The sequence below is a fragment of the Oncorhynchus mykiss genome, chromosome 2, assembly GCF_013265735.2.
Source record: "Oncorhynchus mykiss isolate Arlee chromosome 2, USDA_OmykA_1.1, whole genome shotgun sequence".
Classification (NCBI taxonomy): Eukaryota; Metazoa; Chordata; class Actinopteri; order Salmoniformes; family Salmonidae; genus Oncorhynchus; species Oncorhynchus mykiss.
The window spans coordinates 62279625-62423803 of NC_048566.1; the positions used below are offsets into that span (position 1 = coordinate 62279625).

General features: G+C 42.7%; 1 protein-coding gene across 4 annotated transcripts; it reads left to right on the plus strand.

The window, feature by feature from the left end:
• Positions 1 to 3579: 3579 nt before the first annotated feature.
• fbln1 (fibulin 1) lies at positions 3580 to 89684 on the plus strand. Of its 4 annotated transcripts, none has more exons than XM_036952598.1 (17): positions 3588 to 3836; positions 48562 to 48670; positions 50457 to 50589; positions 51761 to 51911; positions 52266 to 52334; positions 52445 to 52537; positions 52681 to 52818; positions 53084 to 53221; positions 53905 to 54048; positions 54368 to 54493; positions 55172 to 55297; positions 58075 to 58194; positions 58346 to 58477; positions 58753 to 58876; positions 69052 to 69194; positions 69895 to 70032; positions 88837 to 89684. In XM_036952598.1, exons 1-17 carry the CDS (start codon positions 3737 to 3739, stop codon positions 88974 to 88976), a joined length of 2124 nt encoding a protein of 707 aa, XP_036808493.1. In that variant the 5' UTR covers positions 3588 to 3736; the 3' UTR covers positions 88977 to 89684. The 4 variants fall into 4 exon arrangements, with proteins under 4 accessions (XP_036808512.1, XP_036808493.1, XP_036808485.1 ...); XM_036952590.1 differs by having other exon boundaries at positions 3590 to 3836; positions 69049 to 69194; XM_036952607.1 differs by lacking the exon at positions 3588 to 3836 and adding an exon at positions 38626 to 38906 and having other exon boundaries at positions 69049 to 69194; positions 88837 to 89680.
• Positions 89685 to 144179: the final 54495 nt, after the last annotated feature.

Consider the following 144179-nt stretch of genomic DNA (forward strand, 5'->3'; position numbering starts at 1 on the left):
AGCTTGGTTTGAAGAAATCAACTGTGGGAGCAATTATTAGGAAATGGAAGACATACAAGACCACTGATAATCTCCCTCGATCTGGGGCTCCACACAAGATCTCACCCCGTGGGGTCAAAATGATCACAAGAACGGTGAGCAAAAATCCCAGAACCACACGGGTGGACCTAGTGAATTACCTGCAGAGAGCTGGGACCAAAGTAACAAAGCCTACCATCAGTAACACACTACGCCGCCAGGGACTCAAATCCTGCAGTGCCAGACGTGTCCCCCTGCTTAATTAAGCCAGTACATGTCCAGGCTCGTCTGAGGTTTGCTAGAGAGCATTTAGATGATCCAAAAGAAGATTGGGAGAATGTCATATGGTCAGATGAAACCAAAATATAACTTTTTGGTAAAAACTCAACTCGTCGTGTTTGGAGGACAAAGAATGCCGAGTTGCATCCAAAGAACACCATACCTAAAGTGAAGCATGGGGGTGGAAACATGCTTTGGGGCTGTTTTTCTGCAAAGGGACCAGAACGATTGATCCGTGTAAAGGAAAGAATGAATGGGGCCATGTATCGTGAGATTTTGAGTGAAAACCTCCTTCCATCAGCAAGGGCATTGAAGATGAAACGTGGCTGGGTCTTTCAGCATGACAATGATCCCAAAGACACCGCCCGGGCAACAAAGGAGTGGCTTCGTAAGAAGCATTTCAAGGTCCTGGAGTGGCCTAGCCAGTCTCCAGATCTCAACCCCATAGAAAATCTTTGGAGGGAGTTGAAAGTCCATGTTGCCCAGCAACAGCCCCAAAACATCACTGCTCTAGAGGAGATCTGCATGGAGGAATGGGCCAAAATACCAGCAACAGTGTGTGAAAACCTTGTGAAGACTTACAGAAAACGTTTGACCTCTGTCATTGCCAACAAAGGGTATATAACAAAGTATTGAGATAAACGTTTGTTATTGACCACCATAATTTGCAAATAAATTCATTAAAAATCCTACAATGTGATTTTCTGGATTTTTTTCTCATTTTGTCTGTCATAGTTGAAGTGTACCTATAATGAAAATTACAGGCCTCTCTCATCTTTTTAAGTGGGAGAACTTGCACAATTGGTGGCTGACTAAATACTTTTTTGCCCCACTGTATATATATATATATATATATATATATATGTGTGTGTGTGTGTGTGTGTGTGTGTGTGTCAGGAGGGAATGGTTGTGCTAAACTATTTTACTCCAGAGCAATGTCTAGTTTCATTATTTCGTGAGTACATTTCTGACAAAACAGTGTGTCTCGTCTTCAGCTAAAACCCTTTTTGTGATGTTGTCCGTGGAAGTCGAAATTCCAGTTTCAATACATTTTTTCACACCTTCCCCAAAGTAAAGACAGAGGAAGTCTAGATCAATGTCTTAGTGAAACTGTTCCCCTTTGACTGTTGCACCTGCAGGCTTGGACCTAGACCCAACAAATGAGACGGTTTCAAAACTTAAGCAAAGTGTTCTGGAACATTCCAAAGTGGCCTGTTTGTGTTCCGTCTTCTGTTCTGCTTTGTGTTGTGAAAGCCAGCCGCTACTGGCAGACATAACCAATCACAGATTGACGACATACCATTTAATCTGTCTGTTACCACCACAGACTCCTAAAATAACCTCTCCCTCAACAATGACAAAATGAAGGAGCTGATTGTGGACTACAGGAAAGAACAAAGAGAACACGCCCCCATCCGCATCGACGGGGCCGACGTGGTGAGGAAGGCGCAACAGCTTGAGAGCATTCTGTCAGGTAGTATCTCCGCCTAGTACGGCAACTGCACCGCCTACACCCGCAGAGCTCTCCCAGAGGGTGGTGCAGTAAGCCCAACGCATCACTGGGGGTACACTGCCTGCCCTCCAGGACATCTACAGCACCCAGTGTCACAGGAAGGCCAAGAAGATCATCAAGGACCTCAGCCACCCGAGCCACGGCCTACACACCCTGCTACTATCTAGCAGGTGTAGACAGTACAGGTGCATCAAAGCTGGGACAGAGAGAATGAAATACAGCTTCTATCTCCAGGCCATCAGACTGTTAAATAGTCATCTCTAGCCGGCCTCCGTCCAGTACCCTGCCCTGCACTTTAGTCACTGTCACTAGCTGGCTACCACCCGATACTCTACCCTGCACCTTAGAGACTGCTGTCCTATGCACATAGTCATTGAACACTGGTCATTTTAATACTTATCCATAATAAGATTAGCATTAATACTTTTTCCAGATAAGATTAGCATTAATACTTTTTCCAGATAAGATTAGCATTAATACTTTTTCCAGATAAGATTAGCATTAATACTTTTTCCAGATAAGATTAGCATTAATACTTTTTCCAGATAAGATTAGCATTAATACTTTTTCCAGATAAGATTAGCATTAATACTTTTTCCAGATAAGATTAGCATTAATACTTTTTCCAGATAAGATTAGCATTAATACTTTTTCCAGATAAGATTAGCATTAATACTTTTTCCAGATAAGATTAGCATTAATACTTTTTCCAGATAAGATTAGCATTCCTGCAACATTATTCTGTAGAAATGTAATTTGATCTCTGAAATGTTTTACTAATTGATTGCTCAGCTTATATGTACATACTTTATTCTCAACATGGCTCATCCTGTATAACTTCTGCTGTACATTCCTTTTTCCTACTTATATATTGTCCATACTGTCTATACACATCACCTATTGATATCCCGGACACTCACAGGCTGTCCAATCATTGAGGGGCCTCGTAAGCAGCTCCATCTATGCACTCAAACACGTGGACACATTGTCACACCCTGATCTGTTTCACCTGTCCTCGTTATTGTCTCCACCCCCTCCAGGTGTCACTTGTTTTCCCCAGTGTATTTACCCCTGTGTTTCCTGTCTTTCTGTGCCAGTTCATCTTGTATGTCCAAGCCTACAAGGGTTTTTCCCGATTTCCTGCTGTGCCTTTTTCTAGTCCTCCCGGTTTTGACCCTTGCCTGTTTCTGGACTTTGTACCCACCTGCCTGAACATTCTGCCTGCCCTGACCTTGAGCCTGCCTGCCACTCTGTACCTCCTGGACTCTGATCTGGTTATGACCTTTTGCCTGTCCACAACCATTCTCTTTCCTATTCCCTTCGGATTTATTAAATATCTTTAACTCCAACCATCTGCCTCCTGTGTCTGCATTTGGGTATCGCCTAGTGTCATGATCCGCATTCAACCCAAAGCCTCACTTCTCACACAATGCACCACTGCCAAGCAAAGGTTGCCTTGGCTATCATCACAACAGCAGCAGGTACATATATTTGCACTTAAGTATACCAGCACCCTTGCACTTTACAATGGAGCCGAATGTTCTGTTTTCTCTTTTTTTTCTCAACTGGTTGAATGGCTTTTATTTTATTTTCACCCATCTGCAACTCACCGCAGGTGAGAGAAATTACACAGCAAACGAGAATCACCTGTCTCCAAACAAATTAATTTAGTCCAGGCCAATTTCTGACTTTGATGTAAAACATGTTTTTTTCTTTTTTTGTGGTCCTGTGCAGTTATAAATCAAATGAATACATTGAATACAAATGAATACATGTTCAATTTCAACTTATTTTAGAAGTAGTGAATCATGCAAGGGGGTCCTTATATTTGAGCACTACCGTAGCTACATTTAATGTTCCCACGTATCAGTTTGTAACATTTTGTTTTAAAGGATCAGATTGTAAGCAGTTGAATTGAATCTTTAGATGGAGTCTGCATATCAGAACAAGAACCCTGGAATCCTTATCCAGGTAATAAGACCCAACTTCCCTCAGACCCTACCAGCTTCCCTCCCATACAGGACTGGTATGTATTGGTGTTGCTTGCTATTCTATTACACAGCACCCAACACAATTAAAGAACCAATACAATCATTCTTGTTTATAATATGACATGAGAAATACAGTATCTTCCTTTAAACACAAGGACAACAACATGCACAGGTACTAACTGCAATATCCTGTAAGGGGAACCCAGGGTACAATGACGCTTTGTAATTCGTCATCGCGATAACACGTGGAATTGAACCTTTCAAAAACATGCTTTCACATGTGAAGTGTTCCAAAAAGTCCAAAGAAATTCCCAAACTATCATTTGCAATTCCGGAATTGGGTTCACTTTCTGAATTGACTGGAAGTTAAATGGAATTGACCTCAATGTTGGCTCACACACATGGGACGCAAGCACTTCTGGGAATTGAACTCACAACCTCTTAAGTGCCAACAACCTGAATTTCCTGTTTCACCACCAGGTCTGTGGCCAAGACAGAGATTGGCCACAGATTTATTGGCAAGAATACATTTCCCCAGTGTATTTATCCCTGTGTTTCCTGTGCCTTAAACTGCTGCGCCACTCGGAGCCCTCTAAGGAAGGTCAGTCAACCTGGAAAATGTCAAGAACTTTGAAAGATTCTTTAAGTGCAGTCACAAAAAACATCAATCTCTATGATGAAACTGGCTCTCGTGAGGACCGCCACAGGAAAGGAAGACCCAGAGCTACCTCTGGGGCGGCAGGGTAGTCTAGTGGTTAGAGCGTTGGATGAGTAACCGGAAGGTTGCAAGTTCTAATCCCCAAACTGACAAGGTACAAATCTGTTGTTCTGCCCCTGAACAGGCAGTTAACCCACTGTTCCTAGGCTGTCATTGAAAATAAGAATTTGTTCTTAACTGACTTGCCTAGTAAAATAAAAAAGCTAACTGCACCTCTCAGGTGTCTTTTTAAATACTTCTTAAACCTAGTCCTGGACTAAGAAGCAAGCTCAATGGAGAATCTCCATATAAAATTATTTTAGTCCAGGACTAGGCTTAATCTGTGTCTGGGACATCTCCCCTCAAGGTTTAATAGCAAGTAGTTGATATTTGCACAAGACCACTCTGATTCCATTGCAATGTGCAGTGCTCCTCTGTAGATCATGGCACCTCAGAATGTCAACCAAAGCATCAGTAGTTCTTCCAGTCTTCGATGGCCTCTGTCTATACAAGGTCATCAACCGAGGGGTGTGGCGGTAAATTTCAGCATAAAAGATGTTTGTCAGGTTCTTGTTTTGTAATTTAGTGGAAATCTGCATACACCTACATTTGAAATAGACAACAAAGGACGGTACTTAGAAGTTATCACAAGTTTAGAAAACAGTATCATCATTTAATTCAGTATAACTAATATATTAAAGCAGGTCAAATTTGTGTAAAAACAGAATTGGAATTTTACCTGCAACTCCATGTGCAGAACAGACCAGAGATCAAGGAACCCCTTTACAGAGGGTGTTGGTGACGATCTTGAATTTGAAGCTGTTCTTCCATCCAGTCCACCGAGTGTCAGATCCTGTGTCAGATCCTGCCTCTTTCAGACAGGGGTGTTTTTTAACATGCGCTTCAGCTGCCTTTCCTATTTCTGTCATTTGGGTAAGCCTTGAAACTGTACACCGTAGTAGCAACTTTCTCTAAGATGTCATGTTTTTGGTCTCTATACAACCCAAGATATTATCCATTCAAGGGTTAGCATTTCCTTCTCTAATCTTCAACTCTACCTCTAATGCAAAAGTAGGCACGGCACACACGTCTGGCGGCCACCTACTGAGGAGCCCAGGGGAAGACACATCTGGAACTATTTCTGTGTCAGCTGTAGAACTTGTATCTCCTCCTTTCACCAAATGGTGCACTGTTGCTTTCTGTGGCAACAGAATTGCAATTGGACAGACAGACTAACTTGTGTAGATGATAGCTCATAGGAACAAAGATGTTCTACATACCATGCCTCAGTGACTGCAGAGAAAATATATCTGAGCCATTTTTCAGAACTAAGGCAGCCCCCCACTGACTCCAACTGAAGCAAACATGCCAGGGGCATAGTCTTTGCCATTAACAGTGACATTTGATGTAGTTTCGACTGTTGCTAGTCATCTGTCCCGCAATGTGTACTTGAGCTACTTCTGGTCGTGTTGAAACTAGGATAGTTAACATTAGATGTTTGCGTCAGTGGTGTGAAAAATGACTTCGCCATCGTGTACTGGTGTCTGGTTGCCAATGTCTTTCAAAATGTTCTTAAAATGCTGTGTGCCGTGTACAACCCTTTTGAAGAAACAATGTTTGCCCTCAAACCGCATGGTCCAGAGATGCAAAAAGGGCCCAAAACACTCAATAAGGTTGGGATAGTGCTCAACATAGTGATATTTAGGGCGAAGTCTATACTCAGGGAAGATCTATTTAAGAATTTTTTATTTTTTATTTTTTTCACCTTTATCTAACCAAGGTAGGCTAGTTGAGAACAAGTTCTCATATACAACTGAGACCTGGCCAAGATAAAGCAAAGCAGTGCGACACAAACAACAACAGAGTTACACATGGAATAAACAAACATACAGTCAATAATAAAATAGAAAAAAAGTCTATATACAGTGTGTGCAAATGAGGTAGGATAAGGGAGGTAAGGCAATAAATAGGCATTAGTGGTGAAATAATTACAATATAGCAATTAAACACTGGAGTGATGAATGTGCAAGTAGAGATACTGGGGTGCAATGGAGCAAATAATATGAAATAAATACGTTTGGAGATGAGGTAGTTGGATGGGTTATTTACAGATGGACTATGTACATGTGCAGTGATATGTGAGCTGCTCTGACAGCTGGTGCTTAAAGCTAATGAGGGAGATGTGAGTCTCCAGATTCAGTGATTTTTGCAATGCGGCTGAAGGAGGAATTGGCTTTGGGGGTGACCAGTGAAATATACCTGCTGGAGTGCGTGCAATTGGTGGGTGCTGCTATGGTGACCAGTGAGCTGAGATAAGGTGGGGCTTTACCTAGCAAAGACTTATAGATGACCTGGAGCCAGTGAGTTTGGTGACGAATATGAAGCGAGGGCCAGCCAACGAGAGCATACAGGTCACAGTGGTGGGTCGTATAAGGGGCTTTGGTGACAAAATGGATGGCACTGTGATAGACTGCATCCAATTTGCTGAATAGAGTGTTGGAGGCTATTTTGTAAATGACATCGCCGAAGTCAAGGATTGGTAGGATGGTCAGTTTTACGAGGGTATGTTTGGCAGCATGAGTGAAGGATGCTTTGTTGCGAAATAGAAAGCCGATTCTAGATTTAATTTTGGATTGGAGATGCTTAATGTGAGTCTGGAAGGAGAGTTTAGTCTAACCAGACACCTAGGTATTTGTAGTTGTCCACACATTCTAAGTAAGAACCGTTCAGAGTAGTGATGCTGGACGGGCGGGCAGGTGTGGGCAGCGATCGGTTGAAGAGCATGCATTTAGTTTTACTTGCATTTAAGAGCAATTGGAGGCCACGGAAGGGGAATTGTATGGCATTGAAGCTCGTCTGGAGGTTAGTTAACACAGTGTCCAAAGAGGGGCCAGAAGTATACAGAATGGTGTCGTATGCGTAGAGGTGGATTAGAGAATCACCAGCAGCAAGAGCGACATCATTGATGTATACAGAGAAAAGAGTCGGCCCGAGGATTGAACCCCGTGGCACCCCCATAGAGACTGCCAGAGGTCCGGACAACAGGCCCTCTGATTTGACACACTAAATTCTATTAGAGAAGTAGTTGGTGAACCAGGCGAAGCAGTCATTTGAGAAACCAAGGCTGTGGAGTCTGCCGATAAGAATACGGTGATTGACAGAGTCGAAAGCCTTGGCCAGGTCGATGAATACAGCTCCACAGTATTGTCTCTTATCAATGACGATTATGATATCGTTTAGGACCTTGTGAGCGTGGTTGAGGTGCACCTATGACCACCACGGAAACCAGATTGCGTAGCTGAGAAGGTACGGTGGGATTCGAAATGGTCGGTGATCTGTTTGTTAGCGTGGCTTTCGAAGACCTTAGAAGTCTTACCTCCACTGTCTGTGGTCACTAATTTTACACTGCAAATACTCAATGGTCTCATCTATAAACGCTGGACACAATGCCAATTCTACCACTTCTTTCAAGTCCATCAAAACTGCCCATGAGCCATCAACCTCTGGGACTTCACTGCCACACTGACAATGGAAGTATTCTGAGGAGAGTGGCATTCTCATGTCCATTACTCTCTATTGTCCCTTTAGATGTGAATGTCTTGGGAATGGGCTGTGGTCTTTGATATGATAACAATGCTATTTCCCTGTTTAAATAGTCGAAAGTGAAGTACTTAAGGCAAATCATCTCTTTAAGGCAAAGAGACAGCTCAACAAGCATAATAACTTCCAAAATATCTGGTGGAAAAGTGATAAATTGGAAATAATGCAGTGACTCATGCAGGACACAATCTGTTCTCACACCAATCTGACTGCTCAGAGTAACAATTTTCACAACATTTTGTACATTGTCATGGTTGGATTTAGTTCTCAGGCTAAACTCTCCTTCTCTGACTTCATTGGACTGAAACTGTTTGTTGGTGGCCATACAGAATCTACAAAGTATATAAGACTCTAGAAACCCTCCCAGTCCATGGGCAGCAAGATTGTCAGCCGAAATACAAAAGATGGTTCCCTTGACACCCCCCCCCCCCCCCCCCTCCGACCAATGGATTCAATGAAAACGCCATCTTGTTCAAGAGAACGAATGTCATGTAATAATGGTACATGTACAGCTGCCCAACTATACTTTTGGAGGTCTGTCACTTTACACAGCATGGCAAGATGTGTAGTGTCTAAGGCTGTTCAATATTTACTGGGTAGATTGGCTAGGACTCAGTATACTGCTGATAGTTTGAACTTTTCTGGATGCGTCAAGTGGGTTAGCGGTTTCTAAATCAGCAATATAAAACTAAAATTTTTTAAATAGAAAAAGCTACATTTAGTTTCAGCTGACTCCTCAATTCACCAATGTCATCATTGTCTGAAGCATCATCTGTTTCTGTGCTCTGGCTGGGATATTCTTCGTATAAGTCATCTGAGCTAGCGGCAGGGGTGTTTTCAGTTTGTTGACAATGTCATTACTAAAATCTGACCTAACACTCACTTGGTGTGTCCTACTCTTGTGTGAATTAGATGACGAGTGCACATTTGTGCGGTAATCCCAACTATTAAATGGGCATGCCACCATCTCATGCTTCTTTAAATGCACCCTAAGGTGACTGAAGAGTACAGATTCAAAGAAACGTTGCTTGAATGTACTGTGGCAGACCAGGGGGGTTTGATCAAGACCTTTACACAGATCAGACACGGACAGTGTGATACCTCAGTTTCAAGAGTGTTTATTTATAACAATAAAGAAAAAAATGTTCTCTTCCAGGTTACCGCCTTCTGGGCTCCGGGGAATGGTGTCTCCTCTGGGGTAGAACACCGATGCCCTCAGTTCGAGCAATTCGTCTGGGCCGTTTGTCCGGTTGCAACCTCTCACTACCTCCAACCCACCCTCCTGGCAGCTTTATGGGCCCCATATGGCTGGTGAGCAACCAAGCCCTTGATTACTCACCAGCCCCAATTATTCCTGGCGGAGGACCTGTCGAGATCTTGCACATCCAGCAGAGGGAGCCACCACCGTGTGATGTATGCTCTGTCACCAGGCCTTGACAAGTCTCCCCCTGGTGGCTTGTCTGCAGTACACCCCCCCCCCCCTCCTTAGCTCTGTCGGGGAGGGGGCGGTCGTCAGTGCGATGTACGTCTCCCTTCTTGATAGGGCATCCGTGTTCCCATGCTTTGCCCCTGAATTGTGCACAACAGAAAAAGATGTGTTGAAGTGACAAGAACCACCTGGTGACCTGATCATTGGTCTGTGACAGGGTGAAGTGCGTGCCCAACAGGTAATATTGAAGAGTGTCTAGAGCCCACTTCACTGCTAGACACTCTTTCTCGACAATCAAGTACTTATTTCTTTGGGGTATCAACTTCCGGCTTATGTGCATGATGGGGTGTTCCTCCCCATCGTGTACATGGAACGTGTAAGTGTCTCAGGCACATTTGTGCGGTAATCCCAACTATTAATCCCAACTAATTAGTTTAGTAATAAACTAATAATCCCAACTAATCCCAACCGTATACCGATGCACGAGCATCGTAAGAGGGAAGACTATAGCTGCAAAGTTGGAGATAAACCAGCTATAGTATCCCGCCAGCCCCTGGAAGGACTTGACTTGTGTCTCGGTGTGGAGAATGGGCCAGTCAGGAACCGCCTGCACCTTCCTCTCCTGGGGCTTGACGTTCTCCCGTCCGATCAAATATCCCAGGTACTCCACCTACTCAAACTCCAACTTGCATTTCCTGGGTTTCGCTGTCAACCCAGCTTGCCTGAACACGTCCAGTACCACCTGGAGGCAGGTCAGGGGCTCTTCCCAACCTTGGCTGTGGATGATGATGTTGTCTAAATAGGCTGCTGCGTACTGTTGGTGGGGTCGAAGGACTCGGTCCATCAGAAGCTGGATCGTGGCTCCATGGAGACAGACCGGGAAGACCCGGTATTGGTATAAGCCGTCCGGTGTCGAGAATGCCATCTTCTCCCGGGAGGAGGCTGCCATGGGTACCTGCCTATATCCCTTGGTCAGGTCCAGGGTGCGGATATACCAGACCTTTCCCAACCGGTCGATGAGCTCGTCTACCCTAGGGATGAGGTAGGTACGAACAAAATGATGTCGTTCACCCTCAGGAAGTCATTGCAGAAATGCAGACTACCCTCCGGTTTGGATGTTGGTGTGGATGTGGTGTTCAATGAGGGTCGTTTGGCCCAGTTCGATCGATGAGCTCCAGGAGTATTTGCTTCTGGGCTGGTCCGAGGTCCTCATTGCTCGGGATCATCACTGGTCCAGTCGATGTCCTGGGTTTTGACCACAATACAGCCAATGCTGTCCTCACGTGCCACCTCTTCAATAGGTTCACGTGGTAAATCTGTTGGGGTTTCTGTCTCCCAGGCTGCCGTACGCGGTAATTTACGGGTCACCTCGTAGGCCCGTACCATGTTGCCAGGAACTTACTCTCTGCGGTGGGGATTAAAACTAGCACCTTGTCACCCTCATGGATCTCTCAAATCAAACATTATGTCACATGCTCCGAATACAACAAGTTTAGACCTTACCGTGAAATGCTTACTTACAAGCCCATAACCAACAGTGCAGTTTAAGAAGAGTTTGACCAAATAAACTCAAGTAAAACATTTTTTTTTAAATGAACACAATAAAATAACAATAACGAGGCTATATACAGTGGGTACCAGTACCGAGTCAGTTTGCGAGGGTACAGGTTCGTTGAGGTAATTTGTACATGTAGGTAGAGGTGAAGTGACTACGCATAGATAATAAACAGCGAGTAATACTGGCCATTTTGATGAATTGTTCAGCAGTCTTCCCCACCACCGTCATTTTCAAATCATACTATCTAGCTAGCTAGCTCTAGCCAGCTAACCTACCTGACAGCTAGCTAACTAGCTAATGTTAGCCCTGCTGGCACTTGCCAGTTAACCAGATTGCTAGCTTGACCGATATCTATTCGACAAAACATAAACGCACAATACAGTTAATCATTATTATATTTTTGCCATTAATAAGAAAGTATTCACTGTTGCAGGGACCGTCAGCAATGTTGGAATGATTTTGAAATACCACATGTGTGCCTTTGAACATGGACATATGATGTCAGACGTAATCAAGGTCAAACTTGACAGATATGTGTGCCTGTCAATATATCATCAGAAGTCTTGTTTACACAAACTCTCTGATACATTTCATCTGAATAAATGAATACCAGTCTCACGAAATCAAAAGGGAGGTGCATGGATTGGAACCTAAAACAATTATTTTGCTACAATGTTTTGACTTATATGTTTACAGAACTTAATCAAATTATTGAATAATACTGTTCGGGTTTATAATGCATGTAGGCTACTTTACTGCATAAATGGAAACCATAAATGTCAACCATAAATGTCAATCGACTCGTGTGCACGCCTACAGGAGATTTTTGAAGTAGCCTAATCAGATTAAAACATTGACTGGTTGTGTTTATGCCAAATATAAAAAGTAATAATTTTTAAAAAGTTAAATGATAAATATTTAGGCTATAATGAAGCGCTAGGTTCTAGGTGTGCAAGAAATAGCCGTTTGGATTGGGGCAAGACTAACTTTTCTGAATAACTGGGCCTGCCTGGAAGGAGCATGTTGAATGTGGCCACATTATTGTAGGGAGACTTGGAAGAATGATGATCTGAAGCAGACAGCGAGTTCAGTATCAAATCTAATCAAATATGATTGGTCGTATACACATATTTAGCAGATGTTATTCCGGGTGTAGTGAAATGCTTGTGATCCTAGCTCTAACAGTGCAGTAATATCTAACCATTCACAACAATACACACACATCTAAAATTAAAATAATGCAATTAAGAAAAATCAAAATATTAGGACAAACAATGTCAGAGTTTGGAGTATATAAGGTGCCTTCGGGGAGTATTCAGACCCCTTGACTTTTTCCACATTTTGTTACATTACAGCCTCATTCTAAAATGGATTAAATTACTTTTTTTCGTCATCAATCTACATACAATAACCCATAATAACAAAACGAAAACAGGTTTTTAGAAATGTTTGCAAATGTATTAAAAATAAAAACGAATACCTTATTTACATAAGTATTCAGACCCTTTGCTATGAGACTCAATTGAGCTCAGGTGCATCCTTTTTCCATTGATCATCCTTGATCTTTTTACATCTTGATTGGAGTCCACCTGTGGTAAATTCAATTGATTGGACATGGTTTGGAAGGCACACACCTGTCTATATAAGGTCCCACAGTTGACAGTGCATGTCATAAAAAAACAAGCCATGAGGTTGAAGGAATTGTCTGTAGAGCTCCGAGACAGGATTTTGTCAAGGCACAGATCTGGGGAAGGGTACCAAAACATTTCTGCAGCATTGAAGGTCCCCAAGAACACAGTGGCCTCCATCATTCTTAAATAGAAGAAGTAACCACCTATACTCTTCCTAGAGCTGGTTGCCCGGCCAAACTGAGCAATCGTGGGAGAAGGGCCTTGGTCAGGGAGGGGAGGGAGGTGACCAAGAACCTGATGGTCACGCTGACAGAGCTCTAGAGCTGACAGAGCTCTGTGGAGATGGGAGAACCTTCCAGAAGGACAACCATCTCTGCAACACTCCACCAATCAGGCCTTTATGGTAGAGTGGCCCGAAGGAAGCATCTCAGATTCTCTGGTCTGATGAAACCAAGATTGAACTATTTGGCCTGAATGCAAAGTGTCACGTCTGGAGGCAACCTGGCACCATCCCTACGGTGAAGCATGATGATGGCAGCGTCATGCTGTGGGGATGTTTTTCAGTGGCAGGGACTTGGAGACTAGTCAGGATTGAGGCAAAGATGAACGGAGCAAAGTACAGAGAGATCCTTGATGAAAACCTGCTTCAGTGCGCTCAGAACCTCATACTGGGGCAAAGGTTCACCTTACAACAGGACAACAACCGTAAGCACACAGTCAAGACAACGCAGGAGTGGATTTGGGACATGTCTCCGAATGTCAGGTCTCCCGGATGGCGCAGTGGTTAAGGGCACTGTACTGCAGCACCAGCTGTGCCACCAGAGACTCTGGGTTTGCGCCCAGGCTCTGTCGTAACCGGCCGTGACCGGGAGGTCCGTGGGGCGACACACAATTGGCCTAGCGTCGTCTGGGTTAGGGAGGGGTTGGCCGGTAGGGAAATCCTTGTCTCATCGCGCACCAGCGACTCCTGTGGCGGGCCGGGCACAGTGCACGCTAACCAAGGCTGCCAGGTGCACAGTGTTTCCTCCGTCACATTGGTGCGGCTGATAAAAGAAAAAGTCTCAATGTCCTTGAGTGGCTGAGCCAGAGGCCGGACTTGAACTCGATCGAACATCTCTGGAGAGACCAGAAAATAGCTGTGCAGCAGCGCTCCCCATCCAACCTGACAGAGCTTGAGAGGATCTACAGAGAATAATGGGAAAAACTCCCTCAAAAAGACTTGAGTCTGTAATTGCTGCCAAAGGTGCTTCAAACAAAGTACAGTGGCTTGCGAAAATATTCACCCCCCTTGACATTTTTCCTATTATTTGCTTTGCAACATGGAATTAAAATAGATTTTTGGGGGTTTGTGTAATTTGATTTACACTTTGAAGATGCAAAATATTTTTTTGTGTGAAACAAACAAGAAATAAGACAAAAGAAAACAGAACTTGAGAGTGCATAACTATTCACCCCACCAAAGTCAATACTTTGAAATACCTTTCTCAGCAATTACAGCTGCAAGTCTCTTGGGGTATGTCTCTCTATATGTCTCTCTCTACATCTAGCCACTGGGATTTTTGCCCAGTCTTCAAGGCAAAACTGCTTCAGCTCCTTCAAGTTGGATGGGTTCCGCTGGTGTACAGCAATCTTGAAATCATACCACAGAGTCTCCCACGTGCCTTTTGGCAAACACCAAACGTGTTTGCTTATTTTTTTCTTTAAGCAATGGCTTTTTTTGGCCACTCTTAGGTAAAGCACAGCTCTGTGAAGTGTATGTCTTAAAGTGGTCATATGTGGACAGATACTCCGATCTCCACTCTGGAGCTTCGCAGCTCCATCAGGGTTATCTTTGGTCTCTTTGTTTCCTCTCTGATTAATGCCCTCTTTGCCTGGTCCGTGAGTTTTGGTGGGCGGCCCTCTTGGCAGGTTTGTTGTGGTGCCATATTCTTTACATTTTTAAATAGTGGATTTAATGGTGCTCCGTGGGATGTTCGAAGTTTCTGATATTTTTTTATAACCCAACCCTGATCTGTACTTCTCCCCCACTTTGTCTCTGACCTGTTTGGAGAGATCCTTGGTCTTCATGGTGCCGTTTGCTTAGTGGTGTTGCAGTCTTTGGGGCCTATCAGAATTTTTTTAACATGTAATTGTTTTCATTTCCCTTCACCATTTTGGTATATTTTGTGTGTGTCCATTACATGAAAACCAAATGAAAATCAATTTAAATTACACGTTGTAATGCAACAAAATAGGAAAAACGCCAAGGGGAATGAATAATTTTGCAAGGCACTGTAATTGAAGGGCCTGAAAACTTATGACAATGTATTATTTCAGTTTTAATTTTAATATATTTGCTAAAATTTCTAAAACCTGTTTTTGATTTGTCATTATGAGGTATTGTGTGTAGATTGATGAGGGAAGAAAAACAATTTAGTCAATTTTAGAATAAAGCTGTAACGTAACACATTTTAAAGGAGTCTGCATACACTGTGTATGTGTATATATATGATGGGATGTATAGACATGATGGATAGAATATCTGTAGAACACATAGGATAGAATAGTGTGTGTATATACACACAGCAATAGCTGAATAGGATGTCATTGACTAGAATGCAGCATTTTTATTTAACTAGGCAAGTCAGTTAAGAACACATTCTTAATTTCAATGACAGCCTAGGAACAGGGGATTAACTGCCTTGTTCAGGGGCGAGAATTACAAATGTTTATCTTGTTAGCTCGGGGATTCAATATTGCAACCTTTCGGTTACAAGTCCAACACTCTAACCACTAGGCTACCTGCCTTAAAAAACATATGAAATTAGTAAAACAATATGTAAACATTATTAAAGTGACTAGTGTTCCATTATTAAAATGACTAGTGATTCCATGTCTATGTACATAGGGCAGCAGCCTCTAAGGTGCCGGGTTGAGTAACTGGGTGGTAGCCAGCTAGTGACAGTGACTAAGTTCAGCTGGGTGGAGGCTGGCTAGTGATGGTTATTTAAAGGACTGATGGCCTTGAGATAGAAGCTGTTTTTCAGTCTCTCGGCTCCAGCTTTGACGCACCTGTACTGACCTCGCTTCTGGATGGGAGTAGGTGAACAGACTGTGGCTTGGGTGGTTGATGTCCTTGATTTCTTCTGGCCTTCCTGTGACATCGGGGGCTGTAAAAATACAGCCAGCTACTGTGCCTTTCTAAACTAGATCCAAATCGAATTAAACTTTCAAACCACTGGGCTTTTGCACTGTTATTAAAATTATATTTTCACTGCAGCCTAGAGTATAATTGTGTACTCACTTCAAAAGAAGAATGTTCTCAAGTGAGTACAAAACTATTCATTTATATTAAACCTTACATAGGCAAGTCAGTTTAGAACAAATTATTATTTACAATGACTGTCTACCAGGGAACAGTGGGTTAACTGTCTTGTTCAGGGGCAGATCAACAGATTTTTACCTTGTCAGCTCTGGGATTTGATCCAGCAACCTTTCAGTTACTGGCCCAACACTCTAACCACTGGGCTACCAGCCACCCCATTGTGGTGTTGTTGGCTACTTTAGTCTAGGTAGGATAATTGTATTGTCCCTAAACAAGTTCAATAGGGGAGCTTTCTGATTCATGTCTTCACTGTTCTTTCATGCGCAATGATGCACCTGGCCTGTCTATATCAGTTATTTCTATTTGTTCTCGTCGATTCATATTGAATATTGATGCAGCTTTGAATGCTTTTATATGCGGTATGAGTTAGCCTATTGCAGATCTGGACAAACGATCCACCTACCACAATTGTCACTATGAATGGTGGATAGAGGGCAAGATATACTGTTACTGACCTGTGGTATAGTAAGAAGTTAGCACATGGAAAAACGTAGTACATAAAGGAAGTACCAAAACACCTTGATTATAGGGGAGGATCATGCAAGCAGATGAGGAAATGTGGCTAGGATAGAAGAAAATACATAGTAAAACCTGCAAAAGAGCAAAAAAGCGCATTACCCTACCCTGTGCCCAATAAAAAAAAGCACAAAGCAAAATAAATGCAAAATAAAAAGTTTGACAACCCTCCCCTGTCTTGGACCCTCCCCCCAGTAAATTGCAATCTGGCCCTAAAATAATATCATGTTACCATTGGTGCATTAAAATGAGAGTTAGGGTGATACACCTTGAGCCCTTAATAATGAACCCAAGTGTTTGACATGGGGGAAGGGACCAGTAACTTTATGATCAAACTTTATCAATGTAGAAGGAACAGTAAATGCTCACACTTTGGTCATCATACTTTAACCTGGTTTCCTTCCAATTTCATGATAAACATGATTTTGCCTGTTTGTGACCTTTAAAACCTTCACCATCGTAGTGCAGATGTTGGTGATAAAATGTGAATTATTGGATATCCTCCCTCTGGCTAGATTCCAACAGGAATTACTACTAATCAATTTTTCTGGACCCCAGGAAGAGTAACTAATGTGTATCCATACTAAATGCAAATCACTTCACAAACCAGCATATTGCGACTTGCAGGTCTGATATGGCCCATGAGCCAGGATTCTCCGACCACACCGTTGAGGCTAACTAAATGCCTTATCAAAGGTATAATATGTGGTCATAAAGGAGTTACTTTTAATTGAAACACATTCACTTAGGCAGTCACTTGAATGCAGCAACCATGTCTTTGTGAATAACAAACACAGTCGTGTGGGAATCTCTCACATTCACTCGAAAGGCGTGCTGTGAAATATGCAAATACAGCTGTACACCCTACAGTGTTAAAACAGCACCCCCGGTGTTTAGTGTTTGAAACCTTAACACCTGAATAAACGTGTTCATGTGTTTTAAAAAAGTGTTACAGTGAATAAACATGTTCTGGTGTTTACAATCTAAGCACTGTGGCGTGTTTTCATTTCAATTCTAAATGCCTTGACGTGTTTAAAAGGTGTTGCAGAAAAGTGTTCAGTCATGTGATCAGATCCTAAACACTTGGTTTTGCAGTGTATGATGAGAAACATTTGGGAGAATTACTCTTTGTTGTTTTTCAAATCGTGATAACCTCCGTATTTTGCTGTAGATGCTGCCAGAGAATCCGCAGACCATGAACGCCTATAAATCTGTCCATTTGTGAAGAGCAAGCTGGGGTCCAGGCAGAGCCCCTGCTACAGGAGCCCCGCTGAGTTTGTCTCGGACATCCGAATCATCTTCAGGAATGGTGCAGCATTCAGGCAGATAGACACACAGCACAAACTTGCCCCAGAAGAGTCCCTTGCCTAAGGTTACACGGACATGCAAATTGCTCTGTTATTGTGTGTGGACAAACTGTTTGACAGTGTTTCCGTATTTTACATTTTAGTTTTAGCAGATGCTCTTATCCAGAGTGACTTAAGGTCAATGCATTCAACTAGATTTAAAAAAAAAACAACGTACGTCTGTCCTCTCGTCTCTCCCATGTCAGGCTGCCACTGCAGGGAGAAACCTGGAAAGGTTCTCTTGAGGAGCAGCTAAAGAGCCTATACCCTAAATTAATGTTCCCAGAGGTCAGGTCTGAGGTCATCAGTCCTGTGACCCTTCCCATCTCTCCTCCCCCTCACACAGCCCATGATGAGGAATGCTCCCGTCATGCAAAGTGTGACCCAGGATGAGACCCAGGATGTGTATATTCCTGCTCCGCTAAACTCACCAAAAGGTCTGTCAATAACACTCCCAGTACTAGCCTATACTAGTAATTCATCTCATCCTATGAGAAAATCTAATTTTGTTAGATCTGCTAAAATACTCTGTCCATGTTCTGTGATTGAATCTTTTTCCACAATAGAACTGTGAAGCAGGGTACCAAAACGATTTCCTCCTACTATACCCGGACGCTACTGGATTAGACTGGTTTGCATGAATTATGTAGTAATACACTGTAGCTTTGACTAAAGACCCCGAGTATCAAATGAAAACAGAGAAACAGAAAGTGTTCGATAATCCAGCAGCCTGTGTGGATCTGGTTCTTGTAACAGGGCTTGTGTATTTTCTGGGGAGTAAGAACAGTGACAATGTTAATCCAGTTTTAAGCCAGTAAAGTGAAAACAGGTCAAAGGAATCAAACCAGCCTGAGAAAATCTAAGATATTTATGTTTTTATTGCAAGACTGCATGAGGTGTTAGTTTTATGAACCTGTCAGCTGTGCAAGGTCTATTTGTTCAGACCTACGCTACACTCTTAGAAAAAAAGGTGCTAAGTAGAACCATCTAGGGTTCTTCAGTTTGTCCCCATAGGCAGAACCCTTTATGTAGTGTTCTTCATGGAACCCTCTATTAAGGGCTCTACAAAGAACCCTTTTTAACTTTGAAAGGTTCTTCCTAGAACCCTCTATGAACGCTTCCACCAGCCTTATTAAAAAATGATATTTTTATGACAATACATGAACATACACTGAGTCTACAAAACATTAAGGACACCTGCTTATTGCATGACATACTGTAGACTGACCAGGTGATGTCACTTCAATCAGTGTAGATGAAGAGGAGGAGAGAGGCTAATTAAGGATTTTTAAGCCTTGAGACAATTGAGACATGGATTGTGTATGTGTGCCATTCCGAGGGTGAGTGGGAAAGACAAAGTATTTAAGTGCCTTTGAACGGGGTGTGGTAGCAGGTGCCAGGCACACCTGTTTGTGTCAAGAACTGCAACACTGCTGGGTTTTCACGCTCAACAGTTTCAAGAACTGTGTGTATCAAGAATTGTCCAACTCAATATTAAGAAGGTGTCCTTCATGTTTTGTACACTCAGTGTATATCATAAGGCCTTTCTTTGAGGGATTGGTTATATTTTGGAATACACAGTGGTGTTAAGACATTTCTGGTTTAAAGGCTTCCTTAGGACTGCAAGTCACATTATGCTGTGAGGTGTCATTCCAATTGGAGTCCAGCCAGAGTGAGAATATCCAACAATTGGAACTTTTAATCACCTGCAACCTGCATTCAAAATGACTGCCATGGTAGGGAAGATTGATTAGTGAGACTGCCTAAATCATCCAAACTGGAACAACCACCTCAGTAACGAGTGCAATAGGTCCGTCTATGTTTGTTATTTATCTTTGTGTAGCATAACATTTGTCAACCAATCAATGTACATGCAAAAACACATTGAAACTTTAAACAAATCTGAAAATCAACTTGCATTGGAGCATGCTGGGAAATATGATAATGATGGGCATGGTTTTGAGAGTTTTACTCTACGCAGAGTAAAAATGACACAATCCCACACAACACTACTGAGGTTAGTTTACTCCACTGAGTGTTAAGTTAATGTAACTCCTGAATCAACACTACAAATATTACAGTGAAAAAGCAACACTTGGTAAAACTGGCCAATTTGCTGTGTAACATACAATACACAGCTGGTTCACTTCCCTTTTATTCTCCTACTCTCCAGCTTAATAAAATCACAGAAAATAATCATTTGAAAGAGAGAGATCGTGGCAAAGATATCAACTATGCCAGCACTATGTGAAATGGTTAAGAGAATACCAGATAAATGCACAAATATTCCCATATAGAAACAGTCATTTGTCAATGAGCCATTCAATATAATTTATTTATCTAGATCTTACATTGTCGTCGTGATTTCTATGCAGTTTATATAAATACTTGCGAGGATCATTGATATTGTTCATTCATTTGACCTAATTTAAGCCAGGCATATCAAGATTCGACAATATGCATTTTATTTCTCATGTATTCCCAAATTACCTCTCATTTGCTGTTTTCTTATGACTTCATACCATAGCTACTTCTGAAAAACAAAATGTTTTATTCATAAGAAATACTTGCGGCTGTTTACAGGGTGAAGTAATGTATGTCTAATATCTTCATCTTACTTCATGGTTCTTATTGGTTAAACGTGGGATACAGGCAGCATTTACCGTGAGACACGTTTTTTGTTTAATGGGGTGAAAGAAATGTAATAATTGGTGATGAATGGGTCTATTTAAGTTTTAATAGTTTCATAAAGGGATAACAGCTGATCCTCTGTAAGTGTTATACCGTAGTAATGAATTATGGCATGGGACCCCAAAGCTCAGGCCCAGAAACAGTACATGTTAGTGGCCCACCGCTGGGTGACATAGAGAGGACAAGACAAGTCGGGTTGTGCTTCAAAAGGACTGCTGTGTGTGTGTGTGTGTGTGTGTGTGTGTGTGTGTGTGTGTGAAAGTGGTGTGGACAGTTTGGAGAAATGGTAGCCTTTAGATCTTTCTGGGGCTTAGGTTTGAGTCTAGTCCTCATCACAGGGCACCCTTATAAGGTCATAGCTGTACACTGGTCCTGTGTTCCAGGCCCCCCCCTCCACATTAAACCAGAGATAAGAGAAGATAAGACAAGGATTATATACCAGCAGTAAAAGTGTTGCCTTCTGGTTGTTCTCGAAAGATGAAGTGAGTTCTCCTTTCTTTTGATGTCACAGCCAAGTGATGTGAATGATGAGGTGGTCTGCGGAAACGTGATAGACTTTTATTGTGTAACAGTAAACATGCCTCTATATTTTGCCACTAATGTTCCTAAGACAATTATTTAGATGCAATTGTTTTACAAGGTGAATACAGAACTGGTGTCTTTTTCACAAAAACGTTTCTAGGACACTTAGTTGAAACTTGTAATGCAGCTCTCCTCCTTTCAGCAAGGGTACAGAGAAAATGTATTGTAACTAACCGTAGCAGTACAGTAGAGTCCCATACAGTAGAGTGGTTTGCTAGTATTAGCCATGCATGGCTACTTGGAGATGTTTCTAGAGGGGCTGTGTGATGTGATGATGATGGTGGGGGTTGGGGGAGGGACACACATGGCTCTGATTAGATTATCTTTACTCTTGGCTCTGTCACCATGCATGCCCGAAGCCAGAGGAGGGCTGATTGAGTTTGAAGAGGGCCTTTGTTTGGTATAAAAGGTTTATCATCCCATTTAGCTATTATTTATCTCCTTGCCAATCTTGGCACATGGCAGAGAGAGTGTAGGGCCTGTGTCTGTGTGTGTACGGTGTGTGTGTGTTTACTGTGTGGACATGTTTAACTATTCTTTCTGGGACCAGAAGACCCTACAAGAATAGTAAACAAACAAAAATTTTACCAACTGGGGACATTTTGTTAGTCCCCACAAGGTCAAATGCTATTTCTAGGGAGTTTAGGGTTAAGGTTAGAATTAGTGTGAGGATTAGAATTATGTTAAGGGTTAGGGTTATGTATTATGGTTAGATTTAGGGTTAGTATCACAGTGCAGGTGCATTTATACGGAGACTTGATTACACACAGGTGGATTGTATTTATCATCATTAGTCATTTAGGTCAACATTGGATCATTCAGAGATCCTCACTGAACTTCTGGAGAGAGTTTGCTGCACTGAAAGTAAAGGGGCTGAATAATTTTGCAGGCCCAATTTTTCAGTTTTTGATTTGTTAAAAAAGTTTGAAATATCCAATAAATGTCGTTCCACTTCATGATTGTGTCCCACTTGTTGTTGATTCTTCACAAAAAAATACAGTTTTATATCTTTATGTTTGAAGCCTGAAATGTGGCAAAAGGTCGCAAAGTTCAAGGGGGCCAAATACTTTCGCAAGGCACTGTATGTAAGGTAAAGTACCAGTCAAACGTTTCGACACACCAACTCATTCAAGGGTTTTTAATTTATTTGTACTTTTTTCCACATTGTAGAATAATAGTGAAGACATCAACTCTATGAAATAACACATATTGAATAATGTAGTAACCCAAAAAGTGTTAAAAAAATCAAAATATATTTTATATTTGAGATTCTTCAAAGCCTTGATGACAGCTTTGCACATTCTTGGCATTCTCTCAACCAGCTTCACCTGGAATGCTTCTCCAATAGCCTTGAAGTTGTTCCCACATATGCTGAGCACTTGTTGGCTGCTTTCACTTCACTCTGAGGTCCAAATCTTCCCAAACTATCTCAATTGGGTTGAGGTCGGGTGCTTGTGGAGGCCAGGTCATCGGATGCAGCACTCGATCACTATCTTTGGTCAAATAGCCCTTACACAACCTGGAGGTGTGTTTTGGGTCATTGTCCTGTTGAAAAACAAATGATAGTCCCACTAAGCGCAAACCAGATGGGATGGCATATCGCTGCAGAATGCTGTGGTAGCCATGTTGGTGAAGTGTGCCTTTGAATTCTAAATAAATCACCAACAGTGTCACCAGCAAAGCACCCACACAACATCACACCTCCTCCTCCATGCTTCACAGTGGGAACCACACATCCAGAGATCATCCATTCATCTACTCTGCGTCTCACAAAGACACGGCGGTTGGAACCAAAAATCTCAAATTGGACCCATCAGACCAAAGGACAGTTTTCCACTGTTCTAATGTCCATTGCTCGTGTTTCTTGGCCCAAGCAAGTATCTTCTTCTGATGCAGACAATTACATTGATGGAAACAACAATCTATCCGCATTATTAAAGCTGATCCACCCCCTAAAAAAAGAAAAAAAGCCTCTTCTTCTTATTGGTGTCCTTTAGTAGTGGTTTCTTTGTCGCAATTTGACCATGAACACCTGATTCACGCAGTCTCCTCTGAACAGTTTTATGTTGAGATGTGTCTGTTACTTGAACTCTGTGAAGCATTTATTTGGGCTGCAATTTCTGAGGTTGATAACTCCAATGAACTTATCCTCTGCAGCAGAGGTAACTTTGGGTCTTCCTTTCCTGCGGTGGTCCTCATGAAAGCCAGTAATGATGGACTGTTTTTTTTCTTTGCTTATTTGACCTGTTTTTGCCATAATATGGACTTGGTTTTTTACCAAATATGGCTCTCTTCTGTATACCACTCCTACCTTGTCACAACACAACTGATTGGCTCAAACGTATTAAGAAGGAAAGTAATTCCTCAAATTAACTTTTAACAAGGCACACCTGTTAATTGAAATGCATTCTAGGTGACTACCTCATGAAGCTGGTTGAGCGTGCAAAGCTGATATCAAGGAAAAGGGTGGCTACTTTGAAGAATCTCAAATAGAAAATATACTTTGATTTGTTTAACACTTTATTGGTTACTACTGTACATTATTCCATGGGTGTTATTTCATAGTTTTGATGTTTTCACTATTATGCTACAGTGTAGAAAATAATACAAAAATAAATAAAAACCCTGGAATGAGTAGATGTGTCCAAAATGTTGACTGGTACTGTATACAACAACTATGTACAGTGTTTATACTATGATCCTCCCATTCTATGGATTGCCCACCGCCCTCATAATGTATGTCATATCGACTAAAATGTTTTAAATGGTTCTTTATTTATATATACAGTGCCTTGCGAAAGTATTCGGCCCCCTTGAACTTTGTGACCTTTTGCCACATTTCAGGCTTCAAACATAAAGATATAAAACTGTATTTTTTTGTGAAGAATCAACAACAAGTGGGACACAATCATGAAGTGGAACGACATTTATTGGATATTTCAAACTTTTTTAACAAATCAAAAACTGAGAAATTGGGCCTGCAAAATTATTCAGCCCCCTTAAGTTAATACTTTGTAGCGCCACCTTTTGCTGCGATTACAGCTGTAAGTCGCTTGGGGTATGTCTCTATCAATTTTGCACATCAAGAGACTGACATTTTTTCCCATTCCTCCTTGCAAAACAGCTCGAGCTCAATGAGGTTGGATGGAGAGCATTTGTGAACAGGAGTTTTCAGTTCTTAAAAACAGATTCTCGATTGGATTCAGGTCTGGACTTTGACTTGGCCATTCTAACACCTGGATATGTTTATTTTTGACCCATTCCATTGTAGATTTTGCTTTATGTTTTGGATCATTGTCTTGTTGGAAGACAAATCTCCGTCCCAGTCTCAGGTCTTTTGCAGACTCCATCAGGTTTTCTTCCAGAATGGTCCTGTATTTGGCTCCATCCATCTTCCCATCAATTTTAACCATCTTCCCTGTCCCTGCTGAAGAAAAGCAGGCCCAAACCATGATGCTGCCACCACCATGTTTGACAGTGGGGATGGTGTGTTCAGCTGTGTTGCTTTTACGCCAAACATAACGTTTTGCATTGTTGCAAAACTGACCAGAGCACCTTCTTCCACATGTTTGGTGTGTCTCCCAGGTGGCTTGTGGCAAACTTTAAACAACACTTTTTATGGATACCTTTAAGAAATGGCTTTCTTCTTGCCACTCTTCCATAAAGGCCAGATTTGTGCAATATACGACTGATTATTGTCCTATGGACAGAGTCTCCCACCTCAGCTGTAGATCTCTGCAGTTCATCCAGAGTGATCATGGGCCTCTTGGCTGCATCTCTGATCAGTCTTCTGCTTGTATGAGCTGAAAGTTTAGAGGGACGGCCAGGTCTTGGTAGATTTGCAGTGGTCTGATACTCCTTCCATTTCAATATTATCGCTTGCACAGTGCTCCTTAGGATGTTTAAAGCTTGGGAAATCTTTTTGTATCCAAATCCGGCTTTAAACTTCTTCACAACAGTATCTCGGACCTGCCTGGTGTGTTCCTTGTTCTTCATGATGCTCTCTGCGCTTTTAACGGACCTCTGAGACTATCACAGTGCAGGTGCATTTATACGGAGACTTGATTACACACAGGTGGATTGTATTTATCATCATTAGTCATTTAGGTCATCATTGGATCATTCAGAGATCCTCACTGAACTTCTGGAGAGAGTTTGCTGCACTGAAAGTAAAGGGGCTGAATAATTTTGCACGCCCAATTTTTCAGTTTTTGATTTGTTAAAAAAGTTTGAAATATCCAATAAATGTCGTTCCACTTCATGATTGTGTCAACTTGTTGTTGATTCTTCACAAAAAAATACAGTTTTATATCTTTATGTTTGAAGCCTGAAATGTGGCAAAAGGTCGCAAAGTTCAAGGGGGCCGAATACTTTCGCAAGGCACTGTATATATATATATATATATATATATATATATAAGAAATAGAGGGATGGCTTTCCCATATTATTTATTTGAACATTTGGAACAAAGTAGCCTCCTTATTTACACAAATGACAACACACATGCCACTCAATTCAGTACTTCCTAGTTCCATATATCAAACAGTTATTTCAGTTATATTAAAACCAGGAAAATCTGGAGAGTCCACTGCTGATTATAGACGTTTATAGAAGTTTCATAAATTATGACAAAATAATAGCAAAGCTTATAAGCAATAGAATGGCAAAAGTCTTACCAGACTTGATACACATCAATCAAACATGGTTTATTAAAAATAGACACAAACAAATACAAAAACATGTTCAAGTTTAATACAATATGCAAAAAAACAAAATCTAGATTTATCATTAATGGTTGTTGATGCCCGAAAAGGCTTTGTCTTGAATGGCCTTTTCAAATTCCAAACTTTGTAAGCTTTCAAATTTCCAGCTGAAATAATAGATTTAAGAAAATTATTGTATAAATATCATACAGTTAAAATTCAATTGCTTAACCTTTCTGATCTCCCCATCCCGGATCCGGGATCGTGAATACAGACTCAAGCTCATTACCATAACGCAACGTTAACTATTCATGAAAATCGCAAATGAAATGAAATAAATATGCCATCTCTCAAGCTTAGCCTTTTGTAAACAACACTGTCATCTCAGATTTTCAAAATATGCTTCTCAACCATAGGAAAACAATAATTTGTGTAAAAGTAGCTAGCTAGCGTAGCATTTAGCGTTAGCATTAGCGTTAGCATCCAGCACGCAACATTTCAACAAAAACATAAAAGCCTTCAAATAAAATAATTTACCTTTGAAGAACTTAAGATGTTTTCAATGAGGAGACTCTCAGTTAGATAGCAGATGCTCAGTTTTTCCAAAAAGATTCTTTGTGTATTAGAAATAGCTCCGTTTTGTACATCACATTTGGCTACCAAAAAAAACTGAAAATTCAGTCCTCAAAACGCGAACTTTTTTCCAAATTAACTCCATAATATCGACTGAAAACATGGCAAACGTTGTTTAGAATCAATCCTCAAGGTGTTTTTCACTTATCTCTTCGATGATATATCGTTCGTGGAAGCATGGTTTCCCCTCTCAATCAAATGGAAAAATACTTGCACATGGCTTTGCGCACCAGTTTCGACGCAGGACACCAGGCGGACACTTGGAAAATGTAGTCTCTTATGGTCAATCTTCCAATGATATGCCTACAAATACGTCACAATGCTGCCGACATCTTGGGGAAACGGCAGAAGGTCTAAGCTTATTCCTGTCGCATTCACAGCCATATAAGGAGACATTAGAAAACAGAGCTTCAGAAATTCTGCTCATTTCCTGTTTGACGTATCATCTTGGTTTCGCCTGTAGAATGAGTTCTGGGGCACTTACAGACAAAATCTTTGCAGATTCTGAAACTTCAGAGTGTTTTCTTTCCAAAACTGTCAAGAATATGCATAGTCGAGCATCTTTTCGTGACAAAATATCGCGCTTAAAACGGGAACGTTTTTTATCCAAAAATGAAATAGCGCCCCTAGAGATGCAACTGGTTTTAAGAAATAGGCACAAGACTGGGATGTCCCCTCTTCCCCCTCCTGTTTGCACTGGCAATTGAACTGCGAATTATACAGGACCCAAACATAGCAGGTATCGGTTTTGGTAAACATGATTATAAACTAAACTTATTTACAGATGATGTCCTGTTAAACTTGGCCAATATTGAAAACTCAATGCTCGCTTTGCTAAAAATATTTTCAGAATACTTGTCACGACTTGTTCGGGAGGCGTTTGTCATCACTGTCACGCAATGACCTTAGATATCTCTGTTTTCCATATATTTTGGTTAGGTCAGGGTGTGACTAGGGTGGGTACTCTAGTGTTGTATGTCTAGGGTTTTTGTATTTCTAGGGTTGTTGTAAGTTTAGGGGTTTTTGTATTTCTATGTTGGCCTGATATGGTTCTCAATCAGAAACAGCTGTTTATCGTTGTCTCTGATTGGGGATCATATTTAGGCAGCCCTGTTTCCCACTTTATGGTGTGGGATCTTGTCTTTATGTAGTTGCCTGTCAGCACTTGTTTGTATAGCTTCATGTTTGGTTTTGTTATTTTTGTTAGTTTGTTCAGTGTTCATTCTTTAAATAAATAAAAATGTTTGCATATCCTTGTTCTCCTTCATATGACGAACGTGACAGTCCCCGGCTTTCTAGCTAACACAGATCCATGTTTCTGTTTTCCATTTGTTATGTCTTGAGTGTACACACCAGGTTCTCATTAAGTTATTATTATTTCCCTATTTAACCCTCTGGTTCCCATTATGTTTTGTGCGTGATTATTCCTGGTTTGTGTTAGTCGTGTGTGTTAGGGTTGTTATCCCTGCGTGGATTATTTTGGCTGATTTATTTTTCAGAGTAAAGTAAGTTATTTTACTCAGTTCTGTGTCCTGTGCTTGACTCCATCCTCACCTCTGCACAACTGATGTATGATAAAACTCTAAAATCTCAGGTTATACAATGAATGTGGAAAACTAAATGATGGAAATCAGGAAACGAATAGCTCATGATCTACATCAAACCTTTAAGTGGACCACACAAAATATTACATACTTAGGATGCTTAATAAGTGAGAACAAATATTAAATAAATAATGATTTTAATACCATTTCTCAACAATATCAAAGTAGATGTAATTAAATTGAATAATCTTCCCATAAATCTTACAGGTAGAATAAACCTCTTTAAAATGGTATGGCTGCCAAAGTTTATTTACTTATTTTTGGTAATACCAATTATCCCACCAAAGACATTATTTCAAAAAAGTATACTCGGTTATAACAGCTTTTCCTTGTTACATATAGTTCAACGCACTAAATAAATGTTATGATTCCACCTGTCATCAGAGGGCGGCACAGACCATCCTAGAGATATTCTCGACACTCAGGTGTGTCCGATTTACTCATTATAATTTCCCTGTTAAAAGAGGTGGGTTTTCTGTTGTCCTTTGCAGAAGTGTGAATTGTTTACTGTGTGCGGTTGTTTCCTAAGTGAGTTTTCGAGACTTAGTGTTTGCTGGTTTTTCAAGTGTACTGTGATCCTGTGGCTACCGTTTCTCAGTAAAGCATTATGTTTAGCCTTAACCACTGATTCCTCGTCTGGTCTCTTCTCTGCACCTTGGGTCCAACCTTACCACGTCACAAGAAGAGCAATGTGTACATATTGAAGATGGGAATGCTCATCCCCAGAATCTTGTCATGGGTTTATTTTCAAAGGATTAAGCTAAGAACATGAACAACTTCATTGTTAAGAACACTAACAATATAGAACAATATTAAATGTATTCTACAAGAACAAATATCACTCCCTAAAAACACAACCATATGGTGCAATTCTTGGATAGCTTTTCAGAAAGTGTTCCACATAGAAAACTAAAGGCATAGAAACCATAAATGACTTGGTAACGGTAAATATCTGTATTTCCATGACAGAATTAAAAAGTAATTTAGATGTAGATAGTTTCAAATACATGCAACATAAAAGTTACATATCACACAACTTCGATTTTGAGATCAGAGCAACCTTGAGGGAATCTTATTTGAGTCAGAAAAGGATGTTTATATGATAGGGAAGACATACAAAAACTTGACGAGAGCATATTCAACTAAAAATTTCAACCAAACATTTTTTAAACTATTGGGACCAAGACTTAAGTATAAAGAACTGATGTTGGCACACGATGGAGGGAAAGTTGGAGCATAACTAACAAAATTACAGTTAACAAAAATGCATGCTTAATCCAGTATAAACTAATGTATAGAATGTATTATACAAGAATCAAAACTCACTAATTCCGTAGCACAACGGCAGAGTCATGTCTCAATTGCAAAACGAATAGTGACTCCATAATCCATGCCTTCTAGGAACATGATAAAGTCTGGAAGTTGTGGGCAAAGCTAGAAAGTTGGTTGTCAGAAGGATTACAATGTAGAATTCATTTGAATCCATCTGTCTGCATATTTCAAGACATGGCATTATGGGGGTGTAGTGAGATACCCAATGGGCTGGACGATTCTCTTCTCACCACTCCTCTTGAAAAAAACTATTCTAAAAACTGTTGCCACAAAGTTGGAACTACAGAATCGTCTAGAATGTCATTGTATGCTGTAGCGTTAAGGTTTCCCTTAACTGGAACTAAGGTCCCTAGACAGAACCATGAAAAATAGCTCCAGACCGTTATTCCTCCTCCAAACTTTACAGTTGGCACTATGCATCGGGGCAGGTAGCGTTCTCCTGGCATCCGCCAAAGCCAGATTCATCCATCAGACTGCCAGATGGTGAAGGATGATTCATCACTCCAGAGAACGGATTTCCACTGCTCTGGAGTCCAATGGGGGCGAGCTTTACACCGCTCCAAGTGACGCATAGAATCTTAGGCTTGTTTTTGCGACTGTTCGGCCATGGAAACTAATTTCATGAAGCTCCCGGCGAACAGTTCTTGTGCAGACGTTGCTTCCAGAGGCACTTTGGGACTTGGTAGTGAGTGTTGCAACCAAGGACAGATTATTTTTAAGTGCTATGTGCTTCAGCACTCGGCAGACCCGTTCTGTGAGCATGTGTGACCTACCACTTCACAGCTGAGTCTTTGTTGCTCCTAGACGTTTCCACTTCACAATAACAGCACTTAGAATTTACCATGGCAGCTCTAGCAGGGCAGAAATTTTACGAAACTGACTTGTCGGAAAGGTGGCATCCTATGATGATCACTGAGTCCCTGAGCACCTCAGTAAGGTCCTTCTACTGCCACTGTTCGTCAATGGAGATTGCATGGCGGTGTGCTCGATTTTATACACCAAGCAAGCTGAAATAGCCGAATCCACTCATTTGAAGGGGTGTCCACATACTTTTGTATACAGTATAGTGTAACTATTGAAAGTGCATGGGCTACGGAGAGAGTTGAAATGGTAGTTTTAGGCCATGTGGCAAAAGTGATGGGTCGCTGGAGATGGGTGTGTGCTAGTGGGTCTGGGCAGGTATGATGTAGTTGATATTTGTAGGATGTTGTCCTTTGTATGTGTATGTTTTGTATTGTTAATAAAAGGTCAAATATATATATATTGTTAAATACAGTGCCCATGGCAAGCTGTCCACAGGCATTTTTGGGATAAATTAAATAATTAGTCATCCATAAATGTGTGATAAACACAGACTCATAAAAAGCCTAGCTAAATTAAATTGTATGATCTTTAGCTTTTAAACAAATCAACCAACCTTTTAAAATGCATGATTTACCTTAAGCCAATTGACAACCGATGCTATTGAGGTAACCACTTTTGCGCACCACCTGGCTGTTACCGCCAACATCATTGCGTTTTGATACACCAGAAGTATCTTCATTTTCAATTGGTCACTGGGTTTGCCTTGCATCATTGCATTGCAGAGGTAGTTGCAGTGCATTCATTCCGTGTGTTGCAGAGGCAGGTGCTGTGCGTTCTGTGTGATGCATACATCGAATATATCCAACATATGCATCAAATGGTATGATATCAGACCCGAAAGCGTTATTTTATCAATGCTGTGTAATACATTTTGCAGTCAATGTAATGTTCGTCGTCTTCCTCTGATGAGGAGTAAGATAGATCAAACCAATTTGCAGCGTGGTAAGTGTCCATAATTTTTAATAATAAAACGGAACACTACAAAATACAAAACAAACAACGTGAAACAAACGAACCAGTCCCGTGTGGCACAAACACAAAAACGGAAAATAAACACCCACGAAACCCAGGTGGAGAAAGGCTACCTAAGTATGATTCTCAATCAGAGACAACTAACGACACCTGCCTCTGATTGAGAACCATACTAGGCCGAACACAAAAACCAACATAGAAAAACAAACAGACTGCCCACCCCAACTCACGCCCTGACCATACTAAAACAAAGGAACTAAGGTCAGAACGTGACAGTCAAACTTTCTTGCATTACGTAATCCACATGTTTTAGTGGATAGGGTGAGTATTGGTTAAGTGGCACACCTATTTTAATGGATATCTTTAAATGTGTAAAATAACATAACCAACAATCAATGTCTGTGTGCTACCGAGGAAGTACACTACCGGTCAAAAAGTAATAGAACACCTACTCATTCAAGGGTTTTTCTTTATTTTACTATTTTCTACATTTGTAGAATAATAGTGAAGACATCAAAACTATGAAATAACACATATGGAATCAGGTAATAAACAAAAAAAAAGTGTTAAACAAATAAATAAAAAAATTATATTTGAGATTCTTCAAATAGCCACCCTTTGCCTTGATGACAGCTTTGCACACTCTTGGCACTATCAACTAGTTTCATAATGTAGTCACCTGGAATGCATTTCAATGAACAGGTTAACATAAGCCCTATTTGCCATATTATGGCAAGAACAGCTCAAATAAGCGAAGAGAAATGACAGTCCATCATTACTTTAAGACATGAAGGTCAGTCAATACGGCAAATTTGTGCAATCACAATAACCATCAAGCGCTGTGATGAATCTGGCTCTCATGAGGACCCCCACAGGAATGGAAGACCCAGAGTTACCTCTGCTGCAGAGGATACGTTCATTAGAGTTACCAGCCTCAGATATTGCAGCCCAAATAAATGCTTCACAGAGTTCAAGTAACAGACACATCTCAACATCAACTGTTCAGAGGAAACTGTTTGAATCAGGCCTTCTTGGTCAAATTGCTGCAAAGAAACCACTACTAAAGGACACCAATAATAAGAAGAGACTTGCTTGGGACAAGAAACACGAGCAATGGACGTTTTACCGGTGGAAATTTGTCCTTTTGGTCTGGAGTCCAAATTGGAGATTTTTTTATTTGTGAGACGCGGTGTGGGTGAACGGATGATCTCCGCACCGTAAAGCATGGAGGAGGAGGTGTTATGGTGGGGGGGGTTCTTTGCTGGTGACACTGTCTGTGATTTATTTAGAATTCAACACACACTTAACCAGCATGTCTACCACAGCATTCTGCAGCGATACGCAATCCCATCTGGTTAGGGCTTAATTTGTTTTTCAAATGGACAATGACCCAAAACACACCTTCAGGCTGTGTAAGGGCTATTTGACCAACACACCTGGCCTCCACAATCCCCCAACCTCAACCCAATTGAGATGGTTTGGGATGAGTCGGACCGCAAAGTGAAGGAAAAGCAGTAAACAAGTGCTCAGCATATGTGGGAACTCCTTCAAGAATGTTGGAAAAGTATTCCAGGTGTAGATAGTTGAGAGAATGCCAAGAGCGTGCAAGACTGTTATCAAGGCAAATGGTGGCTATTTGAATAATCTCAAATATAATATATGTTTTGATTTGTTTCATACTTTTTTTGTTACTACATGATATGTGAAATGTGTGTTATTTCATAGTTTTGATGTCTTCACTATGATTATACAATGTAGACAATAGTACAAAATAAAGAAAAACCCTTGAATGAGTTTGTGTTCTAAATCTTTTGACTGGTAGTGTATGTGACAATACAAAATGGGTTCAATTAGTATGACGCCATCATTGTGGGCTTGGCATCCCCTGTAATGACGCGTGTCTCTCGAGTCATAATGGTAAGTACAATTATATAAGGTTCTGAGGTAAATAATGGTAAGGTTATACAAAACTAAGAAAGGATATTTTGTGTTTCATTACAACATTCTGTAATGGTATGTACTGTAAATCAAAATGACTTCGCCTACTGTCAAACTGGGACACTCCTCTAGGCCATTGTAATCCAGAAAATTGTATTAAAATGGTATTTTATTCATAGTACACATAGGCTACATCATATAATTATAATCAAGTATGATGATAATAATAATCATAATGGTAATAATAAATTATAATTCTTAATCATATAAAATGAAATAATATTTATTTATATAGCCCTTCTTACATCAGCTGAAATCTCAAAGTGCTGTACAGAAACCCAGCCTAAAACCCCAGACAGCAAGTCTGAGACAGGTAGCACGCCCGGTGAACAGGTCAGGGTTCCATAGCCGCAGGCAGAACAATTGAAACTGGAGCAGCAGCACGGACAGGTGGACTGGGAACAGCAAGGAGTCATCATGCCAGGTAGTCCTGAGGCATGGTCCTAGGGCTCAGGTCCTCAGAGAGAGAGAAAGAAAGAGAGAAAGAGAGAATTAGAGAGTGCATACTTAAATTCACACAGGACACCGGATAAGACAGGAGAAATACTCCAGATATAACAGACTGACCCTAGCCACCCGACACGTAAACTACTGCAGCATAAATACTGGAGGCTGAGACAGGAGGGTTCAGGTGACACTGTCAGGTGACACTGCGCCACCCCAGACAGGAAGACCACGTCAGCGACTCAACCCACTCAAGTGACGCACCCCTCCTAGGGAAGGCATGGAAGAGCACCAGTAAGCCAGTGCCCCTGTAACAAGGATAGAGGCAGTGAATCCCCGTGGAGAGAGGGGAACCGGCCAGGCAGAGACAGCAAGGGCGGTTCGTTGCCCCAGAGCCTTTCCGTTCACCATCACACTCCTGGGCCAGACTACACTCAATCATATGACCCACTGAAGGGATGAGGGGATGAGTCTTCCGTAAAGACTTAAAGGTTGAGACTGAGTCTGCGTCTCTCACATGGGTAGGCAGACCATTCCATAAAATTGGAGCTCTATAGGAGAAAGCCTTGCCTCCAGCTGTTAGCTGTCCTTGAAACAGTCTTGATATGTTCGTTAGAAGAGAGATTAGGGTCCAGAGTAACACCGAGGTCCTAAACGATTTCATTTCAGACGACTGTACCACCATCAAGATTAATTGTCAGATTCAACAGAAGATCTCTTTGTTTCTTGGGACCTAAAACACGCATCTCTGTTTTGTCCGAGTTTAAAAGTAGAAAGTTTGCAGCCATCCACTTCCCTATGTCTGAAACACAAGCTTCTAGCGAGGGCAATTTTGGGGCTTCACCATGTTTCCGTGAAATGTACAGCTGTGTGTCATCCGCATAGCAGTGAAAGTTAACATTATGTTTTCGAATGACATCCCCAAGAGGTAAAATATATAGTGAAAATAATAGTGGTCCTAAAACGGAACCTTGAGGAACACTGAAATTTACAGTTGATTTGTCAGAGGACAAACCATTCACAGAGACAAACTGATATCTTTCCGACAGATAAGATCTAAACCAGGCCAGAACTTGTCCGTGTAGACCAATTTGGGTTTCCAATCTCTCCAAAAGAATGTGGTGATCGATGGTATCAGAGCAGCACTAAGGCCTAGGAGCACGAGGATACATGCAGAGCCTCGGTCTAACGCCATTAAAAGATCATTTATCACCTTCACAAGTGCAGTCTCAGTGCTATGATGGGATCTAAAACCAGACTGAAGCATTTCGTATACATTGTTCGTCTTCAGGAAGGCAGTGAGTTGCTGTGCAACAGCTTTTTCTAAAATGTTTGAGAGGAATGGAAGATTCGATATAGGCCAATAGTTTTTTATATTTTCTGGGTCAAGGTTTGGCTTTTTCAAGAGAGGCTTTATTACTGCCACTTTTAATGAGTTTGGTACACATCCGGTGGATAGAGAGCCGTTTATTATTATGTTATGTTTATTATGTTAGTTGGAATAGGGTGCAGTATGCAGCGTGAAGGTTTAGAGGCCATGATTATTTTCATCAGTATGTCAAGAGATATAGTACTAAAACACTTGAGCGTCTCTCTTGATCCTAGGTCCTGGCGGAGTTGTGCAGACTCAGGACAACTGAGCTTTGGAGGAATACGCAGATTAACGACGAGTCCGTAATTTGCTTTCTAATGATCATGATCTTTTCCTCAAATAAGTTCATGAATTTATTACTGCTGAAGTGAAAGCCATCCTCTCTTGGGGAATGCTGCTTTTTAGTTAGCTTTGCGACAGTATCAAAAATACATTTCGGATTGTTCTTATTTTCCTCAATTAAGTTGGAAAAATAGGATGATCGAGCAGCCGTGAGGGCTCTTCGATGCTGCACGGTACTGTCTTTCCAAGCTAGTCAGAAGTCTTCCAGTTTGGTGTGGCGCCATTTCCGTTCCAATTTTCTCGAAGCTTGCTTCAGAGCTTGGGTATTTTCTGTATACCGCGGAGCTAGTTTCTTATGACAAATGTTTTTAGTTTTTAGGGGTGCAACTGCATCTAGGGTATTGCACAAGGTTAAATTGAGTTCCTCAGTTAGGTGGTTAACTGATTTTTGTCCTCTGACGTCCTTGGGTAGGCAGAGGGAGTCTGGTAGGCAAAGGAATCTTTGTTGTCTGAGAATTTATAGCACGACTTTTGATGCTCCTTGGTTGGGGTCTGAGCAGATTATTTGTTGCGATTGCAAACGTAATAAAATGGTTGTCTGATAGTCCAGGATTATGAGAAAAAACATTAAGATCCACAACATTTATTCCATGGGACAAAACTAGGTCCAGAGTATGACAGTGAGTAGGTTGGACAAAACCCACTGAGTCGATGATGGCTCAGAAAGCCTTTTGGAGTGGGTCTGTGGGCTTTTCCATGTTTATTTTACCTTTATTGAACTAGGCAAGTCAGTTAAGAACAAATTCTTATAGGAACAGTGGGTTAACTGCCTGTTCGGGGGCAGAACGACATATTTGTACCTTGTCAACTCTGGGGTTTGAACTTGCAACCTTCCGGTTACTAGTCCAACACTCTAACCACTAGGTTACCTTGCCGCCCCATGTGAATATTAAAATCACAAAAAATTAGAATATTATCTGCTATGGCTACAAGGTCCGATAGGAATTCAGGGAACTCAGTGAGGAACTCTGTATATGGCCTAGGAGGCCTGTAAAACAGTAGCTATAAAAAGTGATTGAGTTCCATTAAAATACCTAAAGAATATTTTTAATACATTTCATTAGTATGAATAATTGAAGTTTATCATAAAAATATTGAAATTACTCATGTACTCTCTAATTTATCATGTTTTACAATAAAGACAATTGTGTCCAATTAAGGTGTCCCAACTTGGTGTTATAAACTGGAAAATAAATGGTGTCAGGACAATTTGTGTTTGAAGAAGAGTCATCCATTCTGTGTTCAATATGTATATATTTTTTTATTTGTATAGTGTTGTGGATTCAGTGGCGGATTTAGGTTTAGGCGACATGGGCAGCCATCCAGGGCCACATAAGAAATCGTAATGGTGACATTTGCGTGATCGGTTTTCTATCGCTCATTTGCGCGTCACGTCAATTATATCATGTCACCGTGTGGGACTGTGGGTCAATTAACCTTGTCGGAGTGGGCACACTGATTCTAGTTTGTGAGCTAGGCAGGCTACTGACTGGGAAGGTCTGCCATTCAGAAGTACAGATGGGGAGCGGGGCGAGGTTGACCTAAGGTCTCTCGACTGGAAGCCAGAGGTATGGAGAGCGGGGGAATCTATCAAACCTCTAACTTTGTACAGTACTAATGCAATTAATCAAATCAGTCACACTACGAAATGCTACCAAATAAACCACAATTCATTCATAATATTGTGAATACATAGTTTCACAGACATATTGTTGCATTTTTTTCTGGTATGTGCAAAATCCAGTATAATATAAATCCAGTCTGCACACCCCCCAAAATGAATTGGTTTAGTCTTGACTCTTGGTTGACAGTGTTGGGGGACGGGTAATGTATTAACGCTTGAGTGCCAAATCAACACAAATTTGTTTCTATTTGTCTTTGTTACTTCTTTTTGATATTTATGAGTCTTATTTTTGAATATATTTTTATATAGTTTTAAATGTTATGATTATTTATTTGTGTTCCAAATGTCTGAATACAAATTACATTTAGTGCAGAATGGTGCTGGGGGGTTCACCCAGGGAGCCTAGAGCCGCCACTGAGTAGAGTTCTTAAGCTATTTAGAATGGTATCATGTTGGGGTTAAGACAATTGGATGATTCTGTAAGGAAAGCACATTTTCAGAAAGTGTCCCACTTTACCAATAATCACCCTATATGTGCAACAAAAGTAGAACATTCAACTTTTTATAGTATTTCTGTCAAATCTATGCATACAATTTGATGCATAGGTTGGATAAATCCATTTCATGCGCCACACAGAACACTGAACCCACTGCAACTGCCTCCGCAACGCAAGGCTGCAAAGCAAGCGCATTCATTAACATGCTTCTGGTGTACCAAAACGCAATGACGCTGTCGGTGAGGTAGATAGGCCTACATCCATGCATTCACTGTAGTTGTGTATCTACGCACAGGCAGTTCGAATTGAGAGGAAATGGTTTATAGGTTTATATCTCTCCCATATCGGAATGTGCTTTGTTTCACCATTTGGTGAAAAAGAAACCCCAAGTCTGTCTGTCACAGTCTGAGAGGATGAAATAACCAGACAGACAGACCAAATAGCATATGCTTCAATTAAATCAATCATTTTCCTGAAGGGCAATTTTGTCAACCTCAAATACCGCGGTGGCGAATAATTACACAAGTCTGTCTACCGAGGAGGATGGTCGTAAATGTTCCAAAATATGGAATATGCATTACATTTTCAAAAATTTGCCTTAACCGACAAAATTCTAAGGATTTGATGTATTGAAGTCTGGCTATGGCCACAACAGGTTTTTATATAACCACAGAACCACTCCATAGTGGAGTCCAGATGTTATTCCGATAAAACAGTGGGATCATTCTGTCACAGACAGAGTTGTCTGGATGAAAGTAATTGAAGTTGGGGGACATTGTCAAATAATGTCATCATTACAGATTTTCAGTCAAAATAATACATTTACATTTTAGGCTACTTATTTATCTGTCATAATGGAAAGTCAATGAAACGGCGTGAATTAAATGAGTGTGTCCTATAAGACATTGGACGTATACAACTGTAAAGTGGAAATCAATACACTACAGTTGTGGTTTCTGGAGTTTAGATTTTTTTTACCCGCCCCTAGGAGCAAGAAAGACGCTCGTTCCGAGGTTGCGTTCCGAGACAGACACGATGACGCTGCGAATCACTAGCCCCATCACAAGCACAAACACACTCATATAGACTACTCCTGTCCAGCGTGAGCTCACCGTTTTTCTACCTTTCGCTTGAAAATCTGCGTGTCCGTGAGAAACTGTACTGTTGGTTCACGCTCTTAGTGCAGAATATTACAGATCTGACTGTTTGACACTTTTTGGGTGTTTGCAAAAAAATTATCTTCTTTATCCAATGGGTCCCGGGATAGTTATACTTTTCTCTCTGTTCGGAGTTCTCAACGGACAAGGTCAGTTACCGTTTTACTTCAGGATACTAACCTACTGTTTCAAGATTGAATTCTTCCCATGAGAATCAATCCATGCCCATGCGTGATGCATATGGTTGGAATACCATATACATTCACTCAGGCATGTTAGATATTTCAAACGTATCACCCTAAGCAGGCTACTGCACTATCACTGTATGGGCAGATATAAGGTCGGGTAGCACTGGAGTTAAAAAGTTCCCATAAAGTGTTTACATGTGATTTCATGAACACTTTATGGCAGTTATATTACAGTAGTAACTTGAAGCCTACTGTGTTACATGTTGTTCAGTGTGTGTGTCATTTGGATTTTGGTTTGCTTTGATTTTGTGTGTGTGTGTGTGTGTGTCTTGTTGCCAGTAAAACATCTGCCCATGATTACCAGTTTTAGGGAAGATTTCAACATTCCCAATTTGTCCTAAAGTGATTTGACAGGGATTAAATGTATTTTGCGTTGTGTAAAATATGGACTAATTTCACCAGTAGAAATTTCTCAGACTACTGGAAATGATTTCCCAAGCTGAAACCGTAACAAGGTTTTAAAGTTTAGTGTAAGGCAATGTGCCCAAAATGATTGCTGCTCAACCAGCCAACCAGATGCAGGGCAGGTCTCTCCTTAAAACTCAGACACACCAGTAGGATTGTCAATCTCTTGTGTGCTCACACAGCAAAGACTTGGATGTCGTCAGCCACTCAGCCTTGTTAAACTACTCCAAACCAGAAGGTGGCAGTAGCGCTTGACAGCGCATATCAGTGCGTATTGCTTATGGTCTAGATTCCAAGCTATCTGCGCTAATGTTGCTATTTTGTCAAAAGCCCTTGTTGATACTAGCCAGGTGTCTACAACTAGACAACTAGCTAGCAAAATGACAAAGAAACAAGTTATTCCATACCATACTGCCAGTGTTAGCCCACAGCCCAATGTTTAGCTAGCTAGGTAATGTTATCATATCTAGCTAGCTAGTTTAGGACACTTCACTAACTCAGCAGTTAACACAGGCAGCCGTTTCATGGAAACTTCTTCAAACTAGCTGATCCATTGTGATTTAATTATCACGTCAATACTAGTTAAAGTGGTTAACTAGTTTGGATGTAGTATTTATTGTTGTGTGAATTGTGTCTGTGCACTTAACTAGCTACCTCCCATAGTCTACATTGCATATGTAGTGTGACTGTCTCATCCGTGGATGTTTGAACAAATGCCCCCCTTTCCCTTTTTTGTTGTTGTTGGCTTCCCCACTTTGTGCTCAAAGTAATTGGCCACTTGTGAGCATTGCGATTCTACAAGTAGAATAGGTAGGTTCGTCACTACGCAGCAGGTATCGCTTTTGTTCTAGCAAGAGAAGGAACGACCTCCCACTATAATAAGTACTTATCAGAAGTGCGATTCACGGTGTGTTTCATATTTTTCACTATGAGGGTGTGTCAAAGGAGTCTGGAAACACTGAGTGGTGGCTGGTCTGGAAAGGGAGCACGGTCCTGATTTAAACCTCTACAGGATCGGTGGGTCCCCCACGGGATGGTTGAGCTAACGTAGGCTAATGTGATTAGCATGAGGTTGTAAGTAACAACAACATTTTCCAGGACATAGACATATTGGATTTTGGCAGAAAGCTTAAATTCTTGTTAATCTAACTGCACTGTCCAATTTACAGAAGCTATTACAGTGAAATAATGCCATGTTATTGTTTGAGGAGAGTGCACAGTTATGAACTTGAAAATGTATTAATGAACCAACTAGACACATTTGGGCAGTCTTGATACACAATTTTGAACAGAAATGCAATGGTTAATTGGACCAGTCTTAAACTTTGCACATACACTACTGCCATCTAGTGGACAAAATCCAAACTGCGCCTGGGCTGGCAAATTGAAAAAAAAATGGGGAAAAAAGGGGTGGATCCTTAAGAGGGGGACCATCCATGGGTCACAGAGGCATGGGACGACCTACAGTGCATTCGGAAAGTATTCAGACCCCTTCCCGTTTTCCACATTTTGTTACGTTACAGGCTTATTAAAAAATGTATTAAATAATGTTTTCCCCTCATCAATCTACATACCCCATAATGACAAAGTGAAAAAGGTTGTTAGAAATGTTTCAAAATTTATAAAAAATTAAAATCAGAAATACCTTGGGGTTCCTGAGTGGTGCAGCGGTCTAAGGTACTGCATATCAGTGCTTGAGGCGTCACTACAGATCCTAGTTCGATCCCGGGCTGTGTCACAACTGGCTGTGATCGGGTGGCGCACAATTAGCCCAGCGTCGTCTGGGTTAGGGAAGGGTTTGGCCAGGGTAGGCCGGATTTGTAAAATAATAATTTGTTCTTAATTAACTGACTTGCCTAGTTAAATAAATAAACATTGACATAAGTATTCAGGCTTGTTTCTATGAGACTCATCCTTGAGATGATTTTACAACTTGATTGGAGTCCACCTATGGTAAATTCCATTGATTCGACATGATTTGAAAAGGCACACACTTGTCTATATAAGGTACCACAGTTTACAGTGCATGTTCAAGCAAAAACCAAGCCATGAGGTCAAAGAAATTGTCCGTAGAGCTCCGAGACAGGATTGTGTCGAGGCACAGATATGGGGAAGGGTAGCAGTCTTGGTGGATCCAAACATCTTCCATTTAAGAATGATGGCCTCCAAATCATGGCGAATCAATTGAATTTACCAGAGGTGGACTCCAATCAAGTTGTATAATTGAAGGTCCCCAAGAACACAGTGGCATCCATCATTCTTAAATGGAAGATGTTTGAATCCACCAAGACTCTTTCTAGAGTTGTCCGCCCAGCCAAACTGAGCAATCGGGGGAGAAGGACCTTGGTCAGGGAGGTGACCAAGAACCCAATTATCACTCTGACACAGCTCCAGAGTTCCTCTGTGGAGATGGGAGAAACTTCCAGATAGACAACCATCTCTGCAGCACTCCACCAATCAGGCCTTTATGGTACGGTGGCCAGACTGAAGCCACTCCTGAGTAAAAGGCACATGACAGTCCACTTGGAGTTTGCCAAAAGGCGCCTAAAGGCTCTCAGACCATGAGAAACAAGATTCTCTGGTCTGATGAAACCAAGATTGAACTCTTTGGCCTGAATGCCAAGCATCACTTCTGGAGGAAACATGGAAACATTGATCTTTCCGGATCAATAGAAAGATGAACGGAGCAAGGTACAGAGAGATCCTCGACGAAAACCTGCTCCAGAGTGCTCAGGACCTCAGAATGGGGTGAAGATTCACCTTCAAACAGGACAATGACCCTAAGCTCACAGCCAAGACAATGCAGGAGTGGCTTCGGGACAACTCTCTGAATGTCCTTGAGTGGCCCAGCCAGAGCCCGGACTTGAACCCGATCGAACATCTCTGGAGAGACCTGAAAATAGCTGCGCAGCGACGTTCCCCGTCCAACTTGACAGAGCTTGAGAGGATCTGCAGAGAAGACTGGGAGAAACTCCCCAAATACAGGTGTGCCAAGCTTGTAGCATCATACCCTATAAGACTCAAGGCTGTGATCGCTGCCAAAGGTTCTTCAACAAAGTTCTGAATATACGGTCTGAATACTTATCTAAATGTAATATTTCCGTGTTTTATTTGTAATAAATTAGCAAAAAAAATCAAAAGCCTGTTTTTACTTTGCCAATATGGGGTATTGTGTGTAGATTGATGAGGGAAACAAACAATTTAATAGATTTGAGAAAAAGTTAAGGAGTCTGAATACTTTCCGAATGCACTGTATATACCCCAGATCAGGGTCCCCTGGACACACATGGTGCCGATTTCACATTCTGTGGGGCTCGTGTCGGTGGTGTGCTTAGGAATTCTGGCCCATTGACTTTAATGTAAGAATTTGACATCACCCCTCCTCCGTTGAATTCAATTTTATTGGGCATGTCTCACTGGGGCCATACCCTCCTTCCAACACCTATCAGCGCCCCTTGCTCCTCTTCTCAGCTTCAATGCTACACGGGAGAGAGTCAAGGGTCAGGGTGGTGTATCACTTCCATTAGGTATGGTGTCAGGGTGGATCGAAGATCTGAAGATGGTCCCATAGAATCCGGATATAAACCATTCATGTACATGAATCACTTATTCACATATTTTTGTATGAACTCAAACTTACTAGACTCAGTCAGACAAATACGTACCTGTAAATCGAATGTTATAATATGGCCAACAAATGCATTGCTACAGGCTATTCAGACCGTTAGTCAAATTACAAATGATAAAGATTTTAAGCATTTACATTATAAGGTCATTTGTGTCACGATGATGACAGTAGGGTAAACTGACTGAAGCGTGTAAGATAAAGGATGTGACCCATGGAAGTGGACTGTGCTGCTGTGATGTCTGGGTCTGTCTCCGAGAGGCCTTTGCTGTGGGCTTAGGCTGAGGGACTAGAGCTCCACTGGGCTCATTAAGCAGTGTTTACATGAGAAGTCTAGACATGGGCCAGCCATGTTTTTTTTTTCTCTCTCTCTGTCTTTCTCTCTCTGTCTTTCTCTCTCTCTCTGTCTCTCTGTCTTTCTCTCTCTCTCTGTCTCTCTGTCTCTCTGTCTTTCTCTCTCTCTCTCTCTCTCTCTCATTCATTCAGTGGGGCTTTATTGGCATGGGAAACATATGTTTACATTGCCAAAGCAAGTTAAATAAACAATATGCAAAAATATAACATTTGCAAATAGTTGTAGTATGAATAGTGGGGGAAGATAAATAAACATATTGTATATACAGTACCAGTCAAAAGTTTGGACACACCTACACATTCCAGGGTTTTTCTATATTTTCTTATATTTATTACATTGTAGAATAATAGTGATGGCATCAAAATATTTTTTGACATAGCCACCCTTTGCCTTGATGACAGCTTTGCGCACTCTTGTCATTCTCTCAACCAGCTTCATGAGGAATGCTTTTCCAACAGTCTTGAAGGAGTTCCCACATATGCTGAGCACTTGTTGGCTGTTTTTCCTTCACTCTTCAGTCCAACTCATCCCAATTGGGTTGAGGGCCTGATTCACACAGTCTCCTCTGAACAGTTGATGCTGAGATGTGTCTGTTACTTGAACACTGTGAAGCATTTATTTGGGCTGCAATCTGAGGTGCAGTTAACTCTAATGAACTTATCTTCTGCAGCAGAGGTAACTCTGAGTCTTCCTTTCCTGTGGCGGTCCTCATGAGAGCCAGTTTCATCATAGCGCTTTTTTTTGCCGACTGCTCTTGAAGAATCTTTCAAAGTTCTTGACATTTTCTGTATGTCTTAAAGTAATGATAGACTGTCATTTCTCTTTGCTTATTTGAGCTGTTCTTTTACCAAATAGGGCTATCTTCTGTATACCACCCTACCTTTGGGGCGGCAGGTAGAATAGTGGTTGGAGCGTTGGGCCTGTAACTGAAAAGTTGCTAGATCAAATCCCTGAGCTGTCAAGGTAAAAATCTGCTGTTCTGCCCCTGAACAAGGCAGTTAACCCACGGTTCCTAGGCCGTCATTGTAAATAAGAATTTGTTCTTAACTGACTTGCCTGGTTTAATAAACATACCTTGTCATGACACAAATGATTGGATCAAACGCAACAAGAAGATTCCACAAGTTAACTTTTAACAAGGCACACCTGTTAATTGAAATGCATTCCTCATGAAGCTGGTTAAGAGAATGCCAAGAGTGTGCAAAGCGGTCATCAAGGCTACTTTGAAGACTCTCAAATATAAAATATATTTTGATTTGTTCAACACTTTTTTGGTTATTAAATGATTCCATATGTGCTATTTCCTAGTTTTGATGCCTTCACCATCATTCTACGATGTGGAAAATAGTCAAAATAAAGAAAAGCCCTTGAATGAGTAGGTTTGTCCAAACTTTTAACTGGTACTGAATATCTTTTTTTATTTTTTATCTTCCCCCTCTATTCATACTACAACTACCTCTAGAACAATCCCCAAACCACACACATCACTCAGGCTCTAATCCCATATTCTCTTTAGGGTAGGAGAAAAGAGGGTGATAATTAGGCGTGTAAATGCCAGCAATCCGCTGAGAGGTGTGAACGCCTCACTCTCGTAATGTTGAGAGAGAGTAGTGTGAAAACACCAGAACACACCAGGGAGTGAGTCATGTGACCACCTCTTTCCGTCAGTTGAGACTGAAAGTGAGACATTGTATGACATTCTCATTCTATGCCTCCTCTGAGCTTGGAAGGGAACATTCTAGAGCTTTGTGCTTCATGGTAGTTGTGCCCTGGGGGTTTGTCTGATGTTTCTAAAGACATACGGAGGCTTCCAGATTCTAGGGTGTTTTGGCAAGGGGAAGTCAGTTAATGGCAGTGGTAATGGTCAAGAAAAATAAAATGTCCAGACTGGCAAAAACTGTCCTGGGGGGAAGCCAAGCAAGGAGAATTGTTCCCCACAGGAGGTGTTAACAATTTCTGACCAATCCCTACTCTTCCAGCAGACATATTTTCTTTACTTTTTTACGTGTGTAACTCTCTCTGAGCAACACTTTTGACCCTTTCCAAGAGCATCCTGGTGTTGGTTCCTGCCCTCAGATGAAAGCAGAGTTAGACCTTATCACTGTTGAAGATTGTGGCTCTAGTCAGACTGAGGCCCAATGAAGGCTGGTTATGGGGCCTGTTAAAATGCCCTCTCATCTCCCCCTGTTGCTAAGAGCTTTATTACTCAGTTCACGGCGGGACAAGGAGCTCGACTGTTGCAATTGTTAGTCTGGCTGGCCTCAACAGGCTTGTTCAGTGAGTCAGCAAAATAGTGTTTCTTGGCTTGGTAATTCATCTATTATACTACCTATTACGTTGTTGTTTGATTATACACTCTGCTGTTTATTTAACAATAAGAATGACTTTCACTTGCAGGAAAAATTAGCAAGGTTGGTGTATAACAAAACTGCTTTTTATGAATCTGTCCACATCTTTTCATTGCTATTTCCCACAGTTAATGTTGACAGTTCTCTAATTTGCTTTGGATAAATGACCATATTATTTTTATATTAAGTTCATTTGTTCACACCTTTGGCCCCTGCCTGCAGTTACCATATTCAAGGATATACTGTTCAGTGCATTTGGAAAGTATTCAGACTCCTTGACTTTTTCCACATTTTGTTACGTTCCAGCCTTATTGTAAAATGGATTCAATTGTTTTTTTTCCCTCATCAATTTGCACACAATAACCCACAATGACAAAGCAAAAACCTTTTGGGGGATTTTTTTGCAAGTGTATAAAAATACAACGGAAATATCACATTTACACAAGTATTCAGACCCTTTACTCAGTACTATGTTGAAGCACCTTTGGCAGCGATTACAGCCTTGAGTCTTCTTGGGTATGACGCTACAAGCTTGGCACTCCTGTATTTGGGGAGTTTCTTCCATTCTTCTCTGCAGATCCTCTCAAGCTCTGTCAGGTTGGATGGGGAGCGTCGCTGTAGAGCTAATTTCAGGTCTCTCCAGAGCTGTTCGATCGGGTTCAAGTCCGGCCTTTGGCTGGGTCACTCAAGGACAATTCCAAGTGGGCTGTCGTGTCTTTTGCTGAGGAGTTGCTTCGATCTGGCCACTCTACCATAAAGGCCTGAATGGTGGAGTGCTGCAGAAATGGTTATCCTTCTGGAAGGTTCTCTCATCTCCACAGAGTAACTCTGGAGCTCTGTCAGAGTGACCATCGAGTTCTTGGTCACCTTCCTGACCAAGTCCCTTCTCCCCCGATTGCTCAGGTTTGACAGGCAGCAAGCTCTAGGAAGAGTCTAGGTGGTTCTCTATTTCATCCATTTAAGAATGATGGAGGCCACTGTGTTCCTGGAGACATTAAATGCTGCAGAAATTTTTTAGTGCCCTTCCCCAGATCTGTGCCTCAACACAATCCTGTCCTGGAGCTCTATGGACAATGGTGGGACCTTATATAGGAAGGTGTGTGCCTTTCCAAATCATGTCCAAACAATTTAATTTTCCACAGGAGGACTCCAATCAAGTTGTAGAAAGATCACAAGCATGATCATTGGAAACAGGATGCACATGAGGTACATTTTGAGTCTCATAGCAAAGGGTCTGAATACTTATCTAAATAAGATTTTTCTGTTTTTTATTTGTAATCCATTTGCACAAATTTCTAAAAACCTGTTTTTCACTTTGTCATTATGGGGTATTGTATGTACATTGATGGAAACAAACATTAATTTAATCCATTTTAGAATAAGGCTGTAACGTAACAAAATGTGGAGAAACTCAAGAGGTCTGACTACTTTCCGAATGCACTGTAAACCAGGTTCCCTCCTCTGGCAGAAATAATTGGAACTAAAAATATATATTTGTATACTTTTTTTATGGAACTGTAAATTTAAGATAAAACCTCCAGGCACTTGTCCTCCTTTACTTGAAACCTCTGATCCTGTTTCGTTAGCCAAGCTAGATTTAGCAGTTAGACATCCCCTGATCCACTATGATATGTGTCATTATAGTCAGTGGTTGAATACACTATTGTTCCTTGTTCCAACAACTGGTTTATTAGATGAACAACTATGATTTTACTCTTGAGTGTCCTTTAATAATGACATATGCCATTTAGCAGACACTTTTATCAACTTACAGTCGTGCATGCATACATTTTTTATGTATGAGTGGTCCTGGGAATCGAACCCATTATCCTGGCATTGCAAGCACCATGGTCTACCAACTGAGTAACAGAGGAATCTTAGGAGTCCTTTAGGATTACTTATATTAATAAAAAACCAATTTGGCAGACAGGCCTTAGTTTAAGCCTAAAGCAAGAAAGGACCAGCCAACCTGCCAAAGCTATTTCATGTTTGGCAGAATACACTAACCACAAGGAAATGACTGTATTTGATCTGATGGGCTGAATTGTTTACAGAGTCGAGGCATTCCGAGCTCTTTTAATCCACATGGAGAAGCAGACGGAGCGCCACAGAGTTAGTCCAACTCCGGGTCGCCACCTCTTATTTCTACACAACATATCCATCATTCAGTATTGCTGGCAAAAGGCTTACAGGCATTTAGAAAAACATTCCAAACAGCTTTGAATTTGTTTTTCAATCATTTGGAAGACAAATTGCTAATACTGTGAAAGTGTGAGTGGCATTGGGTGACAACAATATACTTGTGTTTTGGGACTATTTTTGTTGCACTTTATGCAAACATACTTTGCATAATCGTTCTAAACATGTCAATCCTCATGTATTACTCACCCAGCAAAATAGACTCCGTTGTATGCAAGACATGGCTTGAAACCTTGAAATTATTCTGTTCTAACAGTTTAGTTTCTAATTCATGTGAGAGTGTTTCTTATCCCTTTGGGTTGACTGTCACCTTATGCAACATAGAAGGTGGCTCTGTGCATCATGAGTAACCTGAGCCCTGAAGGCTAGCGTTAGCTCACGGCGCTAATGCCTGGGCTTTAGCTCATTAGGCTAACACCCCTATCATGGGAGATCTGATGCAGATGTTGACAGCTCTCATGGGTCTCTAACTGTTTTAGAGGACTGATGAGTCACAATCCATTTGGGGTCTCTAGATCTCCCACACCGATACTGTTACACTCGCTTCAGTAGGCCAAGCCACGGCATTCAGCGTAAGCCCATGAATAACACACGCTGTTTGTTTGTGGTTGTGTCCATCCACAGGTGGAAAACAGATCTCCATAGATGAGTGCTGTAAGGATGGTCGGGTTCGGGGCATTGACAACCAGGACTGCACAGCCATCCCTCTCATCTCTGAGTCCACCACGTGCAGGTGAGTGGGGCCTTTTTTACAGTAGTTAATGTACTCTCTGACTGAACAGCCTTACTCAGAGAAATACAGTGACTATAGAGAATAGATTATATTTCTATGGTCTTAACCTCTGTGCCCATAGGGGGGACTGCTTACCTCAATATTAGTCCCATGGGGTTGACTGTAAACGGTATAGATAGACTATGGTGCAATAGGTATGGTGGTAGGCCATAGTGTGAGATGACTTTACCGTACCCCCGGTCGTAAATCCCCAGCCACATTATTGAATTGACGTGAGAGCAGGAGACATTACACTAGTGATAACAACAGTGTAATAACAGTGTAATAACAGGGTAACAACAGCTCTGGTAGTAAGAGTAGAAGGTGTTCTGCCACAGGTTCAAGGCCAATAAGAAGGAGATCTGTCGCTCCATCTTCTCTCTGATGGCAAATGTATTGACCTTGGCTACCCAAGTGATCCAGAATTTTTTCAAATTATAGAGTAAGGGTGGAAGTGTGATGGTTTTTGGTTGGGGGGGGGTGGGTTTAGGGTTTAGAGAGAGGGGGTATTGCCAAATCCAGGAAATACCACTGAGGTGAAACTATAGAGAGAGGACTGGAAAGGATTGGAGAGGGGGAAGAACAGGAAATCAGAGAGCTTATTTCAGACACACAAAAAAAAAGACAAGAAGAGAAAAGGCAGACAGGAGCACTGCTGTGCCCTTAAAAGGTTCTGCGGAGGTGACGTGAGTGCAGTTGTCGTGGGGACAGATCTAGATTATAGGGAAAGAGAGAATTTCTGGTAAGAGGGTTGATAAAGACAGGCTAGTTGGTAGAAGAGTGGAGTGGAGAGGAGATCTAAGTGCTGCATTGTACCCAATCTCGTAAAACAGACAATGGGTTTCACTCCCTCCCTTCAGACAGACAGGCAGAAACAGGCAGACACACTGACAGACAGACACAAGCACCCCTGAACTTATTGTCCTTCCTCAGAGTAGCAAACCATCTCTCCAGCTGGAGCACCGTAACCCAGTCTCAGTTGATGGTATGATAAAGAGGTGTTCTGCCTGCTCTCACTCACTTCAGATCTGATTATTTACAACAGACTCACACAGCTCTTTGTCTACCTCAGTTTTCTCCTTTGAAGTCTTACGGTCCTGTAACGTTTTCTGGTTTTACTGTAAAATATTCATGAAGCCAGTCCAGCTGGAGACAAATCATTGGTCATCCTGCTGTCAGGAAGTTCTCCCTGGCCGGTCCAGACTCAGAGAGGGATGTATTCCAGTAATGTTGTTCGGGAATTCGGGTTACAAAATCCAAACAGGATTTCGGGTAAAACCTGGGAATTTTGGGAAGGTTACCGGAATTTTGCAACTCTATCTAGGAAGTGTTGCCGCCCTACAGCCCTCTGTGTCCATCAGAGGAGGGACATCCAATGGGAGGTGGGAGGGTTAAAACAGTGACGGTAAAAAATGGATTCTTAAGTTAGCTTCAATGTACCCATAACAGTTAGCGTGGTAAGCCAATTGGAAACAGTGCTGCATTGACCCAACTCTGGTAAAGTGAAGATTATGAACACAAAACAAAGTTTTAATCCACCTTGAGTTTACACAGGGCTTTCCTTCTTCACTCAACCCACGTACAGCAGCTGCACCAACCAGGACTATTAGCAGATCCCCAGTAGGCATGCCCGGGGCTCTTTTTAACAGGAAGCACTTTGAGACAGAACTCTATTCCACTAAGGAGCACAGTGATGGAGTTAAGAATAAACTGTGCTCCCTGTGTCTTTCCTGTTCCTGTCTGACAGGATAGTGCAGGAGCAGTGCTGCGCTGCGGTTCTGGAGGACAATATCTGCACCAGTGGCATCAACATGGCCAAAGAGCAGGGGGTCTGTGACACACAGTTCACTGGAAGCACCTGCGAGACCAAGACTGCCAAGGTGTGTGTGTGTGTGTGTGTGTGTGTGTGTGTGTGTGTGTGTGTGTGTGTGTGTGTGTGTGTGTGTGTGTGTGTGTGTGTGTGTGTGTGTGTGTGTGTGTGTGTGTGTGTGTGTGTGAAAGACTGTCCGCGTGTGCGCATACAGCCAAATACTTGTGTTTACATGTGTGTGTAAGTGCGTGTATCAAAAGTGTGTCGGGGGAAGTAATCATTGACCGCTTCAAGAACCTCAAGCTGATCACCGTACATCAATGGACGTGCAATTTTTGCAGGAGAGTGAATGAGATTGAGTGTCAGCGTGTGTGTGTGCCTGGTGAGCAGGTTGAAACATGTCACTCTGGGGAGGAGTGAGGAATGGAGCTTGTTGCTGACAGGTAGATGATCAATTCCCCTCAGATACTCTCTGCCAGGGTAGGCTCTCTACACCTGGCTGTCCTCTTCCTCGTGATCCTACACAACCCTCTATGTCCCCATCCTGCTGCACACCATGGCATCAGTCAAGGTCCTTGAAGCATTTTGCCAAGTGAGCCACAGTACATTTGCCCAGGAGCATGAGGTCGTTGTTAGTGCAGGCAGCAACACGCCTTTACTTGATCCGCCCCCGAATTGCAGATGTCGGCTGATTGCATTGAGGTGTGCTGCGTTTGATAAATGGGAGTTTAGAGTGGAGGAGGAACCATAGCATACCATGGTCATTTTTAAGCTCCCCCTAAAAGCTCTCAGTACACCACCACTTTATTTTCTTTGTAATTTAGCAGACGCTCTTATCCGGAGCGACTTACAGGAGCAATTACGGGTTAAGTGCCTTGCTCAAGGGCACATATTTTTTTTATTTTTTTTAAAGAGTCGGCTCGGTTATTCGAACCAGCGACCGTTCGGTTACTGGGGCAACGCTCGTAACCACTAGGCTGCCTGCCACAACCGCACCACTCAACACCTCAAGGACAGAGATGATAGACAGACCAGACAGACACACTCAAACTAGATTCCTCCCGCTTGACAAGCCCGGATGGATCCCCTTCAGAAAATGGTGATAGATGATGGTGGGGAAGTTGTAAAGTGGTGGTGATGATGTAATTTCCCCCCGTCCATCCGTCCGTCTGTAATTCTGGCCAAATGATGCATATAAACACATTGAGGAATCGTATATATCTCTGGTCTGACCCCTCCAGATGTGCTGTGACTGTTGTCTGCTGGGCCGGGCTGCTCGCGAGCATGGTCTGACCTGTGACCACAGCCTGTCTCTGGGCTATCAGTGTGGCCTGGTGTCCCGGGCCTGCTGCGATGACGGAGCCCCTGATGTGGAGACCAGCAACTCCCTGGGTAAGAGAATCAACTCTAAGACGAGGGAAGGACTAATGGTAGAGGGTGGAGGGATCGGTGGAGGGATCGAGGGAAGAGAGGTGGAGAAGTCAAGCGAGTGGAGCGGTGGGAGGAGGTGAACGCTGGAGTAGAGAGGTGGAGAGAGTGGAGAGTGGAAGGATGTTTGGAACGTTGTTCTTTCTAGTGTATGTCCAATGCTACTCTGCCCTCTGGTGGTCATTAGGAGACAGGGGTCTTACTGTCGTTTTAGTAAAGAACTCCATTGTCCTGATGCATTCATTGGTTTCAACACTCTTTGTTTGCGAACTTAGTTTTGGCCAATACTGGTCAATCTTCTCCTTTCTTTCCCCACAGTTTCTGACAAAGACAACGAGACCCTCACTGAGAAGGAGAATCCCTTACCGAATAACATGTGCAGCAGCGGTAACAACCCCTCCACACATGACCTTCACATGTTAGTAATAGACTGTGTCCTCACAGAGAAAGTCAGGAACACAAGTCAATTATCTTCTGTTTGTTTATAATGTGCACAGGATTAGCCAAGTGTGCACAGGAATGTGTGGGCAACAGCACCTGTGCCTGCTTCAAAGGTTACAAACTCAAACCAGATGGGAAGAACTGTGAGGGTGAGTAGACTGGAGGTACAGTACCAGCCACATCTTGTTGAAAAGTTAGTGAGTTGGAATAAAACATCTAGTAGCTCCCCAGGACTAGGATTTCTCATACGGCTTCGATACTATCTGCCCCTCTTCCTCCCTCCATCTCCCAGATATAAACGAGTGCCTGCTGGGGGCCAGTAACTGCAGAGGAGGCGAGCACTGCATCAACACAGTGGGGTCATTCCGTTGCCAGAGAGAGGTCAGCTGTGGTACTGGCTACGAGCTCACGGACAGCAACAACTGCAAAGGTCAGAGGTCACAACACAATGCCTCCTACAGGGGGAAAAGGAATAAGGAAGGATCAATATGTATGATTCATGATTCATACATCCATGATAAACTGGATCTGTCTGTCCGTCTGTCCGTCTGTCTGTCTCTTTCTATCTATTCCCAGCTGGTAGAATTTGCTGGTAGAATTTGACTTGCAATGAAACTATTGTTGAATATTTATGAGAATAGATTTGAATCACATACAGTTTGATTTTCCTCGTACAACATGCCTTCTTTCCCCAGACATTGACGAGTGTGAGTCGGGCACCCACAACTGCTCCCCGGACTTTGAGTGTCAGAACACTCAGGGGTCGTTCCGCTGTCTGCCCAAGAACCAGTGTGGCGATGGATACATCCAGGATGCCATGGGCAGCTGCATCGGTGAGCATCAGGACCCTGACAGACGTTACCATGGCAACCTATCATCAAGGCAACACATAACCCCATCCATCCCACATGTACCCCCAAACCCAGTATCTTCAAAGTACAGTTCACAGTGTTCTCTGACATACATGGCATATTTTAGGAACTCATCATCGTAGTGGTGGCGGGGAGGGGGTTCAGTGATATGACCCTGTGGTGCCCTATGTGAACCATATCAGAGTTGAAGAGGCGAAGCGAGAGATCTGACTGCGCCCCAAAATCTGTCCCTGCAAGAAATAAGCGTAAAGCAGACCAAGTGGGATTTTTTTTGTATGAAGGTCAATGAGAGTGTCGAATTCGGTCAGCACAAAATTTAATTGCACATTTTCTAAGTGAGGCTTATTTGATCAAATAGAAGTTTCATAATGTTTAGGTTGTTACGAATGTACTGATTTAAGTGGACTCACGTGGTATCCCGGCAACTTTGAAAAAACAATTCTATATCAGAGTTGGGCATGTTGTTCACATGAGTATCTGTCCTCTCATTGGCTAGAATGTTCCCACCAGCTCCTCCTCCTCCCGTCTGCCTTCCGCATTTGTGAACATTCATTCCCATTGTTAGAGCATACAGTCCAATATCTTGTCAATATATAGATAATCGTTGCCCGTCTGTACAGTATAACCTCTGACCTCTATCCCAGACATCAATGAGTGTCTGGCCCAGACAGAGCCGTGCCGCCCTGGCCAGTTATGTATGAACACGATGGGCTCCTTCACCTGCCAGAGAAACTCTATCAACTGTGGCCGGGGATACCACCTCAACGACGGCGGCAACCGCTGCGTGGGTACGTACAGCTGCCTCACTTGCATACTTAGACCTCATCGTGCCAGTTGGGGATAAGGCCTCCATAAGGCCCCGCTCCTGGGCTATATTGGACACCTCTGTTCAAGGGAGCCTCAACATGCCCGGTGTACACTGCAGCACTGCTAGAAAGGATCTCTGCCACGTTCACCTCCATTGATTAGCATCAGCAACCGGATACTGTAGCCTACATTTCCATGTATTTCCTGTGGCCTCGCTATCCTTTGGAATGCATTCTTTTGCTTAAGAATGTGCTTGTTTCTTCCTGTAATATCTTGTGGTCTCGCTCCCCCCTGGTGCAGATATCGATGAGTGTAAGGGTCCTGACGGAGCGTGTGCAGGCCACGGCTGTATCAACCTGGTAGGATCGTTCCGTTGTGAGTGTAAGGCTGGCTTCATCTTCAACAGCATCAGCCGCGTCTGCGAAGGTACGCACTGACCTAATCCTCCTAGTAGTTACATGGCAGTGTGATGTCAGTTGACGTAAGCAGGACGCCAACAGTCATGACTGTTTATGACATCTGTCATGTCAGTGTTATCACAGTGTTATGTAGGTCTTATGACAAAGTGTTCAAGTTAAGGGTCACCCAAGACTGGGTGGCTGTTATACAATAATGTTCTTTTAAAAATAAGGCACGAGGGGTTGTGATATACGGCCAATATACCACAGCTGAGGGATGTTCGTATGCACGACGCAACCTGGTGTGCCTGGATACAGCCCTTAGCCGTGGCATATTGGCCATATACCACAAACCCCTGAGGTGCCTTATTGCTATTATAAACTGGTTACCAATGTAATTAGAGCAGTTCTCAAACCACGCAGTTTATAAAATAATCAAATATATGCCGTTTAGCAGATGCTTATATCCAAAGCGACTGACAATCATGCATATATTATTTTACGTATTGGTGGCTTCGGGAATCGAACCCACAATCCTGGCGTGCAAGCGCCACACTCGGTCAACTGAGTCATACAAGACCAGGATACTGTCCTCTGTGCTTGGGTCTGTAGATGTGTCATACAGGACCAGGATACTGGATACAGTCATCTGTGCTTGCTCAAACTGTAGATGTTCAAGTTAGTGTCGTTTTCTTTTGTGTCTTAGATATCAACGAGTGCAGGCACTACCCTGGGCGCCTCTGTGCCCACAAGTGTGAGAATGTCCTGGGGTCCTACAAGTGCAGCTGCACCCAAGGCTTCAAGCTGGCCAGCGACGGCAGGAACTGTGATGGTAAGGCAGCCTTCAAAAGATAACAGAGGTGTTCAAATCTGGGCTTCTCTCATTGGCCATCTCTTGTTTTGCCTTACTGAAGTTTGTGGTCATGTCTTTTTCTCAATATCATGTGCAGCATCTTTTTTTTTAAAAGATATACACATCAATACACTACGAAAAGCAGAGCAGAGATACAAAACACATTGTCAGCATTTATTTTAACACTTGCAAGGAAATAGCACCTCCTGTGTGCACTGCTGGTAATACCGTATACCCCATTATTGTACAGGAACTGTATAGATATGGAAATCTGGAGGCACTAAAACATCACATTTTAGAGAGTTTTGAGATTATACCACAAGTAAGGTGCGAAAAAACTAAAAGCTGATTTACATAATTTAGTGGAAATGGAAGGGATCTCCAAAGGTAGCCATCCCTGAGACCGGGTCTGGTAGCTCGTACGTCTGTAGGTTAACAATGAAGTAAGGTACGGCGGAAGTTTGTGTAAGAGGGCTGTATAAACAGAAAGAGTGCAATGCATTTGATCTACGAGACCTCTGAGGGCCAGCCTACTACTTTCTGAGACCGAAGGCAGTGAGGTGTACTGAACTTGTGGCCCGTAATAAAGAGTAGTGCGCCATGATAAACTGTGTCCAATGTCTTCAATACAGTGGCAGCTGCGTTCATATAGCCGATATCACCATAATCTATACTGTCGAGTGAATGATTTGTTTTCAGTTATTTAACGAAAAGGCATGCCATATTCCTATAAATAAATACCATTTTATTTCTTAACTTCTTAACTAACTCATCCAGATATTTAGAAGCGGGGACACGATCAATGTGGGCCTAGAGAAAGTTTACACTCACTTTGCACAGTTTTCACATTTTGCTGTCTTAAAATAAAATTCCAAAATTGATACATTTTCTATCGGTGTACACGACATACTTCACATTTTCTATCGGTGTACACAACATACTTCGCATTTTCTATCGGTGTACACAACATACTTCACATTTTCTATCGGTGTACACAACATACTTCACATTTTCTATCGGTGTACACAACATACTTCACATTTTCTATCGGTGTACACAACATACTTCACATTTTCTATCGGTGTACACAACATACTTCACATTTTCTATCGGTGTACACAACATACTTCGCATTTTCTATCGGTGTACACAACATACTTCACATTTTCTATCGGTGTACACAACATACTTCACATTTTCTATCGGTGTACACAACATACTTCACATTTTCTATCGGTGTACACAACATACTTCACATTTTCTATCGGTGTACACAACATACTTCACATTTTCGAAGTGCAATAACTTTTTCTGAACATTTTCCAAATGAATAACAAATACAACACAAAATATGTCTTGATTGCATATATCTTCACACCCCAGAGTTAATACTCTGTGGTAACACCTTTGGCACCCATTACAGTTGTGAATAATTTTGAATAAGACTCTTTTAGGGCAACGTATATCCATTTTTTTGGGGGGGGGTCAAAATTGCTCAAGCACAATACATTTTGTTGGGAGTAATTGATGAACAACAATATTCAAACCTCGTCTCTCATTTTCAAGCAGATTTAAGTCCGGACTAAGACTGGACCACTCAGGAACACTCAACACCTATTGGAAATCCATTATGGTGTGTCTTTGGAATTAACATTTGTGTACAAAATATAACTCTATCCCAGGGTTATGTATTCAGAAGACTGAGTCAGGGTTTTTATCTGGCTTTTGCTTCGTTCATATTTCTTTTGTTCCTGACAAAATCACCAGTCCCTGCCGGTGACGATCATACCCATAAATAATGCTGCCGCCACAATACTTGAAGATACAGATCAACAACATTGCATTCACTCCACATTACTGGCCTGTGTGACAAAGTGAAAATAATTAAGTCTGTGTTAAAAAATCCACTCCAAATCCTCAATTATGTTTTCAACAAGGCTGTTTAGTAATACTGCAAGACAACACAGCAAATAAAAACACTTTTTTTGCTTAAATTAAAAACTACAGGCTTGGGTCAAATCCAATACAGCAAAACAGAGAGTGAAACCCTGTATTTTCAAGTATTGCTGTAGCAGCATTTTGTTATGGGTGTGCTTGTCACCAGCAGGGACTATTGAGTTTGTCAGGATCAAAATAAAAATGAAAGGAGCAAAGCCCAGATATAAAGTTAGAGGAAAACCCATCCCAGTCTTCTGAAAACCGAACCATTTGATAAAGTTGTATTTTTCAGCAGGACAATTACAAGAAAGTGTATGCCAAAGGCACACCATAATGGCTTTCCAATAGGTGTTGAGTGTTCCTGAGTGGTCCAGTCTCAATCCTGACATATATTTGCTTGGAAATCAGAGACAATATTTGAATATTGCTGTCCATCAATGACCCCAAAACAAATGTACTGAGCTTGTGCAATTTTGACAAAAACAATTGGTACATGTTGCCCTAAGAGTTGTGCAAAGTTGGTACAATCGTATTCAAAATTATTCACAGCTATAATGGCTGCCAAACATGCTTCCTCCAACTATTAACTCTGGGGTGTGAAGACATATGCAATTAAGACATCGTAATTTCTTTATTTTGGAGTAGGTTGTGTAGATCAGTAGCAAAATAATCAAATGAATTCCCTTTTAAGGCAGCAAATGTGAAGTCTGTGTAAGGAGTGTGTGTAGACTTTCACTAGCGACTGTACATATGCATAAATCATCAGATACATTGTGTCACTAGTGTTATCTCTAACTGAGTTATATTGTTGGGTGTAGATCTAAATGAATGCGAGAGCAGCCCCTGCAGTCAAGAGTGTGCCAACGTGTATGGCTCCTACCAGTGCTACTGTCGCCGTGGCTACCAGCTCAGTGACATAGATGGCATCAACTGTGAAGGTAGGAGATGCTAAAACGGTATCCGATGAGCCATAGGCTACTGTCAAACCCAATCAGGAGCCCCTTAACTGAGGTATTTCTTATCTTTACTTCCTGTACCCTTTACATCCACCATGTTTGACCTCTGATCTTTAACCTCTGACCTTTCCAGACATTGATGAGTGTGCCCTGCCCACCGGGGGTCACATCTGCTCCTACCGCTGCAACAACACCCCTGGGAGTTTCTACTGCACCTGCCCCGCCTCCGGCTACACCCTGGCTCCCAATGGACGCAGCTGCCAGGGTAAGGCCTCACTCCTCAGGGGGGTGCAGGAGTCCACAGCATGGGGTCATGGTCATACTTCAGATCAGAAGACATATTGTAACAGTGATGATTCGGGGTGCATGAGTAACCTCGCCTGAGACCTGAAAATGTATGCTAGCTCTCTGAGCTAATAATGCCTAGGCTTTAGATTAGCGGTCTAACACATTCAAGGTTTGAACCCAGGGTTTTATGTTTGAAATAAAGGATTTTCCATTTTTGTGGTTCTGAGTTTATTTGTTTCTCTCCCTGTCCAGATGTTGATGAGTGTGTGACAGGAACACACACATGCTCTGTGACAGAGAGCTGCTTCAACGTGCAGGGTGGATTCAGATGCCTGTCATTCGAGTGTCCGACCAACTACCGCCAAGCAGGGGAGATGTGAGTACCTACCTACCTGAGGTCTCTTTCTCAAATAATGGGGGTATATATCTGTTTTAAGTTCACATACTCATACTTGCGTCCTAAATAGTAGGCTCATTTTGGCTTTGACAACAGCTGATCAATTAGACATGGGGATGTGCTACCGAAATCAACGAATAGCGGGAAACAAAGCAATCGCGCATGATGCATTCTCAGTGTGCGAAAATTGGATGAGTTATAGTATTGAATTTTTAAAAAATCGAGTATGGTTTAAATGCCAGGATGTTAAACTAATTTTGGCTCTTCATCTAGTAAAATTCAATGCACTCTTTTCCACAATGCATTGGAAGAGGTGGGCTGCGAGTGATAGGCCGTAGTTCTCTTGAAGTAGCCAGACAACAAAACTAGGCTACATAATTGGGAAGGTGCCGAATAACGAAGCTTCTGCGGTGGTGTTCAAATGTAGGAAAAGTAGTTTTTGTTTTCTTTAAAATGATCACGAGTATTGCATTGTAAGCTACATCTTTGAAAACAGAAGTATTTTTCTTTTTTTTAAAGGGGATTTCTTTTTCCTAATTGAACATTTGTTTTGTTCTCTTGGCCTTCATCAGAGCTTGTCAAAGCTCTTGGCCTCCGTCAGAGCTTTTAAACTAAATACTAAATCATCTTTTGCTGTCCAGCAGTTCTGGAGTGGATGGCTGCCTTTTTAGGGGCTCCTAACCAACTGTACTATTTTGTTAGTTTTTTCTCATTCTTTATAAGTTATTTTGTACGTAATGTTGCTGCCAACATCTTTTATGACCGAAAATAGCTTCTAGATATCAGAACAGTGATTACTCACCTCGACCTGGATGAAGATTTCTTCTTTAATGAATCCGACTCTAAGGATATACCGCTTCCCTGAGACCAGGCCCTAATCCTCGCCATTCGCGTGAAGAAAAGACGGAAATACAGAGTGTGGAGGTCGGGGTGCCTTGTGAGAATTCATCGGCGAGTGGGTAAACCACTTCTACCATCCGTTCTATTGGCAAACGTGCAATCACTGGAAAATAAAGACTATCCTACCAACAGGACATTAAAAATGGGAATATCTTATGTTTCACTGAGTTGTGGCTGAACGACGACACAGATAATATAGAGCTGGCTGGGTTTTCCGTGCATCGGGAGGACAAAGCAGCTACGTCTGGTTAGACGAGGGTTGGGGTGTGTGCCTATCTGTCAATAATAGCTGGTGTGCGATGTCTAATATTTAAGAAGTCTCAAGGTATTCCTCACCTGAAGTAGAGTACCTCATGATAAGCTGTAGACTACACTATCTACCAAGAGAGTTTTCCTCTATACTATTCGTAGCCATCTATTTGTTACCACAAACCTGACACTAAGACCGCACTCAACAAGCTGTATAAGGTCATAAGCAAACAAGAAAATGTTCATCTAGAGGTGGCACTCCTAGTGGCCAAGGACTTTAATGCAGGCTAACTTAAATCAGTTTTACCAAATTTCAACCAGCATGTCACATGTGCAACCAGAGGGAAAAAAACTCTAGACCACCTTTACTCCACACACAGAGACGCATACAAAGCTCTCCCTCGCCCTCAATTTGGCAAATCTGACCATAATTCTATCCTCCTGATTCCTGCTTACAAGCAAAAACTAAAGCAGGAAGTACCAGTGACTCGCTCAATACGGAAGTGGTCAGATGACACGGATGCTACACTACAGGACTGTTTTGATTAGCACAGACTGGATTATGTTCCGGGATTCATCCATTGGCATTGAGCAGTATCCCACCTCAGCCACCGGCTTCATCAATAAGTGCATCGACGATGTCGTCCCCACAGTGACTGTACGTACATATCCAAACCTGAAGCCATAGATTACAGGCAACATCTGCGCTGAGCTAAAGGCTAGGACTGCCGCTTTCAAGGAGCGGGACACTAATCCGGACGCTTAGAATAAATTGCGCTATGCCCTCAGACTAACCATCAAACAGGCAAACCATCAATACAGGACTAAGATGGAATCCTACTACCCCGGTTCTGACGCTCGTCGGATGTGGTAGGGCTTGGAAACTATTACCGACTACAAAGGTAAACCCAGCCGCTGATTGCACAGTGATGCAAGCCTAGCAGATGAGCTGAATGCATTTTTTTCTCACTTCGAGGCCAGCAACACTGAAGCATGCATGAGAGCACCAGCTGTTTCTGATGATAGCCAATGTGTTCCTCTCCATAGCCAATTTGAGCAGGTCAACATTCACAAGGCTGCGGGGCCAGACGGATTACCAGGACATGTACTCAGAGCATGCACGGACCAACTGGCAAGTGTCTTCACTGACATTTTCAACCTTTTCCTGACTGAGTCTGTAATACTTACATGTTTCAAGCAGACCACCATAGTCCCTGTGCCTAAGAAGGTGAAGGTAACCTGACTAAATGACTACCACTACCACTTACGTCAGTAGCCTTGAAGTGCTTTAAAAGGCTGGTCATGGCTCACATCAAGACCATCATCCCGACTCCAATTCGAATACCACCCCAATAGATCCACAGATGATGCACTCTCAATCGCACTCCACACTGCCCTTTCCCACCTGGACAAAAGGAACACCTATGTGAGAATGCTGTTCATTGAATAAAGCTCAGCGTTCAACACCATGTGCCCACAAAACTCATCACTAAGCTAAGGACCCTGGGTCTAAACACCTCACTCTGCAACTCGATCCTGTACTTCTTGACGGGCCGCCTCCAGGTGGTAAGGGTAGGCAACAACACATCTGCCACACTGATCCTCAACACTGGGGCCCCTCCTGTACTCCCTGTTCATCCACAACTGCATGGCCAAGCACAACTCCAACACAATCATTAAGTTTGCTGACAACACAACAGTGGTAGGCCTGATCACCGACAACGATGAGACAGCCTATAGGGAGGAGGTCAGAGAACTGGCAGTGTGGTACCAGGACAACAACCTCTCCCTGAATGTGAGCAAGACAAAGGAGCTGATCGTGGATTACAGGAAATGGAGGGCCGAACAGTCGAGAGTTTGAAGTTCCTTGGTGTCCACATCACCAACAAACTATCATGGTTTGACAGTTGTGAAGACACCAAGACAGTTGTGAAGAGGGCACTCCGGTGGCTGAAAAGATTTTGCATGGGTCCCCAGATCCTCAAAAAGTTCCACAGCTGCACCATCGAGAGCATCCTGACAGGTTGCATCACCGCCTAGTATGGTAACTGCTCGACATCCGACCGTAATGCGCTACAGAGGGTTGTGCGTACGGTCCAGTACATCACTGGGTCCAAGCTTCCTGCCATCCTGGACCTATATATTAGGTGGTGTCAAAGGGCCCAAAATAATGTCAAAGACTCCAGTCACCCAAGTCATAGACTGTTCTCTCTGCTACCGCAAGGCAAGCGGTACCAGAGCGCCAAGTCTAGGTACAAAGGGCCCCTTAACAGCTTGTACCCCCAAGCCATATTACTGCTGAACAATTAATCAAATGGCCACCAGGACTATTTACATATTGACACCCCCCTCCCTTTGTTTTTACACTGCTGCTACTCGCTGTTTATTATCTATGAATTATCACTTTCCCGCTACCTACATGTACAAATTAACTCGACTAACCTGTACCCCCGCACATTGACTCGGTACCGGCACCCCCTGTTAATAGCCTCGTTATTGTAATTTTATTGTAAGTTTTTAGTTTTTAATTTTATTTAGTGAAACTCTATTTCTTGAACTGCATTGTTGATTAAGGGCTTGTAAGTAAGCGTTCTACCTGTTGTATTTGACGCATGTGACCAATACAATTGCATTTTATTTTATTTCTGAATGTGTCGGCACCGGGGACTCGGGATGTGGCTGCGGTACTGATGTCATGTTAATCAGGCCTTTTGATTTGAACGTCTGGATTGTTTTTTTGTTTTTGTAGGCTAGGCTACCTATTTAATTATGCAAGCCTTTAGCAGTCATTCAGATCTCGTTCCCAATGATCAGTGCTTCAGTTTATTATGTTGCTGTCCAGCGGTTCTGAATTTGTCCACGTTTTTCGGTCCAATAGCCTTTTGATTTGAACATACGAAACGTTTTAGGGTGTGTTCTAGGCTGTTTAATTTCATTTAAAGGTGTTACAGCACATATGGTTTCACTAATAAATATGTTAACATGAAACCAAATTATCGGTTTCTGTCTTTAGTCCTTTTTAGATGGGCTATATGGGCTACGGTATAGGTCGAATATGATAGTCTGCCTATAACCAACATGAATAGGCCTGTAAAGCCATTCTTAATGTATTCAGAGCTTAGAGAAATTAATCTAATTGGAATTTAGCTATTATCAGGCTGGTTAATGCGATGCAAAAAAGTATCCACCCACACTCGGCCCCGCCCCACCTGCCCAGCGGCCGTGTCATACTGCATACTTTTTACTAAACGGTATGTGCTAAATAGCATGTGACGATGAGTACGTACACAGTTTAAATGACAGAGTAAAGTTAACTGTAATTGAATACATTTTTACTCTGCCACATACAACATTTGGTACCAGTCTAAAAGAGTAAAACGTACTCTGGCAACAGTTATTTTTTCACAGATGTATATGCTGAAGTTAACGTTGATATTTAACTCTACGCCATTGCGTTTCACTTCGTACAGTATTAATTGAGTTACTTTTATAACTCTCTGCAGGGGTGTTCGTTATTCTAGAGTTCATTATTTAGAGTTAATTCAACTCCTGTGTCGTCAAACTCAACACTATTTGGAGGTTTACATGGGCACATTTTAGGGTGTTATATTAACGTGTCATATAAAGGTAGCTTGCAATATGACATCCAATCTTTGTTGGTATAGATTTTAAAGTGAGGATTGTCCAGCAATTTTACATCACCCACAACTTCTTATTTTTTTCAACTCTAAACAGCGTTTTACTACCTGTTGTATTCGGCGCATGTGACAAATAACATTTGATTTGATTTGGCTTGCATTCAGAATGCATGTCAGAGCAGGGAGAAGAGCACTGTTGTTAGAGACTACCTACATAAAGTAAACTGGAGAAGCCTTCTCAGTAAGAGTTGCAATAAATCCAACCACTTACAGATTAGATTAGTTTAGGAAAATGTATGTTACATATAACATCGTGTGGATCAGAAATAATTATGGTGAAAACACAGATATTGAAACAAACAATTCAAAAAATGTACCTGCAACAGAGCATGCTGAGAAATATGACAATAACTCCCACATTTGTGGATACCTCCATAGTTTTATCTAGTGATGGGGAAACAAAGCTTTCTGAAGTATTGAGGTTTTCTAGCCGATTGTGTCGAAAATAGGTTTATTATTGATCACTAGTGGCACCTGCTGGTCAAAAGAATTTAGAGCAGCCAAGTGATTATAGATGACGTCCCACACACTGAAGTGCATACACAGCATAATCTTTTTGTCTTCTACCAAACCAATCAGGTGGTTGTCCGACAAAGCGACGTTTCGGACGTCATTGATCACGTGCTTCTGGTAAAGTGATACAGGCATCGGCACACTGCTTCGAAGTACACTGCTTAGCGATTTTGACACATGCCTCGGAGCTCCGGTATTAAATGTAACATCACTAGTTTAACCACCTGATTGGTTTGGTAGAAGACAAAAAGGTTATGCTGTGTATGCACTACAGTGTGTGGGATGTCATTTATAATAATTTGGCTACTCTAAATTATTTTGACCAGCAGGTGCCACTAGTGTACACTGTGTTGATCAATGCCTTGAGTAAACAACCTATTTTCAACAGAATTGTCTGGAAAACCTCAATGATTCAAGAAGCTTTGTTCTGCATCACTAGTTTTCACTCCCTGTCTCTGGTTACTGTTAATGGAGTTCAAAGTACTCCGTCCCAATTAACTCCAGTTATCAACACTAACTCCCGGGAGCGTATCACTCTGTTCAGGGTTAAATCCAGTAGAATGAATTTATCTCTAAATGTTTTTACTTTGTCATTTCAACTTTACTTGATTTACTGTGTCGTATGCAGTTGAAGTATGCAGTACGTTAGTATGGCCAACGTCACAAGCTTGTCAGGTAAGGAGTTCTCAGTTAAATTCTCATGATTTCAGGGAACTCCTTGTTGGTCAAGAGAACATAAGCCTTTTCACTCTACTGAGCCGAGTCAAGCATTACTGGGCTGGCCTGGTTACACATCCAGGATGTGGATGGAAATGATAATGTGAAAATAAAAATATCAGAGCCAGCACGGCATGGTCGGGTCGGCATAGTGTGCATCAGGCACCAGTTATTTTATGGCCATTGCTCTATAGTATATACACAACCTAAACCCCATCTCCAACTCCTACCTCTGTATGGACGCTGTGCATGCCCAATGTTGATGCACAATCAGTTAGGATTCAGTTAAAGCATGTTCTGTTATTCCGTGTTAATGCAGGCAGTTGAGTGACGAAATGTAATACTTTGCTTTGATATGTTCTTGCATGACCCGACAGGGGGCAGAGTGACACTTGCCGTTCCACAGAAACACATGAGGCTGCTGATTCTGATGTGACTTTGTCCCTACCAACCTAGCCCCACCCACCCAGCTAGCAGCATGCCATGCACGGCAAATCAAACTTATACCTCTCTATTTTCTCTGTTTCTCTGTTTGTTCTATCTGTCCGTCTTTGTCTTGTCTTGTTCTGTCCCTGGCCCTTGTCTTTCCTTACAGTCGTTGTGAACGCTTGCTTTGCAATCAGACTAACGAGTGCCTGGCCTCGCCTCTGAGAATAACCTACTACCACCTCACCTTTCCCACCAACATCCCTGTGCCAACTAACATCTTTCGCATGGGCCCGTCCAACACAGTGCCCGGAGACCACGTCCAGATTGCCATCGTCGGCGGCAACGAGGGCAGCTTCTTCAGCGCTCAGAGAGTACCCTCTGGTGGCGTGATGGCTGTGGTGGAGCCCATCACCGAGCCACAGGACTTTGAGCTGTCTCTGGAGATGAGACTGCTGCGTTACGGCACCACCAGCACCTACCTAGCCAAAGTCCTTGTGTTTGTTGTCCAGGAGCACCCTATAATGCCGTTCCAGAGTAGAGAGTAGTAGTATAGCAACAAAAATAGGTCTGTAACGACAACAGCAAAAAAAGAGCAAACACTGCCACGATAAGCAAACACTAACACAGCTGACGTAGACCTAAAGCCGCATAGCTGTCATTTGTCTCATTGTTTTTGTTCCTGTTTTGTTTTTGTGATTACTGTAGCTTATTCCATGTATTCCCCAGCAAGACAGGCCAAATGTAATGTCCTCTGTTGGAGGTATGGCGTTTGAATGGCCACTAGGTGGCACTCTAGGGCAGGGTATTGAGGTAGTTGCCTGGGGATGCCTATTGATTACTGTACAGTATTGTGAATGATCATCTACATGGTGTAGTCCTAATATCTTAGTGTTGATTTGTTGAATAAATTGAATCAGACGTTCCATCCGGATCTACTTTCTAACATATAGTATGTTTTGTGGACAGCATCAGATATCTCATTTTGAATAGGAGAATTACATAGCTGGGGGCACTATGACCTGGAACCTAAGTATGCAGTTAATGTATGGGGCAAGAGTATGTGATTTGTAAAAACGTATTTTCAGTGGCACATCTGTTTAATAGAACTGTGATATTCCCGTAGGTGATTATCAATGTTTTATATGGCGTATTAGCACTGTCAAGTCATGGTTGATTTGGTGGAAGCAGTTAATTGTTGGATGTACATAATTCTAAACCGGTCTCACATCCTGCACCAGCCTATTGATATTTTAGGAATAATGTGAAATGCACAGATAGATTCTACTGCATACTGCGTGTATAAAACCAAGCACACAGTGAATCAAATACAAGGCAGGGCTAGTGACAGGTGATGGGATGCAGTCGTGGAAGACAAGGAAATATGTCTAGCACACAGTATAAATAGCTTGACGTGCCGTTAGGCCACTAGTCAGAGCCTGCCTGGGCTGTGGCTTAAAATAACTGTAAATTCATGTGTGGGTACCAGGTTCCTCCTGACCTGTCAGAGCAGTAAGGATGCACCTCTCTATTGGGGATATCCTTAAAATAAATAAAAAACATGGCGGTCGGGACACAGCTACAGAACACTAGGTTTTCCTCTCTACTCTGACACTGAGTTATGGGGATCTGGGTTCTGGCCGGTGGTCTGAACAATTTGTGGCGGAGCAACATCACCGCTCGGAGAATGAATGATGCCCTGCTGTATTTGTGTTGGGGCGTTATCAATGAGCAGACTATAAATAATAATTACCCAGAAAACTTTGCAGCGCTTGACCAGAGGACTTCCATCCCATCCAACAGTCTGTTTTCCTTTCTGGTCTTGAAGTATTGGGGTTTTTTCTGTAGGGCTGGGTCTCTCCGGGCCACGTGAGCTGGAGAGAGAGATGAGAGGACTGGGACGCAAGGGCCTTCCTGTGGCACGCACACACACACACACACACACCACACACACACACCACGCACGCACGCACGCACACACACACACACACACACACACACACACACACACACACACACACACAGGCCATAATTAGCACTCTTCTCCACTTGCTGTCTTGTCTTTGATGTACCCCGCTCTGGGCGAGGGGCAGTTCACCCTGGGTCATTATAATCTCGTCAATTTACTCTGTGGCCCAGCGGAGAAGAGCATTCGCCCTGTCCTCCAGGGCCTGCTCTCTCCTCTCGCTGCTGCAGGCCGAAGTATTATAAACTTGGAGAACATTTTGTGGCTTTGGCCTGGACCAAAGCAAAACTTGGACCCAGCCGCTAATTGCTAATTACAAGCCCCTACCCAGTGGCGGCTTTACTTTTTGTCAGGGGCTTCTCCCCTCTCTCCATGTAAGGAGCCGTGCAACCCGAGCCAGGTTCTGGCCTGGGGTTGAGCTGCTGCCTATAGGTCCCAGGAGGAGAGATAATGAACCACTATGTAGCTACATTCTATATTATACTGGAGCAGTGGTGGATGTTGACTGGATCTATACATGTTACTCTTGGAAACCAGAGCCAAATCATGTAGGCACTGGCCAGCTACTTACAGGGTGACGCACATTGCATAAACTTCTGTTTGAAGCCCATCCACACAAGACTATTTAAGCGGCATATAGGGTATTTTGGCTGTTTGGACTAGGTTCATAGAGAAGCTGAGTTCATTGGGAAGAGCATGATACATCCTTACACTCCACCAAGCTGAGGAGATAACAGCTGACGTTGAGTTGTAGAATTTGTTTTGATATGTTTTGTAACCAGGACCTCTCTCGTCATCCCCAGGGCCTTGATGATTTAAAGACGGGGCTCTGTCCCTGGTGCTTGGTGGTGAAGAAGCAGTTCCTCTCAGATTCCAGTACAGGTTCCTGGCAGCGTAGCGGCCCTGTAGTTGTAGGTATGCTGGTGGGTGGCGTTTGTTTCAGCGGGGTCTCCCCTTGAGCTGCCACTGATTAGACTGTGAAATAAACCGTCTTAAATAATGGGATGAGAGCAGCTTGGAGCGCTTGGGAGTTGTCTAGTCATGTTCTTCACAATTTAGGAGACTTTTAGAACCCCCCTCGTCCCATAAATTCTCCTCAGGAGATTATCAGATACGAAGCCGGGGACACACGCTCAACAAATCCAAAATATTTTCCCGCGAGCAGGTCGTGCATCATTCTCCCATCTCCTCTTAGTATTTCATATTTCACTCCTCTTCTCTCCGCAAAAAAAACCCACAACCGTTGCATCAGAAACTGAACCATATCAGAAACTGAACCATATCAGAAACTGAACCATATCAGAAACTGAACCATATCAGAAACTGAACCATCCACGTCTACCAAAGCCTCCAGCAGGCATAATCTGCCTGCTATGTGATCTTTGGCCGTCATTGTTTTATTATTCTTGCTAGCCACATTCAGTACCATTTTTATTATTTTTTTAATGTCGAACATTATACCCAGCATCCCCCGCTGTCGGCGGAGAGATCGTGTTTGTGTAGCGGCCTTTTCACAGGCCCTGCTGAGTTCTTGATTGTGCGGTTGTACTTCTCCCTTTGAAGAGGATGCCCTGTCATTGTGACCACCAGGGGAGGAACTGAAGGCGGTTGGTGCCTAAAGGCTTTTTATAGTCTCACCCCTAAAGGTCAGAGGCTGTGTGTGCATGTTTTTCTTCTCTTAGCAGGGCGAGGGTTGAGCGCTCAGACACCATCCGCTGTGTGAAGTCATGCCAGCCCAACGACATCGGCTGTGTCCTGGACCCCGTACACTCCATCTCCCACACCGTCATCTCCCTGCCCACCTTCAGGGAGTTCACCAAGCCAGAAGGTAGGGGCGCAATCTCAGACACTTATTTGGATTACAGCTAACTTTCTTTTTTTCAGACCCAGTGTTTTTTTTCCACTGCATGTTATATAAAAAAAAATATTGCAAGTGTAGTCCTTTTTATGTTACCTCTTGCCCAAAATCAACCAATGCTTAAGAGTGTTGTTGACAGTGTACTTGTAATGTCGTGCACCAGACATGTCCTCCCAAACTCAGTATATATCTGAGCTGTGTTCATCCAAAGCCTGGGGATGAGGTTAATGTACTGGTAACACTATCAAGTATTGGCTAGCCGCTAGCCCAAAACCAATGACTAAGTGTCACTTAGGATGGATCTGACTGACTGACCACTGTAATCACACACAGACAAACCGAGACAAACTTGGTCCTACATGTGGTGCATGTTTCAGACACACTCATCCTCAACTTCATGGGAAGTTAAATCCTTGTTGTTTCTCATGAGCTCCTCGTCGGGGTGTTTAGGAATTGCAGGCCTCCAACTGAACAACAGCACTGAACACCCATTTGCCCCGTCATAACCCCCTCTGCACACAATAAACCCAGAGCTCAGCCGCCTCCCATTTAATTGTCTTCCACCGAGGAGAAGTTGGCACGAGCCTGGCTGTTTCAATCCCAGCCTGATTATGAGGGTTTAAAGCTCTGTAAAGCTCTTTTGTCTCTAATTGTTATCTTCTCCCAACAGAGATCGTTTTCCTGAGAACCATGTCGCCGGCGCACTCCTCCCCCCAACTCAGCTCTGACATTGTCTTCGACATTCTGGAGGGAAACGTCCAGAACTCCTTCGACATCGTCAAGCGACAGGAGCATGGCATGATTGTGGGTGAGTGGAAAGAAAGGAGGAGGGAAGGTGGCTAGGAACAGATCGTGGGTGAGTGGAGCGAAGGGATGCAGCTAGCTAGGCCATACGTCGCTTGACTTGGTTATTAAGGTATAAGTAACTCCTCAAATGACTAGGGACAAATAACAATAGCAGGAGACCACTATGGGTTCTCCCTAGTCCCGAGGCCTGGACGGATGGATATTTAATTTGCTCTGAGAACAAAAAAAATAGTGGTTTTCTGACCTAATTTCGCATTACGAAAAGGCTTTTTTCTTCTTCTTTTTTTTTAACCAAATGCATATGTGTCTCCATGTGAGAGCAGAGTGGGGAGGAGAAGAAAGAGAAGCCTTGGATTGAAAAGCATGAAATTCTCCGTCATAAGGATGCTCCTGTGACATAAGTACATCTGACACGCACTTCTAATAACATTTGGTGGCATTTGGGAGCTGTCAGCGTCTTCTGTGGCCCTTTATGTCTCCCTCTAGAGAGCTGTCCTTTGGGTTGTCCTCCGAGACCAATGAAGGACGGCTTTCTCTTCTTTATCCACCAAACATTTGGCGACAGTTTGTCCCACACTTGTGGGAAAGCACCATTTAATGAACTTATTGACCGCCATGTTTTTTTCACTCCTCTTCAGCAACAAAGCCCTTCTTCTCCCTGACAGATTATTGTGGCTATGATGTACAGAGATGGCCTTATACTTTTGCATATCAAGCAGTCTGGATGTGCATAATATCTTTCCATGTGCGTGTGTACATGTCTATGACTAATATCAGTCCTTATACAGGCCTTGAGACAGTCATGGACACTAGCGGCAATCAAGGCTCAGATCTAAGTCTGTTCATGTAAAACAGAGAGGAGAGGAGCCCTAATGGGTGTGACTGCATGTGGAGCCTCTGTAGTTTAGGAGCCCATCCCTCTACTGTGACCTCCACTGGTCTGGTGAATATCCAGCGCTGCTCACGGTCTCTGGGGGAGATGAACCGAAGCCTGGCCCCAAGAGGACGGGGGTGTACCGGTGACACATAGTTTGGCCCTCTTGGATGTTTTGGCTCTGCGATGGGAGGATGGCGGGATGGGGACAGTGGGAGAGAGAGTGAGAGATGCACACTGTGCTGATGGATGAAGGGATGGCCTGTCACTACATACATCGGTCTCTTCCCAGAACTGAGCAGGGAAAAATGGAGAGAGTGTGCCAAGCAGTCATCAGCTCATAGGCTATGGGCGCACGCAAGGTCTCACATTGCACACATACATATGTGTATAGTCACACAGACACACAGGTGCCCACACACAAGCGTACACAAACATAACTCTAACAACCACGCAATAGAGTGCAGATACTATCTGTTGAGTTCAGTGGTTATCGTGTCATTGCTTTTGGGGGTATAAATGAACTATCCTTTGGTATTTGGTACTTACTTCACCACTCCTCAGAAGTTAAACCGGGGCATGTATGCGAGAGAATGTGTGTGACTTGCGTATGTGAGAATGAATGTGTGTGTCTGTATGTGCGTGCGTGCCCAATGTGTGCAGAAGTCATCTTAGGCCCTTGTGATTCATGTGGTTAAATGTATTGTTCCATTTCCCCCACTAGCCCTCAGTGTCTCGCGGAACATTAGAGTTCTTTAACTGACTACCACATGAAAGGCCTCGCTGCCCTGTTTGTGAGGAGCCACTTCTCTCCCAAACCCTAGGATGCTTATTGGATGCAGCTCTCACGTGTTAGCCTTAGTCGGCCATGTTGACGTGCTCTGCTGACAAAGGCTTCGGTCAGTGACTGTCTGCTTTGAAGTGTCCGTGTCCGTGATTAGCTATGGAGTTTGGTTTATTCTGCTCAGCGGTAGTGCTCTGCTCTGATTTGTTTGGCTACTGACTGTGGCTTAGCTCTGTAGCTAGCTGACATGTAAACTATCCGTACGAGTTGCGTATAAATCTACTTTGTGAGTGAGAGGAAAGTCCTCCTTTGTATTCACCAATACCGCTTTTAATAGACTGACCACTTTGACCAGCGTAAACCGTTTAAGTTTGGTACACTGCTACTTTGGGGAAATGATTCTGAGTTGGGGCTCTGTTTCACACAGTGACGCACAGTCTCACCCACTCTCACACTGGCTATACAACGAGCCACACACTGCGAGAGAGCCGCACCACTCTTCTGTAGTCATCCATCAGTGTCCTAGGAGAGGTTTTCCCAGCTCTGTCACGTCTGGGTGACAGCCTTGACAGCCAGCCGCATCTGTGCTAACACAACACCCCCCCCCAACACTCGAGAAAACATGATCACAACCAATAAAACACTCACCGAATCCAATGTCCTGGAGCCCAGGGCCTAGCCCAGCACCACGTACTGCCACGACCGCACAACGGACGCTGTGTGGTCGTGGCAGTACATGGTGTCTTACGGCACTACAGGTAGAGATAACGTAGATCCAGCTTGATGGTGTGTCATGACTGGGACATAATCACTGGCACATCAGATGACGCATATTCGGAAAGACAAACGGTGAAGGAAGAGGTATGCATTACTGAGACGATCTTGCACTATCACACGTGCACTTCTGATTTGGTCAGATTGAGGACAACGTCTGTTTGAAGGGACAGGATAGGATGATTGATTCTGGAAGCCAGCAGGTGGACTGCAGAGCTACTCCATTTAAAAACAAGGGTTTTGTGGTTCTGTGGTCTGCAGCACAGGGAGCAGGTGGTGGTCCAGAATCAGGGGCTTTCCTCTGCTGCAGCTTGTTGTGATGGTAGTGATGTGTGTATATGTGTGCGTGTGTGGTGTGCTACAGATTGATGGTGGTCTCGCCAGTGGTGTTGGTGGTTCCCCCTGTTTGACTTCCTCTCCCAGGCCATGCTTTCCCAGTGGGACTAATATTGTTTTAACACCACTCCCAGTGAACGCATGGTGTGGATGGACTGAGCTCACGTCATGCTCATGTTAGCAGGCAAAGGTAGCCATGGCTTGGCTGGGGCTGGTACTGAGGGTGGGAATGAAGATGAGAATATGGGATGGGGCTGAGCTGGAGTAGCAACATGTGATCTATATTAGAGAAGAAAGAGGGTGGGAGTAGCATCTCCAGATTCTCCACAGAAGGGTTTGAAGCTTTCCTTCTGGCCACCATGAGTGGGGAAGTGAGCCAACCATCGCAGGGTAGTTCCTCAACCTCATCCTTTGGTGACGCTAGTATCATCCGACAGTAAGTCAAAACCACCAACAATGGTCCATATAAAGCTTCCCTGGACTGACCAGAGGGCCCAGAAGCCACAGCTTGATTCCAACCATCGTAGAGAGCAGGTAGAAAAATGCTTGTGGTTCAATTCTTCCCAAACAATTTTTATGTTATTGGCATGGAGATGGCGGGCTGTGAAGGGAACCATGGAGTAGGAAACCTGTCTGTGTCTGTGTCAATGGAGTCTTCCACAGTAGCTGGTGTAATTTGGCCGTGGTGTATCAAATATTAGTAGAGTGTTACTGTGGAAGAGTGGGGCTTGAGGTTTAAGTCTAGGAATGTGTCTGAAGTGGCACCTTATACTGTATAGTGCACTAGGGTGATTCCTCACGAAACTAGAACAAAAAAAAGACCATGATTTTCTGAATTTTCACAAAGTCCTTTGGAGGAAGGATTGTTCACATTGATTTGACATTTGTATCTTAAAGCATAATTGAGAAATAGTTAATTGAAGTTTGAATATTTGTGACATTTTGGCCTTACCCAGGCCTGCTTTAAAACTCCATAATGTTTCATCGGTAGGTGCACAAAGCTGTTGGTGTCATATGACACTTTAGTGTTTGCTATGTAATATGAGTATTATTTTTTTATTTCAACCACACATTTCTTACGTACATTTATGGATATTGAAAAATATAACATGAATATTGAAAATATAAAATGTCAGATTTGGCAAATTTTTCAATATAGTGTTTGAAATAAATATAATCTACATGTATATCAAAGTTCCTGAGTGGGATCTATGCTAGTTTTAAAGTTATGGCCCATTTTATACAGAGAAATTGGCATAGTAAGCAATGTAACCAATCACAGCTCTCCTTTTATTTGTATCATTGCACTTCCATCATCAACCATTTTGAATCCATTTTGACATTTACTCTGTTGGTAATGGATCATAAAGTACCATAGATCCCACTGTGGAACTTTGATATTCCCATAGAGTATATAGAAAAATTGGCCAAATAAAATGTTTTCAATATTCATGTTTATATTTTTCAAAATTCATAGATGTAAGATTTTTATTGAAATTGAAATACTACTCATATTACAGAACAAGCAGAAAAGCAACTACAGATGAAACGTTATGGAGTCTTAAAGGAGGAGCCTGGGTAATACCAAAATATCACAAATATTCCAAAACCAATTAATTATTTCTCAATTATGCTTTAAGATACACATGTCAACAATCCTTCCTCCAAAGGACCCTTCTAAGGATACATTCCCCCCAAAATCATGATCTTTTTTTGTTCTTCTAGTTTCAAGAGGAATCATACTAGGCAATAGGTTGCCATTTCAGGTGCAATCTAGTTTATGTGTTGTCTTTGTGTGGTTCGTGTGGAGCTGACGACAGAACTGTGAAGGGTAGGGTGATAAGCAGAGAGGTGGAAAGGAGAGCAAGAGAAAGAGGGAGATAAAGAGAGAGAGTGAATGAGAGAGAAAGAGAGAGAGGCTGTCTTGTCAGGGGATGATCATGAATCATGACATGGCATCAGCAGGCCCCACCAGAGCGGGCCAAGCCCATGAAGAATCCCTGCCTGCTTGCCTGCCTGTCACTGAGGGGATTAGTACAGCTAATCAAAACAGTGTCTTCTCCACCCGACAACCCCTCAGCACAGCCAAACACACAACGCCTTCTCTTCCCCGGGTTGGTCTACACTGATGTTAGATATTGTCACACACACATGCGCTCACAGAATATATGTAAGCTTGCATGCAATATTGCACTCTTCTGCATATGCCTGCACATACAATATGCCTACGCACATCCTCACACACATGCTATACCCACACACATTGAGACACCATGGATTCTTACTGTAAGTGTATTACAATAATTTGCCAGACATAGCTAACTAAGTACTTGTCTCCCTCTCCTCTGCGCTCCACTTGATTTGTATACAGTTGTTCATCATCACTCCCTACTAGTGTCTCCACAGCTACGCAGCTGTTTATTTCAGCTTTATTTTGATTATTTATATTTGACTAATTTATTTCCACATTATGTCAGTGGAGGCTTCTCAGAGGAGGAAGGGGAAGACCACCATCCTCAGTGAATTTCAGAAAAATTGAAATTGTAAAACATTTAAAAAGTTATCATTTTTTTGATAAAGCTAAATATATATATATACACTGCTCAAAAAATAAAGGGAACACTAAAGTAACACATCCTAGATCTGAATGAATGAAATATTCTTATTAAATACTTTTTTTCTTTAAATAGTTGAATGTGCTGACAACAAAATCAAACAAAAATGATCAATGGAAATCAAATTTATCAACCCATGGAGGTCTGGATTTGGAGTCACACTCAAAATTAAAGTGGAAAACCACACTACAGGCTGATCCAACTTTGATGTAATGTCCTTAAAACAAGTCAAAATGAGGCTCAGTAGTGTGTGTGGCCTCCACGTGCCTGTATGACCTCCCTACAACGCCTGGGCATGCTCCTGATGAGGTGGCGGATGGTCTCCTGAGGGATCTCCTCCCAGACCTGGACTAAAGCATCCGCCAACTCCTGGACAGTCTGTGGTGCATGGAGCGGATGGAGCGAGACATGATGTCCCAGATGTGCTCAATTGGATTCAGGTCTGGGGAACGGGCGGGCCAGTCCATAGCATCAATGCCTTCCTCTTGCAGGAACTGCTGACACACTCCAGCCACATGAGGTCTAGCATTGTCTTGCATTAGGAGGAACCCAGGACCAACCGCACAAGCATATGGTCTCACAAGAGGTCTGAGGATCTCATCTCGGTACCTAATGGCAGTCAGGCTACCTCTGACGAGCACATGGAGGGTTGTGCCACCCCACACCATGACTGACCCACTGCCAAACCGGTCATGCTGGAGGATGTTGCAGGCAGCAGAACGTTCTCCACGGCGTCTCCAGACTCTGTCACGTCTGTCACATGTGCTCAGTGTGAACCTGCTTTCATCTGTGAAGAGCACAGGGCGCCAGTGGCAAATTTGCCAATCTTGGTGTTCTCTGGCAAATGCCAAACGTCCTGCACGGTGTTGGGCTGTAAGCACAACCCCCACCTGTGGACACCGGGCCCTCATACCACCCTCATGGAGTCTGTTTCTGACCAATTGAGCAGACACATGCACATTTGTGGCCTGCTGGAGGTCATTTTGCAGGGCTCTGGCAGTGCTCCTCCTGCTCCTCCTTGCACAAAGGCGGAGGTAGCGGTCCTGCTGCTGGGTTGTTGCCCTCCTACGGCCTCCACATCTCCTGATGTACTGGCCTGTCTCCTGATAGTGCCTCCATGCTCTGGACACTACACTGACAGACACAGCAAAACTTCTTGTCACAGCTCGCATTGATGTGCCATCCTGGATGAGCTGCATTACCTGAGCCACTTGTGTGGGTTGTAGACTCCGTCTCATGCTACCACTAGAGTGAAAGCACCGCCAGCATTCAAAAGTGACCAAAACATCTGCCAGGAAGCATAGGAACTGAGAAGTGGTCTGTGGTCACCACCTGCAGAACCACTCCTTTATTGGGGGTGTCTTGCTAATTGCCTATAATTTTGACTGTTGTCTATTCCATTTTCACAACAGCATGTGAAATTTATTGGCAATCAGAGTTGCTTCCGAAGTGGACAGTTTGATTTCACAGAAGTGTGATTGACTTGGAGTTACATTGTGTTGTTTAAGTGTTCCCTCTATTTTTTTGAGCAGTGTATATAAATACTAAATATAATCACGTCAGCAAATAATTGATTAAAACACATTATCTTGCAAAGAAGGTCGACAGTAGCCTCAACAGAAATTGATGACAAAATTATTGTGGGGGCTGTCTTGTTAGACTTCAGTGCAGCTTTTGACATTAACGATTATAGTCTGCTGCTGGAAAAATGTAGGTGTTATGGCTTTACACCCTCTGCAATAATCTGAATAAAGAGTTACACAGAGGGTGTTCTTTAATGGAAGCTTCTCAAATATAATCCAGTTAGAATCAGGAATTCCCCAGGGTAGCTGTTTAGGCCCCTTGCTTTTTACAATTTTTACTAACGACATGCCACTGACTTTGAGTAAAGCCAGAGTGTCTATGTATGCGGATGACTCAACACTATACACGTCAGCTACTACAGCGACTGAAATCATTGCAACACTCAAAAAAGAGCTGCAGTTAGTTTCAGAGTGGGTGGCAAGGAATAAGTTGGCCCTAAATATTTCTAAAACTTAAAGTATTGTATTTGGAACAAAACACTCACGAATCCCTAAACCTCAACTAAATCCTGTAATAATAATGTGGAAATTGAGCAATTTGAGATGACTAAACTGCTTGGAGTAACCCTAGATTGGAAACTGTCATGGTCAAAACATATTGATGCAGTAGTAGCTAAGATGGGGAGAAGTCTGTCTACAATAAAGTGATGCCCTGCCTTCTTAACAACACTATCAACAAGGCAGGTCCTACATGCCCTAGTTTTGTCACACCTTGACTACTGTTCAGTCGTGTGGTCAGGTGCTAAAAAAAAAGGACTTCAGAAAATTGCAATTGGCTCAGAACTGGGCAGCACGGCTGGCCCTTGGATGTACACAGAGAGCTGATATTGTCACGTTCTGTCCTTTATTTCCTTTGTTTTGTCTTTATTTAGTATGGTCAGGGCGTGAGTTGGGGTGGGCAGTCTATGTTTGTGTTTCTATGTTTTTTCAATTTCTGTGTTTGGCCTGATATGGTTCTCAATCAGAGGCAGCTGTTTATCGTTGTCCCTGATTGAGAACCATATTTAGGTAGCCTGGGTTTCACTGTTGGTTTGTGGGTGTTTGTTTCCGTGTGAGTGTTTGTCGCCACACAGTACTGTTTCGGTTTGGTTATTTCGTTTATTGTTTTGTATTTCATAGTGTTCAGGCTTTTCTTATTAAAATCGTCATGGACTCTTACCACGCTGCGTATTGGTCCGATCCTTGCTACACCTCTTCAGACGAAGAGGAGGAAATCTGCCGTCTACAGATATTAATAATATGCATGTCAATCTCTCCTGGCTGAAAGTGGAGGAGAGATTGATTTCATCACTACTTTTATCTGTGAGAGGTATTGACATGCTGAATGCACCAAGCTGTCTGTCTAAACTACTGGCACACAGCTTGGACACCCATGCATACCCCACAAGACATGCCACAAGAGGTCCTTTTACAGTCCCCAAGTCCAGAACAGACTATGGGAGGCACACAGTACTACATAGAGCCATGACTACATGGAACTCTATTCCACATCAAGTAAGTGACGAAAGCAGTAAAATTAGATTTAATAAACAGATTAAAAAAGCACCTTATGGAACAGCGAGGACAGTGAAGCAATACAAATATTGGCACAGAGACATGGACACACACACACACACACACACACACACACACACACACACACACACACACACACACACACACACACACACACACACACACACACACACACACACACACACACACACACACACTATACATACACATGGATTTAGTACTATAGATATGTGGTAGAGTAGGGGCCTGAGGGCACACAGTATGTTGTGAAATCTGTGAATGTATTGTAATGTAATGTAATGTAATGCTTTGCCAGCAGCTAATGGGGATCCATAATCCATAATAAATACATATACAAACAGCACTCTGTAGGGTAGCACCATGGTGTAGCAGCTAGCTTCCATCCTCCTCTGGGTACATTGACTTCAATACGAAACAAGTAGGCTCATGGTTCTCACCACCTTCTTTAGACTTAAACAACTTCCAGAGGGCACCCTCCAGACTATTAGAACTATTGCAGTATGAACAGACATGTTGTACACCCAATAAAATGATCAGAGAATGAAAGCCTACAGCTATCTGGCACTGCAGTGTATAAAATGTTGTGAGTAGTTGACTCAAAGAGAGAGAAAGACAATAGTTTTGAACAAATTAATATCTTCCAAAATGAAGGAGAAGCAAAAGAGGAATAGTGAGAGAGATCTCCTAATTTTTTCACTTCTAGTTACACTTACTTAGCTATCAAATGCAGCTAGCTAGTTTAGCCTACTCAAACACCCTGTTCAAACTGAGGGATGCTATGCTAGCTAGCTGGCTATGACTTTCCAATACAACACTGGACATTTTCCAAGTCAAGGTAAGCTTTTGTTATTGCTAATTTATTGCCACTGGGGCCCACCGGTGTAACTGCTTACTGACTGTACATTGTAATGTTACTGCATGATTGTAGTGGGTTTAGTAACGCGTTAGTTCTATTAGCTATGCTGACTATGACGTTACATTAGCGAATATGGTGAGAACGATGTTGGCTGTGTGTATCAGTTTGGCTTAGAAAGGTTTTTTTGCCTGGTCACCTATAGCTGATGTGTTGTGCATTGAAGTCAACAAGCGAAGGGAAGAGGTGAGAGGAGGAGAGCGCATAGATGCGAGAAGGAATACAACGTGGCTGCTATGAAAGTGAACTGTGTTTACGTGTGATCGAAAATTCTGTTGAAAAACATTTCTTAAACGGAAGCAAATGGAACAAAACGGGGATTAACATACCTTAATTTGTCTAATAGAAACTCTCGTTTCCAAATATTGGACTAATGATTACACCCTATATCAGCTAGATGCAGGCAAGAGTGTGATAGGCGGTATTGAATGTCACATATTTGTCTCTCGACCTATCTGCACCTACGTTGTAAACTTTCCTTCATAGGCTAGGTTGTAGCAACCTCCAGATGGGTATAGGGAACATTTGAATATTATGTAGTAGCCTAAACCTATCGCTGTTACATTGAACTAGGTGAATGGAATATGAATGAGAGTCATCCAGTATGCTGTTATAGAAATAAGGCCATTCTCATGAAAAAAAATCGTCCTCCCTCATCTTAAATGGCACCGATCGCCACTGCTTTATGGATATATTTTTGGCCAATACAGATAATGTAATGAAAGGTATCCAGGGATACTGACATACTGTATCCGTTTATCAAATATGGATCCAAAAGACATTCAGGAAATGCGCATGTTGATAAATCAATGTTTCCAGGAAGTCCACCAAATCCAGCATCAACTTCTGTTGTAGGTTTTAATGTCATGTTTCTAGATATAGAGTGCTTTTGTCTAATTTGTCCTATGCTCCTCAGCGGTAGTTTAGGTTACTGTACAAGGTCACTTTTACTACGATGTGAAGGTCACAATAAAGATAATGTACTATATATGTTACTATATCATCAATGCTACTCATCCATTAAACAACCACTGAACATAGAAAGTCCAAGAAAAGCAGCAATCTTTTCCTTCCAGCTACTGTAGCTACTTTTCAATGATGTCACAAGCAGTGGAGCATGATTGCATGCGTCCAACGGTTCATTTGATCTGTAACTGTGACTCATTGCTAAATGACCTTGAAATACCAAACCACACGAGCTGGCCTTTCAGACTGGGGGTGTTCAGTGCTCACGTCTCCTTTGGAGTGGTCAAGGGACTGTTTAGACAGCCTGGCTGGACTGCCCAACCGTCGGTCAGTTGGTTGTGATCAGGAGCTATACCAAACACACAAGAAAGGCCAGTCAGGCCCGTGCCCTATGGTCCGGTCCCCAAGGGGTTTCATGCTAATCCTATGCCTCTCTCAGAGCGGACTGGGCCTGGGCCGTAGCGTGCTCTGCCTGGCCTTTGTCCAATGGTTTTACAGCACGGAGTATGCATCGCACCACGGCCAGCGTGTCATTATACAATACTGTGGTAAGGCCGACGCATGCTTTTCATTTGTTTCTGGTGTTAAACCCGTTCATTTTGGATTTTGTCATACACTTCCTCGCCGAGTTGTAGAAACCAGAAAACCCCGAAATTGTACTGTTTACATGTAACCCTTTAATATTGTATCCCTCGCAGCCTCCTGACATTTGCTTCACTTTGTTTTGTGGCAGTGTCTCCTCTGCTACCATGTATTTAACACTTAAAATACCCCCCCTTACTACGCCAATGAGCAGCCATTTTGACTGCAACATTCTAACTGTCTAATACACTGCTCAAAAAAATAAAGGGAACACTTAAACAACACAATGTAACTCCAAGTCAATCACACTTCTGTGAAATCAAACTGTCCACTTAGGAAGCAACACTGATTGACAATAAATTTCACATGCTGTTGTGCAAATTGAATAGACAACAGGTGGAAATTATAGGCATTTAGCAAGACACCCCCAATAAAGGAGTGGTTCTGCAGGTGGGGACCACAGACCACTTCTCAGTTCCTATGCTTCCTGGCTGATGTTTTGGTCACTTTTGAATGCTGGCGGTGCTTTCACTCTAGTGGTAGCATGAGACGGAGTCTACAACCCACACAAGTGGCTCAGGTAGTGCAGCTCATCCAGGATGGCACATCAATGTGAGATGTGGCAAGAAGGTTTGCTGTGTCTGTCAGCGTAGTGTCCAGAGCATGGAGGCGCTACCAGGAGACAGGCCAGTACATCAGGAGACGTGGAGGAGGCCGTAGGAGGGCAACAACCCAGCAGCAGCAACACTACCTCTGCCTTTGTGCAATGAGAAGCAGGAGGAGCACTGCCAGAGCCCTGCAAAATGACCTCCAGCAGGCCACAAATGTGCATGTGTCTGCTCAAACGGTCAGAAAAAGACTCCATGAGGGTGGTATGAGGGCCCGACGTCCACAGGTGGGGGTTGTGCTTACAGCCCAACACCGTGCAGGACGTTTGGCATTTGCCAGAGAACACCAAGATTGACAAATTCACCACTGGCACCCTGTGCTCTTCACAGATGAAAGCAGGTTCACACTGAGCACATGTGACAGACGTGACAGTCTGGAGACGCCGTGGAGAACGTTCTGCTGCCTGCAACATCCTCCAGCATGACCGGTTTGGCGGTGGGTCAGTCATGGTGTGGGGTGGCATTTCTTTGGGGGGCCACACAGCCCTCCATGTGCTCACCAGAGGTAGCCTGACTGCCAATAGGTACCGAGATGAGATCCTCAGACCCCTTGTGAGACCATATGCTGGTGTGGTTGACCCTGGGTTCCTCCTAATGCAAGACAATGCTAGACCTCATGTGGCTGGAGTGTGTCAGCAGTTCCTGCAAGAGGAAGGCATTGATGCTATGGACTGGCCCACCCGTTTCCCAGACCTGAATCCAATTGAGCACATCTGGGACATCATGTCTCGCTCCATCCACCAACCACGTTGCACCACAGACCGTCCAGGAGTTGGATACTTTAGTCCAGGTCTGGGAGGAGATCCCTCAGGAGACCATCTGCCACCTCATCAGGAGCATGCCCAGGCGTTGTAGGGAGGTCATACAGGCACATGGAGGCCCCACACAATACTGAGCCTCATTTGGACTTGTTTTAAGGACATTACATCAAAGTTGGATCAGCCTGTAGTGTGGTTTTCCACTTTAATTTCGAGTGTGACTCCAAATCCAGACCTCCATGGGTTGATACATTTGATTTCCATTGATAATTTGTGTGTGATTTTGTTGTCAGCACATTCAACTATGTCAAGAAAAAAGTATTCAATAAGAATATTTCATTCATTCAGATCTAGGATGTGTTATTTTAGTGTTCCCTTTATTTTTTTGAGCAGTGTAAGTACATTTCCCATATCCTATCAGAAAAAGTATCCTTTGGTTGTGTTCATGAAGGTCTTGGGTAACAATCAAAGAACACCATAACATTTGTATTAGTTTATGTTACTGTAGATAATCTCACGTGTGGAGCGCAAAAGAACAGCGGTTATTCATGGAAACATTTACATTTTGAAATGTATTTAGCAAGGGTAAGTGTTTTTGGAAACCTCAGAATCTGCTCTATCTGATACTATATAGAACTCAGAGGAGGCTGGTGGGAGGGGCTATATGAGAATGGGTTCATTGTAATGGCTGGAATGGAATAAATGGAATGTATCAAACACATCAAACATGGAAACCACGTATGACTCCGTTCCATTGATTCCATTCCAGCTATTACAATGAGCCTGTCATCCTATAGCTCCTCCCACCAGGCTCCTCTGATAGAAATCAAAACGTCTTACCTGCATGTGACTCTATAGGATGATTAGAAAAAGTCACTTTTTGGCAATCCAGGGAAAGAAATGACATGTCCTCCTAAAACTTCTTATAACACAAATTCCGTTCGTGATATCCAGTGGCGACCAGTCATTCAGGGCAGAGCCCCACCTGTTTTGAGCCCCACATTTTTAGCTTAAAAAAATCAGGGTTGCCTGTTTTGCATGTTATTTTGTTATTAATATTTGTTTGCAAACAATGTAATTTTTTCAAATAATAATTATTGAGTTAATAATTGTTATCTTTTTGCGGGTAGAGCTCTGAAAATTCAAGCCTCTTGGGTGCTGCCATAGAGATACATTAGAAGTGCCCATCCAAGAAGGCTCAAGGTCATTGGCCACAGATAAAATTACGTTACATCACGTTATATCTACAGCAGCTTTGATTGGACTGAATCTTAGCTAGCAGTCATCATCAAGTCGACAATCTACTGGAAAATCTTCTTTAATCCTTGTCATATGAAGATGAAACGTATCAGTGCTCAAGAGCTACGACCTGAAGATCACTGACGTCATCATGATTCAACCTTGTTTTTTCCGAGTTCTCAGTGGTCTTGATAGCACCATAAATCCAGAGAATGCCAGACTTTGATGACAAAGTTTAATGACAAAATCTGTCCACGAAGGACCGCCGCGCCACCTTCCAATTAGTGGTGGCTTTAGTTTGCCCTACCAGGATTTACATGCTAAAATCACCAATGGTGATATCTAAATTCTAACAACATATGTGTGTTAAATATACTTATTTAGGAAAATTCAAGGAAGGAGGGCAGCATGACTTAAAAAAATGGAAGAGATATTTCAATTTTAAATTCATATGCAGCTGTAACGGATGTGAAACGGCTAGCTTAGTTAGCGTGGGCGCTAAATAGCGTTTCAATCAGTGACGTCACTTGCTCTGAGACCTTGAAGTAGTAGTTCCCCTTGCTCTGCAAGGGCCGTGGCTTTTGTGGAGCGATGGGTAATGACGCTTCGTAGGTGTCAGTTATTGATGTGTGCAGAAGGTCCCTAGTTCGCGCCCGGGTATGGGCAAGGGGACGGTCTAAAATTATACTGTTACACAGTCAAAATGACTGCCTCTGCGCCTCTAGTGTTAACGCTTTTTTCTACTTACAGGCTATGTTACGGTGTGCCGGAATGTTCTGGGGAACAGGGGGTTTGTGCAGCTGTGTGTTTGATGGAGGTTGGAACATGGTGGGGTCACCTCTGCACCCTGCGCAGATATACTACCTCAACGCACTCCCAGATATACTACCTCAACACACTCCCAGGGATAGCAGAGCACTTTCAGACGTTCTGTAGGCGTACAATCATATCCTGGAATGTACTAGATACACAAAGTAGAGGAGAGATGATATCAGTGAGAGATCTGGTCTTTTTTTATTGTTTATGTGTAATGGCCTACACCTCAGGTACTGACGATATGATTGCATCAAAGTAAAACCTGGTAGCTTTGAGGTTTTCACCTCACCACAGCTCGTGACCGAGTGAAATGTTTGCAATGATTATGTGGTTGTGGTGGTTTGGTTTCACCTCAGATTCATAGCTAGTATGTTGAGCTCCAGCTGTCACTGTAGATGCCTTGTCTTCGTGGAGGATACGGCACTCTGTGTGCTGTGGATGTGAAACATGTTGAAGCACAGAGCCCTTATAAGGCTTCATACGAGCCTCTTCAGGTGTAACATCTGGCTGGTCTAACTGCGCAATTAAAACTTGGGATGATTAAGAGGAACACGCACAGCATGCACTACATCACTCTGCCACTTGCTGAGCTATGTTGAGCCAATCAAAGGACTCAGCTGCCGCACCTCACTGATCAGTGACGACATGTAAAGCTGCTGACAGTAGTACTGAGCACCGCACCTGAGAAAGCCGTGAGACGCCTACAGGCGTAACAGAGTTATGCAATGCCATTTAGATATTGAGGAGTTTTGACTGTGGATGCTCATGGCAACATTTAGTTGAATCCTACATTGTCTAGTGTATTTTTTTTATATCGTGTAAATTTAAAATAATGTAACGTTTCGCTTGTTTGTCCCTCCGATTTTCATTTGTCCTTGAGATATTTTGTTTGCGGCAGCAGCAAACTTGGCCCCAGCTGACTCTTGTAATAAAAAACATTTAGAGCCTCCATTGGATTCCGGTCACATTTATGATCTGAAACCATTGCTCTACTCCCAATAAAACAGGGCTATTGTGAAAGTGAAACCCATGCCGTATTGTGGTGCGCCATACTGTATTTATAATGAATGATATGTTTCATTGTGCTCGTCTCGCTCTCGCTCGTCTTGATTGGGTAATCCAGTTCATCCAATATTGAACCCTGTGAACTGACTAACTTCGAAGTTACATGGGCAAATTTGAACTTCATGAACTCTGTTTCTTCTCATGCATTGCACACAGTGCACATGTTGCATTGGTAGCATATCTAGTTGTACGTCAACGACTCACATGCAGTGGATCAATTCCCAAACTCAGTCAACTGTATGTCTACATTATCTCTCTGTATTGAGTGAATATTTGGCACTTGTATAACTGAACAGCATGCCACCTCTTTTTGCTGGTGATGATCATAATTGTTTCATATACGCAAAGCCCCAATCTGTTTTTCCATGTCCTTTATTTTTCTGAACATTAGTGCTGCAGCACTGTCGCTGAGTTCACACAGAGGTTCCTTCTCTCTGATGAAGCTGACGGTTTGGAAACAATAAAACCCCCGTCCCGCTCCCCTCGGTCCCTCAGCCCTGTGTCACTATGCAACAGAGTCCCAAAACACCAAAACAAGGGGGCAACCCTGGTAAGAAGGGCCCTATTCCACACTCTTCAGGCGCTTATCGCTGGAATCTTCTGGAATCTTCTGTGTGGCCGCAGGGATCCAGACTGACTGGGAGAAGGATGAGGGGAGAGGGGATGAGAGGGTAGGCTCAGTAAGACTGACTCTGGTTGAGCTTCTCTTGCTGCCGCCTAAAGATGGATCCCTGAAGGAATGCCTGCCTGCCTTCATGGCTGTATCGCGTGACAGACCAGTCCGCTTCCCGTCGTCCAACACATGGGACTCATTTACCCTCGCGGGCCTCAATGATGGTGCCACAAACATCAGGCAGGCGCCCTTAGGAAGAGGAGAAGATGAGACAGGGAGAAGGCAAGAGAGGAGAAGAGAAAATAATGTTAGCGTTTTAGAGAGGGTCTAGATTCTAACCCCACACCATGCCAGTGTCCACCCCAGAGGACATTTGCAGCAAACAGCTCACTCTTGATCTTCATCGTTTGCCCTATGGTGAGAATGAGGGCAATTCCACAGAAACAGGATGATGCTGAGACTCCGATTTTTCACTTTAAAAGTATGCCAAAGAAAAACCATTGATTGCAAAGTTAAACAAACCATGCAACTCTATGCACAAGGAATACTTTTTATTTCCACAGGACAGTTTCCAAAATCACATTTACTCGAAGAACAGTGCAGATGTAAAGTTTGGTAACAGATGGACGGTAAAATCTCCCTGTTTTTTATGTGACCATGTTTTACAAAAACTCTTAAATATCTCCAGAAAAGGGGGTTGCCAGCTATGAAATAACACCTTATGTTTGAAAAAAATATGTTTTGGTTATTGAACTATAGTAGGTTCTTAATTTGAGCCAGTTTGCTACAGCAGGAAAATAATCCTGCAGCAACAGGAAATGTGAATTATGTGGATTATAATTAATGGGCAAATCAAGTCTGAAATGTCAATGTAGAAATTACAAACGTTAGAAACATTTTTAAACCTCAAATACACTACAAGTTTGCATTTCCTTCTGTGCAGGAAAATTCTCAGCAACGAAAGAGTGCTCAAATTAAGATCCTACATCTGTAAGTGAAGTGGATTAACACCCATTAACAGACTGATGGTAACAGAATGAAATCATGGGTCTTTGATCTGTACTATACAGAAATGCATAATTATGAATGTCCTTCTCTTCATGGTAGAACAATGTTTACATCTTCCTTTACATGTTTGGGTATTATTATACGCACGGGCTATTATTTGAATGAGCTCCACCTCCAAACAAGACCACATTTGGTTAGTCCGGACCGGTCATAACAGAATGCCAGTGGAAGGGAGGACAGTAGTAGGTGACCCAACTGTGGTTTGTTACTACAATGAATTCCCACTGTAGCCAATTCAGTTGCAGTCATTATGTTACTGATTTTGTAATGACAAGACAATAGGCAATATTTAGTCAACGTATGCCAAATAATTTATGCAAAACGAAATATAAAATGTTGATATTAGTTGGTAGGGGTCTTTACTCCAACATTATTGTGTTTTGATGTATTTCAAATAGCTTTAATGACTTTTTCTGTTTTCTAAGACCCCTTTTCCATCTGTTTGACCAGAAGTCAAAGCCTTCGCATATTCCTCATTTTTAGGATGGAAACCGTAGAAAAATTTATAAAAGCCTTAGTTTCTCTAGCTTTCGTTTGACATCAAATTTTATGTGCTCATATGAACTTCATATGTTAGTGCTCATGGGGCTTTTTACATGGAAATACCCATGACCAAATGTCTCTCACTGGTTTATGACAATTGTGGTACAAAGGCTTTTCATGAGTCACATTGAGTGATGGCGGGACATCTTGTTGATTTGATTTAAGATCATTCATCAGGCTGTACTTTTGATAGACTTTACCGCATTGAATTAAAAAAAAAAATAGAATTATGAGACCAATACCTACTTCATCTAATACCTGTCTCTCTGTGTGAGAAACCGTCGAGAGAGAACAAGAGAGATGGATAGATAGAGAGAAAGACAACAGTGAATGGACAGTGCAGTGATTGTGCTGCCTGGCTGCACGCTGGGCGATGGCTGTTCAAACAGGACTGAGCTGAAATGTCACCAGCCCTCCGCAGAGAAAGGGCCTGCTGACAGCCTGGATAAACACGGTCGTTCTTTCACCCTGTAATCGCATGTTCACTTAAAAAGAGCTTCCAACAAATTCCATGTGCATTCGGTCATTCTTGGGTCTCGGTCTAAAGCAGTGGTGTTGTGTTTTCCCCACGTTGTTACCGTGATAGGAGAGTGTCTCTTTTGCTTGTCCTCCAAGGGAGGTTGGCGGTTGGAGGGAGGAAGGTGGGGGACGGGTGGATGGAGGGAGGGAGGGATGAAGGAGAGAAATAAAAGCCCGATTCACATCAATAGGTTTGACATTCCTCTCATCGTATGAGGTCAGCACGTCACCAGGCTCCAGTAATAGTATTGCTGCACGTGATGAGAAGAAAACAACATCGATCCATCCCTGCTGCCACTTTTCATTCTAGAATGTCCCGAGATAGAACTAGAATGGGCCTATTACTTCCATACAGTATGTTACGAGTAGGAATGCAAAAAATGTAGAGAAAGGTTTGCTATCCCCTGTAAGGATGACTGCAAACTAAATAAAACTGTTTTAATTAAGCTAACTTGATGGTCAGTCATAACAAACAAACCCCCCCCCCCCCCCCCCCTTACCCAGTACGTTTGGTACCCTTCACTCTCTGACTATCCCTCTGTGTCTCCCTTAGGTGTCGTCCGACAGGTGAAGCCCCTGATTGGCTCGCTAAACATGGTGTTGAAGCTGGCTATGAACTATGTCACCTCTGGGGTGGTGTCTCATCGGAACATCGTCAATGTCCACATCTTCGTTTCCGAGTTCTGGTTCTGAGTTTAGGACATGCCACCGCCACCACCACACATAGCCACACAGTTCTACCACAGTACTACCAGCACCGTCACATAATAGCCACAAAGTACTACCAATTACACATTACTACCACCCAGTACTACCACCGTACTATAACTTACCGTCCTAACATGAAGAGAAATTTGAATTCCGAGTGCATGGAGGAGAAAAGGAAGATTATTTGGGTGTATAACTACAAGGATGTGCATGCACACCATTGGGAGGTATAACACAAGTCATTCCTGATAAACCCAACGCAACACATTGTAACTGACTTTTGTTCATTTTTCGTTCCGTTTCCATTAAGATGAACAGACCACAAGCTGCTTAATCACTTTTTATATTGTATGAAACTAAGGCACACTTCCCAGTCAGTTTACATGTAATAGAAATTGATGTAACAAGCCAAGCCATGAGTGGACGCATGCATCTGGCGCACAGAGCTTGATGTGAAGACCTCACATACTGTATCGTGTAATGTAAGCATGCTGTCATGCTGAAAGACAATAGAATGTGATTGTGAATTGAAAGGGCATGCGTAGACATGGAGAGGTGAAACACCATTGAAGGATTTAACAGTTGAATGTAACACTTACCCATAGGTTCATGGCGTGTATTACATTTCCTTTTCTTACGTTATACACTGCGAAAGGTGTTACGGTACTAAATAAACCATCTTGTTTTTACTTATGAAGCCTTTTCTTTGTGTGCGGGCGAGTGAAAGCTTCAGGTTGGTTGATGAATTGAACTTGTGTTCATTTGGAGGAGAAGTGGGACAGAAGTCATTTCTGGTACAGTGATTGAGAGTGCAGAAAAAAAAGGGTGAGTCAGGGGAGAGAGAACGGGTACATAGGCACTAGGAACCAGGAACCACAGCCCTAATTAGGTTAGTCACTGAACCAGAACGGTTCTCTCTACTCCCACTAAGTCAGCCTAGTGGACATGAGACGCTGTTGGTGGAGCAGATGACAGCAATGTTCTAACGATGGGGCTGTAATCATCCCCGTGGTTGAGGCCCAGGCAGAGCTTTCCAATGCTTCAGACAATGGAGGAAGGAGTGACATTCATCAGGAGCCCAGCCTGTCTACACGGACGGCTCTAAAGGTACTGAGGAGATAATTCCCTGGATTATTGTTCTTTTTTTGTATTTATTAGGAATTACTGCACTGTTGGAGCTAGAAACACAAACATTTCGCTGCACCTGAAATAACATCTGCAAATCTGTGTACGAGACCAAAAAACTTTGATTTGATCAAATAGAGGCCAAGAGGTCAGACCTGTTCAGATGTGAAAAGGAAAGGAGAAATATTTGGAATGTTTGTTTGTGTGTGCGTGCGTGTGAAGAAAACAGATGACAATAATATGATGGTTAGACCAGCATCTGTAAAGACATACCCACAGAGGTAAAGGCAATTAGCCAATCTGGAAGGACATTACAAACTGTCTGACGTGGGGGATTATTTGAAGGACCATAGGACAGACACATTGGGTAGATGTGTGAGAGTAGCTAAGTATAGCTGAACATGGACAATGGGACAGCGTGTACAGACTGTACTGGGCAGGGTAGAGTGTGTAGGAGGACAGCACAGATTCCAACAAGCTGAATAATATGGACAGTCAAGAAAGGCTGGAGCAGCAGTCCCTACTCCCTGCGCTGCTGCACTACAAAACCACATACATGTGTGGGGACAAATGAGCAAACATCTCTTGCCAGATTCCCTCTGCAAAGCCAAGACGAGCTGCTTGCCTTACACTGGAAGCTCCTATGACTAACCAGCTAGCGTGGGTCTGATGAGTCGACATAATGGCAGAGCAGCAGAGAAGACCTGTGTGGACTGGACTGGTTTGGCCTGTTTGTTTATGTACTCTACTGTGGCACTGTGGTTAGGGCTCTCTGTGTGAGTTGTCATGGTGGTGTCTGGCTTTGGGGGAAGAAGGAAAGGGGTATGGGGACTGAGATGACCTGATCCCCAGCCTGGAGGGCTCAGTGGAGGAGGAGAGGCTGTGGCAGGAGCCAGGACAGACACCAGGGCCCATGGAGGCACGTGCTGGGGCTGACTCCTGCACTCGCCTGATCCCGCTTTTTCCTGGCGGCCAACCCTGGCTACCACCGCAACATATGTTATAGGATATAAGTGAGTTCTTTTAATAAAGGTTGGGGTATTTTTTTTAAGGTTACAAACCACTGTTTCTCATTACAGAAAACACAAAAATGTTGCTGTTAGATGGATACTACTAGAATGCCAATGTCCTACCCTCATCTGCACTATAGATACAAAAGTATTTGGACATCCCTTCAAATGAGTAGATTTGGCTATTTCAGCCACACCCGTTGCTTACAGGTGTATAAAATCGAGCACGCAGCCATGCAATCTCCATAGACAAACATTGGCAGTAGAATGGCCTTACTGAAGAGCTCAGTGACTTTCAACGTGGCAACGTCATAGGATGACACCCATCCAACATGTCAGTTCGTCAAATTTCGGTCCTGCTAGAGCTACCCCGGTCAACCGCGAAGCGGTAGGCCACACAAGCTCACAGAATGGGACCACTGAGTGCTGAAGCGTGTAACGCGTAACAATCGCCTGTCCTCGGTTGCAACACTCACTATCGAGTTCCAAACTACCTCTGGAAGCAACGTCAGCACAAGAACTGTTCTGTCGGGAGCTTCATGAAATGGGTTTCCATGTTTAAGCAGCCACACATCAGCCTAAAATCACCATGCGCAATGCCAAGCGTCAGCTGGAGTGGTTCTCTGGAGTGATGAATCACAGCCATCTGGCAGTCCAACGGATTAATCTGGGTTTGGCGGATGGCAGGAGAACGCTACTTGCCAGAATGCATAGTGCCAACTGTAAAGTTTGGTGGAGGAGGAATAATGGTCTGGGGCTGTTTTTCATGGTTCAGGGTAGGCCCCTTAGTTCCAGTGAGGGGAAATCTTAACGCTACAGCATACAATGGCATTCTAGATAATTCTGTGCTTCCAACATTGTGGCAACAGTTTGGGGAAGGCCCTTTCCTGTTTCAGCATGACAATTCCCCCATGCACAAAGCGAGGTCCATACAGAAATGGTTTGTCGAGATTGATGTGGAAGTACTGGACTGGCATGCTCAAAGCCCTGACCCCAAACCATCGAACATCTTTGGGATGAATTGGAACGCCGACTGCGAACCAGGCCTTATCGCCCAACATCAGTGCCTGACCTCACTAATGCTCTTGTGGCTGAATGGAACCAAGTCCCCGCAGTACTGTTCCAACATCTAGTGGAAAGCCTTCGCAGAAGAGTGGAGGCTGTTACAGCAGCAATGGGGTAGACCAACTCCATATTAATGCCCATGATTTTGGAATGAGATGTTCAACGAGCAGGTGTCCACATACTTTTGGTCATGTAGTATATATTTCATTTACATGACCTTACAGTCATTTTTCATCCATTCTGAAGACGATAGGTTAATTTTAAAAATTTGGTGGACACTTATTCATATTTATTCCTCGCAACTTTTGTGGAAGTGATGATCCCCTCATTCACTGTAGTTGTATTGACTCAGAAATGTATGTAAACCTGCAATAATGTATGTAACATACAGCAAATATTAGACCATGAGGGTAGTAAAAAATTATCCAACACATCCATTTGACTGACATTCTTAACTAAAATGTCAGTACAGCACAACACCCATCTTCTCTTTAGTTTTCTACTTGGTGTTTCACAGTAGTCCAATAGATGGCAGACACATACAACACAACTCTTGCTTTACACAACTCTCTGTCCACTGCAACTGCTTTAACAAGGACTGAACTGCTTCACCATGGTGGAAAACCAACCCAACACAAATTGTGCTAATTCCTTTCTTTAGGCCTTCATGGAACCTGGCCATGGCAATATCCCCTCTCATATGATCAATGAAACTCTCTGTGGTTTTGAGGCAGAGACAGTGGACCAATTACCCAGCGGGCTCCACCTTGACCCCAAAGAACAACATAAAACACCCGAGTTGTGACCCTCCATAACTTACTGCTCCAGACTTAACCACCCTATGACCAGTGCTGAACTCACCCTGATGCCAGAGTACACACTGGATCAATCACATCGGGGAGTAGGGAGTCGGGCCGTACTCATGAAAATTCAGAGCACAGTTTTTCTGTTGTTGTAGCTCCTGAAAAGAACACCATACCGCCACTCCTTATTTTGGGAGGAGAGACGCACGGTGACGACCGCAGAGCTTAACTAGATGCATATCATATGGAGGGAAAGATGGATAGGAGACGGTCTGAGTACCTCATAGTGTTGCAAACGACCCTAAAATAGATGGTGACATCAGGTTGTAAAGTGGCCCTTTTCATATGGGATGATGGGATGAGAGGATGGATGGCTTTAGCATGACTCTATTCATTACAGACACATATTTGTTCTATTTCACATTTAAAACAAATGTGTTCTTCATAAGAATAATAGCACATTGTTTATTGAAGAAAATAGCCATGTGCCAAATTACATACTGGCTGCGAGGTTTGTAAATAGGCAATAATGGGAATTCAAAAGTATTTTTTTCTCTGTAGCCAGAGCTCTAACAATGTGAAAGGCTTTTTTGTGTGTGTGTGTGTGTGTCTAGGCAAGCAGCATGGAGGCCCATTCTGAGGTTGACAATCAAACAGGCCACATTGTATACTTGTAATTATGAATATAAATGAAATCGACTATCGATCTTTGGTTCAATTGATCTGTGACACAGAAACAACTCACAATTTGACAACAGTGGAGTTACCACACGGCGTCACCTTACAAGTCTGCTGAGTTAAAGATCAAGGATCAATATATGGAATAGGTCTTGATCAACTTTAATTTTTTGAGAGGAAACCACAGTTGCTCCATAACAGCAGGTTACTTTGTACGTTTTTGCACTTTTGCACCCGTTAAGGGATCCTACGAGAAAAGGGTTTATAAAACCTGCCGCGTTTAGCGACAGCCCCGCCATGCCTCTACTAAGACTCCTCTGACATCACCAACCATTTGACCCTAAACGTTTGAGTCTTTCTTGTAGTGAAAACAACTTGAGAGTTTGCTGTGTCTGTGTGAGAGTGTGTTGCTTGGTCTGTGGCTGCGTACACACACCCTACTGTCCTCCCACTGCAGACCCACTGAGCTGTCTGGTCAAAAGTAGTGGACAATATAGGGAGAAGGGTGCCATTTCGGACACAACCTGGGAGTCACCATGCTGTTTTGGCATCTGGTTACAAGGAAATCAGTACACTGTACGTTTTGATAAGTGTTGTCAGCCGTGTAATTGTTTTGAACTTGTACAGTTTAGGCCACCTGCCCACAGAACCTGACACTGGCAATCAGCACTTTACACTGACTGACTGGAATCACACCCAGTAATGAATTATCAAATCACTCACTTAACCTATGGCAATAATGACTGATGAGGGAGTACGAAATAAGAGGGAAGACTTCCTTTCAGCCAAGCTCCAAACTTATCCACATACTCTGCTTATGCACAAGTTCACCCAGCAGGGGTGTTATTTCAGCTAAAAATAGGGAGTGGCAGAATGACCTCCTCACCAACACACACACACACACACACACAATACACATATAAAATAGGAGGAAATGGTTTCCTGAAAATCATAGCAGGCAAAGTTATGCCCACAACAACATCCAATAACTAGCTACCAAGTGCCAATTGACCTACCTCTGTGCCTCTTGCACATGTCCCCTGTTTTAGTGTATTTTTCTTCACTCAGCAGGCTTTCTTAGCTAGCTTCATCGCTCACTTGTAGGCTGCTAGCTATGCCAGATGGCTACCCAGCTACTTAACCAGACATCTAGCTGAGAAGCTTGCTTTAGCAACAATTACTGGATGTCTTTTAAGGCAATATAATCTAGCAAAATGTCTTGAAATAAATTGTAGCTAACTGTGTGTTAGTGTGTGGAGACATTGCTAGTGTTTGGAGCTGTGTCTACACACAATACTTAATTTATCGCTCTCCGTATGCCAGAGAAATTTGCACAGTATTTTTTAAAAAGGTTTAGGCAATGATTTGTATAACTAACCCAAGAAACACCATAACCTGTCATTTCCAAAGGGAGCAAAGGGAAGCATAGTGGCCAGAACAAGCAAGGAGGTGGGCATAGTCAAGAACTGACTAGCGAGATCCTATTGGTTCGTTCTAGCATGTATTTGCATATATACATCAGGGAACACCTACTCTGTGAAGTGTGCATGTGCAATAACTCAAATCGCCCTTGCACGCCTAAACAATGCCATTTTTTAAAACTTTGGCAAAGGGTAAAATCCACAAAACTTAGTCCACTCTGTTTGTATATGATTCTTGTTTTGGGAACGTAAAACTGTACCAAGATCAAATGTTTCATCAATGAGAAAATTTGCAGAATGTCGGCCATCTTGCTCCGTACTCTCCCACTGCCAGTCACTGGGCTTCCAGTGGAAATACCAACCATGGACAATCAGCTGTGAGGAATTGGTCTGAGGGCAGGGTAAAGGAAAATCAGAAAAGAGGCTAAAAGAGCTAGCCACCACAGGCACAGGAAATCGAGCACGCCAAGATCTCTGTTTTTGCATACCGTAAAAGTTTGAGTATAATAAATACTTGCAGTGATCGGGTCTAAGTTTACTCGTTCAGGTTATTTCACTAGTTTTTGTTTCGACCATGTTTCATTAGCTACAATCAGTGAAGTATGTTGAAAGCATCACCGCTGTGTAAATAATCTACCTCATCAGGGACGATTCCACAAGGAAACCAGCACTCTTGTGACCGGCAAAGGCTTGAGTTCCTCTGGCAACGAAGGAGAAAGATCCCCGTGTAAAACTTTACCATGTTTATCTCGCTATTGAGTTTCAGTTCACTAGCGCTAGCCTGGGGACGAGGACCATGCTGCTGCCTTGCATGTTCCTACACAGAGAGAGAGAACAACAAAGGTTGATGGTCGCTGGTGGACACGCTAAACTTCACACCAGTGGTCGTGAGTAAAGACATTGTCACGATTGATCATTTGATGATTGAGGGTTTTATTACATTTATCACATCTATCAAGGTTTTGTAATGCTATGATGAACTGTTGTGAGTTCTCTTTATAGAGGGGTTAACATATTAGGCCTAATTGTTGTGGGGAAGAACAAAGTCAACCAGCCTAGGTTCTCTTTCTAGATTCTTCTCTCGTTGAAGGACAGGAACAAAGCACACGCTTTCTCCTGATAGTGCTAGCTTACGGCTAACTATTGACACACGCTTTCTCGTGATAGTGCTAGCTTACGGCTAACTATTGACACTTGGTACCCCCACGCTGTAAGGCTTAGGCTGACCTGGCTAGCTCACTGGAAAGCAAGCTCACCACACGTGCATTCCTTCCTACTACAAGGAATACTATTCTTGTAACCATGGAGGCTGCTGCCGCTGCACAGGGAGAACCGAGCAGGACTCCTGCCGCAGCACCGGCACACCCATGTCCATGCGGGGCCACTATAGCAGGGAAGGATACACACTCTCTGTGTGTTGCCTGCTTGTGGCTTGAGTATGCTAAGGCAGCACTTGCTAACCCTGAGTCCTGGGTGCACTGTAGGGATTTTCTTTTGAATGCCCTCAAACTGAGACTGCCTAGAGCAGCCCCTCCACAAGGCTCATCTTCCTCACAGCCTTCAGCCGAGGTTAACCCCCAAAACCCCAACCCACCTGGGCTGAGGGGATGAGTGGGAACCCCGAGAACTTCCACCTGCTGTTTCAAGATCTAGTAGCTGGGGAGCAGGGTGGGGACCTTGTCATCGATGAGGAAGATGACAAGGGCATGGCTAACCTTTTCCACCAAGAAGAGGAGGAAAAGGAGGAAGAGGAGTCTCAGGCAGACTGCTCAAGGCCCTCTTCCGCCCTTCGCGGAGCATCAGTGCCCAATGAGAAATGCAGGCAAATTGATGTCTGCAAAAGGGGCAGCGGTCAGGCTCAGTATTGAGTGGCCTGCACCCATAGCGGGTGGCAGCGCCAAAAGAGACTGGTTCGACGGGAGCAGAATCCCCTCTCACACCGTCCTGGGAAAGTAATTCCTCCCAGCAGTCTTAGCTTGCGTGGCAGAATCTAAAAGCAACTGGGACAAACCTTTGTCACTCAAAGTCTAAACCAGACATTTGGCTAACATGGATGTTAAGGACATGGAAGAGTTGGGCTTCAACAAACCCCTGAGCCATCCCTGGCCAACCACCTCAACCCCAATGCCTCGTAACTGCGGCACTTCTCTGCCTGGGGAGAAGGAGCACTTTTCCACATCCATCTTCAAGAAAGTCTACGTGTCTGCGACACATTCAGTAACGTCCCGGCTGTAGTACCAGGCCGAGATGGGTAATCAACTAGTGATTGGCACAGCCAGCCAGCTAGGCCCTTTGGGAGGAGATCTGTGTCATTACAGATATTAAACTCTGGGCATTCATAGGTGCCATTCAAGGCTGTGGGTGTTCCATCAGCCTTGCTATGGTGGAAGAGAGAGCCTTGTGGCTCAACTTGTACATTCACTCTGACAAGGAGAAAGCCAAATTCCTTGACTTTCCTGTTGAGCCGAAGGATCTGTTTGGGGTGACTGTTGCCATACTGCAGAAGTGCGAACTTTGACAGATAGAGGGTGCCCCGTAGACCCAGGAACCATGGCAACCCGGTCTACCCCTCCACGAGCCAAGGCTTCATGGCAGGAAGAAGGCTACATGCTGACACCAGGGTTTTCTGCACTGTGAAGCCTCCTAACAGAGGCCTGCAGTGGGGGAAGTGGCCCTTCGCTGCAGCCGCATCTAACCCAACTGGGGCAGAGAGGGGCAGTCAACAGTCCACATTGTGTCCGCTCTTGGTTGAGCACAGTGGGGGAGAGGCACATCTGTTCTCCTACAACCCTGCCCCTCGTGCAGTGGTTCATATTTGCTCACAGGGAAGATGGAGGGAGCTCACTCTACCCCCAAGTGCCCTCCATGCCACAGCCCTCCCCCTGGCCCTCCCCCTGGCTCTCATTCAAGTAGCTGGGGCAGGAAGACAAATGTCAATCTCCACCTTGCACTTTCTCTGTGTTTTGACCCAACCACTTTCAATAAAAAAGTCTCTGTCTTGCCAAGGGTGCAGAGGGGCAACTCACCATAATGCCGCCAGAGGGCCCTATCAGCACCACTGGCAGGCGAGTGTCATCCGACTTGTGGGCGACTCGCCGCAAAAGCAGGCAACTGGCGCACATGGGTCTTGTCCACAGTTACAAAGGCATACAGACTGCAGTTTGTTATGAAGCCACTCGATTTCAACGGGATCCTATCACTGTATGGAACAAGTGGTGCATTTCTGAGAAGTGGTGTGACCAAAAACAGATCATTCGTTACCAATATGCTTCTTGCAAGACCTTTTGGACAGAGGGAAGGAATTCTCCACTGTTAAGTCATATCGGCTTCGACAATAACACCGTTATTGTTTCATGTTTCCTCTGTTATTTTGTTTCATTAAGGGAGCGCGTCACCCACGCCCAGTCTCCAAGTCTTTAGTCCCGTCTTGGGACCTATCTATTGTGCTAGATTCTATTTCACATCAGCCTTTTGAGCCGCTGGAAAGCTTGGAGATGAAATATCTCTCCTTTACTGCTTGCTGTTACATCTGAGTGACAGTTCACCAGTCGTGCCTACAGTTTTCCCTGTGGTTGTCCAAGGTAACTTTGTCACCTAACCCCCGCCTTTATGCATAAGGTCAGTGATAATTATAATTGTCTTGCATTAGTGTAAGGGGAGGCCGCCTTTTCTTCAACAGCTATCCCATTGGTTAGTCGAGGCTATTATATTGCCTTATAATAGCAAGGGTTTACGGTCCCCGGAGTGTTGTTACTAGCTTCCATATCCACAAAGTCATGAATCGTGCCCATTTCTGCAATTTGTCTTTCAAAATGTGTATTTTAAACCTAACCTTAACCACACTGCTAACCTTATGGCTTACCCTAACCATAAAGGAGCATTATGTAATATTTGTATGTTTTATGTAATATATTTCAGAAAATGTCCATAATGTATCTCCATAATAGTTAAATGATAGTGTTTCCCATAATGTTATTCACCCAAAAAATATTTTGTGCCCAAACAAAATCGCATTCTGAAAATGCAGCCTTTCTATTTGACAACAAAAGACGGTCCGCTTCTGTTGTCAAATGGGAAAGTTGCACCCTCCCTCTCTTCCATCAATGTCACTGAGAGGCGTGGCATTCTCCTCCTCGAGCACAACCAATAATGACAGGGGCTTGAGTTCAATATGGCCGTTTCCTGTTTGGCGAAATTCTACACTGTTCGCTCAATTTCAGTTTATGTGATAAAACAAGCATTTGAGTGTAGAGAATAATTGTACCATCTAAATCTATTTTCCATAATAAAAAGAGTTGTTTATATATCCAGCCTAAGTGATGTTGCAATTTGCATAGCTTCCTCAAGGGGAAAGCAAAGTGAGACATAGTACCTTTAAATTAACCATATCAGTCTGAGCTCCCAGCAAAAATGGGCTTTTCATTTATCTCATGTCCAACCCTTATATTTAGCCCCACAATGAAGTGTTACACCATTTCATTTTCAGGACAACCAGAGCTACAAGTAGAACACAAAACAATAGACATAAATAGTTGCATTCATGAGCGTTATTGACAAACGTCAATAAAAATAATTAATGTCCACTAAAGCAAAAACCTGTTCAAAATTATGAACGCTGTATGTACAGAAAATGTTTGCTCACTGGGAAATTAATATCCAACTAGTCAGTGACATTAGTTTGTGACAGCAACTATGTGAGCTTAGTACAGTATTACAGACACTATACCCTGGGATTTCCTACAATCTTCTATGTAGAAGAACCCCATACCTTCTAACGACTCTTGTGTAGCTTGTGCGCCTCATAGAGCAAAACATGCTCCGTGTGTGAGAGTCTCAGCTTTGCATAGATAGCCTAATGAAGCAGGATCCTACCAGTGCATAGGAGAGACAATCCATCCACGGTCAGGTTGTAGGTGTTACACATACGTCATAATCTGCAATTTCTAACAATGTAATATATTATATGCAGGAAAGCAACATGGACACATCTATTGACTATATCTACTGACTAGGGATGGATCCTAAGTGGACGTTTCTGCATAACAAGACATCTGCATGTTCGTTCCAAACCACTGTCTCGGTATATACGGTACACCCTACTACACCCTCATTTTTGGGATTAAGACACAAAGGATTATTCAATAGTTCACAGGAATCAACAGTAATATCCCTGGGGGAAGGATTTAGGCCGGCAGAAACAGAACATTTAGAATTAACGACAGTCAGTGTTCCCCTCTCTCTATCTCTTCTGTTGCCATTGTTAGAGCTTTGACTGCCCAACGTTCAGTTTCACTTTCTGCTACACTCTGCGAATGTCTTTGTTTAGCTCTCTCCAGCAACCACACAGAGAAAGAGGTCGTTTCTGATATTAATGAACGCAGGGCCTTTGAAGTTGTCAAATAGGCATGAGGAATTTCAGCACAAAAACTCAAAACAACAACTTGGCCCACTATTGCTGCATAATAATTAGTGTGTCACATTTGCTTTTGAAAAGCATGCCTGTCTGTTCTTTGTTCATAATTGTAGCTAGGAAAATCCGTCAATATGTTTTGGTTTTGGTACCAGTTTGCACAAAGTGAGCGTGGTTAATCGTTAAGAGTCAAGAGGTGGCCACCGGCCAGGGAAAGGTGCAGTCCATGCTATTCAATCACCCATGACTTAGGATCTATTTTTTGAGCTGCCACACCCCAAACACCCAACACACCACCTTTCAACAAAGGAACAAAGTTTCCTACCTCAAGTGTGCAGTGTGTGGAGCTGAGCTGTTTGTTCATAGTGAGAAAAAAGGGAAGGAAATGGCTCTTATAATCTATGCTGCCAGTGTGATTGAATGTACTGGTCCCTTTTTTCTCTTTGCTTTTCATCAAAAACAAGACACAAGACATCTTTCAACAATATAAGGCTATGTTTTAGAGCATTGATGTAATTGCCACGGAAATGGGGGGATATGTCCCCCACAATATTCAGAACAGGCCGATTCGTCCCCCCCAATAATAAATATATGGGAAGGGAGACCCCTGACTCCTGGAGGTTGGGGGGCCCCCCAGATAGCATAAACAATGGCAACAAAAAATGTATTGCAGGAAATCTGCTTTAACTTTTTCTACTTTGGGCACAAAAACAGTCCAATTCCTCTTCTTTAAAAATGTTCAAACAGGAATGGGGTGTGCCTTTGGTGGATCATCGGTGAGTCATTTTGGTCCTGCACGTCATGACCGACGTAGCTAGTTTGTTAGCTAAACTAGCCACTTGTAGCTAGCCAGTAACTCCTCCAGTATGTGTTGATATTATTTTGAATGGAAGCTGTAGGACTTGGTAGCCAAATATCTTATTCATCCACTTTTTTAAGCAATACATAACCTTGTATGATGGTGCATTGATCAGTTATGCAGTTTAAAGCCGTTATTTGTGAGTTTTTTTTCTCCCAAAGTCGACCAACTATCCAGTGTTTCCAGAATTCTATGATATATGACCTATAATTCATTACAATGTGAGGGAAAGTTTAAGTTCGCCCTCTCCAATATGTACACCGCAATTTCATCCTTGTTTTAGAGACACTGTTGAGGTCAATCTGACAATCAAGATAGCTAATAATTTAGCCTTAGCTGTAGCCTGTAAACTTCGTCAAACCTGGGAAGTGCTCAGACACTATAGCCACCTGACTACTAGTATGTCAGAACACTACCCAGAGGCCAGGGCTTGTTTTGTAGCAGGGCCGGGGGATGGCTAGTCTACACTTTTGGTGCTTTTCCATCTAGAATTAACCCCACACCAGGGCATCGCCAGTGTTTTATGTGACAGAGATGGTTGCCTCGCTTCAAGTCCTTAGGAAACTATGCAGTAATTCGTTTTTTTTGTGTATTATTTCTTACATTTTTAGCCCATCTTAAGTGTTATTACATACACCCAGGAAGAACTATTGGATATAAGAGCAACATCAACTTACCAACATTACGACCAGGAATTCCACTGTCCCGAAGAGGATCCTTTGTTCGGACCTCCACCCTGGACATCTAATCCCAGAGGCCGACCCAAAACAACGTCGTCGCCGCAGGAGAGGCAGATGGAGCGACCTCCTGGTCAGAATCAGAAGGCGAGCACAACACCCACCACTTCTGAGCATATTAGTCGCCAATTTCCAGTCTCTAGAAATCAAGGTGGACGAAATTAGGGCACGAGTTGCCTTCCAGTGAGACATCAGAGATTGTAACACACTCTGTTTCACGGAAACATGGCTCTCTCGGGCTATGTTGTCAGAGCCGGGAACAGCCACCGGGTTTCTTCATGCGTTGCATTGACAGAAACAAACATCTCTCTGATCAGAAGAAGGGCGGAAGTGTATGCCTCATGATTAATGACTCATGCTATAACAATAACAACATACAGGAACTCAAGTCCTTTTGTTCACCTGACCTAGAATTCCTTACAATCAAATGCCGACCGCAAGGGATTTGTCTTTGATTATAGTCACAGCCGTGTATATCCCCCCCAAGCAGATACCTCGATGGCCCTGAAAGAACTTCACTGGACTCTCTGTAAACTGGAAACCATATATTCTGAGGCTGTATTTCTTGTAGCTGGGGATTTTAACAAAGCTAATTTGAGAACAAGGCAACCTAAATTCTACCAGCACATTGCCTGTAGTGCTCGAGCAAAACACTGGACCACTGCTACTCTAACTTCCGTGATGCATTCAAGGCCCTCCCCGCCCTCCCTTCGGCAAATACGACCACAACTCCATCTTGCTCATACCGTCCTATACTCAGAAACTCAAACAGGTTGTACCCATGACTAGAACCATTCAATACTGGTCTGACCAATCAGAATCCACGCTTCAAGATTGTTTTGATCACGTGGACTGGAAAATGTTCCAGGAAGCCTCAGACAATAACATTGATTTGTACGTTGACTTGGTGAGTAAGTTTATTTAGGAAGTGCATTGGAGATGTTGTACCCACTGTGACTATTAAAACCTACCCCAACCAGAAACCGTGGATAGACGGCAGCATTCGTTCAAAGCTGAAAGCACGAACCACCACATTCAACTATGGAAAGAGGTTGGTAAATATGGCGGAATATAAACCGTGTAGTTATTCTCATCAAACAAGCAAAATGTCGGTATAGGGACAAAATGGAGTTGCAATTTAATGGCCCAGAGACGAGACATACAGTGCCTTGCGAAAGTATTCGGCCCCCTTGAACTTTGCGACCTTTTGCCACATTTCAGGCTTCAAACATAAAGATATAAAACTATATTGTTTTGTGAAGAATCAACAACAAGTGGGACACAATCATGAAGTGGAATGACATTTATTGGATATTTCAAACTTTTTTAACAAATCAAAAACTGAAATATTGGGCGTGCAAAATTATTCAGCCCCTTTACTTTCAGTGCAGCAAACTCTCTCCAGAAGTTCAGTGAGGATCTCTGAATGATCCAATGTTGACCTAAATGACAAATGATGATAAATACAATCCACCTGTGTGTAATCCACCTGTGTGGCCAATGTGAGTAAGACATTTAAACGTGTTAACCCTCGCAAGGCTGCTGAACCAGACGGCATCCCTAGCTGTGTCCTCAGAGCGTGCGCAGACCAGCTGGCTGGTGTGTTTAAGGACATATTCAATCGCTCTCTATCTCAGTCTGCTGTACCCATGTGCTTCAAGATGGCCACCATTGTTCCTGTACCAAAGAAGGAAAAGGTAACTGAACTAAATGACTATTGCCCCGTAGCACTCACGTCTGTCATCAACGTTACCTCACGTTGCCTCACGTTGCCTCCTCAACCTCAGAGGGTCGAAGAAATTTGGCTTGTCATCTAAAACCCTCACAAAATGTTACAGATGCACAATCGAGAGCATCCTGTCAGGCTGTATCACCACCTGGTACGGCAACTGCACTGCCGTCAACTGCAAGGCTCTCCAGAGGGTAGTGCGGTCTGCACAACACATCACAGGGGACAAACTACCTGCCCTCCAGAACACCTACAGCACCCGATGTCACAGGAAAGCCAAAAAGATCATCAAGGACAACAACCACCCAAGCCACTGCCTGTTGACCCCGCTATCATCCAGAAGGTGATGTCAGTACATGTGCATCAAATCTGGGACCGAGAGACTGAAAAACAGCTTCTATCTCAAGGCCATCACTGTTAAACATCAATCACTAACATAGAGATGCTGCTGCCAACATACAGACACAAATCACTGGCCACTTTAATAAATGGATATATCAAAGGTTTCACTAGTCACTTAAAATAATACCACTTTAATAATGTTTACATATCCTACATTACTCATCTCATATGGATATACTGTATTTCATACCATCTATTGCATCTTTCCTATCCCGCTCAGCCATCGCTCATTCATATATTTATATGCACATCCCTTTACATTTGTTTGTATAAGGTAGTTGTTGTGAATTTGTTAGATTACTTATTAGATATTACTGCACTGTCGGAACTGGAAGCACAAGCATTTCGCTACACTCGCATTAACATCTGCGAACTATGTGTATGTGACAGATCTGATTTGATTTGAATGTAAGCTCTACTGTTATTGTGCTGTCATCAGGAGTGGGACACTAAAGACTTGTGGGGAGCAGAATCAACAACCTCTGCATCATTCAAGATTGTTGCTTTTTGAGAGGTGTGAAAGTGTACAGTCAGCCATTGTTATGTAAATGCAGGCGGAGAAGTACCCAAGTCTTTGCCTTGGCTCTAAATCCGCCAGAGCCATGGCCTAGTGAGACACTGGTGCCGGGCCACATAGATGGTAACAGAAAAATTAGAGCATTTGGGTAAAACACTGGGTTAAATCCTCAGTGGAAATGCGCAATATGAGTTATTGATACACTCTTAGAAAAAATGGTTCCAAATCGGTTATTTGGCTGTCCCCATAGTAGAACAATTTTTGGTTCCAGGTTGAACCCTTTTTGGTTTCAGGTAGAACTCTTTTGGATTCCATGTAGAACCCTCTGTGGAAAGGGTTTTACAAGGAACCAAAACAAGTTCTTCAAAGGGTTCTCTTGTTTATAGGTGAAGCGTTGTGGGTAGCCTTGTAGAGAACAAGACTTCCAAAGGAGGGGTGACAACAACGTGATTCTGGAGGTATGGCCATGCAAGACTAGTTGAGGGTAGCAAGGGTTTTGTGTAACCCAATGGACCATCATCCCCTGAGATCCCCATCATAGACTTGGAGAACTCTGGGCCACCATCCATTGTCAGACTGGGTAAACTCTGGGACCTCATCCATAGTCACACTGGGGCGAACACTGGACCGGGTCCCCCACCCTACTTGTCTTTCCCTTTGTTGTGGCCACTAGGAAATACGTTTACCAGCAGTGCTGAGAATGGAAACCACTCGCTCAGTTCTCCCACTGCAGTAAACTATTAAACAGGAGATCCCATTACCATGGCGAGCCCAGAATTTCAAGGCAGACTTGGATCCTTTCTCTTACCCCTCTGGCTGAATTAAGCACAACAGTCTGAAACCAACTGACTGCTATTCATTTTCTTACTTATTGTCTGTATCCATTGCATACATTTCGCCCAAGGAAATTACTCAAGCCACTGAGGTTCTTTAAGCTGCTCGGCCTAGTTCATGATGAAGTCACTTCCTGAAGTTGTTTTCCTTGTTAATTCCTCATAATGAATGCACTTTCCCATCTACTCTTGGTTACTTTCAAGTCATTTAGGATTACAGGTTGAGTTCTCCAGGAGCCTCACTTTCAAAGTTACCAGTAATCACTCCTTGGGTTTTACATTTGACATTTTAGTCATTTAGCAGACTCTCTTATCCAGAGGGGAGGTCGGGGATGAACTGCCAAGTAGGATGCAATAGAGAAGTGTGCAGAGCCAGAGACGGCCAATCCTGACAGGGCGGAGAGTAGGATCTGATGGTTCATGGTGTCGAAGGCAGAGGATAGATCTTGGTTGATGAGAGCAAAGGAGAGTGAGTCCGCTCTGGCAGAGCAGAGATCCTCTGTGGCACAGAAGAGAACGGTCTCAGTTGAGTGAGCTGCCTTGAAGCCTGACTGGTTAGGGTGAAGAAGATCGTCCTGACAGAGGTAATGAGAGAGTTGGTCAGAGACAGCACAGAAAATAATTTAGGGATACCGATCTACATGTTTTGATGTCAGAGGGGTAGTGTGTTGGTTTCTTGAGGAGGGAGCGACTCTGGCCATCTTGAATTCAGAAGGAACGCATGCAGCCAGTGGTCAGGTATGAGTGGATTGAGGGAAGTGAGGAATTGGAGAAGGTATGCAGAGATGGTCTGGAGAAGGGAGGAGGGGACAGGGTCAAATGGGCAGGTTGTTGTGCGGCCGGACATCAATAGTTGCAGGATTTCATCTGGAGAGAGAGAGGAGAAAGAGGTCAAGGTGTAGTATGGTCATTCTGTGGGGGTGGGACCAGTTGGCTCAGTAGGCTGAGCGAATGAGGATGTTGTCCACCTTTTTTTTCAAAGAGGTTGACAAAGTCGTCCGCAGCGAGGGAGGAGGGGGGGGGGGGGGGAGTTGCAGGATTAAGGTGGGAGGAGAAAGTGAAGAAGAGTTTCCCAGGGTTGGAGGCAAAAGCTTGAAATTTAGAGTGATAGAAATGGCTTTAGCAGTGGATACAGAGGAAGAGAAGGTAGAGAGGAGGGTGTGGAAGGATGTTAGGTCCTCCGGAAATGTAGTTTTCTTCCATTTCCAGCTACCCGCAGCCCTGTTCTATTAGCACGCAGTGAGTCACTCAGCCAAAGAGCGGGAGGGCAAGGTCTGGCCGGCCGTGAAGAAAGGGTACAGTGAGAGTCAAAGGATGCTGAAAGGGCGGAGTGTAGGGTTGAAGAGTCCGGAGACGGGGGGAATGGATTTAGCAGAAGAACAATAGGATAGAAGAGGAGAGAGTAGCAGGGTAGGTGCTTAGTGGGTAGTGTTGGAGGAGAAATGGAGAGAAAATTAAACGAAGTAGTGATCAGAGACATGGAGGGGTGTTGCAGTGAGAATAGAGGGCAAACAGCCTCGAGTGAAGATGCGGTCAAGTGTATTGCCTGCCTTGTGAGTGGGAGGTGACTGAGAAAGGGTGAAGTCAAAAGAGTAAAGGAGTGGAAAGAAAGCGGTGGAAATAAACTAATCCCCTAGTAAACTAGTCCCCTAGTAGGATGAGTGGTGAGCCATCATCGGGAATGACTCCTCTACTCAGACAGTAGCAGACAAACACAACAACCATGATGAACTGGGTAAACAACATCCCCCCAAAAACCCAAGACAACTTGTTCCTGTGAATTGGTCTGTCTGTCTGTCCTGTTTAGGCAACAATGGTGATTTGTGTTTCAGTCTTGTGGGTTCCAACCCCAGACCCAGTCTGTGAGTCCTAGCAAGAGAGGGGTGGGTCGTGGTCGCTCCAGACACAGTTTTGTTTTCCACTGCAGTCCCACTCCTTGGTCTCCTGGCTGAGTCTGGCTGGGGTGACTGACCGACCAACCGGGGACATCTGCCATGTCAATTAAAAGGCATGTTTGTGCTCCATATTTGTATGTGCACACAGATAATTTTTTGTATAAAAACTCAGACTTTCTGGTATTTCTCAGATGCCTGTGTGATGACATTGTGCATAGCTTTTTTCATCTTGTGGCTTCATCTTGCAGCCTGCACAAACTACTGTACCCATTTTTTTGTCAGTCTGTGGGGAAGAAATGAAGAATAGAATGAGTCTCGCTGATGTTCTCTTCGCCACAATTAAGAACAGACTCGCTGTGCGTCGCAGGGTTGGAGAACGCACAGGAAGAAGCTGCCCGAACTGTGCCCTTTTCTCCACTGAGACAATGACTAGAGGCAGATCCCCTGACAAACTCTCTAGGGTTTCCGACTAGAAAACAACAAAACCATCCATAACATCGAGTGCTCCGTTATTTCTCATTCTTCATTGTTACAATACAACTGGTAATAGAAACGTGTATAAGACCAGATTTAACATCGGCGAAAGACAGCCTTCGAGTAGATACTCAATTACTATCTACCAAATGTGTCATATCCTAACAATTGCAATGTTGTAAATAGTGTGCGTTGGTGTTGTCACATAAGACTAGTAGAAGTAGAACACTAGCAACAATACTGTTCTGACAAGGACATGGAAACAGGTACAAACTTGAAATTAAATTAAAATCTTGATGTATTGTAGTGTGTGGTCAGATGTCTGTCTCCATATTCCTCAAAATATGATTTCTGAACTTGAGAAGTTGTTATTATGTTTCTGAGTACATTGTGGATTTGGCCACTGGTTTCTATTGGACAACTGCACTGTCCTGGGAGCACCAAAGGACCACACACAGCACTTTGCCCCAGGCACGTTCTGGACAGTGTGTGGGAAGATGCTGGTGCTAAGAGTGGCTACTGGTCACACGGTCTTAAATGCCCACTGGTTCCCTATAAAGCTTTAACTGGCCACTGGTCACTCTCTAGTTGTCTTCCTAACCATACAGACAGTTCAGCCTGTGGAACCTCATGCACTGTGGTTACAGGTTACAGATCCTGTGGCTCATAAAAACCTATGGAGGTCATTAAAGTAAGGTGCTCGTACAGCCATGTTTTACAAGACAAAAATCACAGCATCCTGCAACCTTTCCACTGGTCAAACATGGATTTCAGCTGGGGAACGAACATTGGTCACTTTATAGCAGAAGTAGGTAGTAGATTTAACCAAACCCATCATTTGAAAAAGTGCATTTTGCCAATCATGACTGGTTTACCAATGGATCTACCAGTGGATGGTCTCAGCACTGTATGGAAGAGTGGCTGTATTTTCAAATGGACTGTGTGTGGTACTGGTAATTGTAGGAGAGGGAGAGGAGGCCTGGTCTAAGGCACGTTGTGGATTCTGAGAAAGCAATGCCATTGGTTGGCCAGCTTTTAAGCGGCCATGGCGGTTTCTACAGCTTAGTCTCAAGGATATACCATTCATCTGCAGGCCGGCAGATGAGGCAATAGCAGCACAACACTGAGGACTATGTCACACAGCCTTCACTCAGCCCGCCCACCATCAGCACTCACTCAGAACTACAATAATAGATTTCCCTGACAACACCAGCTAGGAGCAGTGAGGGTCTTCATTGTGTAATTGTAATGGCTTAAACATGTGATTCCAGTAGAGTTGTGGCTTTTTGCTGGTTCCCCTTGACCAAGACGTGGATGTAAGATCTAAGAACATGTCTTGCCCTTAGATGTTTGTGTGTCTGCTTTCCCAGATTTTGAATGAGCTACGGCACCATGATGCTCCAGGGACAAGTACCGTGACATTTTGTGGAATTTACTGAGCGATACCCGCCCCTATGACGAAAGAAAGAGGATTAAGTGTATTGTCTTAAGATAGATTTTTAAGCCAGAGGCTCACGCAACGTTGTGTGAAAGTGTCATTGAAATATGAAGGGTAGAAATTGAGTTATCTTACATTGTCGTCAGAAGAACCAGGCCTGTTTAGAACTGTGATCAAAACCAGAAAGGCATTGACAATAGACACAGGAATACAATCCACATCAGCTCACAGTCATGTACTGTACATGGACTACAGGGCCTAATACCGTACTGAAAGGGTAACTGTCGGCTGCGAAGCAAACAGACAAATTGTTACATTACAGGCTCGAGTTCTCACTGGATCAAACAAGTCCTAACCAGAAGGCATGTACCACTGGTGAGGTCTGTATTCTGAAAATGTTCTGGGCTTTTCAATTTAGCATGCTGTAAGTCTTTCCCTTGGAGGATCTAAACTTTCAACATTTGTCCATAAACATGGTTGTCTTATATGGGGTTATAATTGTGTTATTTCATACTGCATCATACAATCACCATAAGCTGGGGCTGGGTGCTGTGCCATGGCTGGCGAGGAGACTATGTGAGAGGTAAACATGCGGAGGGCTGGTCCTCTGACAGGAATTTCACTCTTTGCCTCACAAATGGCACCCTGTTCCTATATGGTGCACTACTTTTGACCAGGGCTCATAGGGCACTGGTCAAAAGTAGTGCACTATGTCGGGAGTAGGGTGCCATTTGTGACATAAACACTCTCTGCTGCAGCAGTGATACGTAGTGTAACCTAATTGTACAGTGGTCACCCACCAGGTCTAAATAGAGGAGGAGACCACACAGTAGGACAACCCAACAGGAGGAAACGCTCAGAGACACAGGAAGACACTACTGAGCCTTCTTTACTGATTGTTTTACTTTGGAGTCATCCATCTTTTTTGGTCATATCCATGTCTTTCTTCGTTTATTTCTCTGTGACTCTGCTTCCCTTTCTCTCTGTGTCTCTATGTATTTAGTCCAATAAAAGGGATGTCATCTCATGCACATTGAAGCATACAGTATGTGCCCTTGTGGTGACAGTATTGACACAGAACAGTCCCCTGACTGTCAGCCAAAATTGTTGTCAAGCAAAGTATAACGTTTGTCAGGATGACATTGACATTGACAATGACCTGAATATTAGCAGCTAATCTGTGTTATACGATGTAATTAAGACATTACTTGGTTTGATTGACTTGTTGTCTTGTGTGCCTCAGACAAAAGACATTCACCTCAGTTTGACTTGAGATAGTGTTTTGCCTGGCTATAGGCTAGCCGTGTCATTCCTACAGTGCGGTTCCTTTTCTATCCACAGGAAATATTTGTTATTTATTTGGCGTAAAATAGTGTAAAATGTTGATTCCAAAAGGTTTTAAACATGATGTCTCCTTTACTTTTTTTGTTGGACCCCTTTTTCTCCCCAATTGGTAGTTACAGTATTCTCCCATCGCTGCTACTCCCGTACAGACTCGGGAGAAGCGAAGGTTGGGAGCCATGCGTCCTCCGTAACACGACCCTGCCAAGCCACACTGCTCGCTTAACCCGGAAGCCAGCCGCACCAATGTGTTGGAAGAAACACCGTACAACTGGCGACCGAAGTCAATGTGCATGTGCCCGGCCCGGACAAGGACATCCTGGCCGGCCAAACCCTCCCCTAACCCGGACGACGCTGGGCCAATTGTGCACCGACTCATGGGTCTCCCGGTCGTGGCCGGCAGTGACACAGCCTGGGATCGAACCCGGATCTGTAGTGATGCCTCTAGTACTGCGATGCAGTGCACCACTCTGAAGGTCGTCTTCTTTCTCTTTAAAAACATACATAATATTGATGGGAATATGATGCATTTTGAATACTTATTTTCAGTGGATGTGGGAGTTTTTGCCATGTCCCAGGTGTTATTATTAGACGTCTACAACAAATATAAGCCATAAAATATTACAAATATTTCTTCATTATTTTATAGTCCTATCTCGTTCATCAATTATTGTATTCATTATAATTGTATTTAACATTTTCTGTGTGTTCCTGATTTCACTTTCCGCCCTGTTCATTTGTGGTGATTCCCCTTTAAAAACAGCCTCTTCCCACATCACGTTCAGCAAGTGACATATTTGTTTTTGGTGGGAAAACAACGGTGAAAAGCTAAGTAAAAATAAACACTTGGTTGTATCTATTTTCCATGTTTCATGATGTTAGTCTGTTTGTCTCACTCATACATTCCCACACTGTGAGGCTAAATTATTGAGAAAATGTATCAAATATGTTTGATATAGCAGTTAAAGTGCTCTTCAAGTGTTAACCATCATGCTAGCTCAATCTCAATCACCCACAGAGCTATGGCTAATTTAGGCTCCAAATATCCACCCGGTTAGGTTCCACCCTGTTAATATTATGCACCTAACCGTGGTGAGGAATTCTATGATTTTTTTGGGGGGGTCCCGAGATTGACCAATATGTTTTTCTGAAATTCAAACATGTCCTTTTTCTGAGGTCCAAAGGGCACCAGATAGTATGAATGACGCAGTCCATCAGTGCAGATGCCTCTAAGCCAGAAGTGACAGTGGTTATGTGAGCTCCAACACAGTGGGTTAGAACACAAGAGCTTCATGCCTTGGATGTAAGATGGGGACGGTTGTGATTGATGAGGTGATAAGTACAGTGCGTAACCCTGAGGCAGTCGGCCTCATGCTGCTCCCCCTAGAATCTCTCAACAACCCAGGGAAAACAAGTGGTGTCTTCAGGAATATGTGGCTTTTGCTACGTCGTCCGCCAGCCCAAGTTTAGATCTCCCCCCTCCTGCTAATGACACATTCAAATTAGCCGCGGTTAGGGTTTCTTTAAATACACAGTTGGATTCACACAAATTCTTCTCCCCACCTCACCTCTCTCTGGTCTGGCCTGAGCAAACCACACTTCGGGGTCACTGCGCTCTCCAAGAGCCAAGCCAGACCCATAATTTTGCTTTTGTTGCAGATGTAGCCTCAATGCCTCAAATATAAAGACACAGCTAGGACGGCTTGGGAAGGTCAGAGTAGAGAGAGAGGGGGAAAGAGAGAGTGGTAGAGGGAGAGAGAAACCTCACATAGCAGTGAGGTGAAGGGTGAGCTGTTTTCAGCGCAGTAAGGAAGCCTTCACTATACAGAGTGTGTTTGGACAGGAAGAGCTGGGTAACGACGAATAGATTCAGCCAAACCACCAGCCATTACTGACCATTACAGCCAATGGCCATTCATTCTTCTGGATCAGTCTTCTGTCCTATTAGGTCACGACCAGCACATAGGGAATTCTCTGTTAATGGAGACGATCAAGTCAAAGTATTTTCTGACAGTCGAATGAATTACGTTGTACTGTCATTGCATTTTATGTTGTTTTTATGAGCTCTCTGTTGCAAGCAACTGACTTTGAAATAGCCTGGAAAAACAAACCCGAAGTTTCTCCTTTTATGACCTCATGAATTGAGTCTTCTCGCTAACTATCCCTGCTTGTAGCTGCAGGGGTTTGTCTGACTTCCTTTTCATTATATCGTTTATGAAGGATGAAAACAGTTATATTCATTATTTGTCGGTGGTTGACGATTACTGCGCTGCATTTGCTTGCCATTGGTTGTAAGCTGAAGAACACTGACCCTTTTCTCAGAATCGTAGTGTTTTGTGAAAATGTTCAATTTACACAGTAAACGCTCTGTCGGAATTGTTCATTCGTGAACATTATGTCGTCGAGGAACACGTTGAAACAGTGACTTTCAGACATGTTGTAACACCCTTTGTATCATTCGTTTGTCTAGACACTGTCAGTGTCAGTGTGGAGATTATCCCCTTAGTTCCATTATTTGGTCCACAAACATTGACCCTCTTTGGCAATGGTACTATGTCTTAGAATATCAAAGCCATGGTTGTGAGTCAGAAGATCTTCCATCCACCACCATAGATGGCTATAGCCTAGCTACCCAGTTGACATCTGTGTGGGCCAAACCTAATCGCTAGCACACGATGAAAGGTTTTCTGCCGTCACCACTTGCTGTTGAATGCAAACTGGCGTCATGCACTGCACACACACACACACACACCGCGGCCGGACTTTCGTTGTAATAAAAACGAGAGGAGTGGGTGGCGGTGGGACAGTGAGCTACATAGAGCCCCAAAAGCCACAGTTTCCTCAGTGAAAACAAACACAGCTAGTTTCTGGAGGACCAGGCCAGTCAGTGCATCATAGTGCCTGACCTCACAAAGTTTCCCTTTCAGGCCAGGTTCTGGACTCACTGTTCCTCCTCCAGCAGGGACCCAGCTGTAGAGATGTGTGACCAGAGGGCCAGACTGACTGCAGTGTATCGCCAGCCTGAGGGCCATACTGCAGTGTTTCCACAGGCCCCAGCCACAGCCCAGCAACCACCAGCCCCTGAAGTGTCATTGGATGTTGGACATTGGACACGGACTGGGAGATGTGTGACATGTCCAGGGTCTACAGGTCCAGACTCCAGTGTGGCCCCAGCCCAGCAAACATCGGCCCCTGGAGCGCAATTCGACTCGCTCCACTTTGAGTAAACACTCTGATCATTGGCTTAAATGGTGACTTCTTATTGGCACACTGGTATTTTGTATGTCTCACATGCAGGGGCTTGGTTTAGCTGTTGATGGCTACGATATAGGCCTATCATAGTTAAGTTTCTTACGATAGACAGTTGTTTAGGGTGTTGTTGTTGTAACCAAAGTACTGGATGGGTGATTTTAACTATTAGAGCCATCATACTGCGTCTCTTACTAGTTTACTCTATAACACTCATATAACACATTACATTACAGATAGTGCTGGAAAAAGTACCCATGTGTCGTACTTGAGTAAAAGTAAAGATACCTTAATAGAAATTGACTCAGGTAAAAGTAAAATACTAGTTGAGTAAAATACTTGTCGAGTAAAAGTCTAAAAGTATTTGATTTTATATATACTTAAGTATCAAAAGTAAATGTAATTGACATTAAAAGTAAAAAGATACATCATTTCAAATCCTTATATTAAGCAAACCAGACGGCACGATCTTCTTGTGTTTTTTTATATACCGACAGCTAGGGGCACGTCCCAGCACTCAAACATTATTTACAAACTAAGCATTTATGTTTAGTGAATCTGCCAGATCAGAGGCAGTAGGGATGATCAGGGATGTTCTCTTGATACGTGCATGAATTGGACCATTTTCTGTCCTGTTAAGCACTTAATGAGTGTAATGAGTACTTTTGGGTGTCAGGGAAAATGTATGGAGCAAAAAGTACATTATTTTCTTTAGGAATGTAATGGAGTAAAAGTAAAAGTTCTCAAAAGTATAAATAGCAAAGTAAAGTATAGCTACACAAAAAAACTTCTTAGGTAGTACTTTAAAGTATTTTGACTTAAGTACCTTATACCACTGATTACAGATCAAGCTATACTGTACAGTACAGTACAGTGTGAGAGCATACATTCTTATGAATTCTGATTTTATATATATATATATATATATATATATATATAATCAGCTTGATTATGGACTTGGTTCTTCATTTATGACCAGTTTCCTGAATATGGAGGCTTTTATTCTAGCAACAGGTTTGTGTGCACTTTGCTATTCATTTCCAAAAGAGAGCGTGCCTTGCATACCTCTCCGTCAGACAATGTACTGATTTTATCTCCTGCTTGACAGAAATGCCACAGACTAAATCATTTTTTTGTTTCCACTGTGTTGTCCAACCCTTCACTGTGGGATCCTGTTCTCTGGAAACCTTGCTGTTGGAAACCTGCTTTGCTAAAGATGACATCTGGAAGCCTAGTTTTCCACATCTCTCTGTTGTGTTTATGTTTACGACCACTGGCAAATCTAATCTTGTTTCATTAAAACCCTTTCCTTCAGTCAAACGACCAAATATCCCTCTAGTGGCCTCATGGGTGGAACATTATTAATATGTTTCATAGTTTCATAATTAACAAACAACATTTTTAAAAATAAATCATTATAAACTCTTTAAGACCATAGCTATGTGTGTGAGGTGTATTCTTTAGTTTCAAAGTCAATTTTTTTAAGACTACCAAAAGACACTCTGTGTGACCCTAAATGAAGCCCGCTGCAGTAATGAAGCCCGCTGCAGTAATGAAGCCCGCTGCAGTAATGAAGCCCGCTGCAGTAATGAAGCCCGCTGCAGTAATGAAGCCCGCTGCAGTAATGAAGCCCGCTGCAGTACCTTTATTAAAATATTCACTGGGCGGAGTCCAGCAGTAGAGGACTAGAATAGGAGGTTCTCCAATGGAGATTCTCCTGTGAGGAGGAGACAGAAATACACCTCGTACTTCCGAATGGACATTCTCATTTTTATTGCACGTTTGATACGTATGATACTGATATAATGCTTCAAGGTATTGCAATGTTCTTTAAGCCTCAGAATCCCCAGAAAAATATTACTGTAACTTACACATACCAAATTCAGCATATCTAAGAAAACAACATTCAAAGTGATCAAAAGGGCACCACTTTTACATTAAGTGCACTGTTACCAGTATTGCCTGTTGCTCATGTCAAAGAATAAGGTTTGCAGTACATCAATTCATCTGGAAGAGTGTGCTATTCGGCAAGAAACCACACCTTTGCACTGGGCTTCAGGAATGCATGGCGATTATGTGTAATCTGATTCAGTTCTAGCCACAGTACAGTTTGCTGGCTACTGGGAAAGGTGGGTGGTGGTCATTGCCTTCCAATCCTATTAAAATAGTCAAATGTGTTAACATACTATTTCATGACATGCATTTCAGGCCTCTTTGCACATCTTTATTTTCAGTTTATATTGTTATCCCTTCATAGAGGCCTCCTTGAACTGGATGCACAATTTATCTCGAAACAGTTAAAGTGACCGCTTACCATCCATTAATACGGATGGATTTTCTTTGCTTCGCAAATGAACTAAAGACATGGAGTGGGATGGAACGCCAACTTGAGAGATTACTCTCTCGCTAAGTGCTCTCTTAGTTTAAAGTGGTACGTTTCTGCACGCTCAGCTGATTTCAGCCATAATGATGGAGAGGGAGAGTATCATTTACCTGGATCCCATGCCAGGCCAGCTCTGGGGTTACCCCCTCCACAGCCCCTCAATACCCTGGCCTTGGCTGGCCTTGGGCTGGCCTCGTGAAGCATACCTCCTGGCCCTAACCTCCACCTCAGTCCCCATGGACCCCAACCAAAGAATGTATAGAAATGGACCTAGGGCTAATCTGCTGAAGCTATACCTCTTCTAAATGTCCCTCTCCATTGCGGTTGTTATGTCTCTCTGTTCATCTTGAAGAGAGTTGATGGAGATGCACTCTTGACCTCCGGGTAATGCAGACTCAGAGATTCCTTAGGCCCAGTGTTTCCCAAACTGTGTGTGGGGGCGAGGGGTCGGCAGGGGGGCACACAGTGCAACTTTGAAATTGGGTAGCGCATCATCAGTTCCTCTTGTCATGTTTGTCATTGCGTACTTTAGAGAGCTATTTATATCTTGGCAGAAATGTCCAGCTCAGCTAGCTCATTGTCAGTTTTTTTAGCCCATAGGTTTTGTAATTTTTTTGTCACTCAAATATCACATGAATACACATGAGAGATGACAAAATGTGCTTTAGAACTGCAACATTTTCTTTGCACCCCATAACAAAATATGTAGAATTGCAGGAAATAAACTGCAATTTCCCTCCACCAACAAGAGAGGTGTGAATAGTTTGTGTCATGAACAGTGCTTGTGCCCATAGAAATGGACGTGGCACGGGGGGGGGCATGGGATGTTCCAATGCTGGAAGGGGGGCCCCGAGTGAAAAAGTTTTGGAACCTCTGCCTTAGGCCACACTATGGTGAATTGTATATTTTTGCAGTAGGATTATGTATGATTTGAAAACAATTATTTTCCTAAAGCAACTTGCCTTTGAAGTCAGTAATTTTTGACAAAGGTAAGGAAAGTGGAGAGTGGAGAGGAGAGCACAATGCAATGGAGAGACTGGTGCAAATACAATATATGCACTGTGTGTGTGTGTGTGTGTGTGTGTGTGTGTGTGTGTGTGTGTGTGTGTGTGTACAGTCTGTGTGTGTGTGTATACAGTCTCTGTGTGTGTGTGTGTGTGTGTATACAGTTTGTGTGTGTATACAGTCTGTGTGTGTGTGTATATACTGTGTGTGTGTGTGTGTGTGTGTATACAGTGTGTGTGTGTGTGTGTGTGTTTACAGTCTGTGTGTGTGTGTGTGTGTGTGTGTGTGTGTGTGTGTGTGTGTGTGTGTGTGTGTGTGTGTGTGTGTGTGTGTGTGTGTGTGTGTGTGTGTGTGTGCAGTCTGTGAGAGACAGACAGAGTGAGAGTGAATGTGTGTGGTCCTGTTAGTGGAGTGGAAAAGGATTTTTATTTTAGGGTTTTTGTTCAATATTTGCTTTTCCTTTGGGTTGCCAATTACATTTTTAGTGAGAAAGGTTAAAACATGTCATGACGCTGGTGGGAATTGTGTGAAATTAAAACCAAAAGTGGATGAGCATGTGTAATATCATGTCACGAGACTAACCTATCCCACTTCAGAACCAGGTGGGGGAGTAGATGTCACGCACTGACCGTAGAGAGCTTTATATGTCTCTATTTTGGTTTGGTCAGGGTGTGATTTGGGTGGGCATTCTATGTCCCTCTTTCTATGTTTTGTATTTCTGTGTGGTTGGCCGGGTGTGGTTCTCAATCAGAGGCAGCTGTCTATCGTTGTCTCTGATTGAGAACCATGCTTAGGTAGCCTTTTTCCCACCTGTATTTGTGGGTAGTTGTCCATGTATAGTTGCCTGTGAGCACTACGTTGGCGTCACGGTTTCGTTTGATGTTTATTGTTTTGTTGCCGACATCTTATAATAAAGAAGTATGTAGGCTCACCACGCTGCGCTTTGGTCCCCTGTTTCCACCTTAGATGATCGTGACAGTAGAGTTCTAGCATGAGTAGTATGATAGTATCATTACACTGTAAAAAGTAATTTAGCCTTTTTTTAAACTAGGCAAGTCAGTTAATTAAGCACAAATTATTATTTTCAATGACAGCCTAGGTACAGTGGGTTAACTGCCTTGTTCAGGAACAGAATGACAGATTTTTACCTTAGCAGCTCAGGGATTCGATCTTGCAACCTTTACGGTTACTAGTCCAACACTCTAACCACTCGGCTACCTGCCGCTTTCAGTGGTTTCAGTTAATTTCCCAAGTCAATTTAATGGAAAAATACTGAAGTTGTTGTAAAAGATTTGTTTTAAAAAAAGAAAGATCTGCGTAATCAAATAACGTTCAGCTCAGTCACCAATGCACGACATGCCACCAGGGGTCTCTTCACAGTCCCCATGTCCAAAAGAAATTCACGGCAATGCACAGTTTTATACAGAGCAATGATCTCATAGATCTCCCTTCCATCTCCAAATACTCAAACAAACAGCAAAATGACCTTTCAATTATTTTATTATACAGCAACCCATGGAATGGTGGGACTGTGAGGGGACACACACGAGCACACACAGACACACTTGTTTTTTATATATTTTTTCCTTTAATTTATTGAGGTAAGTGGAAAGTGACATATTTGGATTTCATAACTTGTTCTGTCACCTTAGTCAAATCAATGTGCTTCAACTGAAACAACTGCTGTATTACTGTTTTGCTGTATATTTACTGTAAATCGCAATGCACTTGTGTACGTTTTGGATGCCCTGTAAATTATCTCAGCATGCCTCACCTGCAAATACAGTTATGCTTATAGGATACTTATTGTACACACTTAAAAACTACCTGCAAGTTTTGGTTTATTTCATAACCTTCATTTACGAGTTTTGTAAAGATGTTCATTGTCTTTTGTTTGGAATGCTCCATGTGAGCAATGAGCATTTGTCTGGTTTCTTTGTCCTGATAATATTGAGAGAGTTCTGATAATGTTGAGGGAGTTCTGATAATGTTGAGGGAGTTCTGATAATGGTGAGGGAGTTCTGATAATATTGAGGGAGTTCTAATAATGGTGAGGGAGTTCTGATAATGTTGAGGGAGTTCTGATAATGGTGAGAGAGTTCTGATAATGGTGAGAGAGTTATGGTAATGTTGAGGGAGTTCTGATAATGTTGAGGGAGTTCTGATAATGTTGAGGGAGCGCTCGCGCCTGAGCACGCATAGAGGTACCTGGCCTACTGCGCGCAAATGTAGGAAAGTGCCCATTCGGGGTTGTCTGATTTCTGATTGTCTTAACTCACACGTCCACCACTAATTAGCTGAGCTTCGCAGTAATTTTTTCTTCACCTAACATAGTAAGCCAACAAAGTCTTTTTTTTTTTTTTTGTCCATTGCTATTGATAATAGTTCCTCACCGTATTTGAAAGATCTTGCCAACACTCTCTCGGCCTTGATAATCACCAAGTCTCGGTGGAAAAGAGCAACATATCATGATCTGATGTTCAATATATCCAGTGGAAATGTTTTTAAAAAACAGCTGTCTGTCCCGAGTTCACAGGAAACTCTGAGGGACCGGAATAGGCTAGTTGAAACTATGTTGCAAGTTCGCTAGCGACAGTTTCGGGACAGACCCAGTTCATTGCTTTTATACAGTTGTGCACTTCACTAAAGCTCAAGTCAAGACAGATAGAAAGGGAGGCAGACAGGCGCATTAGAGAGATTAATGTGATTGAAATAACCTGCATTTTGAACTGGTTATTTTCTACTATTTTTATTTGTCGGATTTAGGCCTATGCATTTTACTTAGTTGACGATGGAAGTTAATAGGCCTACTGCTGCATTGGCAAATAGGCTGTCTCTGAGTTCTATGTGCTCATTTATTTAGCTGCCAATGGATCACAGTGTATCAATGTGTCCATATGGCAGAGTCTGGTGCTCTCGCATTAGTTTAATTTGAACTTTTTGATTTGTGTCATTTTTGAACACAGGTCCTGTGAACACGTAGAAGGTCCTTGCCAGTAAATACGTGGCCAATCTCTGTCATACCCACAGACCTGGTGGTGTAGCAGGAAATTCAGTTTGCTGGCAACCAAGTGAGTTCAAATCCAATGTCAGATTGAGTCCCAAGTAATCAGAATGTAGCAGCATACTGTCATTTTACAGCAATAACATTTTATTTCAGCTGTAAAAAATATAGTAACTTGTTGTATATTTACTGTATTTTCACTGCAACCAGTAGCTGGTAGTGTACCATGAAATTACATGACATGTTTAGCAATGTAACTTTGTTGGCACACCTAAATAGATCAGATGAAGCACATTGATTTGACTTAAAGTATCAAGTTCACTCAACAAATCCAAATTAGTCGGTTCTATTTCTTTTACTAGGTTGTAACTTTAGATTAGGTTTACTCAAAACGAAATCTGGATTGGATTTGATTTCAAATTGGCAGCACAGTAAAACACTTTTAAAAGTTTAATAAACAAATCTTTTTTTCCAGTTTCAGTTGAGTTGAGTTGGCTTTGGAAAATGAGCTGAAACAACTAAAAGGCAAAATATTTTTTACAGTGAACAGCACTGTATCCTAACCGTACCGTTATTTTGAGAGTGTGTGGATATATACTCAGCGGCCAGTTTATTAGGTTCACTAATTTAGTACCGGGTCGGACCCACTTTTGCCTCCAGAACAGCCTTAATTATTTGGGGTATGGAAACATTGCTCAATCAGTATCACGGGACCTAACATTTGTCAGGAAAACATTCCCCACACCAATACACCACTGCCCGCCTGTTAGCTTGCATGATTATTTTCCTTCTCCTTCGACCTCTCATCAACAAGCTGTTTTCTCCCACAGGACTGACACGGCACAGGAGGCCGGACGTTTCTGAGATACTGGAACCGATGTGCCTGGCACCGAAGATCATACCATGCTCAAAGTCGCTTAGGTCACTCGTTTTGCCCATTCTAATGTTCAATCGAAAAGTAACTGAAAAAGCACATTTTTTAACGTGACATTACCAGAAGTTTTGGAAAACCATGTGTTTTTGGATATATTCACATATATTGATGGGGATTTTCACATGTGAAATCATGTGAAACCATGTGTTATTGGAATACTTTACATATGATATTTCAGATGAAGTTTCACGTGGATTTTCACATGTGATCGCATAACCTTTTACATGTTTTACAAGAATTTTTACTTTGGACTTCAAAGTACATCTCAGATTAGTTAAAAATACACTCAAGAAAAATTGTTATATTTATCGTAGTAATTCAGGTGTAACAGTAAAACAGAATACATAATATGCTCCACCAACATTAGACAACTACAGTATACAGAAAACCCTGAGTAAATGTAATCCATGATGAGAGAACAGTCAGAATAACTGCCAAATAAAATGGCACACTTTTGCTAAGGGCAGAGATGTACTGTATTACACTGTAGGGATTGAATGTGTATGGGAATGATACAGACTTTGTGGCACAGCAGAAAGGTCAGCGTTCCTCAAATCCAGAAGATGTGAATTCAAATCCCAGGTGGGATCACACTTTAGCTGAACAGTGATAACACATGAAATTGCACATGTGAAAAACATGGAATGTCACATGTGAAGTTAAACCCCCCCCCCCCCCCCACATATTTTCACATGTATGTCACATTAAGTATTTCAAAAGCACGTTTTCACATGTGAAATATCATGCGAAGTGTTCCAAAAACAAAATGTTTTCAAACGTGAAATGTTAAATGTGAAGTGTTCCAAAAACACTTTATCACATTAAACGAGATGTGATACATGTGAAATTCATGTATTTTTTTCAGTTAAGGTTGATGCCAATCTGCCTGCTTTATATAGCAAGCCAGAGCCACATGACTCACTGTCTGTCATGGCAAACCAATTTCGTATTAGGTGTACATAATGAACTGGCCACTGAGTGTATGTTCCTGGTAATAAATATGTGCAGGAATGTAATTCTTGCCAATAGACCTGGTGGTGTAGCAAGACATTTAGGTCACTGGCATGAAAGAGGTTGTGAGTTCAAATGAGGTTGAGTCCCAACTGTGCTCCACAGTAAAAACATTTTTTTATAACAATTTAACTTTTGACTTAAAGCATCAAGTTCAGTCAACAAGTTATTAAATCCACATTTGTCAGTTCCACTTACTTCACTAGGTTGAAGTAACTTTAGAGGAAGTTAATTTAACATGAAATCCCAATTGGACTTGGAAGCCTGGAAGCAAACTTTTAAAAAGTTGAATAAAGAATTGGGGGATTTTTCTCACAGACAAATCGCAGGTTTGCTTTGGCATAGCGAGTCCTAAAACATTTGATTCTATTTTATTGTTCGTTTTATTACAGACCTGTACTTTCTCTTGAAGAAGCACTAAATTGAGCTAAAATCCCCAAAGTCTATTTTTTGGTAAATAAGAATTTAAATCCCCCACTCTCCAAAACCAGGTGAAATCACCCCTGACAAACACACAGACACAGATGCAGACAAAACAAATTAGTCACATGCTGTTAGAGCCAAACCCAAACAAATCTCAGGTCTGTTTAGTAAACCTCCCTGCCCAACACATTGTATTGCGGCTATTTGTTCTGTGTGGCTGGGTTTCATAATCACACAAGGCTCATAGTCTTCCATGCTGCTTAAGGAGGAGATGCACCACATGGTGTGCAGGGTTGACCAATCAACAGAGGTAAATCCCACAATGCAGTATGGTTTCTGTCTGTTTCTCTGTCATCATGACTTGAAGCCTCCTTCCTTATTCACATACAGGAGGAAATGAAAAAAAATGCTGGTTCCTCCATGTGGCAACAGAAGTTCAAATGTATGATTCTCTGACTCTAATGGCTTGAGATTAGTTGGTAAACAGAACACAGCGAGTTGACCACAACCGGGGGCTATTTTTGTTAGAGGCAGCAGAGCTGGGATTGGCATCGTCACATGGTTAGGAATTTCTTCAACACATTGCATGGTGGGAAGAGAATGGCTCGTTAAGGTCCAACAGAGGCCAGTTCATAATTGATGGTTTAAGTTCCTTTATGCAATGGATAGTGTAATGGGAGAAAGAGGTGCGTCTGGGAATTTATATACTCTGTATGAAACCGAGACGGGGCCCACATTTAGGAGCAGACCAGTGATGGTGTCTCTATGGTGAAAGATGCAGGAATGCTATTTGTAGGAATGTTAATCAGTAAATGCTGGAAATGATTCTTCTTCTCACTCATTGTCTCAGTGAGTACACAATCTTCTGCTTGAGCAAATTCCAGCGCATATCTGTCAATTTTGCCAGACGAAAAAGTCAGACTGGTTATGTGACCACAATTATTTCACTGCCTGACATGAAAACAACATTTCTTTCCGTGTTTTTAATCCCTTATTCAGAGAAGTTTGAAAAGTCATCATGTTTTGCTTGAGATAGAAATCAGGAAGGACAAACAGGGGTGAAAACCCACCTGCATGTGAGGAGGTGAGCTGTAAATGTGAGATGTTTATGAAAACAAGAGAGAGATGTATTACCCCTCTTCCAGTAGCTTTAGTCTCTCTCGCTCCCCATCTCTCTCTCCCCATCCCCCTCCTACCTCCCCACCTGCAGTACGTGCACTACTGCAACGGGCACCGGCTGAGTCTACTCATACCAACATGTCTCTCAGCACCAACACTCTCATCCTGCTCCTCCTCTGATAGAGAAACACCTGAAGGCAGGTATTTTTGCTGAAAGCTATAATAAATCATTGGGCTTTTGTGTCCCTGTTGCTAATGTGTTGTCTCTCCTCTGAGCTCATTCTGGAGTTGACATAAGTGTACTCTTAGTGAGAAAGGAGTGGACTAGGCCAGTTTCAGGACTGTTCAGTAATTCTCACACCCTGTGGTCGCCCCAATGCCCCCATTTCCCTTGTCTGGATGGAAAGCAAAGTGCCGGGGACACACAGGGAGCAGGTACAGCCAGCTCGGGTCTGCCCAGGGCTAAACAGAGTTTTTTTTGGTTCTATGGCTTTTCAACTCTGAGACTAATGGTTTAGGTCGCTAGAACATGCTGTACAACAAATTGTGAAGCAAATGTTGATTTTAAGTTTATGTCCACAACTCATTTTGACCATTGCATGTAAATCAAACGCCAACGATGATGCCTTTGGTTTTGGTACATTCTGTGTCCAGAGGGAAGAAGAGTAAGATGTTTATTTAAGAGGGGAGGATTTCATATTTTTACCAAATTTACTTTGTATAGGGAAAAAAATCAGCAGGGCATGTAAATATATATTAAAAATGAGGGAAGACAGTGTCCAAGATACATATTATCCATGGAGGGGTCATAGTGGGAAGCCTGGTGGCCAGAGAGTCAGAAGTGACCATTGGAATGTGCTGGTTGGCGCCCCGTGTATGAGCCTGAGCCTGTTTGACACCCTCTTCCTCAGTGTGTCAGCCCCCCTCAGCACACACACACACACACACACACACACACACACACACACACACACACACACACACACACACACACACACACACACACACACCCAGCCCTCCAGCCCAGTGGCTTGGAGCCCTCACTCAGTTCCTAAATCCACCTCCTGCCTTACGGGCCAGTGGGAGCGGACTTCCTGAAAACAATGGAATGGAATAATCTGCGGATTTACCAGTGGATTTGATAAAGGCCGGTGTTCCTGGCCAAAGTTTCTCTGACCTCTCCTCATCCCCCCCCCCCCCCCCCCCCCCGTTATTTTCATGAATGGGCTGAGAGTGGATTTACCGGAGGTGCTGTGTCTCTAATTAAACTCTTCTCTCTCTCTCATCCCTCCGTCATCCCCCCATGGGTGCAAGCACACACACACAGAGTGAGAGAAAGAGGGGCATCCCAACCTTTTGGTGTTTTTGGCCATTAGTAGTCTTGAAAATACTCATGACAGTGTCTCACAAAGGGGGGTAAATCACAGCAGGCCAAAAGTCAAAGGTCAATCCCCAAAGGTCATGGAGAGGCTAATATGGTGTTGTGTCAGTTAAAATATGTAATCTCCCTGAGACTCGAAAGGATCCATCTCCCCCTTAGTTCACTTCACAAGGTTCCCACCTCCTCAAGGAGTATGTTTCTCTGTTGTTTTTTCTCCTCCTACATTTGTCAAGAAGGCTACATTTTTCAAAGCTGTTTTTTGGAGAGGTTTCATTTACAATAAACTCGCCTGAATCCCCTCCCTCCTGTATCCTTGCCTTATCTTTAATCAGAAAGCTGTCCTGAGCCATCCTATTTGAATGGCTAACTAGTTGATCCCAAAAACAATTAGAATTCTACTCTTTGGTGAGCACTCCGCAGGCTGCCTTTATGCTAATAACTTGGCCTGGCACATAGAGGACTGTGTGGTCATGAGCCCTCTTGATGAGGGTATTATTTTAATGGAAAAGAGTTGCTATTCATGACTTGTAGAAGCCATCACTAAGACACAAAGCACAGTTAATGAAGCAGACCAAAATCTGGCAGGCAGCCCACTTTTACAAGAGGCAAATGCCTCCCAACCATCAGGCTGCCTCTTTCCACCAAACTAGGCAGCACATGAAAATGTAGTGTGAAGCTGTCCTGTACGGGCTTTTAGCTGACCTTCTCCTCCATCGTCCTATTTGACACATTTTATAGAGTGTTTTTTCTTCTTCAAATCTTACTCTGATGTTGTTGTGCTGCGATAAAGTTCTGGCCTGCTTTTAAGTCTTTCCCAGAATAGACGCCATTGCGCAGAAGACAATTCTCCCAGACATACGCCAGACTGGAGCTGAAAAGGCAGAATATATTTGGAGTCCTTACGCCCATGTTTCCTGTTTACTGTATCATTTTCTCATTTGGTGCTCTGCACTTGTGTCAGTGTCAAAGTGTGTTTGTGTGTGTGTGCGTGTGCGTATGCGTGCTGCGTGTGCCGATACTGATACGCAATAGACACCATCATCACTACTGATCAGACCTTCTGTCTAAAGTCTTGCTTGACAGTTTGTGTCTGGTGTTATTATGAGGTTAATTTGATAGGTAAAAGTTGTATTTCTCTAGTCTGACTATTCGTTTTTATAGGAAATGATGAGCTGAGACTCTTGTGAGACACAAATAGTTTCTCCATTGTAAAATGTGCATGAACATTCCTACTGGCAACACCACAACAGCAGGGACGTGATGTGCAGTGCCACTGATGGTAAGGATGTGACATATTGAAGACAAACAGGCTTTTCCACAAACCAAAATATGGTGATTTCCACTTGTTTGTTAAGCAACCACACTGTTATTGTTTTTCTGTCGATATAAGTTGTGGTCGTTTGAGAGGAAGCTTTTTTCCTTCTCCATAATTGCCCATCTTTCTATTCTGAAAAAGGAATCCTTGGACATCCCTTGAGAGTGGGTGTATGCTTATTCAGGACAGACCTGGGTTCAAATAGTATTTGAAATCTTTAACATTTGGTTCGGTTTGGTTCAGCCTGTCTGGTGCCAGATAGATGGTGTTTTCGCTTTTGGGACTAATACATTGGTTCCATTGCTCCAAACAAGCTTAATCCACCATAGCTATAGTATATTCAAGATAACAAATACAATTTAAACCCAGGTCTGGCTGAGGGGGTAGCTGACAGAGTAGCTTATCATTTCCATAATCATCTTGTTTTCAAATGGTAATTCAGCTTTGTTTCAATTATGTATGATACATTGCTATGTACTGTACCTGAATGGTGACAATTTTAGAGGTCTGGTTCTAAATTAAAAGATGTGGCTGGACCGCTAGTTAAGGATCAATGGGTGATACGTGATACAAGCAGCCAGGACATTCATTTCACTAACCACAGTACCGTATAACTCTACAGTTATCTTGTCTCTGCATCTAAACACAAAACATATTTCGGGGGGAAAAAAAGGTCTTCACAGTTGGCAGACTTGTCACTTTAAGGACATTTGGAATTGTCACTGAGTCTTGTTCAGCTTGGAAAAAGGAAAAACAATTTGGACCAGAAGGACAAGCAAGTGACAACTCCAAGAGATCAGAGGCCCATATTAAACCTCATGTTTTAAACTCCAGCACATGATCATTTAAATAGATGGAGACTCAGGCATCCAAGCTCAGTTTCCAAGGGTTTTGGGATCGAGACTGATTTGAACTTGGAGAGGTTGGGGCCTAAAATAAAGTTCCCACTATGAGTCCTCAGGCTTTTTGCTTATCCCATCAAGTCTTCTATTACCTGCAGCACGTGGCTTTTGTATTTTGATAATATACTCTTACATTAAAAAAATCTTAAAAGAACCGATTCATGCGGGTCACTGATTTAGGTTAAAAAAAATACTGATGGTGGTATGGTTTTGATTATGAAACAGACAAGTTAAAAAGCACATATTTCTTGGAATAACATTGTAAAATGCTATAAAACCTGGCTTTAAAGTGAGAGGCTATAATTATTAACCGATCGCAAGTGGCAGTTTCCTCATATACCTTAATTAAGTTATGTCCAAGGGAATACCGTGGCAAACTGGTGTTAAAAGAAATCCTTACACAATAATATGGTGGCTTCCATTTCTTATGAACACCTCATCTTCTTTGGCAGAGTGACAATTAATATTGTCTGTTTTTCCCATCTCTCTCCGTGTGGGAATATGGGCATTTTAATGCCAGTTAAGACCCTGTTGATATTGAAATTTGGTCTGGATGTGGATCCATTGTGAAACTTTCGGCATCAGTGGAGCTCTGAGAGTATTTTATATGTCTTGTGATCTGTATTTAAAGTGTGATGTATAGAGTTGCTCCCTGCAGGCCATGGCGATATGGAGATGGTGTGTGCTGTGCAGAGCCGAGTGCATCAGGTTGTGTCCCAAATGGCGCCCTGTTCCCTAAATACTGCATTACTTTCGACCACGGCCCAAAAGGGCTCTGGTTGAAAATAGCACACTAAATAGGGAATAGGGTGCCATTTGGGACGCAGATTGTGCCTCAGTGTGGTCAGGGTTATTTCAACAGCGAGTTACAGCTGCTCCCTCTGCTGCTCCCTCTGTGGATCCCAGGCTTCTTTGCCTCCTGTGGTTTGGTGTCACCCAAAGGTGTCTGATGCGTTTGGCCGTCACGCCCGGGTGGCCTGCCCTGCCTGCGGTCCTCTACTGTTTGGGTTTCTGCTCCATGCTCAGATTAGCAGCTATCTCTACTGGGCTCTGTTCGGTGAAGCTTTTCCTGGAAGCATCCTTCACATTCATTGAGTATTTACTTACTGCATGTTTCAATTTGAACTCAATCTGGTCTCATAGACTAGACATAACATATACTGAACAAAAATATAAACGCAACATGTCGGTCCCACGTTTCATGAGCTGAAGAACGCACAAAAAGTTTATTTTTCTAAAATGTTGTGCTCAAATTTGTTCACATCCCTGTAAGTGAGCATTTATCCCTTGACAAGATAATACATCTACATGAAAGCATGATCATAACACAGATGCACCTTGTGCTGGGGACAATTAAAGGACACTCTAAAATATGCAGTTTTGTCAAACCACACAATGCCACAGATGTGTCAAGTTTTGAGGAAGCATGCAATTGGCATGCTGACTGCAGGAATGTCCACCAGATCTGTTGCCAGAGAATGTAATGTTCATTTCTCTACCATAACCCGCCTCCAATGTTGTTTTAGAGAAATTGGCAGTACTTACAACTGGCCTCACAACCGCACACCACGTGTAACTACGCCAGTCCATGAACACTACATCCGACTTCTTCACCTGCAGAATCGTCTGAAGGGGAGGGCGGTCGTCTGCAGGGGAGGGGGTGCTGAGGAGCATTTCTGTCTGACTTTTCTGGAGCTAATCAATCAAGGCACTAAGATGTAACCATATTTTGTCTGCGTGTCTCTTGTTGCGCCTACAACCATCTTGATTATGTCTGTGGATCTTGTGTTCTATCTGTGGAACTCTTGTTGTGTCTGTGGACCTCTCAAACTCTTGTTGTGTCTGTGGATCTCTCAAACTCTTGTTGTGTCTGTGGATCTCTCAAACACTTGTTATGTCTGTGTGTGTCTTGTGTGCCTGCTGTGTGAAAACTCCTCTTGTTGTTGTTGTGTCTACAGTAGGAAGCTTCTCGCTGTGTCTGTGGTAGATGTGATACTCCAATGACAATGAGGAGAGCCCAGCTCAGAGCTCAAGTTGAGATGAAGCCATCTGTGTTTGGCTGCCAGACTGCAGTCAGTGATACCCCTCTGGAGGTTTCACCACACAACTCAAACATGATCAATCCCAATTAACCTGTCACATAACGGAGAAAGATTTGTCCCTGACTGCCCAGTTGTCTCTGAGATGTGTTGTGTTAAAGATCACCAGCACCATCCTATAGCACAATACTGTATACAGCTTATATACAGTGGGGCAAAAAAAGTATTTAGTCAGCCACCAATTGTGCAAGTTCTCCCACTTAAAAAGATGAGAGAGGCCTGTAATTTTCATCATGGGTACACTTCAGCTATGACAGACAAAATGAGAAAAAAAATCCAGAAAATCACATTGTAGGATTTTTAATGAATTTATTTGCAAATTATGGTGGAAAATAAATATTTGGTTAATAACAAAAGTTTATCTCAATACTTTGTTATATACCCTTTGTTGGCAATGACAGAGGTCAAACGTTTTCTGTAAGTCTTTTCTACCACCATCTTTGAAATGCAAAAGAAAGGTCCCAGTTCTAGCCATCGCTCTTGTTGTCATTCCAATGGTGTCCACAAGATGGCAGCAGTGCAGCAGTTTTCATAAATCCAATATTAGTAGCCATATTATAAGTTCAACATTTGCAAAACAACCAGTTTTCATTCCTTCATAACTCTGAATATTCGTATAATTTTTGTCCAAAAGGAAATGGCATGCTGTCGCACAAGGTTAGCAGCTACATGCAACAGACACAGGGTTTACGGATACTCCCATAAAGCCAAGCTCATTGGCTATCTAGCTAGCTTTGTTTGACCCTGATTGGTGCTTATTTGACAGAGTTAGAGTCGTTCAAGTGAAGACCGCCCGCGTCATCAGCGTGCCACGAAGGCGTCGCTCTCTGACCAAATATGGTGTCCTATAGGATATATTACACCCGTAATGGTATAGTGAAGTCTGGTTACATTCTAGGATCTGAGGAATACATGCAAACATGATTTGACTGGTTGAAACAACGTTTAGGGTGAGATTTTCACATATTCCTTTCTTTGCAAATTGAACGAGTGGAAATACAAAATCGATCGTGCATGCTATATGAACCTTTTTAGGATATGAAAAAGGATTTTATCTGACAAAACGACACTTCATGTTATCTCTGGGACTCTTTGGATGACAAATCAGAGCAGGATTTCAGAATGTAAGTTATTTCATTACTTTAACAGAATGTTCCTAAAAGTTAAAACGTGGTTACATTTCAATTTTGAGAATGTTCTAGGAACGTTCTCCAACTGGTTTGACGTTGAGAATGTTCTCAAATGAATCAGAAAACATTAAGAAACAACATTCTTCTGTGGGAATTGTAGTACTTCAGCATAACATTTCCTACAGGTTTCCTCAAGGTTCTATATGGTTCTATTTAAAGTCACGTTCTCAAAAAAACAAAAATGTTTTTGTAACGTTCAGAGAACGTTCTAGAAATATTATTTAAAAACGTACAGTGTACATTCTGTTCTCAGCATCAACAAAACTCTATCGTCTTTCTTGTTGAGTGTGATCAGGTGTGTTGGCCACACCCCCTAACAGGACACCTGATATTAATGAGTTCTTGTTTCCTTTAAATGGAGTCTGTTTGAATAGACTAAAATGAACAGCTTTGTATGTGTAAAAAAACATGGCATGCTACTATACCATTCTGATGGCGCCATGTACTAATTCCATGGATAGTGTCGTGTCTTTGGCTATGCAGGATTAAGTGATTTGACATGCTATTCTATAAAATAATTTCTCCATAATGAATATTACCTGATTGAGCTAATTATGTAAATGTAATTAACTAGAGAGTCGGGGCACCACAAAATAATATTTATAGAGCTGTTATCTTCCGAATAAACTCTTAAAGACCTAGTAATATTTTACATCAATAGCAGTCAATATTAATCGTCACCTTAATTCAGTCTCATCTGAAAGTTGTAAATTCTTGGTTACCTGCACAAACCCTGGCTAACAAGTTGAATCAGCAATACAAAATTGGGTTTAATTATTTGTTTACTAAATACCTAACTAATCACACAGAATTACACATACACATAATTAATCATAACTTGATTAAAAATTACGGGCGGAACAGGTACGGCAGCTTGTTACACAAAAGAAAAGGGCTGGGGTTGAGTGAAAGAGCGGGAAGACTGAGGAACAAAGGGCGAAGCTGTGCTATCGTAAATACAGTATCTTATTCATTCTACATTACCGCACATTTGGAAAAGGAAAATGCAATAAATATTTACTCTGAGCTGCGCTTCGGTAGGTTGGTGGTAGATGGAAGGCCGTGTTGTCCAACCGAGTCCTTTGTCCTTTGAAGAATGTCTCTGCTGGTAAATCGAGTACATTGTAGTAACGTCGTTGTGTGGTAGACAGGATACTCTGTCTGTTCCTTCCTAACCTGCGTTTGCAGCTGCTGTTGCTAACTCAACCGCTAGGATGTATCACTTCTGTAGTGAATAAGAGTTAAAAGTTCATACCATTCGCAACCAAAGCTCACGCTGATGTTGGCCTTGTTCTGTAGTTATTATCGGAACCATTCTGACATCAGACCGTCGTCCTCACATCCTCGGAACAGGAGGTTATATTGTCGCCAAGGCTTTATATAGGAAGGGAGAGGAGGGCGTGTTTGAAAAGTTTTATAGCCCATGTCCCTTCACAGCGGCGGGCCACTGATTGAGCAGGGCTCTAACCTTATGAAAACCCAAATCTCACATTTTAGAAGCTAAAATCCCATTTCATCCCATCACGAATAATTTCATATTCAAACATTTAAATTGAACAACAATTCCATGTGAATCCAATAACTCTGATGTGTAGACTTTCCACTGTAGAGTTTATGTCATCTTATCATTGATGAGGATGTCTCAGATGACAACCGAACTGACATCATATTCATTAAGTACCACCACATATGTTCAATTGGTCAGATTACCAGAATATAGTTAATTTCCCCCCACCTTCTGATGTTCCCAGAATCTCTATGTTAACCAAGGTGTTTGCAAATGTAACATGAGTAGGGTAGAGAGAGGAAAAAGGGGGGAAGAGGTATTTATGACTGTCATAAACCTACCCCGAGGTCAAAGTCATGACAATAGCTAACAGAAAATATTAAGTTTGAATCTCACTGATGCTGTGTCACAATAAAAAATACATGTCTTTGAATGATTGCAGTTCAAAACAGTTAACCCAAAATAAGCTAGCAGTGTTACTAAAAGCCTTGAAACATGTGTTTTAAGGAAGTTATTCAAAAACCTCCAAATAACCTATAATTTCAGTTCTCAGAGCGTTAATTAAACCTCCCAAGAAAACTTTCAAGGAACCAGAGTGGAATGTTCTCAGAACCTCCCTGCAACCCAAATATACATGTTTCGGAACAAGCAACATTTTCACTTCTGTTCTCAGAATGTTTAAAAAACGTTCAGTTTTACCAGTCAGGAAACATATGGCTTCATTCCTACAACCAATGTGATACCAAAAACATACGTTTCCAAAACCTCAAAGGAACAAAATGTCCTAGCTGGGCAATCGGATAGGCAATCACATAGTTGTACTGTATGTATAGTATAATCATGATTTATCTGATATCTGTAAAAGTGCAGTGTGTGTGTGTGTTAGTTGGTGGAAAAACATCACTGTGGCGGTGGCAAGCGTTTGCATATTTCAATCTTTCTCACAATGGTATATTTAACATACTCCAATGAGCCAAGTCCAGACCCCAGAAGATTACAGAAGGACAGAGTAGTTGCACATCCCTCTCTCTCTCAGGCCAGCTTTTGCTTTAATTGTGTTTATTTGCATTCCTAATTAGTCCTGCTCCACTGGAAGTGTGGCATCATCTCCCAGCATGACTATAACTTTTTTTCCCCCCACTTTCCTAATCAATACTGTCTTGTTGTCTTGATTGGCCATGGAATTGGCCATGGGTGAACCATACAGGCCCCGATCAAAAGTAGAGCATTATATAGGGAATAGGTGCTATTTGGGATGCAACTAGGCCTGTATCCCTGTCATGTTACTGTAGTTAGCTTGTCCCTCTCTGATTACCTCTGTATGCAAAAAAAATGATGTAAACAGGAGGAAGAGGAGGAACTGATAAAATACGCTCTTTCTCTGCACTGAGGAAAGAGAAAACCAACAGTTGCTTAGCAGATAAAGATGAGGATATAACTAACACAGTGGCGGGGGCCATGGCAGACGGTCCAAGCACTCCCATTCTCACGAGAGAGAACAAGAGCTCTAGCTGCTGGTTTAGATTACGGAGCAGAGCTGGGGCACAGTGCCAGGGTGTCTTTTCACCGGGGATGAGACACTAATTTGAGTTTGTGTCCCTCTAAGGGGGCTTCCTGACCAGTTGATGATGTTGTTATCATTGGTTAATGTTGAACTTGCCTCATAGTGGTCACATGAGCGTTTTGCCAAGCTGTTGGGGTGGGGGTGTGTGGTGTAGTGGGAAGGTAGTCGTGGAAACGGGGTAGCAGTGATGGGTTGGGGAAAAGTAGGATTGCTGTCAGTCTTTTACCTACTCATCAATCCATCCCCCCAAAGCCTGTTTCAAAACATATTTCAAAAAAAGTTGCTGGGAAAGTTATCGAAAGTTATTTGATACCTAAATTACACTCTAACTCCTACGCTACCAGTCATTGTAACTCTTTTTTTTTTAAGTTGATATTTTGCCAAAGCTTGTATGTAGTTTGAATGTTGCAGAGTCTCCTCCACTCCCCTAACAGATTTTGGGCAACCCAGACCATTTGGGTAAACCTCCTGTCCTCTCCTCTCAGAAAAATAGTATCTAGAACCTAAAATGGTTCTTCGCCTGTCCCCATAGGAGAACCCTTTGAAGAACCCTTTTTGGTTCCATGTAGAACTCTTTCCACAGAGGGTTCTACATGGAACCCAAAATAGTTCTACCTGGAACCATAAAGGGTTTTACCTGGAACCAAAAATGGTTCTCCTTTTAATTAAGGTAAACTATGGGGACAGCCGAATAACCGTTTTGGAACCCTTTTTTACAAAGACTGTAGTGAGTGTGTACTGTAGGAATGTATATTTACTCTTATAGCCTGCATGGCAGCCCATTGTGGGAGGATTCAGCCTCATACCACAGGAAAGGTGTTACGCGTCGCTGAGGTGCGGGCAGAGCACATTCCTGGTAGGCAGTGTGTGCCAACCCCAACCCAGCCGTTGGGAGGAAAGGGGAGAGGAGAGGAAGGGATGGGATGGGATGGGATGTGATGGGAAGCGAAGCCAAGCCTTCCTGCCCCAGCCTACTCCCACCTCGCTCTCAACCACCTCCCTCTCAGCCTCCAGCCTCAGGGATGGGGCTGTGTCAGGATAAACAGAAAGTGTGACTCATGGCTGTTGGTCCAGACTAATGTCATCCGAGACCACAGACAGATAAGTCTGGTGGTGCAGCCAGCCAGTCAGTGTCATTTGGTGTGGGCCACAGGCAGGCAGGCAGGAGAGTATGATGTAACAGGAATCAGATCCCCTCCCCTGCTACCCTGCTACTCCAATCTGTCCCTGCCCGAAGGACAGCCAGGCCAGCCTGCCGAGAGCAGAGCTGCACAACTACTCCTCTTAGGTTTGTTAGTCAGCCCCAGACTAAACCAGCTGAATCGGATGCAAGGTCGGTACCCAGATGCTAAAATAGTCCAAGTGATCGTTTTCTCATCTGCCCAGCCCCAGACAGACATGAGCTGTGTTCAATAAATTGTGTTCTTCCTTTCACCACCTACCTTCAATTTCTCCAGATGCAGATGTGAACTACTTGACATTTCACCACCGCATTTAACTTAGTCAGATGTGCCAGTTCTGGAAGGAATAACCCACTGGACACAGTAGTCATTTCAACATCTATTTTTATTTACATTGGTTGGGTTGTCAACTAACGTGAATTCAAAAGTGAAATCAACAACAAAAAAGGCACAATGTCATTGGATGTAGGTTAAATGTTGGGTGAAAAAAAGACTACATTCCCTACGTTGATGACTTTTTGTAAATCCAATCAGTTTCCTATGTTGATTCAATGTCAACGTATAGATTTATGTTGTTGTTGAAATGACATGGAAACAACGTTGATTCAAACCATTTTTTTTCCCCAATGGGAGGCGTGCTCCAGCGGTGTGCTGTACCTATAGGTCCAAAAGAAGTCAACATTACCGAACATGAGTTGTATTCGTCAGTAAGGTAGACGTACAGGCCAGTCTTGGCTCATTACTCTCCAGATCTCACACCACCATAGCTACCAGAGTAAACACACGCACTCGCAGGCAGGAAGCACAACACGCAAGCAGAACAACGTCTGCCAGTGAAGCCAGTATAGTGAATTCCCAGTGGAGAGGGTAAGGTCAGGGATTCAATCAAAGGCTTATTGTTGACAAGCACACTGCACTTGACCTTTAAAGGTAATTCATGCATGAGCCAACATCGGCAACGTTTACCACGACTTGACTGAATCCCGGCGTAGGTCTAATTACCCGTTGCCTCATTGTGTGGTTAATTATCTTCTCCCATCCAATCAGATTTTTCTCTTCTTGCTTAACGATTGGGTTTAGCTGCTAACCTGTGATATGCACAGGCATGATGGAGCATTGTGTGCCATAGGTGATTCAACAGTTTTAGGAGAGGGTGTGGGTGGGTGTATGTCTAAAAATATCACCCTGTCCCCCCTCCCTCCGTCGGTACATGCAGTTAAAGCCTATTGTGTGTGTCTCTCTCTCTCTCTCTCTCTCTCTCTCTCTCTCTCTCTCAACATAACGAGAGCGAGGCGTTCACACCTCTCAACACCAGCCCGTTGAGCTGCTGAGCGGATTGCTGGAATTTACACGCCTAATTATCTCCCTGTTTTCTCCTACCCTGAAGAGAATCTGGGATTAGAGCCTGAGTGCTGTGTGTGGTTTGGGGAGCGGCGGCAGCAGCAGAAAGGACTTTAACACCGTCTCACTCACCTCCACACTACTTTAACATGATGTCTGGACATCAGTTTTGTTTGTTTTGATTATTCTAGAGGTGGAATGATTGTCAGTGACAGAAGATGTAATCACACATAGCATCTCCAACGACAGCAACAGATACAGTAACTACTGATCCTTCATAGAGCTTCCTTTTTATTGATAAACGTTGCTGATATACATTTTGGCCTTTTTTCTCCGCTTTTTTCATCCCTTTTAGTTCTTAGTGACTTGATAAGCTGATTTTTGCGTAGCTCAATTAAACACTAGATGTCAGTGTCGTTTCTGACTCACGTGGCCACAGCCAGCCCATCCACCTTCACTTTACACTGGTGTACCCTCCATGAATGGGGTCTTACAAATGCCACTCTAATTCCCTATGCATTTTCCGCAGTCCTATACAAAGCGCTTTAGCTTGTGTTGACACATAGCTCAGTGTATAAGTTGTGAAATCCAAGATCATGCAATAAAATAAACATGGTCCTAGATGCTTTTGAAGTTTGGCGTTACCATATTAATTTATCAGTTAAGCACTCCGGCACCCTTTTCTGTCTCTGATTTTATGAACCACCCAATAAAAAGGACACACACGTCTTAAAACCCCATCATACAATTAAATCTAATTTATAGATTCATATAAACAGTGGACCCATTTGTCCCTCTTAGAATCTATAGCATAGCTTAAAATAAAAAGTGTTCATTTGGTATTGTGCTGTAAATCACCACTTTGGAAAAAAGATTAGATGGGAAGTGCTTATCTTAACACATCACCTACATTTAAATTTCAAAAAAGAAAGAAGCACTACCAGTACTATCCAGACTGACTTCCTAATGCATGTTTTGCATGTGCTTTCACACAGAACATAGACCAGATACACAAGCTTTGTCAGAAAGTAAAGAGACAACGCTAGCTCCTGTATTTCATCAGCAGCCTCACAGCTATACCTCTTGGCAGGACCCCTGTGCAGTGATAAGGGCGGATGGTGACTCCGCCATGTCTTCGTCACAGGGAGGAGAGATCAGCTCGAGGTGACCTGCAGAATGTCAGGAATCTAATCTCTATATTAACACTTTCCTTTTTTTTTCTTCCTCCGTTCTTCCTCTTCACTCAGGTCGGGGAGAGAATATACTTCTGACCCCCCACGTCTGTCCATAGTGGCCCGCTCGCTCTGTTCTCTCTTTCCTCCTCTCTGCCTGCCTCTCTGACACTGAGAGGTAGAGACTGTGGGAAGTGGAACTCACTCACTCACTCACTCACTCAAACTGACCTGGCTGGCAGGTTCTTTTTGGCCAGGGCCGGAGTGCACATTTTGGGGAAGAAAAAAAAGATGTCAGGGGAAAGGGGTTAGTTTGTGAGTTTTCCTGACACAACCTGGCTCTGGGTATCCCGGCTATCTCGCTTTTAATAAGTGCTGCATTTCATTTTCATAAGAGGACCTAATTATTTCGCACTGGTAGTTTTGTGCCCTCAGAAAAGGTTGCTCGCTGTGGTTTTCCTTGGTGCAGGGGTGTAGGTGTGGTTATGTGTGAGGAGGGACAATCCAAAAAATGGGGGATAGCGAGAAAAAAAGAGAAAGGTTTTTCAAAATATATACAGTTGAAGTCTGAAGCTTCCTTACACATTAGCCAAATACATTTAAACTCAGCTTCTCACAATTCCTGATGTTTTATCCTAGTACAAATTCCCTGTCTTAGGTCAGTTAGGATCACCACTTTATTTTAAGAATGTGAAATGTCAGAATAATAGTAGAGAGAATGATTTATTTCAGCTTTTATTTCTTTCATCACATTCCCAGTGGGTCAGAAGTTTACATACACTCAATTAGTATTTTGTAGCATTGCTTTAAATTGTTTAACTTGAGTCAAATGTTTTTTGTAGCCTTCCACAAACTTCTCACAATAAGTTGGGTGAATTTTGGCCCATTGCTTCTGACAGAGCTGGTGTAACTGAGTCAGGTTTGTAGGCATCCTTGCTCGCACACACTTTTTCAGTTCTGCCCACAAATGTTCTATGGGATTGAGCTCAGGGCTTTGTGATGGCCACTACAATACCTTGAATTTGTTGTCCATAAGCCATTTTGGAAGTATGCTTGGGGTCATTGTCCATTTGGAAGACCCATTTGCAACCAAGCTTTAACTTCCTGACTGATGTCGAGATGTTGCTTGAATATATCCAGATCATTTTTCGTCCCTCATGAGCCATCTATTTTGTGAAGTGCACCAGTCCCTCCTGCAGCAAAGCACCCCCACAACATGATGCTGCCACCCCTGTGTTTCACGTTTGGGATGGTGTTCTTCAGCATGCAAGCATCCCCCTTTTTCCTCCAAACATAACGATGGTCACTATGGTCTAAACATTCTATTTTTGTTTCATCAGACCAGAGGACATTTCTCCAAAAAGTACGATCTTCGTCCCCATGTGCAGTTGCAAAGGGTAGTCTGGCTTTTTTATGAAGGTTTTGTAGCAGGGGCTTCTTCCTTGCTGAGTGGCCTTTCAGCTTTGTCGATATAGGACTCATTTTACTGTGGATATAGACACTTTGTACTTGTTTGCGCCAGCATCTTCACAAGGTCCTTTGCTGTTGTTCTGGGATTGATTTGCACTTTTTGCACTAAAGTACGTTCATCTCTAGGAGACAGAACGCATCTCCTTCCTGAGCGGTATGACGGCTCCGTTGTCCCATGGTGTTTATACTTGCGTACTATTGTTTGTACAGTTTAACGTGATACCTTCAGGCGTTTGGAAATTGCTCCCAAGTATGAACCAGACTTGTAGAGGTCTACAATTTTTTTTCTGAGGCCTTGGTTGATTTATTTTCCCATGATGTCAAGCAAAGAGGCACTGAGGTTGAAGGTAAGCCTTGAAATACATCCACAGGTACACCTCCAATTGTACAGGTACGCCTTCAAGTGCTGGTTCCCAGGGTTACCCAAACTCAGTCCTCAGGACCCCGAGGTGTGCACATTTTGGTTTTTGCCTTAGCACTACACAGCTGATTCAAATAATCAACTAATCATCCAGCTTTGATTCTTTGAATCAGCTGTGTAGTGTAAGGGCAAAAACCAAAACGTGCACCCCTTGGGGTCCCGAGGACAGATTTTTGGAAACACTGTAATAACCAGTGTTTAACCGAAACCACGCCCATTATTATCATGTTTTCCAGCATGCTCTATTACAGGTGGATTTTATAATTGTTTGTCTCAATATCTACAGTATGTTGTTGCATGTACATTGACTGATTAACCTCTAGCGTCGAGCAATCCCGTATCCGGGAGCGTAATCATAGCCTCAAGCTCATTACCATAACGCAACGTTTCCTATTCATGAAAATCGCAAATGAAATGAAATAAATATATTGAAACACAAGCTTAGCCTTTTGTTAACAACACTGTCATCTCAGATTTTCAAAATATGCTTTAACCAAAGCTACACAAGCATTTGTGTAAGAGTATTGATAGCCTAGCATAGCATTAAGCCTAGCATTCAGCAGGCAACATTTTCACAAAAACAAGAAAAGCATTCAAACAAAATAATTTACCTTTGAAGAACTTCGGATGTTTTCAATGACGAGACTCTCAGTTAGATAGCAAATGTTCATTTTTTCCAAAAAGATTATTTGTGTGAGAGAAATAGCTCCGTTTTGTTCATCACGTTTGGCTAAGAAAAAAAAACGAAAATGCACAGTCACTTACAACGCCAAACTTTTTTCCAAATTAGCTCCATAATATCGACAGAAACATGGCAAACGTTGTTTAGAATCAATCCTCAAGGTGTTTTTCACAATTCTGTTCGATGAAATATCATTCCTGGCAGTCGGTTTCTCATCAGAGGCAAACGGAAAAATGCTGCAGCTGGAGATTACGCAATAATTGCGACGGAGGACACCAAGCGATCAAATCAAATCAAATCAAATCTAATTTTATTTGTCACATACACATGGTTAGCAGATGTTAATGCGAGTGTAGCGAAATGCTTGTGCTTCTAGTTCCGACAATGCAGTAATAACAAGTAATCTAACTAACAATTCCAAAACTACTGTCTTGTACACAGTGTAAGGGGATAAAGAATATGTACATAAGGATATATGAATGAGTGATGGTACAGAGCAGCATAGGCAAGATACAGTAGATGGTATCGAGTACAGTATATACATATGAGATGAGTATGTATGTATATGTAAACAAAGTGGCATAGTTAAAGTGGCTAGTGATACATGTATTACATAAGGATACAGTCGATGATATAGAGTACAGTATATACGGGTACAGTATATACGTATGCATATGAGATGAATAATGTAGGGTAAGTAACATTATATAAGACCACCTGGTAAATGTAGTCTCTTATGGTCAATCTTCCAATGATATGCCTACAAACACGTCACAATGCTGCAGACACCTTGGGGAAAACGTGGAAAAGGTAAGCTGACTCCTTGCTCCTCCACAGCCATAAGGAGTCATTGCCATGAGGCAGTTTCAAAAAATGCTGCACTTCCTGATTGTATTTTTATCTGGGTTTTTTCTGTAGCATCAGTTCTGTGGCACTCACAGACAATGTCTTTGCAGTTTTGGAAACGTCAGAGTGTTTTCTTTCCAAAGCTGTCAATTATATGCATAGTCGAGCATCTTTTCGTGACAAAATATCTTGTTTAAAACGGGAATGTTTTCATCCAAAAATTCAAAGAGCGCCCCCTATATCGAAGAAGTTAATTAATGTTATGTTACTGAAATATACATAACATACATTCTTCTAAACTAATCCAATCTGCTACTTGGACATATTGCACCCATTACTGCAATGGTTGTTCTTTGTTTAGATTGTTTAGGTATTCTCATAATGACGTCTTCCCGACCCGGCAGTCCCCACTCTGGAATGCATTATAATGTATTTGTATTAATTATGGATCCCTGTTAAGGCAGCAGCTACTCTTCTTGGGGTCCAGCAAAACTAAGGCAGTTATACAATTTTAGAAACATCAAGTAACAATTCAATACATTCCCAACAGATTTCATAACATATTGTGTGCCCTCAGTCCCCTACTCTACTACCACATATCTACAACACAAAACCCATGTGTACTTGTGTGTGTGTAGTGTGTATGTTATCGTGTGTGTGTATGGATGTGTCTGTGCCTACGTTTGTGTTGCTTCACAGTCCCCGTTGTTCCAAAAGGTGCATTTTTATCAGTTTTTTAAATACAATTTTACTGCTTGAAGAAGTTACTTGATTTGGAATAGAGTTCCATATAGTCATGGCTCTATGTAGTACTGTGCACCTCCCATAGTCTGTTCTGGACTTCTCTGGTGGCATGTCTTGTGGGGTATGCATGGGTGTCCGAGCTTTGTGCCAGAAGTTCAAACAGACAGCTCGGTGCGTTCAGCATGTCAATACCTCTCACAAATACAAATCAATCTCTCCACTTTCAACCAGGAGAGATTGACATGCATATTATTAATGTTAGCTTTCTGTTCACATCCAAGGGCCAGTCGTGCTGCCCTGTTCTGAGCCAATTGCAATTTTCCTAAGTCTCCCTTTCTGGTGCAACAAAACTAGAGCCTGTAGGACCTGCCTTGTTGATAGTGTTGTTATGAAGAACGCAGAGCACTTTACTATGGACAGACTTCTCCACATCATAGCTTCTGTTGTATCATTATGTTTTGACCATGACAGTTTACAATCCAGGGTCACCTGAACTTTCTCAATTTTCACATTATTCATTACACGATTTAGTTGAGGTTTAAGGTTTAGTGAATGATTTGTCCCAAATACAATGCTTTAGTTTTTGCAATATTTAGGACTAACTTATTCCTTGCTACCCATTCTGAAACTAACTGTAGCTCTTTGTTAAGTGTTGCAGTCATTTCAGTCGCTGTAGCAGCTGACGTGTACAGTGTGGAGTCATCCACATTACATGGCAGTACTCGTTTACTGGCATGTCGTCAAGTAATGGGCCAAGACAGCTGCCCTGAGGAATTCCTGATTCTACCTGGATTATCTTGGAGAGGCTTCCATGAAATAACACCCTCTGTGTTCTGTTAGACAGGTAACTCTTTATCCACAATATAGCATGGGGTGTAAAGCCATAACATATACGTTTTTCCAGCAGCAGACTATGATCGATAATGTCAAAAGCCGCACTGAAGTCTAACAAAACAGCTCCCACAATATTTTTTATCATCAATTTGTCTCAGCCAATCATCAGTCATTTGTGTAAGTGCTGTGCTTTATGAATGTCCTTCCCTATACGCGTGCTGAAAGTCTGTTGTCAATTTATTTACTGTAAAATAGCATTGTGTCTGGCCAAACACAATTTTGCCAAAAGTTTACTAAGGGTTGGTAACAGGCTGATTGGTCAGCTATTTGAGCCAATAAAGTGGGCTTTACTATTCTTAGGTAGCAGAATTACTTTTGCTTCCCTCCAGGCCTGAGGGCACACACTTTCTAGTAGGCTTAAATTGAACATATGGCAAATAGTAGTGTCAATAATTTCTGCTATTATCCTCAGTAATTTTCCATCCACGTTGTCAGACCCCGGTCACTTGTCAGTGTTGATAGACAACACTTTTTTCCACCTCTTCCACACTTACTTTAAGGAATAAAAATTGCAACGCTTGTCTCTCATAATTTGATCAGATATACAGTACTTGGATGTGTAGCATCAGCATTTTTTTTGCTGCCATGCCTAATTTTGCCAATGAAAAAATCTATACAGTTGTTTTTGTGATGAATGAGAAGTTGGGTTCAATTAATTTCGGGGCAAAGTATGCCTTTTTGCCCAGAATTTCATTTAAGATGCTCAAAAGCTTTTTGCTGTAATTGTTTATGTCCTTTATCTTTGTCTCATAGTGTAGCTTCTTATTCTTTTTATTCAGTTTAGTCACATGATTTCTGAATTTGTAGTATGTTTACCAATCGGTTGTGCAGCCAGACTATTTGCCATTCATTTTGCCTCATCCCTGTGAGCCATACACAATTTTAATTCCTCATCAGTCAGATTTTTACAGTCATTTTCTTAATGGGTGCGTGCTTATTAGTAATTGGGGAAAAAGCAATTTCATAAATGTGTCAAGTGCAGCATCGGTTGCTCTTTATTACACCCCACGGACCAAAAAACATGATTTACATCAACAACATAGGAATCACTACAAAACTTATTGTATGACCTCTTATACACTATAGTAGGCCCAGCATTTGGAACTTTGGTTTTCCTTATATCGTGATCACTACATCCAATTTATTTGGATACTGATTTATAGCTAAGTATGTTTTCAGAACACTATATTAGTTAAAACTACACCCTCAAAATAAGGCCTTGCTGTGTTAAAGAATTTAATTTGAAAGATAACATTCATTAAATTCCAACTTGGTAAGACAAATACTGCAACAACCATGTCTCTGTTACTAACAGATTCAGTCATGGGTGGTGACTCTACAATTCACCAGAAAGGCAGGGCACTTTGGGAAATATGCAAATAAGGCTGCACACTAAGCAGTGTGTTAATTTGACACTGAAAAGTGTGTATCCATATAGACACTGGATCAGTGTTAAATTGAACACTGTCAGTGTTGATTTAACACTAGAGAATTTGCTGTGTAGTTTATTTGGAAATGTTGGGCATGGAGTATCATTCCTCGTGTTTCCTGCAATACGTATCTGTCAGTGTGAGGTCAGCTAGTTCAGCCTGTGTTCCTGAGTGTTCCGTGGTA

What these genes read in the sequence shown, in the direction of transcription:
- fbln1 (XM_036952590.1), top strand. Translation starts at nt 3,737, where the DNA reads ATGGAGTCTGCATATCAGAACAAGAACCCTGGAATCCTTATCCAGGTA. An exon ending in TGCCATGGGCAGCTGCATCG is followed by an intron (nt 53,222 to 53,904) that starts GTGAGCATCAGG and finishes CCTCTATCCCAG; the next exon opens with ACATCAATGAGTGTCTGGCC. An exon ending in AGATGGCATCAACTGTGAAG is followed by an intron (nt 58,195 to 58,345) that starts GTAGGAGATGCT and finishes TGACCTTTCCAG; the next exon opens with ACATTGATGAGTGTGCCCTG.